General features: G+C 48.9%; 1 protein-coding gene across 1 annotated transcript; it reads left to right on the top strand.

Annotated features, from left to right (window-relative positions):
• The first annotated feature begins 18,101 nt into the window (after positions 1-18,101).
• SCARA3 (scavenger receptor class A member 3) lies at positions 18,102-59,991 on the top strand. The gene is made up of 6 exons (XM_002709303.6): positions 18,102-18,450; positions 36,871-36,969; positions 38,149-38,268; positions 44,010-44,108; positions 45,023-46,066; positions 58,272-59,991. The coding sequence occupies exons 1-6, from the start codon at positions 18,444-18,446 to the stop codon at positions 58,721-58,723; spliced, it is 1,821 nt and encodes a 606-aa protein (XP_002709349.4). The 5' UTR covers positions 18,102-18,443; the 3' UTR covers positions 58,724-59,991.
• Positions 59,992-106,534: the final 46,543 nt, after the last annotated feature.

The following is a 106,534-nucleotide window of genomic DNA, read 5'->3' as shown; positions in this document are numbered from 1 at the left end:
GGGCCTGGGAAAGCACAGGAAGATGGTTCAAGTCCTTGGGCCCCTGCACCCATGTGGGAGACCCAGAAGAAGATCCTGGTTCCTGGCTTCAGCCTGGCCCAGCCCTGGCTGTTGCAGCCGTTTGGGGAGTAACCCAGCAGAGGGAAGATCTCTCTGTATTTCTTTTTTCAAATAAATAAATAAATAAATAACTCTTTTAAAAAGAAGAAGAAGAAAAAAAGTGCTGCAGGAACTTGAGGCTTCACTTCATTTTTCTTGACAAAAGACAAAAAAGGGAGTTCTCAGTAGCATTATATGTTCTGTGGCCCCTGCCTCCTCCATAGCATATCAATGCCTGCGGTCAGAGAATTGTTTCTGAGCCTCGCTCCTTGTAACTTTTGTGTCCTGCAGCTCCCTGCGCATCCGGTTCAGGAGGCATACATCTTCAATAGATATATTTTTAAAAGTTGGACTTTGGAGGTCAGGCAGGGAGATCTGCCTGAGTCAGCTGAAGCAGGAAACTGGGAGGAGAGGAAGATGGGATTTGGAAGAAAATAGCATGATTCACAGCCATGAGTGTGCCCGGGGGGAATGAGCACTTGATTACTTCCTGCTACTAAGTCAACAAGGTTCAGAAGATTAACCACAGAGAGAGTGAAGTTTCTGAGAGTGACATAAATGCATCACTGAATTTTTAGTAGTATTCTTTTTAAGGATTTATTTTATTTATTTGAAAGACAGGCTTACAGAGAGAAGGTAAGAGCTTCCACTCATTGGTTCACGCCCCAAATGGCTGCAATGGCAGAGCCTGGGCCAGACAAAAGCCAGCAAGGTGGTACCTCCATCCAGGTCTCCCACAACGGTGGCAAGGGCCCAAGGACTCTAGCCATCCTCTAGTGCCTTACCAGGTACATTAGCAGAGAGCTGGATCGGAAGCGGAGCGGCTCGGACTCAAGCTGCACTCTGATGTAGGATGCCGGCATTATAAGTGGTGGCTTAACCCCCTGTGCCACCATGCTGGCTCCCCTGGGTTTTTAATTTTCCAAATAGACCATACAGGCCAACTGGTTCAGTCTCTGCAGACTGCTGGATCCCTGGGCCCACACCAACCCTCCTAGCAGGTCGTGGTCATTCTGCCTCTGTTGGAAGCACCTCTAGTGAAGCTACTGATAGAACTAGGGGCTTCTTTTGTTGAGTTGGTCTGGGTCCTGTACTGGCTAACCTCAAGCCCTCTGCTGGCCTCTTGAATCACACAGAGAAAATGCAACCCGTCTCTCCTCTGATGGCCCTTCTCCTGTGGGAGACCCTGGGCTCAGCACTGAGGCTGCCAATGCCAGGGGCAGCTTGACACACAGAGCTGAACAGGACTACCACTTCCCTGCCCTCAACCTCCAGATCAGCTTTTATCTAGATGCTGAGTCACTCGGCTGATTCATACAGAATTCATCAGCATTTTGGCAGGTGCTGCTGTTGTGTTATTTTTCTCCCGCTGTGGACTTACTCAGCTGGGCTTAGGGGTTAGCATGATCTCTTTTCCGGGAGAAGTGGGGGCAAATGGGAGGGCAGGGAGGGGACAAGCAAAGAACTTCCTGTTTGTCTGTTTCCCTCTTTGTACCTTGTCCACCGTCTCTGGCTGCGCAAATATCTCTGGGCCTGATTTGTTCTGTGTTGCCCACCCCCGGCCCTTGCCATTGTCCACCTCAGCCCCACCAACACAATGGCTCAACCCCCAGTTATAACAAGCACAGACTGGAAGCAGATCAGAGCAATATCCTGTGGTCTAAATTAAGAACCATTCTCCAAGCTGTAATCATTTAATGGGTACATTCAGTCAATCACAGGTTCATGATAAAATCATGGATAATAAAATCGTGTAAAATAAAATCAGCCCACAATTGATGCAGAGGTATCCTGAGTGCTTTTTCCTAGCCTCGTCCCTGCATCAGTTGGTTTCCCTCAACTTCCCACACAGTACTTTGGGGAAAAAGTTTTACGGTAGCCAATCCCAAGTGGCTTATCATGTGGCTGGATAAGTAGACAAATGTCACCTAAATTACCTTTACTGCTACTATATGCTCTTGATTGGCTTTGGTGTCCGTATTATGCTCCCAAGTTTCTCAACTTTGTTAGCTCCAATTTTAAAAATAATGAGCCTTCTTTAAAAACTTGATGGTTTGCCACAACTGCAATGCAGGTCAGAGTTTCAGTCCTGGCTGCTCCACTTCCTAGCCAGCTTCCTGCTAATGCAGTTGGGAGGGTAACACAGGGTGGCCCAAGTATTTGGGCCCCTGCAACTCATGTGGGAGACCAGGTGGAGTTCCTGGCTTTTTCCTATTGCAATCATTTGGAGAGTGAACTAACAGATAAAGATCTCTCTCTCTCTCTCTCTCTTTCTGTCTGTCTCTCCCTTTCTCTGACACTGCCTTTCAAATAAACAAATAAATAAATCTTTTAAAAAAAAAAATAGACGCCCCCCTCCCCAAATCTGCCTCAGGTCAAATCTTTTCCCACAGAATCTGAACTGTTAATGTGACTACTATTACTCCTACTGATAATATTAATATCCTAAAACTATTTCAGACAGTGGTGCTCAGTGAAACGACACAGTGACCACACAATGGCATCACCTGGACAGCTTTAAAAGTGACAAATGCCTGAGTCCCACCTCCAGAGGTAATTCCTGAATTAACCTGGCCTACAGCACCAGGACTTTTTAAACTCTGCAAGCAAAAGCAGCAGACATTAAGGACCATTGCATTGGGCTTTGCACATTGTTGACCCATTTGATTCTCACTGCATGTCGTGTAATTGTGGAGTATGTGCCTTATTCTCATTTTAGGAAAATGGGGAGGGGTCAGCGTTGGGGTACAATGGATTAAGCCACTTGCAAAACCAGTGTTCTACCATCACAGCACCAGTTCAAGTCCCAGCTGCTCTGCTTCTGATCCAGGTCAATGCTAATGTGCCTAGGAAAGCAGAAGTTACACAAGTACTTGTGCCCCTGACACCCATGTAGGAGACCCAGATGGAGCTTCTGGCTCCAGGCTTCAGCCTGGCCCAGCCCCAGCCATTGTGGCCATTTGGGGAATGAACCAGTTACCTTCAAGTAAATAAATGAATCTTCAAAAAAGAAAAGAAAAAGAAAATGAGGAACAAATGGGATGAAAGGAGTCCTCATTTTGCTCACGCTGAGCTGAAGCTACCTCGTTATCGTTTCTTTGTCCTATATCAGATTCCTAAGGCAATGTAGGATATGTGCTTCCCTCCTCTGCACACCGGAAAACCAAGCTGGGTCTCGACTTAGCTGGACTCCTGTCCGAGCCTTTCCACCCGCTCTCAGAGGGTGAGGGTGCCAAGTCGCTTGCCCTGCTCACTCTGCCCCACAGGTGCTTCATCTCCTTCTTGTCTTTCTTGTGTGGCCTGCAGACCAGGCAGAAGGCTCAGCTCTGGCTGGCAGGCGGGAGGGCAGTGGGCCACTTCCCACTTGTGCTCTGATGCGTCTCTCCCTGTGTCCCCAAGGTGCCGTCTGCTTCTTTGTTTAAGCTTATAACACGCTGTGCTTCTGGAAGTGACCTGGATGAGCTGTGGGTCAGGCTGTGGGGCTGGGAGCACACAAAGGCCCAGAAGTCCTGGCTGCAGTTCTACCCAAAGATTTAGAGGAAGGTTAATGTTTAATCAGTAATTAATCTTCTCTTTAAAAAAAAAAAAAAGATTTATTTATTTATTTGAAAGGCAGAGTTACAGAGAGGCAGAGGCAGAGGCAGATCGGCCCTGCTCCAGCTGTTGCAGCCATTTAGGGAGTGAACCAGTGGACAGAAGATCTCCCTCTGTCTCTCCTTCTCTCTGTAACTCTGCCTCTCAAATAAATAAATAAATCTTTAAAAAAAAAAAAGGGTATCATTTGCCTCTTACCTTTGTTTATGGGGGCTTTTTAGTATTATTGTGCAAGTGAAATTTCTTTTCCTTTTCCTTATAGCTTCTGATCTCGTGTCTTGCTTAAGAATGTCTTCCTTGGGCCGGCACTGTAGCACAGCAGATAAAGCTGCTGCCTGTGATGCTGGCGTCCCATATGGAAGCTGGTTTGACTTCAGGCTGCTCCACTTCTGATCCAACTCCCTGCCAATGTGCCTGGGAAAGCAGTGGAGGATGACCCACGTACTTGGACCTGTACACCCATAGGGGAGACCTGGAAGAAGCGCCTGGCTTCTTGTTTTGGTCTGGCTCCGTCCTGACCCTTGCAGCCATTTGGGGAGTCAACCAGCGGATGGAAGCTTACTCTCTCTCTCGCTCGCTCTCTCTGTCTCTCCTTCTCTCTCTAACTGCACCTTCCAAATAAATAAAATAAATCTTTAAAAATTTTTAACTAAAAAAATGTAAGAAAAGAACGTCTTCTTCTGGCTAGAATATACACAGAAACTCCCCTAATTTTCCTGTTTTCTGTTGTGTTGGTCAGTGTGTTTGGGTGTTTAACCCAAATGGGGTGTGTAAGGGTGGTGAAGGAGGTAGTTCTCTAACTCCACCTTCTTCTTGGTGCGTGGTCCATGTGCCAGCAGGACTCTTCACATAAATGACGCTACTCACACTAAGTTGAAATGCTATTTTCTCATACGTGAAGTTTCCCAAATAAATTTCCATCTGTTTCAGAACTTTCTAGTCTGTTCTTCTGATTTGTTTTTTTTAAATAATGTAAAATAAATAATGTAAAATAAATAATGTAAAATATATTGTTTTAATACATAGCTTTGAAACAGTATTTAATATTAATAAGAAAATCTCTCACTCTTCCTTTTTACATGTTCTTGGCCATTCTTGGACATTAACTCTCCTGTATGAATTTTAAATTTATCTTGCCCAGCTGAAAAAAGAGTGGCATTGTAATTATAGTTGCATTAAATTCACAGATTAGTTTTGGAAGGAATTCACATTTTTGTATTCTTTTTTCCTGTTTAGGATCATATGTCAGCAAGTAACTTAAACTACTATTTCTATTTTTATTTAAATACATTTTTATGTAATTAAAAAATACCGGATAGCATGAAAAGTACCACTATAGCCCTCTCCCTGCCACATTCCTCACCATCCCCCAGCCTGCCACCCCTCCCTCCCCCAATACAGGAAAACCATTGTTTTCATATTAAAACAAATATTGGCTTGTTGTAGGATAGCATACAACCTTCAAATCATTATTTAGTGTCAGATGAAAGACTTCAAGGTGATTTTTTGCTACTTCTGTCATTATAGCAGCAGAAGTTAAATCCTAGCTAAACAGTTTTCTGAAATTTACCAGATTATAGTAACTCTAATTATTTCTCCTCTTTCATTTAGCACTGTGCTCCCAATCTTTAAGACACACCACACACACAGTAGGTACTTAACAAATGTTTGTCAAATTACATGAATTAATTTTTCAATGAGTGCCATCAAAGATTTCACTTATTTTCTAAGAGTTTTGCCATATTTTTGCCTTATATCAAAATATGTCCCCGGTGTAAACATGATACCTGCCTAGTCCTTTAACAAATGAATGAAAACTGTGCATGGCCAAATATCAACTAGATCTTTTTCACTAAATTTTTTAAAGATTTATTTATTTATTTGAAGTTCAAAGTTACACAGAGAGAGGAGAGGCAGAGATAGAGAGATCTTCCATCTGCTGATTCACTCCCCAATTGGCTGCAACGGCCAGAGCTGTGCCGATCCAAAGCCAGGAGCCAAGAGCTTCTTGCAGGTCTCCCGTGTGGGTGCAGGGGTCCAAGGACTTGGGCCATCTTCCTACTGCAATCCAGGCCATAGCAGGGAGCTTGATCGGAAGAGGAGCAGTCGGGACTAGAACCAGTGCCCAACTGCGATGCCGGTGCTTCAGGCCAGGGCGTTAACCTGCTGCACAACAGCGCTGGCCCTTTCACTAAATTATTAAGGTTCATCCTTTACTGATGCAACTTGTGGTGAACCTACACATAGGTTTAAATTTCTCTCTCTCGAATTGTACCTTATCAGTGCACTGTAACCACCTGTCAAGGTTTTTCTGAATTTTCTTCTGATTTTGAGTTAGAAAAAAGAAGTAAGCGGCCAGCGCCGTGGCTCAATAGGCTAATCCTCTGCCTGCGGCGCCGGCACACGGGGTTCTAGTCCTGGTTGGGGTGCTGGATTCTGTGCCGGTTGCTCCTCTTCCAGTCCAGCTCTCTGCTGTGGCCCAGGAGTGCAGTGGAGGATAGCCCAGGTCCTTGGGCCCTGCACCTGCATGGGAGACCAGGAGAAGCACATGGCTCCTGGCTTCGGATCAGTGTGGTACGCTGGCCGCATCGGCCATTGGGGGCTGAACCAACGGCAAAAGGAAGACCTTTCTCTCTGTCTCTCTCTCTCACTGTCCACTCTGCCTGTCAAAAAAAAAAAAAAAAAAAAAAACGGATACAGAAAAAGAGGTCTATATACACAATGGAATGGTGTTCTGTGATGCAAAAAATTTTTAAAAAAGAATGAAATCCCATTGTTTGCAGCAAAAATGGATGGAACTGAAGAACATTATGTTAAGTGAAATAAGCCAGACACAGAAAGGCAAATATTGCTTTTCTCTCTCATATGCAGAAGCTAAAAAAAAAAGTCAATCTGAAAATAGAATTGTGATTACTAGAGACCAAGAAGAGTAAGAAAGGGATTAAAGGGAGTAGGATAACGGGCAGCAAATCAGTTACACAGGAGGAGCAAGTTCCCATTGTTCCACAGTAGAGTGGGGAGATTACGGTTCATGATAACCTATTCCATATTTTCCAAGTAAATGCAAGAGAGGAGCACCTTGGCTCCAATCACAAAGTAGTGACAAAGAGAGGGAAATGTTAACTACCCTGGCTTGATCAGCATACGTTGTATACATTTCCTGAAATGTCATACTGCACCCCATAAATATGTATCATTACTGTTAATCAAAACAATTTTTTTAAAAAATTTATAAATGGAAATGTTAACTAGCCTGATTTGATCTCCACACATGGAACACATATGTTGACTTATCACTCTGTATCCCATAAATATGTACTTAAAATAATAACAAAAATAAATTTGAAAAACATAGATTTAAAAAATAAAGAAAAGAAGGAAATGTCCATCAGGACCCTTCTTTTCACTTTAAAAGTCCAACCTGTTGAATGTCTCCGACAAGGAAATGTCTATGCACCAAAACCTTTGGACAATACCTTTCTCCAAAAGCAACCATGTCCCGCTAGCTCTGATCTTTGCATTTTAATATGTATAGTTCTGTGCCATCTGGATACAGGGATGTTTTTCTAGTCCTAGTTGCAGTAATGTAAATTGAGGGACTTCCTATAGGAATCTCCTCCCACTGTCCACTGGGTTGTCCCACTAAAGAAGCCTCCTCCTTCCTACAGCTCATTAAGACTCCTGCTTTTTTCACCTACATGAAGCCACAAATGAAGTTACCCTCTTTCTTCCTAAATTTATAATGGACTCAGATGAACAATTTAGGTGGTGTGTCTATGCTAAAACATTTTTGTATTCATCTGGAATATTTGCATAAACTCTGAAACATCCTTTGTAATTCAACTGCTTTTCGCAAAACTTCACTTAGAAAGCTCATATAATTAGGTACTGATTCATATTGTCAATTTGAAACCCCTTGAGGATTTCCCCACCTGCAAGCATCCATATTTTATAGCATCACCCACTGGTAAAAGATTGGTACTGCAACAGTGTGAAAAAAGTGGAAACAATGCAGTCTCAGGGAAGAATTAGGGAGAAAACAGCAGAGAAAACTGTACACAGATTGGAGGCACACAGTGGACCCATGTGGAGGGCGAGGATGCATACAACTTAGGACCCTAGCAGCCAAGAGCCTCCACATCAGCATTGTAGCGTGAGGTGAGATCAGACTGCAGCAGCCCAAGCCATGAGCAAAAAGGACAGGAAGAACATAGAAGGAATCTGGCTTGGAACCCCACAGGGGATAGTGTACCTGCCAAAGCAGAGGAGAAAAAGCAAAGTCGGGGGAATGTTTTCTCTCCCCCCAATCACCCTGCAAAGGCATCCTGTAACAAGCTGACAGAGAGCAGGGGCAATTTTGGTCATACATAACACCTGCACCAGCTCGTGTCTCAGCCCATCAACCAGCCAAGTGGAGACTCTTAAGTCTGGTGAGGAGAACAGACAGGGGACTGAGTGCTCATGACTGTGGGAGGCTTGTGTGCCAGGACAGTGAAAACACTGCAGCTGCATGGGAGGACTCAGGGTGTGGCTAGGACATTGGGCAGTCCCTGTGGGATATTCCACATGCTCAGGGCTTTCTGGTTACCTGGTGAGGGATATTGCTGGGGAGTCTGAGCTTACACTGAGGACTGCACAGATCCTTTGTGTGGTCCTTGTGGCAGAGCAGAGAATAATATATTCACTGGGGCTAGCACCCAGAAACTGGTTTACTTTGAGGAGAGGAGCTCAGCAGAGTCTACACCAACAGACAAGAAAAACCTCCCCTCTGACTGGAAAAAAAAAGGAGATTTACTACACCAAACCTGAATGTGTCACCTTAGACACACCCTCTACCCTGGAGCACTGCATGAGCTCCCTGGCCACACCCACCACACACCTCTAGGTATTCCCTGAAAGCAGACACTCCACTAATCCACTCAGACATAGTCCAAAGATACAAGATGCCACAATGAAAAAAAGAAGAAACCAATGAGTATCTCCACAAATGCTGAAAAAACAAAACCCACCAATTCAAGAAACAATAAGGAAGATAGAATGACGCCCCCAAAAGAACACAATATTTCAATACTATATTGTGAAGATGATGAAGTTAAAGAAATGCTAGAAATGGAATTCAAAAAATTGATCATAGGATTACTTAGAAGTAATCAGAAGCAAATACATGAACTAATGAAATCCACACATGACATGAAAGAAAATTTCTCTTACAAAATTAGGATCTTAAAGAGAAGTCAAAATGGTATACAGAAGAATCCAATAGAACAAATAAAAAATACAATGGAAAGCCTTAACAACAGAATTGGTGAAGCAGTAGAAAGAATATCCAACTTAGAAGACAAAGCACAGGAATTTATACAGTCAGACCAAACATAAGAAGAAGAAATTAGAAAACTAAAAAACACTATTGGGAATATACAGGATACTATCAAACATCCCAACATATGGGTTCTATGAGTTCCTGAAGGCGTGGAAAGAGAGAAAGGATTGGAAGGCCTTTTTAGTGAAATAATAACAGAAAATTTCCCCAATTTGGAGAATGAAAGGGACATCCAAATACAGGAAGCATATAGAACTCTTAATAGACATGACCAGAAAACATCTTCACCACAACACATTGTAGTCAAACTCACCACAGTAAAACATAAAGAAAAGATTCTAAAATGTGCATGAGAGAAATACCAAATTACTCTCAGAGGCTCTCCAATTTGACTCATCAGAAACCTTACAGGCTAGGAGAGAATGGCAAGATATATTCCAAAAATCCTAAGAGAAAAAAAAACTGTCAACCCAGAATACTATGTCCTGAAAAGCTCTCATTTATGAACAAAGGTAAAATAAAGACCTTCCATAACAAATAGAAATTGAAAGAAAATGCTTAAGGATATGCTGCACACAGAAACAAAGAAACATAGCACTATGAAAGAAGGTAAAGGAAAGAAATCTCCAAGTAATAGTACAAAGGAAGTCCAAAGTAAAAAATTGAAATATTTATGGAAAAATGGCAGGGCAAAGTCAATACTTATCAATAGTCACCTTGAAGGCAAATGCCTTAACTCTCCAGTTAAAAAATACAGACTGGCTGAATGGATTAAAAAAACAAAACTAATTTATTTCCTGACTACAAGCAACACATCTCACTAACAAAGATGCACACAGACTGAAAGTGAAAGGATAGAAAAAGATATTCCATGCTAATAGAAACCAAAAAAGAGCTGGTGTGGCCATCCTAATTTCAGACAAAATAGACTTTAACACAAAAACTGTTAAAAGAAACAAAGAAAAGGACTATGTAGTGATTAAGGGATCAATTCAACAGGAAGATATAACTATAATAAACATATATGCACCTAATTACAGGGCACCTGGTTATTTAAAAGAAATGTTAAGGGATCTAAAGGGAGACATAGACTCAAATACAATAGTAATGGGGGATTTCAATACCCCACTTTGAGCAATGGACAGATTAACCATCAGAAAATCAGCAAGGAAACAGCAGTTAACTGACACTATAGACCAAATGTACCTAACAGATATCTACGGAACTTTTCATCCTACAGTTCCAGAATACACATTCTTCTCACTAGTGCATAGAACTTTCTCTAGGATTGACCACATGTTAGGCCATAAAGCAGTCTCAGCAAATTCAAAAAAATCAGAATCGTACCATGCATCTTCTAAGACCACAGTGCAATGAAGCAGGAAATCAGAAATTCAGAAATCTCTAGAATATATACAAACACATGGAGACTGAACAATAGAAGAAACGAAAAGAGAAATGAAAAAAAATTCTGGAAGCAATGAAGACGACAACACAACATATCAAAACTTATGGGATACAGCAAAAGCAGTGTTAAGAGGAAAGTTTATAGCAATTGGTGCCTACATCAAGAAATTGGAAAGGTACCAAATAAATGAGCTATTAATGCATCTCAAGGATCTATAAAAACAACAGCAAACCAAACCCAAAACTAGTAAGAGAAAAGAAGTAATTAAAATTAGAGAAAAAACAACAAAATTGAAACAAAAAATACAAAAGATCAGCAGAACAAAGAGCTGTTTTTTTGAAAAAATAAACAAAATTGACACACCATTGGCCCAAATAACCAAATAAAGGAGAGAGAAGACCCAAATCTATAAAATTAGAGATGAAAAAGGATATGTAACAACAGACACCACAGAAATAAAAAGAATCATCAGAAATTACTACAAAGAGCTCTGTGCCAACACACTAGGAAACCTAGAAGAGATGAATAGATTCCTAGACACATACAACCTATCTAAATTGAGCCATGAAGACATAGAAAACCTAAACAGATCCATTACCAAGATAGAAATTGAATCAGCAACAAAGTAAAGCCCAGGACTGGATGTCTTCACCACTGAATTCTACCAGACATTTAAAAATGAACTAACTCTAATTCTTCTCAAGTTATTCAAGACAACTGAAAGGAAGGGAATCCTCCCAAATTCTTTCTGTGAAGCCTGCATCTCACCTTAATTCCTATACTTGGAAAAGATGGAACAGAGAAAGAGAACTACAGACCAATTTTCCTGATGAACATAGACTCAAAAATCCTCAACAAAATTCTGGCCAATCGAATCCAACAACACATCAGAAAGATCATTCCCCTGGACCAAGTGGCATTTATCCCTGGTATGCAAGGATGGTTCAACATTCACAAATCAATCAATGTGATACATCATATTAACAAATTGCAGCACAAAAATCATGTGATTATTTCAATAGATGCAGAGAAAGCATAAATGCAGCACCCTTTCATGATGAAAACTCTTAGCAAACTGGATATAGAAGGAACATTCCTCAACACAATCAAGTTAATTTATGACAAACCCACAGCCAGCGTCCTATTGAGTGAGGAAAAGTTGGAAAGCATTCCCACTGAGATCCAGAACCAGAAAGGATGCCCACTTTTGCCATTGTTATTCAATATAGTCCTAGAAGTTTTAACCAGAGCCATTAGACAAAAAAAGAAAGCAAAGGGATTCAATTTGAGAAGAAGGAAGTCAAACTATCTGTATTTGCAGATGACATGATACAGGGGATCCAAAAGACTCCACCAAGAGACTATTGGAATTCATTGAAGAGTTTAGTAAAGCAGCAGGCTATAAAGTCAATACACAAAAATCAACAGCCTTTGTATATACAGACAATGCCACAGCTGAGAAAGAACTTCTAAGATTAATCCGATTCACAATAGCTACAAAAAAATCAAATACATTGAAATAAATTTAACCAACTATGTCAAAGATCTCTACAACGAGAATTACAAAGCATTAAAGAAAGAAATAGAAGATACCAAAAAAACGGAAAAATCTTCCATGTTAATGGATTGGAAGAATCAGTATCATCAAAATGTCCATTTTTCCAAAAGCAATTTACAGATTCAATGTGATACCAATTAAAATACCAAACATTCTTCTCAGATCTAGAAAAAATTATGCTGAAATTCATATAGAAACACAGAAGACCTTGAATAGTTAAAGCAATCTTATACAACAAAAACAAAGCTGGAGGCATCACAATATTAGATTTCAAGACATACTACAAGGCAGTTATAATCAAAACAGTTTGGTATTGGTACAAAGACAGATGAATAGACTAATGGAACAGAATAGAATCACCAGAAATCAATCCAAGCATCTAAAACCAACTTATATTTGACCAAGAAGCGAAAACCAATCCCTGGAGCAAGGACAGTCTCTTCAACAAATGGCGCTGGGAAAACTGGATTTCCAAATGCAGGAGTATTAAGCAGGACCCCTAGCTTATACCTTACACAAAAATTCATTCGAAATGGATTAAAGACCTACATCTATGACCTGATACCATCAAATTACTAGAGAACATTTGGGAAACCCTGCAAGACATTGGCACAGGAAAAGAGTTCTTGGGAAAGACCCCAGAGGCACAGGCAATTAAAGCCAAATTATCAAATGGGATTACATCAAATTGAGAAACTTTTGTACTGCGAAAGAAACAGGAAAGTGAAGAGCCAACTGACAGAATGGAGAAATTATTTGCAAACAATGCAACTGATAAAGGATTAATAGCCAGAATATATAAAGAGATCAAAAAATTCCACAACAACAAAATAAACAACCCAGTGAAGAAATAGGTAAAGGACTTAAACAGACATTTTTCAAAAGAGGAAATCCAAATGGCCAATAGACACATGAAAAAATGCTTAGGGAAATGCAAATCAAAACCACAATGAGATTTCACCTTATCCCCTTTAGAATGGCTTTCATACAGAAATCAACAAACAACAAATGCTGGTGAAGATGTGGGGCAAAAGGTAAACTAATCCACTGTTGGTGGGAATGTAAACTGGTAAAACCACTGTGGAGATCAATTTGGAGATACCTCAGAAATCTGAATATAGACCTACCATATGACCCAGCCATCCCACTCCTGGGAATTTACCCAAGGGAAATGAAATCAGTAAATAAGAGAGTTATCTGTACCCCCACATTTATTGTAGCTCAATTTACAAAAGCCAAGATATGGAATCAACCTAAATGTCCATCAATTGAAGACTGGATAAAGAAATTATAGGATATGTGCTCTATGGAATAATACACAGCGGTAAAAAAAGAAAATGAAATCCAGTCATTTGCAGCAACAACATGAATCTAGAAAACATCATACTTAATGAAATAAGCTAGTCCCAAAGGGACAAATACCATATGTTTTGCCTGATCTGTGATAAATAATAGAACACCTAAAAGGACATCTGTAGAAGTGAAATTGACACTTTGAGAAGCAATGACTTGAGCAGCCCTTGTCTTGACTGTCAAGGAACTTTTTTTTTTTTCTTAATGGAGAATAGGACTGGGAATGTGAGAGGGAGGAAGAAGTGGGCTGGGAGTCAGGGTGGAAGGGCAGGTACAATGGGAAGAATCACTATATCCCTAAAGTTGTACATATGACATTTGTATTCATTAAATAAAAGGTTTATTTGGGGAAATAAAAAAAGAGTGGTATTGCAAGTAACCTCTCAACTGTTGCTAATACTCAAAAATGCCAGTATTGATAACTGCAAAAATGTGAGTCAAGAAATCATTAGACATGAGAGAAAGCTTTGGGTAATTTCTAGAAGTAAGCAACAAAAGGCAGGAGACTTTAGAATTATGACAATATCACACAGTTCCTAGAATGGGTTAAAAATGACCAACTTAACACTTCTTTGGACAAGAATGTTGAGAATTGAGAATATTTCTGGATTCCCCCCACCCAGGGTTTGTATTTCTTATTTTAAATTAAAATCATTAGTAGAATGTGATTTGGGTTTTCACATGGCCAACTTTGCTGGAACACCATTATGAAATATCATGGATTGGCCCTATGTGTCCTCTCAAAAGTATTTTGCTCTTTATCTCCCAAAGGAATGATTATTTGGGAGAAACCAACATAGCAACACTGCATGGAGCATGAATCCATGGCCTTAGGGAGCTCATTGAGGAGAAAAAGGTGAAAATTGCCAGAAAGGTTTCGATTAGGGAGTTGCTTAATGCCTGTTGGGGTTCACCAGCATCCTCACTCCTCTCTTTCTTCATGGTGGCCCAGCTAAGAGATATTTCCTAACCTCTCGCCCATTAGTTGGAGTCATGTGACTAACTTCTGGTCAATACAACATGCATGATAGCCATCATCCTTATCGTATGGTCCCCTGATCTGTTTCCCTTCTACAACGACGTTGTTGAAGATAGGAACATCACAGGACGGGAGGGACCTAGATTCCTGAGTCAACACTTGTAAGAGAGCCACCCAATCTGCGACGGATTGTGATGTGAATGAGAAACAGACAATTATTGTGCTGTCATTAAAATCTTGCTGTTATTTGTTAAAGCAAGTACTATATGCTCCAGGAATTGGTGCCTTGAAATGGGATGCTGCTATAAAAAAAAAAAAAAAGGCCAGTATGTAAATACTGCATATCTGGAGATGAGGACCTGGATATTAAGAGACTGAAAAGATGGAAATTGATGCTATGCAGTGGCAAAATACTTGGTTAACTGGGCACCATGGTAACTACTACTGAACTGGCACACTGGGGCATTTGTTAGAATCAAAGTGAGGGCCGGCGCTTTGGCGCAGCAGGTTAACGCCCTGGCTTGAAGTGCCGGCATCCCATATGGCCGCCAGTTCTAGTTCCGGCTGCTCCTCTTCCAATCCAGCTCTCTGCTATGGCCCAGGAAAGCAGTAGAAGATGGCCCAAATACTTGGGCAAATGCACCCGCAGAAGAAGCTCCTGGCTCCTGGCTTCAGATCAGCGCAGCTCTGGCCATTGCGGCCATCTGGGGAGTGAACCAGTGGATTGGAAAACCTCTTGCTCTCTCTCTCTACCTCTCTCTGTGACTCTGCCTTTCAAGTAAATAAAATAAATCTTAAAAAAAAAAAAAGAAGCAAAGTGGTAATGTGTGTGTTCTCTTTAATTGCCCATATCTGGCCAAGCAACACAAGGAAGACATGAGCTTGGGAGAAGTGGCTGGTTTGCAAAGAGAAATAGTAGGGAACAGGGAGAACCCAGAAATTTAATCCTGAAAGAGAGGAAAAGCACCAGCTGCCTCAAAGAGCAGGGAGTAGACTGGCGAGCTTTGCGGCAGTAAAGGCCCATTCAGACCAACCCTTGGTGAACTGACCACGGTGAGGGTATGGCCTGGTCTTGCAGCTTCAAGGCAGTCAGCCTCCCTCAGAGAGAGAGAGGCACAGGGGAAGGGGAACACGGAAGTCAGGCAGGTTTGGGGAAATCTCTGGACGTGGTCACAGGACCCGTGAACCTGACTGGGAGCAAATAGAAAAGACTGCTGAAAATCGGAAGGACTTTAACTGCCAAAGAAACCACGCAGGCCCAGATTTTTATCTTGTACCTGATGGCCAGAACTGAAAAGCAGCCTTGCTCTGGGATCAAATGAGCAGTGAGAGTTGAGCAGCCCTCAGGAATGGCCCACTCCACAGCATCTACTTCAGATGTCTCAAATAGGCTAGAAGGTAGGAAGAACCTTCCAGAGGGCATAGCTTATAGTACAATGGGCAAGAAAGCTCTTCCAGAGATATTAATCAGAGCCTGAGCAAAGAATCCCCCCTATCCCAGAGTCCGCGGTCTTTACAACATCTGAGGGCGCTCCGCTTTTCTGTAGGCTACACTACGTCTTTCCTTCTTCGCATTCATGGATGGACATTTTTATTATGATCCTCTCATCCACACGCCTCTGTTTTACCTGGGAACCACAGGGGGAGCTGATGGAAAAGCCTGAGACTCACTCAGAGAGCCTGGACTTGGAGCTCAAGGCACTGACTGCTAACTCCACCTTCCTATTAACGCACACCCTGGAGGCAGCCAGCTAACGGCTCCAGTACATAGGTCCCTGCCACCAAGGTGACAGATCTGGACAACGCTGCAACCAGATAGCGTTTTGCTGCTAGCTCTGCATGATCAGGGCAACACCCAGGACACAAACCTGGAGACCCACAGAGGCAGGCATTGGGAGTGGTACCCCTCACACCAGGGCTCTGCCCTCTCCCCACCAGCCAAAGAAAGCGTGAGCAAAACCAAGGGGCATTTTCTGTTCTTTCTATCAACAAATGTCTGTATGATCACCAGCGTCTGTGGAGTTCCGTGGCCGAGCACACAAGCCATGAGTTGAGCCTGCTCAGGTTCAGAGCCCCAGCTCTCCTCTTGCTGTGAGGTATCTTCCGTGCCTCAGTTTCCTTGTCTGAAAAACAGGACCATAATGGCGCTCACCGCGCAGGGCTGCTGTGAGGATTAAACAGGCAGAGTGGACAGTGAGAGAGAGACAGAGAGAAAGGTCTTCCTTTGCCATTGGTTCACCCTCCAATGGCCGCCGCGGCTAGCGCGCTGCGGCCGGCGCACCACGCTGATCCGATGGCAGGAGCCAGGTGCTTCTCCTGGTCTCCCATGGGGTGCAGGGCCCAAGCACTTGGGCCATCCTCCACTGCACTCCCTGGCCACAGCAGAGAGCTGCTCTGCTGGAAGAGGGGCAACCGGGACAGAATCCGGCGCCCCGACCGGGACTAGAACCCAGTGTGCCGGCGCCGCAAGGCGGAGGATTAGCCTTGTGAGCCGCGGCGCCGGCCACAGGTTGTCTTTTGATGTACATACTCGTTGCCGTTTACAAGCACCTTTCCTGAGCCACAGTGCTGGGAGACTCGGAATCCAGATACAAGGTCTCAGAGCACTGTGACCATGACCAGGCAGCAAAGGTCCTCCCTGAACCTCAGCCTCCTCAGCCGTAGAATGGGCAGAGCATCCGCGCTCGCTCCCTCAAGTTTGCTGCGGGTTTTGCCGAGATGCGGGGAGAATGTCAACTTGACCTGGCAAAGCAGGGCAGGCTACAGAGGCCTGAGCACCGGCCTTTGTGGTCTGCAGGGATTTGGGGATCATCCTGGGGCGGTCTTTTTCTGCTCCGGGTTTAGGAGAAAATTCCCCCCCCCCCCCCCAGCGGGTTGGATCGAATCTACCTTGCTTCAGCGTGACATGATATGGTTGTGGGCCGTGGGTGCCAGAGTCAGAGCTGATGCAGCCACGCAAAAAGGCCTGGCTGGGCGGGCCCACCCGTGGTCCCCTCGGCCCCTGCACCTTCTGGTCCCGAGACTCATCCCTCCCTGGTGCTGTTGCTGGTTAACGGTTGGCCTTGCTCACCAGAGGAGCCTGTGACGGGCCGTCCACACTTCCCAGAGCAGAGGGCAGCGCCTGGCACCTGTGGTGCTCAGGGCAAGTTCAGCGCCCGAGGAAGGGCGCTACAGACGGGCTCATGGTGAGAAGCTCGCTCCTTGCGTTTGGACGCAATACTCAGGCACTGTGCACACCAGAGCCCCGCCACCGAATCAGGAGCCCCCCTCCCCCAGGCCTGGAGACGAAAGGCGCACACTAAGTCGCTGGGGGCAGCCACAGGGTGACAATTACCCCGCTCCGCCCACCTGAAGACTTGCGAGGAATTTTCAGGGCTAAAATGAAAAGAAGTTCCCTGGCAAAGCTGGGCTGTAGGAGCTGGACCTAAAACCTAGGAATCCTGCCTTCTTCCCACCCCCTGGACTCCACGGGTGGGTGAGAAAAACGTGCATGGCTGAAATCAAGGTCCGCGCTGCCTGCCTAAACCAGCAGGGGTATCCGATAGTGAGAACCCTGCCCCCCAACCGTGAGCCCCCACCGCAAGGCGGCCCCAGGCGGTGTCGGCCTGGAGGATGCGGGCGGGACCAGGTTCGAGGCCAGACGCTGGGCGCTGGGGTCCCGGGGGGCGGGGGCGGCGAGGCGGACGGGCCGGCCTCGGCACAAAGCGGCCCAGCCGCGGCAGTTTTGAAAATACTAAGGAAGTTGATCTGGGCCGGGGCCCAAGAAGTGACGAGGAGGGCGGGAGGGAGAGGGAGAGGGAGGACGCGCGGGGCGTGGGGCGGCAGCACAGCTCGCGGGGCTCCAGCGAGAAGCGCGCGGCGGCGGGATGCGCGCCCTGGGCGGGGGCGGCGCGCGGCGCTAGGCGCCCGGCGGGGCGTCCCCAGCCTGCGACCCCGCGGGACCCTCCCCCGGGCCCGCCGCCTCGGCAGCACGCAGGCGGGAGCATGACTCCAGGCCCGAGCCCCTGTGCCGCGGGCGCCGCGTAGGAGCGGCCATCGCGTGCCCTGGGACGACCCGCGGCTTTGCCGGCTCCCCCGCAGCTCCAGCCGCCGCCTGCAGCGGGGCCCTGCCGAGGCCCGGCCAGAAGGGACCATGAAAGGTAAGTGGCGCGCAGCGGGTCCGGGAGCAGTCGGCGGGGAAACACCGGCACCAGGAGCCAGGGCGCCGGGGGGTGGAGGGGCGCCTTTCCTCCAGCAGGCGGGGCCGAGAGGAGGGAGGGCGCCTCCGGGAAGGCACCCCGAGGCCGTCTCGCACGCAGCACGTTGGATCTTCCTGAGGAAGGTACTGGGAGGAGCAGGCGGGGAGCCCGCAGTTCCGAGGAGGGGGACGGAGGGAGGACGGCGAACGCAGGCGCCGCTGCCAGAGCTCTTCCCACCCGGCATGGCTCCTGCCCTCAAAAACAGCCCTCAAGTCCCGGAAGGTTCCCGCTAGTGCAGAAAGTTGTCACAGGCCACAGAGAACTTACCCCGGAAGTTCCCGAAGCCCCTTCCCCAAGACAGCCCTGAGCCTCAGCCCTGACTGTACCCTTCCGACCTTTGACCCTTGCCTGCCCTGCCCTTTGACCTCCTTGGGGCAAAGCCGCTGGGGGACTAAGCCATTGCGAGAAGACAGGACTAGGCATGGTCCCGAGTAGCTGCTCCTGGCCTGGCTCTCTTGAGGACAGGGCGAGGGGGCGCCTGGTCCTCAAACTTCCTTTGAGGCTAGGGGAGCCGCCGGCTTTGGAGGCAAGCTATGGGACAGGGAGACTTTGGAGTTCTTAATGGTGTCTCCGTGCCTTTCACACTTTCACACGGAAGGCTGTGGCCCCAGCTGTGCCACCTCCACCACCTCATGCAGTTACTGAACGGGGAAATGGAACAGGACCCTTGGATCATCTGCATGGCTTTAACCGTGCCCTCAGAGCGATGCGGGTGGAGGGCAGGGGCCCAGAGCTCACAAGCCTGCTTCTGCCAGAGCTGATCTTTGCCTCTTGGACGGAAGAGTTCAAAGACGCATTTGGAGACAGGGCTCTGCTGACAAACCAGTGGCGCACTGAGCCCCCGCCTGTGTGTGTGGCTGAGCAAACAGGTAGGGTGGGCTTCACGAGTGTGCGGCCACACTTGGTTTCATGTCCTACCTTCAAATTCTTAATGACTGTCTCAAAAGGGACTCACACACCCCCATGTCCATTGTACACCGAGCCCCACAAATTGCGAGGGTGTCCTGTGTACAGGGGGAGCGACTTGCTGCAGATGTGCAGCCAGTCAGGGGACTCGAGTCCCAGGCTCCTGGCTCCCCGTCCAGGAAACACCCTGCCTCTCCACTGCATCCTTCCCTCTGGCCTCTGTGCCTTTGGCCTGAGCCTCCTGATGGCCTGACCATGTCTTGAACTGCTTGGGGATGAGCCAGGCAAGTTATGATCAACCCCAGTGAGTTCCCTTGGCAGGCAGAGAGGGGCCTCGCCCACTGAGCACTGTCTTCCAGCTGCCACATCTATGGGGCTCTGCCCTCCCTGGTCAGAGAGGGCTGGGGCACGCATTCCAAGGAGCCTCCAGAAAGCATTCAGCCCACGTCTTACCCCGGGCTTCAGCCCACACTGCCCCTGTGCCTGATGATGAGGGTATGATGCGGCACATTCTCACAGTGGTTTGGTTCCACCAACATTCCAGACCAACAGTGCAAGAGAAAGGCAGGCGGGACCGAAATCCTGCGAAATGGAGGAGTGAAGAGCGGGCATGCATGAATATTTGGGAGGTGGGCCTGCCGACACATGCCGCTGGGTTCCAGGGGCCTTGTGGACTGCTGGAGTGGGGCCTGGGGGCTCCCAGAAAGAAGCCCCAGCCCTGCCTCTCCCCCGCTTCCCCTGCTCTGAACAGCACCCTTGCCATGAGCAGGGCAGAATTCCTGCTACTTCTATGGCAGCGCCCACGAACTTGTCCCTCAGTGTCCAGAAACCCTCAGGTATCTCTCGGAACAACGCAGGGAGCCACGGGCGCAGGCCAGGACTGGTTCTCAGCCCACCTCCCTCCCCGGCCACCACCTCCACCTAGGAAGGGAACAGCAAGGCAGACAGCAAATATTTGGCCTTTGGGATCTGTGGAGTGTGAAGAACCAGGCATTTTCTCACCCGAGTGGAAAAAGTCAAGAGCCCCGCAGAGCAGGGCGGCTGCTGCTTCCAGAGGGAGGGGAAGCTGGCCTCTGTGCTCCTCTGGAGAGCCCCCACCCTGATCTTCAGATTACACCCCCTGGCACGGGATCCTCAGCCTCTGCTCAAAGCAAACACGGTGATGTGATGTTTGCTCCGGGAGAAACGTTGGTGGCGATGGCACTTAAACATGCTTGCTGAGCGGCTCAGCCTCCCCCCACCCCCGCCATGGCCAGGCGCCAGAGCCCACTCTGCCAGCTGAGCCGTTTCTACCCCGAGGCCTCTCCAGCCCAAGCCGCATCCAGCTGGGCCTCCCAGGCAGCTGTGTCGTTTGATGCAAGCTGACACCTGGCCCGTCTCACCTGTGATCCTAAGGGGCCCGCAGCTGCCACCAGGGCATTGCTGATGGGCCCTCCTCAGAGCTCCCCACTGGCTTGTTGGAGTGAGCCACAAACACCTGTGTCACTGTTGCCACCCCCCCCCCAGTGGGAGGAGCTCTCGCAGATGCTCGGGAAGCAGCCTGGTGCCTGTGATGTTGACTGCCTGAAGACGCACAGACGCGGGCTCTCCTCTGCCCCTGGGGAGGATGTACCCCTCCTGTACCACCTGGGCAAAGTATGGGCAGGGAGAGGAGGGGGTTGGGAAGATTCAGCCATGTGATGCCGGGAGACGTCCACCTCACAGCGTGGCTGGTTCTGTCCATGCATGAGAGGGCAGGCAAGGTCCCCCAGACCTTGGGGCACAGGAGGGAGCCTGGGCTAGAAGAAAAGGAACTGATGTGGCAAAGGTAAATAGAGTCACCAATCAGCCAGTCCCGGGGCACCAGGGGCTTAGATGTTGGAGGTTGGCTCCATGCCCTCAGGCACACACATCCCCATAAAACAGTCACCTGGAAGTCTCCATGGAGGACAGGCAGCTGTTCTGGGTGTTAGAATTGGCAGGCAGGACAGCACCACTCATCTGTACACCACTCATGTCTGGTCGTGTTGCAGTTAGTGTGTTTGTTGGAGCACAAGAGGCCCAAGGACAGGCCCAGCCCTGTCACAGAGCAGCTTTATCATGCTGTCCTTTCTCTCAGGGGCTTACCCCTTTCTAAAACACTTAAGATTCATGCCCAAATCATTTAGACGAAACTAAAAGTCGTCAAGTGTCATGGAAGAGGCCCCCAGGGAGCCGCCATGGTGGCACAGCGGATTAAGCTGTGGCGCCTGCGACGCCAGCATACCATATGAGCAGCAGTTCAGTTCTGGCTGCTCCCTTTCCAGTCCAGCTTCCTACTAATGCACCTGGGAAACCAATGGAAAACAGCCCAAATGTTTGGGCCCCTGGCCACCCACGTGGGAGACCTGGATGGAGTTCCTGGTTTCCACCTGGCCCAGTCCCAGCCGTTGCAGTCAATTGGAGAGTGAATCAGTCTCTCTCTCTCTCTAACTGTGCCTTTCAAATAAATAAAATAAACCTTTGAAAGAAGGAAGGAAGAAAGGGAGGGAAGGAGGGAAGGAGAAAGAGAGAGAGAGAAAGTCCCCAGGAGGGAGTTCAGGGGTTGCTTGGTTTTGTTCCTGGCACTCTTTCTTTGCTGCTCCTCTTAATGAATCTTTCAGCTGTTGGGTCCTGGGTTCTTTCTGGGCACCCGTCTCAAAGACTGGACACATGGGAAGAGTCGGATGGTACCAGGTTTATTTCTCTAAGCTCCCGACCCATACTTCCGCCAGTGTCTTCAGCATCTCTAGATGGAGACAGGCAGACATCTGCTTCCTGGTTCAGATGAGATAACTGTACCTCCACTTGGATCTAAGTGAACAACTGGTTATTCTGGGATGTTGTGCCACAGTGTGCTGTCAGCTGTTATGTGTCGAGCACCTGCTTTTGAGCAGGAATCATCTAGCTGAAAGGGAAGCAAAGATGCTTCCTGCCCTAACGGCAGAGACACGACATGCAGACCTAAGAAGCAAACTGAATCGTCAGGGTAGATGATGCAAAAGCACAAATGAATGGCAGGTGCACTGTAGTCCATAGGAGTCCCCAGGGAGAAATAGAGCAGCTCAGAAAGGCTTCAGGGAAGAATTGATAATGTCAAGGCAGGCCAGAAGAGGTGATGGCAAAAGCTGGGCATTAGGTCCTTGGGATGCTGTGTTTAGTGGTGGTGGATGGAGAGATTTGCTGAGATCCACCAGGAAGCAGGGGCCAGCCCAGCCGTGAGTGCCAAGTTAAGGACTTCCGATTGTGCTTGTTGACACTAAAGAGCCAATAGACAGCGTTTTCCAGAAGGGTGTGCCGGGAGAAGGCCTGTTTGCCACTTCTCCCTTGAGGCATTCTCTCGTGGCTTCAGCCCACATTGGGAAATCTCTACTTTTAGAGTGGCAGGAAGAAAATGAGCTTGTGAAGGAGCCAAGAGAAGCGAGCAGGGACACAGGCAGAAAACCAGGACAGCCGTGTCACGGAAATTGAGAGGAGCGAGTTCCGAGTTCCGAGTTCTGAGCCGGAGGAAGCCATGCGCAGTGTTGTTGATCACCAGAGGCAGCAGAGGTAGCTGATGAGGCGGCCAGGCTATACCCGGCAAGGGGCAGGTGTAAATGCCAAGGAGCAGGAGGCCTGGGGCAGAGGAGTTTCAGAAAACAAGGATTAGGTAGAGTGAGAAACTGGTGGGGCAGGAAGGGGTTTTCAAGGCGGGTGTGGCCTGGGAGAGGGACAGAGGAGAGGTGGTAGGAGTGTGGGGATGGAGGTGATGGCAGTGGGAGACTTGCATTGGCAAGAAGGAAGGTTCTCTGTTGGGACCTGAAGGGAGGGAGAAATAATGGATATAGACGTAGACTTGCATTGCATCCTGTATTTGATTTTTTAAAGTAGTCAAGCTATTTAGTTAGTTAGTTAGTTTGAAAGGTAGAGAGATAGAGATGGAGAGAGGCAGATCTTCTATCCACTGGTTCACTCCCCAACTGCCTGCAATTGCCAGAGCTGGACCAAGCTGAAACCAGGAGCCCAATCCGAGTTTCTTGTGTGGGCGCCAAGGATCCAAGTACTTGAGCCATCACCCACTGACACCCAGGATGCACCTTAGGAGGAAGCTGGAAATGAGAGCAGAGTCAGGACTTGGACTCAGTACTCTGATGTGGAACACCGCTGTCCCAACTTATAGCTTAACAGCTGCACCAAATGCCCACCTACGTTTGACTTTTGTATGACACAAGCTCATTATTTTATTGCTATTTTTAAAGATTTATTTACTTGTTTGAAAGGCAGAGTTAGAGAGACGCAGAGGCAGAGAGAGGTCTTCCATGTACTGGTTCACTCCCCAAATGGCCACAATGGCCAGAGCTGAGCAGATCTGAAGCCAGGAGCCTGGGGCTTCTTCCAGGTCTCCCACATGGGTGCAGGGTACCAAGGACTTGGGCCATCTTCCTCTGCTTTCCCAGGCCATAGCAGAGAGCTGGAAGTAGAGCAGCCAGGACTCGAACCGGCACCCATATTGGGTGCCAGCACTGCAGGCAGAGGCTTTACCCACTATGCCATGGTGCCAGCTCTGTCATAGGTATTTTTAAAACTCAGTAATAGGACATAGATATCCTTCCCCCAGGCAATTAATGTAGATCTACATTATTTTTTAAATGGTCGCAAAACTTCCTTTAGTATGATTCTATAATTTATTTGACCAATCCCTTGTTGATGGGCCTGTAGGCTCTTTTTCCTCCAGTTTATCATAACATGAAGTGATCTTTACACACACATCTTTGCTTAGTTGTATAATTGTCCCCTTTCAGAAGGTCCTAGCGCATTCATTTGAAGCATTGATACAGAGCACCAAGCTGTGGCAAATGCATGAGAGCGCCTCACCACCCGCTCCCCTACACACACCTACAGTGGGTGTGCAGTGTAGGCATCTTGAGGGAGCCAGCAGAGGATCTGTAACTGGAGCTAATAGTTTTTATCTTGTCAGAAAAGAAAGGGGAGAGGTGAACTCATCTTTGGAGGATGGGGTGGGTTGGAAGGAGGAGGAACACGAGGACCTGGATGGCTGGACTTCGTTGGAGCCAAATCCACACCATACCCCGATGTGCTCTCGTTGTGCCGGGTTTGCCTGGCCCAGTGCTTCGCAAGCACAATGAGGACTGAATGAGGTGCCCTGGCTGGGAGACAGTTCCAGGCTCCAGGGGCTGAAACTGACCCTAAGGGCAAGGCTGGTCTCGAAGGTCAGGGTGTGCGTGATGAGCCTCGTGATGGAGAACGTGTAGAGGTTTACTGCAGTGGGAGTAGGAAGTGCAGTGAGAGGGGATGCAAAGAAAGGAGCTTGAGATCGTGCAGACAGAACATTCATGAGCTTTAACCTCTGAAGGGTGGGCAGCCTGAGCTGTGGTCAACATGGAAATGAGAGCTGTAGATTCCAGGGAACCCCAAGTTGCAGCATAAATGTTGGCTCCATTCAAGTTGATGGCAGGAAGCAGACTGAAGAAATAATCCAAAGCAGGTGATGTTTCCAGAGCAGTGTTCCCCAAAGCAAGGATATTCTGAATACCAATTCCATGGTGGGGGGAGTACTATGGGGGAAGGAAGTTTTGTGGTCAAATTTGAGAAATGCAGAATTAAACACAGATTTAAATGAGCATTTTTTTGCAAGACTTTTCTAAATGTTCACTCTGCTAATCATTTTCCCAGCTTGCTTGACCAAAGAATCTTTTCCCACAAAAAATACTTTGGAACTAGTGTCCTGTAGGATAAGATGTATTTTGAAAAAATGGATTTCTTGAAAGTTGGAAATTGATCCTTAGAGTGACAGGCATAGGGATTTGTCCACACAGGACAGCAATAATTGAGGTAGGATAGAAAAATACTCCCAATGACATAATTCTTACTACCATAGATCAAGCCTGTACTACCATCATGTGCCTGTACTTTTTTTTTTAAGATTTATTTTATTTTATTTATTTATTTTTTATTATTTGACAGATAGAGTTAGAAAGTGAGAGAGACAGAGATAAAGATCTTCCTTCTGTTGGTTAAAGATTTATTTTATTTATCTGAAAGAGTTAGAGAGGTAGAGCCAGAGAGAGAGTGAGGTCTTTCTTTCCACTGGTTCATTCCACAAATGACTGCAACAGCCAGAGCTAAGCTGATCTGAAGCCAGGAGCCAGGAGCTTCTTCCGGTTCTCCCATGTGGGTGCAGGGGCCCAAGGACTTGGGCCATCTTCTACTGCTTTCCCAGACCATAGCAGAGAGCTGGATTGGAAGAGGAGCAGCCGGGTCTCGAACCAGCGCCCATATGGGATGCCAGCACTGCAGGCTGGGGCTTTAACCCGCTGTGCCACAGTGCCAGTCCTGTGCCTGTACTTTTCATACATCATCTCTGCATTGTCACAGCAGCTCTGTGGAGTGGGTCCATCCCCCTATTTAATACGTAAGGAGAAGCAGCTCAGAGACAGGAAGGGAAGCACCCATGCGATGCAAATGATGAAAAGCAGAGAATGTGGGGTTCGAAGGACCAGAGGTGACAACAGGGATAGACAAAACTGGTGACCCGCATGTCTCCCACTGCACTGGATTTGTTGGGGTCCCAAGGAGTGGCGAAGGTGCTGCATAGAGTGGGAAACCAGTGGGTATGTGATGGGGGCAATCTGCTGTATTAAGTGAACAGCCCGGGAGCTGCTCTCATCTAGACATCACCGTCCTTTAAAGGGGATATTTAGAAATGAGATGGGCGTCTGGGGTTGTCACCATGACTGCCAATTGCTCTTGGCAGTCGTGGGCAAGGCCAGAACCCTAAATGTCTGCACAGAGTGGGTAAATCCCATCTCGGGAAGAATTGTGCCCCTCCAAAATGCCAACAGGGAAGATCTGAGAGCCAGAAAAGAAGGGAAGCCATTTAGGAGAAGTTTAGGATGAAGGGGAGATTTACCCACAACTTCTGTAGTGACCAAGAAGGCAACAGAATGTAGCAGAGGGCGAATTCAGATGCAGGCAGCAGGATAGGGGGAGAGAAAGCACCTGTCCCAGGGTAGCAGATGTGGATTTCAGGGATGAAGGAGCTTAAGGATGGGGACCGGAAGCAGGGCAAGTGCTGGGGGGGCCAAGGAGACAGATAATGAGAACTTGGGGAGCAGGACAATCGGAGCAGAAAGGACCAGATTCTTTGGAGCTGAGCGGGGGCCCCGGAGACGAACAGTTTCCCACCAAATCCGAACAAACCCACAGAGGAAGGCTGTGGAGAGGGGGCAGCGGCAGGAGGGTTCTAATGAAAACAGCTTTTGCAACTTTAATTACAGCATTCTCCTACCTTCAACTATAGCTGTTCTGCGACTTTAAATATAGCATTGGCTTCTGTGAAAACTCTGAAATCACTCTTTTTCCTGACCCAATTGGCTGTTTTGAAAACCCACTCTGTGAACTCCACCAAAGATAAATCATCAAAATATGTTCCTTGAAGTGCCCAAAGAAAGACCTTTTATTCAGTTCCTCGAATCTCTCCCCCTTGCTGACTCGCGTGGAAGAATGCAGTCCCAGGAAGGCAAAAGAGTGAATCAGTTTCACATGTTTGGTCAACCAAAAGAAAGCCAGCATGGGTGACCACAGTCGAGTTAGCGATTGGTTGACAGGTCTCGGCTGTTTTCCACCCCCAGGGGGAGAAATGAACTGAGCTCAACCCCAGTGGAGTCAGCAACCACACACAGCCATGTGCCAAGACATGCACCTTCAATCAAACTTCTCCGTGCCCATGCGGGAGCAGGGGGTTAGGAAAAGAGGGGGGTTTTCCTGCTCTCGTGGCCGTCCTTGTGATGTTTGAGTTGGATATTAGGACCTGGGGTGACAGCAACACAGCCCCTTTCAGCTCTCCAGTGGCTGCCACTGTTTTATGGGTCTGGGCTCGCAGCGCTGGCCTTCAAAGGCTGTTTGGTTTTTCTTGTTCTAAGCACACCGCCCGTGATTGGGTAGTGAGCACTGGAGCCTGGCTGTGCCTTCATTATGTAATCCAAGGGCAGGGACCAGGATGTTCCCTGGTGACAACGTTGGTGCCTCGGGAACAGGGGAGGCAGCAGCTGGCTCGCAGAGCCTTAGATGCTGGCCCTTCTCATGGTTCCCAGAGCAGCTTTGCTGTCCCAAATGTGCTCCCAGGAAGGCTTTCCTGAAGCGTCTTTGGTGCAGGCATTGCTTTACCATCTCCAGTGTCCTCTCTCAAGCCTGCACCATCCTGTGCTGTCTCCTGGAATCAGCAAAAAGAAAAAAATGAAGGAGAAGAGGAGGAGGAGGAAGAAGAAGAGAGAAATAGGTTGTCTTCTGTTTTCTTACAAAACAGCCTCTCTTCCCACACGCATGGCCTGTGGTGACACGGCAATTTCTCCAGACTCCCAGCACCTCAGCATGTCACACTCAGGGCCTCCTCGATTTTCAGCATGTCAAAATCCTGAATTTCATGGATTTTTATGCATGACACACCCAAGAACCATAGCCTTATCTTAGAGGGCCAGAGAAAACAAATGGGATCCTAAGGCAATCAACAGGACACCAATGGGAAAAAGTAAAAATTCCCCCTACCCCACACCCAAACAAGAGCCCTTTTAGTTTAGGAGAGGAATAACATTCCCTCCCACCACCTTTTTTAAGATTTATTTTATTTATTTGAAATAAAATAGAGTTACAGAGAGAGAGCTGGTTCACTCCCCAAATGGTCACAATTGCCAGGGTTGGATCAGGCCAAGAGCCTGGGTCTCCCACATGGGTGGCAGGGGCACAAAGACCTAGGCCATCCTCCTCTGCCATCCTAGGCCATGGGTGGCAGGGGCACAAAGACCTAGGCCATCCTCCTCTGCTTTCCCAGGCTCATTAGCAGGAAGCGGGATTGGAAATGGCACAGCTGGGACTCCAACCAACGCTGATATGGGATGCAGGCATTGCAGGCAACAGCTTAACCATCTGTAGTACCATGATGCCAACCCTACCCCTTGTTCTAGTGCTGAGAAGGGGAGGGGAAGTAGAGCCTTAATCTTCCTTCCTCCCCTCCCCTCGCTACAGGCACACACTCCCTGTCTCCCTCCAGTTCATTCCTTTGCAGTTCAAACCTCAGGGCTCTGTATGTTACCATGGCCTCTGCTTTTTCAAGCCTTTGCAACCTCCATGCTTCAGTACCCCCAACACTCCCTGACCATGGAGTACTCTAAGAATAAACTAAACTTAAACCATATATTAGTCATTCATCTTCACTTTTTTAATAAAAGCAAGCTCATGATTAGAACAGCAGAGGGTAACAGTTAACTGAACACACAGGCCTTCTCAGGGGCCAGTATGCTGTCTCATGCGGGAGGGAGGCTGCAGGTTTCCCAAGCTGTAAACAGACGGCATTCTGGGTGGTAAGGCGGCCCCAGCTCAGTGGCCTTTCTGAACTGCGCATGTGCCACTGCGCAGACCTTGTGTGCATATTTGGGACTGGCTTCGGATTCCTGGACATTTTAGGGGCTGCTAAGCAGCTGGTTGGTCACTTATTGTCTCCCAGCCTCTAACGTGACCGAGGTGGACTCCGACTTAGACATTCCCATCCCACGCTGTCAGTCTGTGGTTTCCTGTCTCTGAACACACTTCTGAAAGCCGGTGCACCCAACACTGAGTAAGATGGCTCCAGAAGCCCGGGGAGATGGGAAGAGGAAGAAGATTCTCTTATCTCTGCCGACCCGCTCACCCAGTACAAAGGGAGGAGCAGAGATTCCTGTCTGATCAAGCATCCTGCAGTCAATGAGTGCTCAGCCAAGCCTTTCTCATTCTTGTGTCTGCTTCTGCTCTCACCGGAACTATCCAGTGTAATGCAATTATAATGAGCCTGTGCTTGCAAAGGATTTGGCTTAAAGAGCCTCGGAAGTGCCCTGGATTACGTCCGGTAAAGTCAACGAGGCTGCAGCGGTGAGTGGCTGCAGCGTTCCGGACATAGGTAAATCAGGGGCCCCCATGGCTGGGCGCCCCTCCAGAAAGCAGGAAAGCCAAGGGATTAGGCCGAGAAGCCCTCTTTGGGGTTCGTGGAGAGCTCGGAGTTATGGAGCTGAGATGTCAGTGAAGGGAAAGTGGCCAAATGCTCGTGATTTGCGTGAACTCCGAATCTGGAGAGCTGAGATCTGCTCTGGCAGCTGTCATGTCCCTCCCCACGGGGCCACCCCGAGCAGTACCGGAAAACGCCATGATTAATTCCCACTTGCTAACGATTGCCAGGTGAGGGGGCTCCCGAGGCGAGCAAGGTTATGATAAAGCTGACAGGGTGTTTGCTGAAGGCCGGTGTCAGCCTTGCTTGATTTAAGTCATCCCCGAGTGCCTGCAAAGGCTATAAACAGGGAAGTGATGAAATTGGCTCTGGAGCCAGAACAGGGAGGAGGCCGGTCATGAGGGAGGGCAGAGGAGCACCGTGCAGAGGTGGGAAGGAAGACGGAACGGGGCCAGGGAGGCGGCCGCTGCGCGGAGTGGAAGGAATACCTCCCCGAGGGGCTCCGAGGCCGCAGTGCGTCGGCATCCGCGGCCAACCGCTTGCAGAGCGCTTCTGGCCGCGCTCACTGGGGGGGCGAGAGGCTGTGGCTGGTTGGATGAGGTTTTGGTCGGAGGAGCTCAGAAAGCAGCAAGGAATTCTGGTCTGCTTTGCCTGAGGCATTTACTTATGGGAAAGAGATCGTAATCCTGGCAACTGCCAGGCAAAGCCATCCTTGTAAACTGTTGGCAGATGGATGGTGCAGAGCAGCTGAGTGGCAAAACAGAGCTGAAAGGCTGATTTCTTAGGACACAGTTAGAGATCAGCAGTGCCCTCCTCATGGTACTTCGTGTCCTTCCATCCTTTCCTTCTTCCACTTCCCCCAGCCCCCTCCAAAGCACTTGACCAAACGTGCACACACACACACACACACACACTCACACACACAGGCACCATCAGAAAGAGGCTACCTGAATCTGTTACAGTGGAACGAAAACTAATTTAGGAAGCTTTGCCTCTAGCCTTTGACTTTAGCCAGGCTGTAAACCTCAGCACACACACGTACACACAACCACATGCACACACAGCTTGGTTTCCTCACCTGTCACTCATCTCTCTGCTGGGCTAGTTGTAGGAATCCCACGGAAAAATGGGTGTCGACTGCTTTCAAAGCGCTAAAGCCCAGCTCGTCACCTCCCCACCAAGTAACTCCGAATCTCTGGCAGTAGGGCACTGACCCTGTTCTCTTGAAAAATCCCTACATGACTCCAGGCCTAGAACCACCACCAGAAAGCAGAATACAAAGCCATTCATAGATGCATTAGAAATTGCATTTGTTGGGCCCTTCTGTGTGCTTGGGGCTTTGGAGAAAGCAAAGAACAAGACAAGTGCAGTCCCCGCTGGCAGAACTTAAACACCAGGGGAGAGAGCTGTTGCACTGCCTCCTACAAAGGGAGACCACAGAGCAGGTGGAAGTACACACGACAGGGAACCCACTCGAGGCTGGAGCTCCAGGTAGACTCAGCTGAGGAAGTGACGTTGAAGCCCTGTAGGCTGAGCAGAGGGCAGCGATGGAGGCATCTATAGTTTGAGGTCACTGGTGCGACTCTGCTGAGTGTGTTCAAGGCGGCCTGGGCTTTCCAGGTGCTCCTTGCTGACTCTGCATCCTGGCTGTCAGGTTGATCCCAGTGGCCATGGCCTGAGCGTTTGGGAAATGAGGTCTCAGTGCTAACAGGCCTAGGATGCTCCTCAGGCTCCTTCTCAGTGCTATTCGACTCCGTTTCTACCATGACCTTGTAGCTGCAGGGGCAGGATTTCTCAGCACTTTGTAGAACCTTTGCTTCTTACTTTGAAGTGGTCATAGGTATGGTAGAAAAGATTTCTGGGGACTGGCACTGTGGTGTAGTGGGTAAAGCCACCACCTGCAGTGCTGGCACCCCATATGGGTGCCTGTTCAAGTCCCAGCTGCTCCATTTCCGATCCAGCTCTCTGCTGTGGCCTGGGAAAGCAGTGGAAGATGGCCCAAGTCCTTGGGCCCCTGCACCTGTGTGGGAGACCTGGAAGAAGCTCCTAGCTCCTGGCTCCTGGCCCAGATCGGCCAACTCCAGCCGTTGCAGCCATTTGGGGAGTGAACCAGCAGATGGAAGACTTTCTCTCTCTCTCTCTCTCTCTCTGCCTCTGTGTAACTGTGTCTTTCAAACAAATAAATAAATCTTTAAAAAAAAGAAAAGAGTTCCAAGTTCAGATCTTGACTTTACCACTTACATTTTCTGTGCTGGTAAGCAATGTTCTTAACTTCTCTGAACCTTGGTCTTTTTGTCCATGAAAGTGATGCTTTCGCCTGTAAAGTCTACACGGTTGTCCTGAAGACTGCCTTGAGGCAAGACCCAGGACTTCATCTCATTAAGACAAAATGGAGAAAAGCAAAACTTGGAACTTCTACTTCTGGCATTATGGACTTAAAACTTTCTCCAGCTTAAAAAAAATTCATGGGGCAGGGATGGTGGCACAGCTGGCTAAGTTGATGCTTGCAACTCCAGGCTAGTTCCAGTTCCAGTCCTGGCTGCTCCACTTCCCAATCCAGCCCCCTTCTAATGCACCTTGGAAATCAGCGGTCGATGGTCCAAGTGCTTTCATCTTGCTGCCTACATGGGAGATCCCAATGGAGTTCTGGGCTTCTGGATTCATTCTGGCCTAGACCCAGCCATTGTAGCCATTTGGGGAATACACCAACGAAAGGAAGATTCTCTCTCTGTCTCTCTCTCTCTCTCTTTCTCTCTCTCATTCTCACTCATGCCCCCCCCATCACTCCACCTTTAAAATTAAATAAATAAATAAATATTGTAGAAATATTCTGGGGGTGATAAAACTTAGGTAGTAGATGAACTGCAAACTTAGTGCTAAAAGCCTAGCTAAATTTGAAAGCAGACAGGGGCAATCCTCAAATGATACAAGCAAAACAAATTCAAGTTAGATGTTGAAACAAAACAGGTTAACAAGTACAGAAGTTGGGAATCAGGAGCGGAGGGTCATAGGTGCACTAGGACATGGGCAGGAGACACAGCCATGCGTGGCAGGAAAGAAGGGGGAAAGCTGAAACAAAGACCTGTAGCGAAAAGCCCAGACCCAAGAAGAGACCTCTCCCAGCTGCTGTTACACGGCACGCCTCTGGAAGGTCCCAGTCCTTTCAGGTTGGTCAGGGCCGTGCTATGTGTGTCGATAAAGCTTTTACCTCTCACCCGAGTAGGTCTGCTCTTTGAAAAAATGGAGATGAAGGGGTCACAGTAGACTAAGGGGGAAAAAATCTACCTGCCAGAAAGCTGACAAGGAAATCTGCTATGTCCAGAGACACCAGGCCAGAGAAAAGGCTGTGCTGGGTGAGGACAGGCCGGCCCCACATGGTCCGCAGTCCTGGCGTCCAGTTTGTATACTGCGTGCACACGTGGGCAGTCCATCTAAGAAACCAAGCTGCAGCTCTGGATTGGTAACTCCTGTAGCAATGGCAGAAGTCAAGGAAAGAGCCTCTGGTAGAAATCTGGAGCACAGATGCCCTCAGGATTTGTCTGCAAGACATGTGAAGAAAGGTTATGTTTTTAGAAAAAACTTGCGGAAAAAGAAAAATCAACAGCTCAACTGAAAAATGGGCAAAGGCTACAGAGATGATTCATGGAAAGGCAGGGCTTGCAGGCCCCTGAAATGCTCAGTCTTACTAATAATTTTTAAATGTGCAAAAAAAAAAAAAAAAAAGGCAGTCTGTTGACTTAAAGTCCAAAACATCTGTTTTTAAGACAAGAATCATTGATAAATCAGTGTATATGTTTTGTGGGTACAAGTGTCATTTGTATATCCTCTCTAAATGGTAACTTACTTGTTAAATCATTAAAGTGTTCTAATAATCTAATCCAGTAAATTCACTGTTGGGAAATTGCCTTGAGCAAATCTTGGGTGCGTAGCATTGTATATAAACAGATTTTCACGCAGTACTGTACACACACGCATACACATGCGTATGCACATACATACACATTCAGAATTTTTTTTTTTGACAGGCAGAGTGGACAGTGAGAGAGAAAGAGACAGAGAGAAAGGTCTTCCTTTGCCGTTGGTTCACCCTCCAATGGCCGCCATGGCCGGCGCCCTGCGGCCTGCACACCGCGCTGATCCGATGGCAGGAGCCAGGTACTTATCCTGGTCTCCCATGGGGTGCAGGGCCCAAGGACTTGGGCCATCCTCCACTGCACTCCCTGGCCACAGCAGAGATCTGGCCTGGAAGAGGGACAACCGGGACAGAATCCGGCGCCCCTACCGGGACTAGAACCCGGTGTGCCATCGCCGCAAGGTGGAGGATTAGCCTGTTGAGCCGCGGCACTGGCCCACATTCAGAATTTTTTCTGAAACATTTATGTATGAGTTATATACATCATAGTCTTTTATCTGTAAATGCTTATAGAAACATAATCAAAATATAGTTATGAACTCCATGAATTTACTTTAGTACTTAATCTACTCTTCATATTGCACATTTGTCAGCTGACCAGGTTATACCTTCTATAGAGTTCCTTTCCCTCCAGTGCATGGGTAAGCACTGCATCTGGTGGTTCTCTCTCCTGTTTTGTTGTCTTTGATGACCCTCTTTAACAAAATGCTCTTCACTTTGCGTTTTCTTCCTGTTTCCTCATGACTATATTGGGAGCATGCGTTCTTGGCCAGCACATTATATGGGCAATGGTAGGTGCTTCTCACAGTGCCCATTTGTCCCTCCAAGGTGATGGTCATTTTGACCACCGGTCAGGGTGTTTCTCGATTTCCCCAGTGTATATTAAAACTTCAAAAAGTTCATAGGAAAGTACAGTTAAAAGATATGTTTATTTCAGTGAATTTTTTTAAAATCCATGGATAGCTTTTTCATAACTTTCATAGCTTCTTCCATGAACTCTTTGTAGACCCCTTGTATGCATGGGTTTTAAAGTATTTTGTACCCCAGTCAGCCCTTCTCTTATTACATTTTGCATTGACCGTGTGAAGTCCCCTGATATCATTACTGGCTTTTACTACTTCCTTTTCCACCACAGAGGAGTCTGAGGAGATACTCTGAGAACCTGCATGCATTCTGCTGCACATCAAAACAACCCTAACGTCGGCACCCACTGACGGTTCTTGCCTGATCCAGTCTTTACTATCATGGTTGCAAAATGCAGATTTTTCAACTTCAGCACCACTCTAATGAGCTCCCTTTGCTTTCTTCCTATTTAATCTGTCTGCCTGTCAATCTCTCCTTGTCATGGGCTCATGAATTCCTGATTTTTTTTAAAGATTTATTTATTTATTTATTTGACAGATAGAGTTAGACAGTGAGAGAGAGAGACAGAGAGAAAGGTCTTCCCTCCGTTGGTTCACTCCCCTAATGCCCACTACGGCCGGAGCTACGGCGATCCGAAGCCAGGAGCCAGGTGCTTCTTCCTGGTCTCCCATGTGGGTGCAGGGTCCAAGCGCTTGGGCCATCCTCCACTGCACTCCTGGGCCACAGCAGAGAGCTGGACTGGAAGAGGAGCAACCGGGACTAGAACCCTGCGCCCATATGGGATTCCGGCTCCACAGGCAGAGGATTAGCCAAGTGAGCCACAGCACCGGCCTATGAATATCTGATTTTTCAGTGACTTGTCATAGCATCATTATACCTGATTGAGCATTCAGATTGGCCCAGATGTCACCAGCGGAGGTGTCTGCAAACTGATTTCTCTATCCTTGTGATATGCCTGTTTCATTTTTGTTTGTTTTGTGCTTCCTTGCTTGCTGTATTAACAAGATGTTCCACGTTCTTCTGTCTACCCTGTCCCTACCCTAGAGTCATCCATTTCTCCAAGGGGTCCTGGTTCTGTTTTTAGTGGAAAATGAAAGCAATGAAGCAGTAGAGATCATGATCTGAGTGGCTAGAGGTCCTCAGTGCTGTTGTATTATCTTTGTTTACTGGACCTGTCAGCAAACAAATACAAATACAAATATACACATGCTGATATACATGCAAATATACAAATATACACATGCTGATATACATGCAAATATACAAATATACAAATATACACATGCTGATATACATGCAAACATGATTATTTTAAGAATCTTGAGTTCATATCTTCTCTTTTCTGTTTTTATTTTATTGTTGAGTAGGCTAATAGGCAAATCTTTTCCTTTAATTGCCTCTGGATTTGGAGGCAAAGCTTAGAAAATCCCCTCAACAGACACTCCCCTAAGAGTTAGGTCCCATCATCAGTTTGCACCCCCACTTCCCAGAACAAAAGCCCTGGTTCCCTCATTCCAGACCATCTCATATTTCTCAAACACCCCTGGAGGGATTTGGCTCATTCTTCCTCATGGTTCATATAAGGCCAGATCTTACCAGAAGGAGGGGGGTGTGGTGTCTGGGGAGCAAGAGCAGTCTTTTGAACGAGAGAATAGATCATTTAGATTTTATTTAGAGGCCGCATGATCTCAGGGAACAACCACTGAATCAGCTTTAGACCTGTGCTTCTCCCTTGGCGTGTTTTTTTTTTTTTTTTTTTTTTTTTTTTTTTTTTTTTTTTTTTTTTTTTTTATCTTTTTGACAGGCAGAGTGGACAGTGAGAGAGAGAGACAGAGAGAAAGGTCTTCCTTTGCCGTTGGTTCACCCTCCAATGGCCACAGCGGCTGGCGTGCTGCGGCTGGCACACCGCGCTGCTCCAAAGGCAGGAGCCAGGTGCCTCTCCTGGTCTCCCATGGGGTGCAGGGCCCAAGCACTTGGGCCATCCTCCACTGCACTCCCGGGCCACAGCAGAGAGCTGGCCTGGAAGAGGGGCAACCGGGACAGAATCTGGCACCCCAACCGGGACTAGAACCCAGTGTGCCAGTGCCGCAAGGCGGAGGATTAGCCTATTGAGCCATGGCGCCGGCCTCCCTTGGCCTTTTGACACCCTGGCAGGTCCTGGGAGAGGCGATGGGAGACAGGGGTCTGTGCACATCCTGTGTGCTTCCCCTAGCTCCTACTTCCTTATCTCCATGGCCTCCCAGCTGTGCTGGACACAGAGTCTTGGTGCAGACTGTGCTGGGCCAGACCCAGCCTTGTGCCTGGAGAGGAGGGAGTCTCCTTCGGATCCCAAGGAAATGGAGGATTGGAGCCAAGTCAGGCAGCCCCAGAGGTCAGAGCAAGGCACAGATCACTTAGGTCACTGAGCTAAGTACCTTCCAGCTTGTGGGAGACAGAGATCCCCTTCCCTGATAAGTGGGACATCCCAGTTCCTCCAGCACCTGATTCCGACCTCCATCCCCCTTTACTCAGTGTACAGTCAGGTCACCTGGAGCTCAGGTGGTCTCGCTTGCACGCCGTGGTGGGTGAGGGTTTGGGATGGAGGAACTGATACCCAAGGGGCAGCTGGAGAGGGACATGGCTGGCTCAGGGTCCCAGCCTGGATCTGACAGCACTGATTCCCTCACAGTGAGATCGGCGGGTGGCGACGGAGATGCGTTGTGTGTCACCGAAGAGGAACTGGCAGGTGAAGACGAGGACATGCCATCCTTCCCCTGCACCCAGGAGGGTAAGGGCCCTGGGCACTGCCCCTGGTTTCCAATCTGGGCTGAGAGCTCCCTGCTCCTCTCCCAAACTCATGAGAGAATGAATGTCTCTATGGCTTCAAAATCTGGCTCTCCTTTCTCTACTGTTTCCTTGAAGGCAAAGGGCAGAGGTGCATGGCCCTTGGCTATGCCGTAGATACCACGTCCAAGTTTGACACAAGCCCATCTGTCTCCAGGGCTCCTCCTGAGACCTTCCAGTGTCCTCTGCCCTGTCCCCCAGCCAGGTCCCCTGTCTCCAGGGCCATTTCCTTCCAGCTGGCCCAGACTGTCCCTTGAAGTGTAGCCCATGCACCTGAACTGCTGCTTGGAGTAGGGCTTTCAGTATAGATTACAATGGTTGTTTTCAGTCTTGGCCATACGTAACCACCCAGTGGTGCCTGAGACCAGCCTCAGAAATTCCGGCTGCTTTTGGTCTGGAAGCCAGGCATCTGGATTTTTAAATTCTCCTGGTGCTCATAACATTCAGCTGAAATCGAGTTCCCATTAGAAAAATTCCATAGTCAGGCCATCATTGCATTGCCCTTGGGCGTTGGTCACCTGCCCGGGTTTCCAACAACAGCTGGCTCCCTTCTTCCTTCCTACCACTGGACCAGCTGGTGCACCAAAATCATTGACTTGCCTTCCAGAACTGCTTATCCTCCGCGTGGCTGGGAACTGCTGACCAATCTTCTGGTTCCCCGGGGATGTAGGCGGGACTTTTCAGTTTTCAAACTGAGACAGTCTTTGTGAACCTGATGGACTCACCATGACTGGAGAGTTTCAGTGCTAAAACCTGGACAGCTCCTGGGCAAGCTGGGACCAACTGGTCACCCAGTGGTGCAGAAAGGCTGGCCGCCCATGCTGCTGATCACGGAGGGAAGAGGTGTCCCCTGCCCCCCGCCCTGGGCTGAATGGTGGTAGTGATAGGGAGTGGATTGAAGATGCTGACTCTGCCTCTCCCCTCCCTGCTCTATGTCTCTATAGGACATAGAGAAAGTTGGTAAGCTAGAAAAAGAATGATGGTGGAGAACAATCCCTCCTGAGCCTGGTTTGAGATGTGATGAGGGAGGTCAGAGCAGGAGTGCGGCTTTGGCCCTTCAGCTCCAGCCTCCCCCTCCTGCAAGCCATGACCTAAGCTACTGCCCTCTCCTGTCCCGCCACAGGCCAGCCCCGGCTCCGCTGCAGCCGCTGCCAGAAGAACCTGTCCCTGCACACATCGGTGCGGATCCTTTACCTCTTCCTGGCCCTGCTCCTTGTGGCCGTGGCTGTGCTGGCCTCTCTGGGTGAGTCCAGGGCCTGCCCATCCTGGGTTTCAAGGAAGTGTCTGCTCAGAGCTTTGGCAGAAAAAAATAACTCCCCTGCAAAGATCAGCACTTGGTATCTGTAGCCCAAGGCCCAGAACCAGCATCCTCTGACTAAGGAATCTCACTACCTAATCAAAACTCCTAATTTCTGATGCAGAAAGAGCCGTGTGGCTTTGAGCAAGACACTCTCCCATCCAGGCTCCTTGTTTTCCTAGAGGTGAAAGATATGGAACTAGATTTGCTGTCCTTGGTTTTAGCTCCAAGTTGGAATCACCTGAGACCTTTCAAAAGTGTAAAAAATATTTGGCCGGCGCCGCAGCTCACTAGGCTAATCCTCCGCCTAGCGGCGCCGGCACACCGGGTTCTAGTCCCTGTTGGGGCGCCGGATTCTGTCCCGGTTGCCCCTCTTCCAGGCCAGCCCTCTGCTGTGGCCCGGGAGTGCAGTGGAGGATGGCCCAGGTGCTTGGGCCCTGCACCCCATGGGAGACCAGGAGAAGCACCTGGCTCCTGCCATCGGATCAGCGCGGTGCGCCGGCCGCAGCGCGCCGGCCGCAGCGCGCCAGCCGCGGCGGCCATTGGAGGGTGAACCAAGGCAAAGGAAGACCTTTCTCTCTGTCTCTCTCTCTCTCACTGTCCACTCTGCCTGTCAAAAAAAAAAAAAAAAGTGTAAAAAATATTGACACTGGGGCCTCACCCTGCATAATTAAATTAACATAAGTATCTTTCAGGTGGTTTTGTTGACCATCGCTGTTGAGATCACTCGATGAGGGGTCTTCTAAGCTCCTTCGATGGTCTATTTGAGAGGTGTTTTTTTTTTTTTTTTTGACAGGCAGAGTGGACAGTGAGAGAGAGAGACAGAGAGAAAGGTTTTCCTTTTGCCGTTGGTTCACCCTCCAATGGCTGCTGCGGCCGGCGCACCGCGCTGATCCGAAGCCAGGAGCCAGGTACTTCTCCTGGTCCCCCATGGGGTGCAGGGCCCAAGCACCTGGGCCATCCTCCACTGCACTCCCTGGCCACAGCAGAGAGCTGGCCTGGAAGAGGGGCAACCGGGACAGAATCTGGCGCCCCGACCGGGACTAGAACCTGGTGTGCTGGTGCTGCAAGGCAGAGGATTAGCCTAATGAGCTACAGCGCCGGCTGAGAGGGTTTCATAGTAAGATTAGATCCCCTCCTGCATTAAGATCCCTCCCAGGATTTCTTAAAATGCAAATTCCTGGGTCTCACCCAGCGCTACTAAAGCAGAGCCTGCGGAGCTGCTGAAGGCTGGTGCCTCTCATGCATGCTGCGCTTTGTACGCTGGAGTAGCTGACCCAGTCACAATTGGGTGGCTTCTACCCTCTGCTGCTCAGTTGGTGGTAAACTGACTGGAACAAATGTGCTGGTATCTCACTGCAATGCCATTCAACTCTTAGCTTCCAACCTTGAAAATCCGTGCTCAACTAGGTTTGTTTGTTCTAATCTACTAAAATTAGGGGCCAGGGTGGGAGAAGGGAGAGGCCTGCTCACCCTGAGGACAAGCACCTTGCTAGGAAGGGCACCTGTTCCTGGCCCTGATTGGGGATATCCATTAACTAGCCTTCTTGGCTTGAAGGCAACAGGCCAGCATATTAATGATTTGAATCACACTGTAGTCCTCTTCCAGTAATCCTGAAGGCATGAATTAGCTCAGCCCAAGCCAACCACTAGTAAGTGCCAGGTACTGGGAGCACTGAGTTCAATTACGTGTCATCATTGAAGGGACTGTCTCCCTTCCCTATCTGTATACTAGAACCCCTGGAGAGAATTTAACAATCCCAGTGCCAGAGTCTCCCACCCCCACTCCAAACACGCAGAGTCCAGATGAATTAAATCATCTCTGGGTAGCACTCAGGCCCTACTTGTTTATGGGAAGCTCCTCAGGGCATTCTGATGTGCACCCGGATCTGAGGACCACGCGTTTCAGAACTTCCCGAGCTCCTCACCCCTATTCTGCTCGGCTCCACCCATCTCTGCCAAATACTTCTCAGAGCTTGATCTTTCCAAAAAATGACCAAAATCCCCGACCGTGAGAGGAGGAGCCTTAATCCATGATCAACAGCAGCAACCTGGCCCCGGGAGAATTTATCAAATTCCTGGGTAACCCCCCAGGACCTCAGCCCACAGCACCGAGGGACCTGGAACCCTTCCTAAAAGCTCCAGCAGCCCAGACAAGGCGGACAGGGTGAAGGCCCTGAATCCTCTCAGCAGGCCTTCAGTGGGGAGACTCCCCATTCCACCTATAAGGAATCACATCTGGGAAGATGAAATGATTGGAAATGAGGTCCAGGGTGAATGGGCTGAGGAGTGGAAGCGTTAGGGGTGAGGAGTGAATAGGCAATCACGGGAGACCTTTAGGGTTTCAGTGTTTGCCTCTAGCTCGGGTATCTCAAGTCCTGAGAACCATGTGGCACCAACCTGACCCTGACTGGTAGGTACTCAATGATATTTGTTGAATGAATGACTACATGTTTGTGTGTGTGTGTGTGTGTGTGTATGTATGAATAGTTCTACTCAAAGCTTTGTGATCAGAAGTCCAGAGAGTTGGTCACAATTGGTCTTCCCACAAGTGAACATTGAAAAGCCACTACAGGCCGGCACCGTGGCTCAATAGGCTAATCCTCCACCTGCGGCGCCAGCACCCCGGGGTTCTAGTCCCAGTCGGGGCGCCGGATTCTGTCCCGGTTGCCCCTCTTCCAGTCCAGCTCTCTGCTGTGGCCCGGGAGTGCAGTGGAGGATGGCCCAAAGTCCTTGGGCCCTGCACCCACATGGGAAACCAGGAGAAACACCTGGCTCCTGGCTTCGGATCAGCGTGGTGCACCAGCCACAGAGCACCAGCTGCAGCGGCCATTGTGGGGTGAACCAACGGCAAAGGAAGACCTTTCTCTCTGTCTCTTTCTCTCTCACTGTCCACTCTGCCTGTCAAAAAAAAAAAAAAAAAAGGAAAAGAAAAGAAAAGCCACTACATTCATTTAATCAAGTATTCCTCACATGCACGCTGTGGGCCAACAGCTATAGTAGACCAAGGGCAGTACACTGCTGGATAAACATAGATTCTGCCTTTACGGAGCTTATCATCTAGAGCAGGATTTGGCAAATATTTTCTTTAAGACTAAATTGTTAGTATTTAGGCTTTTCAGGTCACATGTGATTTTTTTTTTTTACAAACAAATTCTGCCATTGTAGAGTGAAAATTGTAGGCAAAATATAAATGAAAGGAGGTGGTTGTGTTCCAATAAAGCAGACATTGGGCTGGACTATAGTCCACAATTTGCCAACTGCTAGTTTAGAGCAGTGATTTATGAATGTTTTTGGCTACCAGTAAAAAAAATGATTTAAAATATACCAGAAAAAATAGCTGAATTGGTGGATAGATAAAAGGATAAAAGAAATGGGGAATAAAGTCAATATAGAAAATGGTAATTATTAAACCTAGGTGACCATGGGGATTCACCATAGGAGTCTTTTGATTATTCTGTTTGTTTGAGAATGTTTATCATAAAATATTGGCAAGGCAAAAAAAATTCATTGGCTCACATCTCCAAAATATATCTACTTTTCTGTAAGTTACATATGTATACTCCTTGCCTATATTGTATGTATTATAAAACAACTTTAAAAGGATGAGAAAAAAATAGATATAAAGAGTAAGTAAAATGGTTAAACAAATTAATATATTATTACAAATGAATGGAATGAATGAGTCCTTGGAGCCTGACTTGAAGGTGGACGTTTGAAGCATTACAACAGGAAGCAAAGTCATTCAACCTCTGTACCTGTCTTCCTCCTTCTACACACAGGCTCTTAATAAGAGAGAGACACGTGTGGAATAATAACTACTGTAAGCCGTAAAGTGCTAGTCTAATGGAACAGCATACAACTATTCCTGGGCACTCTCAATGGGTCACTGTTACTGATTAAGTAAATCTCTTGGCAGTTCGGAGAACAGTGTTAACTGGGGGACAGAGGTTCCAAATACTTTGAAGTCACAGGATTTTGGAGCTGAGAAGTGCCTTAGAAGTCATCTAGCTCCTCATTTTCATTTTACAAATGATTAAGTTGTGCTGCAGAAAGGTTAATTGACTTGCCTTGGTCATCGAACATTTTGATGTAAATCTGGGACTATCCAGCCCTCTGCCCCCACCTCGAGCGCCTGCGGAAGATCTCTGGGAAACACTTTGTTGATCCCCAGACCAACCCAAGCCCTCCTCCCCCTGCCAGGCCCAGCCAGGCACCTGTTAGAGAGAGCCAGGAGTCCTGCTGCTGAGATGTGCTGTAACCGTGAGCCCCTTCATGGAGTGTGATACAATGGTATAACCTTCCCTGGGGGACAGTTTGACAACTTGCATCAAGGACTCAAAAATGTCAATTCCCACAGACCCAATAATTCTACTTTTAGCAATTTTTCCAAAGAGAATCATCATACACACAACCATCACATGCAGGTATTATTTCTAGCATCAAGTGTAACACACATTTATATGTCAAGCTTGATTTATAAGCTCAGAAGAGGAGGTACTTCAGATATCCCCAGTGATAGGAGACTTTTACATGATTATTGTATCATTTATATAGAGTATGATGGAGACACTAAAGATAGTTTTAAAGTGATGTAAGCCTCAATGGAAAATGTCCACGATGTGATTCCAATAAAGCAAGATAAAAGAAAACACATGAGATGCCTAGAACATACCAGTTTTGCTTTTGTTTCCTTCCTTCCTTCCTCCCCTCCCCTCCCCTCCCCTCCCCTCCCCTCCCCTCCCCTCCCCTCTCCTCTCCTCTCCTTTCCAGAATTACAGAGAGGGAGAGACAGAGAGAGAGGTCTTCCATCCACTGGTGGATTCCCCAAATGGCTGCAATGGCCAGGGCTGGGCCAGGCTGCAGCCAGGAGCTTCATCTGGTCCCACGTGGGTGACAGGGGCCCAAGATTTGGACCACCTTCCACTGCTTTCCCAGGTGCATTGGCAGGGAGCTGTATCAGAAGTGGAGCAGTGAGGCCAGTTCTGTGGTGTCACGGGTAAAAGCCGCCGCCTCTAGTGCCAGCATCCCATATGGGCGCCGGTTTGAGTCTTGGCTGCTCCACTTCCAATCCAGCTCTCTGCTATGGCCTGGGAAAGCAGTAGAAGATGGCCCAGATCGTTGGGCCCCTGCACCCATGTGGGAGACCTGGAGGAAGCTCCTGGCTCCTGGCTTCAGATCAGTGTACCCCTGGCCATTGTGGCCACTTGGGGAGTGAGCCAGCAGATGGAAGACCTCTCTCTCTCTCTGCTTCTGCCTCTCTGTAACTCTCCCTTTCAAATAAATAAATCTTTAAAAAAAATTAAGAAGTGGAGCAGCTGGCCCATATGAGATTCCAGAATTGCAGGCAGTGGCTTAACGTGCTACACCATAATGCTGACCCCATTTCCTTTTTTTTTTCTAAAAAAGTATGTAAAATGACTGTCAATGTGAAAGAGGCTCAAGGAAATACAGGAAGATGTTTGGCACGATGTCTGGATGATACGATTGAGAATTATTATTTTTTTAAAGGGATGTGCAGTGAACTCTGGCTGTCAGAAGCATATCCCTCCTCTGCCATTGGGACGCCTCCTGCAGGAGAGTGAATGGTGTAGGCTGCAGAGGGCCTGATCAAAATGCCTTCCCAACAGATGACCACTGTGTGAACTAAGGCCCTGCCCAGTTTCTTATCCGTATTTCCCCTACAGTTTTCAGGAAAGTGGACTCTCTCTCAGAAGACATCTCCTTGGCACAGTCCATGTATGACAAGAAGCTTGTGTCCATGCAGGAAGATCTCCAGGGGCTGGGTAAGTGTGTGAGTCTAGCTGTGCTGATGACTGTGACATACGCCAGCTTTCACTGGGGCCATGGTGCCCCAGAGCAGGGCGGGCTTCCCCGGCCTTCCAGGCAAAGGACACACTCACAGCTCCCTGCTTCCCTCGCCAGCCAGAGCACCATCCATCCAGGATTGGGGCAGGTGGCTCCGTGAGGGGTGCACATCTACCCAGTGTGCAGATAGAAAAGGAAGCCAAAGATGATCCATTCCCAAAATATCCTCAGCCGTTGCAAATGATTTTTTGAGACCCTCCAAAGCCTCTTAACAGGCCAGCCCTTTAGTCGTCACTGCATGAGACCACTCTGCAGCCCACGACGCTCGTCTCCTGCTGTACCCAGGAGTGTTCTGAGAGAGGAGACAGAAGGAGCCGTCATCCAAGAGTTTAGAAGTGGTCTGATGCAGATACAAAGTCCTGACCTGCCACTAACTAGCTGAGAAAAGCTTTGCAAGTCTCTTCTCTCTGCCTCATTGCCCATGAGTCACAGCATGAAAATCTTTGTGCCGCCCTCTCCACAAGTTTATTACAGAGAGGGTCAAGTGAAAAAACAGATGTAAAGTATCCAGAGAAATTTTAAAATAAAGAATAAATGGGAGGTGCTTGGCCATCTCAGAAAGGTTATGGAGATATGGCTTCTAGAATTTGGCTGTGGGAATAGCAAAAGTGTCCTAAATCCTACATCTCAGATCACAACAAAGGCATTTGGTAAAATGAGATTTTATAGAGATGGCAAGGCTTTCCCGAGAAGGATTCCATAGCAGGACTTAGGAAAGAACGCAGAGTTGGGAAGCTACTTGCCAATTCATCATGCTCTGACGTGTTTTATTTACACAACCACTATCCCCTGATCCTTCAGCAACTCAAAATGTTTTCCCTCTCTCCGCAAGATCCAAAAGCCCTGAACAACTGCTCCTTCTGCCATGAGGCTGGGCAGCTGGGGAAAGAGATCCGGAAACTGCAGGAGGAGCTAGAGGGCCTTCAGAAGATGCTCCTGGCCCAGGAGGTGCAGCTGGACCAGACCTCCCAGGCCCAGGAACTGCTGTCCACCACCAGCAGTCAGATCTCCCAGGAGATGGGCAGCTGTTCCTTCTCCATCCACCAGGTCAACCAGTCCCTGGGGCTCTTCCTGGCGCAGCTGAGAGGCTGGCAGGCCACCACAGCTGGCCTGGACCTCTCTCTGAAGGACCTCGCCCAGGACTGCTATGACGTCAAGGCTGTAGTGCACCAGATCAACTTCACCGTGGGGCAGACTTCCGAGTGGATCCACGGCATACAGCGGAAGACAGACGAGGAGACCCTGACCCTCCAGAAGATGGTCACAGACTGGCAGAACTACACCCGGCTTTTTAGCAGCCTACGCGCCACCTCCGCCAAGACCGGAGAAGTGGTCAAGAACATCCAAGCCACGCTGGGGGCCTCCTCTCAGCGCATCAGCCAGAATGCCGAGAGCATGCACGACCTGGTTCTTCAGGTCATGGGCTTGCAACTGCAGCTGGATAACATCTCGTCCTTCCTGGATGACCACGAGGAGAACATGCATGACCTCCAGTACCACACCCGCTATGCCCAGAACCGCACGGTAGAGAGGTTCGAGTCCCTGGAAGGACGCATGGCGTCTCATGAGATAGAAATCGGCACCATCTTCACCAACATCAATGCCACTGACAACCACGTGCACAGTATGCTCAAGTACCTGGATGACGTGCGGCTCTCCTGCACGCTGGGCTTCCACACCCACGCCGAGGAGCTCTACTACCTGAACAAGTCCGTCTCCCTCATGCTGGGCACCACTGACCTGCTCCGGGAGCGCTTCAGCCTGCTCAGCGCCCGGCTGGACTTCAACGTCCGCAACCTCTCCATGATCGTGGAGGAGATGAAGGCCGTGGACACGAGGCACGGGGAAATCCTGCACAACGTCACCATTGTACGAGGTAAGTGTTGGACCCAGGCAGGGCTGCTGGTGTAAGGTGGGATCCTAGCAGGCTAATACAATCCTGTAGCAAGCGCCTAGGGTAGTGAGCAGAGGGAACAGCCTTACAAGCCTTAGTGTATGGTTTCTAACTTGTCTGGTGTACAAATCTGGATTTTTACATGGAGACTTGCTTCATTGGGCCCACATAGACAGACAGACCTGTGTTTTTGAACTTCTGTCTCCTGCAGCTTTCTCCCTTACCACCCGCTGCTCTCAGCCGTCCAACCACCTGCCCGTCCCAGGCCCATTACTCTGATGCTCTGCTCTCCTCCCAGCCCCCGTGTGGCCCCCTGGGTTCATCATGGTCCTCGAGAGAAACAGAAGCTATGGTGTGTAGACAGATAGACTGACAGAAAGGTATTATAAAGAATCCTCTCGTGTAGTTATAACAGCTGGCAAGTCCACAGTCGGCAGAGCTGGTGTTCCAGTTCAAAGGGCATCAGGCAGGAAGAGTTCTCTCGTAATCAGGAGAAGGTCAGACATTTTGTTCTGTAGAGGATTTCACCTGATTGGATCAGTCCCCCCACTATAAGAAGGGCAATCTATTTTACTTAATCTATCAACTTATTTTTTTATTTTTATTTTTTTATTATTTTTTTGACAGTGGACAGTGTGAGAGAGAGAGAGAGAGAGACAGAGAGAAAGGTCTTCCTTTTGTCGTTGGTTCACCCTCCAATGGCCGCTGCGGCCGGCACGCTGTAGCTGGCACATCGCGCTGATCCGATGGCAGGAGCCAGGTGCTTCTCCTGGTCTCCCATGGGGTGCAGGGCCCAAGCACTTGGGCCATCTTCCACTGCACTCCCTGGCCACAGCAGAGAGCTGGCCTGGAAGAGGGGCAACCGGGACAGAATCCGGCGCCCCGACTGGGACTAGAACCCGGTGTGCTGGCACCACAGGTGGAGGATTAGCCTAGTGAGCCATGGCACCAACCTAATCTGTCAACTTAAATCTTAACTGTATCAAAACACCCTCACAAACATGTTCAGTATAGTGTTTTTCCAACTAGCTGGGTACCCTGTTGTCCAGTCAAGTTGTCACACAAAATTAACCATCACAGCTCCACCCCTTGTCAACTTGGCACCCATACACATCTTCCTAAACCATACTTAATGTCTAAATAGACAATGACCAGCTCACAAGTCCTCCTAACGTGATACAACTACCCTGTGTACAACCGAGAATGCAATAATTCTTTCCCCAGAAGAGGAGTTAAAGTCCTGGAGTGATTTGTATTCTTCCCCTTATATCTCATAACTTAAATATTTTGATGTAAAGTTAACAATATTTAAATACTGTGATATAAAGGCAACACATCTATGTTACACATAAGAGAACAAGAAATGAAAGCAAGCAAAGTTAGTTGCAATATACATAGATATATTCATATCAGAATAAGGAATATATTCACAGTCATGAAATATTTATCACAATTATGGTCCTCATTTCTGTAACCGGGCCCATGCTGGCATTTATAACCACCTCTTCCAGCATCTTTGCCTCCAATAAAAACAGCTCAGTTGGTTGTGTTTCTTTACCTGGTGGGTTGATCCACACCTTTATTCCTTAAGGGTCTGGACCATTATTATTCCTACCTGGATTGAGTTAATGAAGTTTTCCATTGATCTTCATCACCGAGCATGATGATACTAAGAGACAACCTGAGTGAGCTCCTGTATTCCAGACATATTCTCCTCACCTCTTTTGTAGAGTAGCAGCACAATTTGTCCTTGATAATCAGGATCGATCACTCACATCAACACAGTAACTCTTGTGGATTCAGAGGCATGAGGAGCCCAAAGTGGCCAGGCAGCAGTCTTAATTACCAGCCCTTGATTCTTGAACTTGTGAATCTTGGCAGCTGGCGAAAGAATGCCATATGTTGGACACTGATTGAGAGCATTTACAACCTGCTGGAGAAGCTTGCCCCAGCCGCACAAAGTATCGCCAACTAGCTGGTGTTGTAATTGGGTCTTCAAAAGGACATCCCACCATTCTGCTAAATCAGTGGCTTCAGTTTGGGAGAGAGCATAGTAAGACCAGTAAATCATCATGAGTATGGGGCCCTCGCCTCACACCCTTCACTGTGAAGGGAGATCCTTTATCAGACGTTATGCTGTATGAATGCCATGACTGTGGATCAGGGAATCTATCAACTCACAGAGGGTAGTTTTGACAGCAGCATTTCATGCAGGAAAGGCAAACCCATATCCAGAATAAAGTCTATTCCAGCAAGAACAAAATGCTGGCCCTTCCATGATGGAAGCGGTCTGGTGTAATCAACCTGCCACCAGGTAGCTGGCTGTGCTCCCCAGGGAATGGTCTGTATCAGGGACTCAGAATTCATCTTTGCTATTGGCAGATTAGACAATGGCAGTGGCCACAGCCAGGTCAGCCTCGGTGAGTGAAAGTCCCTTTTACCAAGACCATGCATAACCTCCATCCCTGCCACTGGGGTCACTTTATTCGTAAGACCATAGGCAATGACACAGGTGGTTGGGAGACTAGGCTGACTAGTACCCACAGAACTGGCCATCCTAGCCACTTGAATGTTAAAATCCTTCTCTGCTGAGGCCATCCTTGGGTGCGCATTCATATGATACACAAATATCTCCACAATTTTCACCCATTCGTAGAGATCTATCCCTATACTTCTTGCCCAGATTTCCTTGTCACCACTTTTCCAGTCGTGTTCCTTCCAAGTCCCTGACCATCCAAGCCATGGCCACAGTCCATGAGTCAGTATATAATAGCACTAATGATCATTTCTCCTTCCAAAGCAAGTGAAAAGCCAAGTGCATTGCCCAGACTTCTTCCCACTAGCATTTTCCTACACCACTGATGTCGCAGAAATGGGCTGTGGCACTGCAGGTGTCCACTTTGTGTGGTGCCTGCATGTGGTGCCAAACCATCTATAAACCAGATCCAACTTTTCTCTTCCCCTGTCAGCTTTTCATGAGGCTCTAGGTAGAAGCTGGGAAAGAAAAGATAGCATAATAAGAGTGAGGACTATGGACATTTGGGCCACTTCTTCATGTACTTGCGCCTTCAAGGCCTGCTCAGGCCCTATCACATATATACCCACTTTCATTTGATGATGGAGTACTACTGTATAGGCCCAAATTGATGCGCTGTGTGTCAGCTAACATCCAGTTCATAATGGCTGGCTGAGGTCTCTGCTAAGGCCAAGTAACAACCAGGTACTGCGCCTCCTTTCTGGCTGCAGCCACCTGTCCTTCACCTTAGGAAGGACATCTTGATGTGCCTGTGCTGCCTGGGCACATCACTGAGATTGAAGCTCCCTGAGCTTTCATCAGACTTATCTCCCACCTTCTGACAGATACCTTGCTTACCAGTAAGTTCATGGTTGCTACTTCTTGCTCAGCAGGTCCAATCAGCATAGTGTAATCCATGTAATAGCTCAGTGTGATCTCCCGGGGAAGAGGAAAGTGATCAAGAGCTCTGGGGGCGACATTACGACGTAAGGCTCGAGAACGGCCATTCCTCTGAGGAAGGGCAGTCGGTGCATTTCAGCCTTGCCAGCCTGCAGCAGATGGCTCCCAGCAGTCTTTAGTGACAGGTGTGGCAGTAAAAACATTTACTGATCAATAGCTGCAAACCAGGTCCCAGGGAATATCTTAATTTGCCCAAGCAATGAAACAGCAGCTACGGTTGGAGTCACTCCCTCGTTAAGCTTCTAATAATCCACCATCATTCTTCAGGATTCAATCATGTGTCCACCAGCCACATGGGTGACCTGAGTGGGGATGTGGTGGGCATCACCACCCTACATCTTTCAAGTCCCTGATGTGGCACTAATCTCTGCAAGGCCCCTGGCGGTGCAGGATTGCTTTGGTTTACTGTGTTCCTAAGTGTGGCTTCCAGTTGGGCTTTCCCATCATAATAGCCCTCACTCCACAGGTCTGGAAACCAACGTGGAGGTTGTACCAACTGCGAAGGGTATCTGTTCCAATTATGCACTCTGGTACTGGGGGAATAACCCTAACATGGGTTCAGGGACCCACTGGATCTGCTGCAAGTTGTAGCTGAGCTAAGCTCCATTGATCATCTGACCTCCATAAGCCCCTACTGATAACCGGAGGGCCATAGTGATGTTTTAGGTCTCCTAGAATGAGAATCAGTTCAGATCCAGGTGCACTGGTCCCCAAAAGTTCTGATTAATTTCCTTTCTCCAATGTACACTCTAATTAATAAAAGACCATATGTTATTTTGGGTAAGCTGTCAGATTAACGTTATAAATATTAACGCCATTCATTGGAGTCTTCTCTCAGGAGGATTCTGTCTCCCCTTCATTCCGGGGTTCTGGTTCTATAAACTGACTCAGGTTTGGGAATTGACTGAGGGGCATGGTTGTCTTTTTATGATTCAAGTTTAGATTTTTGTTACGTAGAATCTCTGTTTATACAGATCAAGTAAGAATTCTGTAGGTTCCCTATCTTATTTCACGTTGAGGAACACCATGGTAAATCAGCCAGGGCCACAGGCCTTGACAGGCAAACTGTTTTGATTGCTGCTCTCACTCTGCTGTCCCTTATGGTAAGCACACCCACCTGCCGTTGCCACCACTTAGGGCTGCCCCCCGGGGCCCAGCTGCTTTCACTGCGATTTAGTTTCCCCATCAGTGAAAGCAGTCCCCACTGTAAGGTCTGGCCTACAGAGAAGAGCAACCACGAGCCCCCCAACCCAGGATGCCAGGGCTCCCCTCACAAACTTATTCCTCAAAGTCACGGTGAAAGGTGTGTCTTCCGTACCCTGCCAGGGTAGCTGAGGAGGTCTCCAGGGACCAGTCTACTCTGGCATTCCAGTCGCCGTAAGTCTTTGAATCGCTTCCTCTTCATAAACCAAGGCAATTCCCACATTTCTAACTCTCTTACTATGGGTTGCTTTTTGGTCCATGCGTCAGTCACCCAACCGAATTGCTGAGAGCCCTTCCTGATTCCCTGAGCTATGCAGCTGGCAAGGAACAGACACAGCTCATTCAAGGCCATTCAGGTCTAAGGCTCCAAGCTGCCTTGAGAGCTGCCCCAAAGTCACGCACAGCCTCATTGCTCTGAAAGCACGTGGGTGAGTGCGGTGTGCTCCTCAGCGAGGGTGTGGGCTGCCAGGGCGGCTCCTCTAGCCAGACCCCGTGCTCGCCTACTAAATCCCAGCCAGGGACTGACCTCTTCCTCCCCGGGGCAACTCCACTCCCAACTGCGGCTTCAATTCTCTGTCAAAAGTGGGTTTGTTTGACCCACTCTTGTAATCAACATGAAACACTGTGTGGCTTCTGCTTCTTCTTATTTTCTTCTGAGCCACCAGATGGGTCTTCCAGGGCTGCCGCAGCGCAGCACCCAGACTGGGAGGCTTACACAATAGAACTGTATTTCCTGGGAGTCCAGGAGGCTGCAAGTCCAAGGTCAAGGCCTCAGCAGGGTTTGTTTCTCCTGCGGGCGCCGTCTTCTTCCTGTGTCTCTTCACATCGTCCTCCCTGTGTGTGTCTCAGTGTCCAAATTTCCCCTCTTTTTTTTTAACCTTTATTATTATTATTATTATTATTGACAGGCAGAGTGGACAGTGAGAGAGAGAGACAGAGAGAAAGGTCTTCCTTTGCCTTTCCTTTGCCTTCACCCTCCAATGGCCACCGCGGCTGGCGCGCTGTGGCCGGCGCACCGTGCTGATCCGATGGCAGGAGCCAGGTGCCTCTCCTGGTCTCCCATGTGGGTGCAGGGCCCAAGCACTTGGGCCATCCTCCACTGCCTTCCCGGGCCACAGCAGAGAGCTGGCCTGGAAGAGGAGCAACCGGGACAGAATCCGGTGCCCCGACCGGGACTAGAACCCGGTGTGCCGGCGCCGCAAGGCGGAGGATTAGCCTAGTGAGCCGCAGCACCGCAAATTTCCCCTCTTGATGAGGATTCCAGTCCAACTGGATGAGAGTCCGTCCTAATGACCCTATTTTAACTGACTGTCCTTCTCCTAACTAGATATATTCTGAGATACTTGGGGCTAGAACTTCAACAGTTTTGGGGGACAAAACTCAACCCACAACAAACACCATTGCCTTTCCGTCCTAGTCCTCCTTAGCAGTGTATTCCCTGTCTTTCCATAGGCGGCTCTGTGGTTTTACTAGAAAAGGATCCCAAAGTCTCCTAAGCTGGATTTCTTCACCCCAGGAAATTGATGGTTCCCTGTGCTCTTCCCCAACAAAAGTGTGTCTACGTGGGGAGAATGTTAAACCTGAAAACTTAGAGATCTTCATTCTGGAGAATAAGATAAGCAGCCACTGAGATGTGGCAGTTCTAGAACCAGTGTCTCTGTTGGGGGCCCAAACACCTTGGCCCAATCACCCAGGGAGCTCTAAGAGAAAGATCTGAGAGCCCCATGGTCCAGACAACTGTGTTCTCTCCTCAGAATTCAGACTTGGAATCAGCCTCTCTGATTCTCTGGTTCTCTTTGACCCTTCAGCCCCATACCCATGTCAACTGCATTTTAAATCTCACTTTATATCACTGAACTAGGGCTGGTTTTTCTCTTTAATTGGTCACATATATAGGAGGAGATCCTGTTTGCTTGTTGTTATATTTTATTTTTGCAACTAAGCCTTGTCACGAGTATTTCCATGGTAACCAAAATTTTCCTACAGTGTTTCATCTAAAATATGCATCTATGGGAGCTCTATGTTGCAATGTTCCCGTGGTAGATAGTTCTTGTGGTTCATCGTCTGCCCATGTCATGGGTTTCTTGAGTTCAACCTAAGAGCAAGGGAAATCTAAAACTTCCCTGATGGCAAATCCCATTCACACACTTTGTTTCATTTCAGTATTTCCCAACAACCCTTGTACAATAGAAAAGGTAGCATCGTACAGATGTTGATGTCGCTGTTTTATAGGAAGGTGACCTGAGGTGGTGGGGAGGGTGCTTAAGGCATGAGCACAAGGTCACACTATGATTTTTTTTTTTTTTTGATAGACAGAGTGGACAGTGAGAGAGACAAAGAGAAAGGTCTTCCTTTTGCTGTTGGTTCACCCTCCAATGGCCGCCACGGCTGGCGTGCTGCGGCCAGCGCACCGCGCTGATCCGAAGCCAGGAGCCAGGTGCTTCTCCTGGTCTCCCATGGGGTGCAGGGCCCAAGCACTTGGGCCATCCTCCACTGCACTCCCGGGCCACAGCAGAGAGCTGGCCTGGAAGGGGGGCAACCAGGACAGAATCCGGTGCCCCGACTGGGACTAGAACCCGGTGTGCTGGCGCCGCTAGGTGGAGGATTAGCCTATTGAGCCGTGGCGCCGGCTCACACTATGATTTAACATCTTAACCCCTCATCGTGACTCTGAAATGCACACATCCAGAGCCTACCAGGAAAGGAGATACTGAGAATAAGAACATGCAGATGACCAAAAGCACATTCTCTGCTGAGGTGTGGGGTGTGAGGCAGATAGAGATATGACCGGAAATGTTGGCTGGAGAACCATGCTAAGTGTTAACAGTCTAAAATTTAAGTTTGCTGTTATCCTAATTGCAATATAGTTCGCAAAGCAAGGTGGGACATCTGTTGGAGGGACATGTGACCCTTGGGTTGGCCTCCACACCTTTTCACATTGTGTCTGTTGTCAACATTCCTCCTGGTCATTAAAGCCACCTTATGTAAAATCTCTCACATTGAAAGAGAGAGCACAATGCATATCCCTTCCTCAGGGACCTTGTCACTCATTCATTCCTCCACAGGCAGGTGCTGGCAGGCTCTGGCGCTGGGGCTGCCAACGAGATCTCCCCCTGGTTGAAGCTGAGCTGAGCTGTCTGGAATAAAGGGAGAAGGACAGAGCAGCCACAGCCAAGTACTGATTGAAGACTTGGAACTCTGAAACTGCACAGGAGAGGAGCCTGGCTTCTAATTTTCTCTGGGTCTTTAGGCAGAATCTCTTCATCTTCCTGGGCCTCTGCTTCCTTTCATCTTTAAATGAGGGGTGAGACTAGCTGCTCTCTGAGCTCTCGTCCAGCTCTGATTAATCCTAAGTCTTCATTTACTCAACAGAAACCCTGTGGTGCTCCCATAGTGTTCTCTTCCCTCATAGCATACTTCTCTCTCGCTACTCTGCATGATAATTTCTGTGTCTATGCTAGACAGTGTTTATGCTAGGACTATCATTTGGGAATGAGATACAAAAACCATCACAACTTTTTAGCTTAGTTACCTGGGGCAGGGTCTTGGCAGCTTTGAACTTCAGTTCCTCACCTGCAAATAGGAATATTAATATCTGCTTTCTTATAGTCCAAGCATAGAGGTGAGGATGAATGGGAACAATGTGGGGAGCAACTCGGACTAGACTAAGTTACTGGAATTAAGACTTATTCTATGCATCTGCTCTCCCACAATATGGCGCTGGGAGAGGAGTAAACAGCTTCTACGCAGCTGCCTCTCGCCAACTTGAGTGATGACCTGCAGGAGCTGATCCTGCTCCTGATTGGAGGAGAGCAGCGTGCTCGGCATGTGGGTAGCAGAGTTGGGATTGGTAGAAGAGGACTATAAAGGAGGAGAGAGACAACATGCACCAGGAACATCTAAGGGGAACACCTGAGCAGCCCCCGAGAAGCCCCCGAGAGAGCCGGCTGGCGGTGTGCCACTCCCCCACGGAAGTGGGGAAAGTGGCAGGGGGCACCGCCCTTCCACGGAGGTGGAAGGGACAGTAGCCAACCCGGGAAGAACCAGCAGCAAACCCAGGAAGGGCCGAGCAGACAAAAGAACAGCGCAGGGCCCTGTGTCATTCCTCCGCGAAGAGGGGGAGTGACATAATGGTGCCGTGACTTGGATAGAAAGCCTAGGCAGGGTTTAGTGTCATTCCTCCATGAAGAGGGGGAGCGACAGAACAATGTGAACAAAAGGTTGTAAACGATAAAGGGGCATCCTGTCCAAGGGATTATCACAAAGCTCAAATGCTTGGTAGGAAAGACTCCTTGTCTTACGCAGCACATACCTAGTAGAGTGTTGCCCCTTAGAAGATACTCAAGAATGTTTGCTCAGTGAATGAATAAGTGAGACTGTGAACAAAGGGGTGGGAGCTGAAGATTGGCAAGAAAGCAAGATATGAAGGGACTCACTTCACATACATGGGGTTCCATAAGGACCCCCTCCATCCTGCTCCTGCATGCAGCATGTTGACAAGTGTATACACTAATACTAGGAAGTACAGGCTGCCCTGCCCTTCTCTCATTCAAGGCAAGAGAACCACCCAGGGAGGTGGCAGGGAAGGGTGTTTTCTCTACCAAGCCCTGCAAAGCTGCTGAGAACTCTGCTCGGTTTCCCAGCCTAAGAGCTGCAGCCTTTGTTTGGCCTCTCAGCTCTCTGCCCAGACCAATTACCAGTCCACAAATGCCTTGAGAGGAAAAGCAGCAGAGGGTGTTGGGCTGCCTTCCATGCGTCCCCTTCTCCCTGGGATCTCGGCCCTTGGTGCCTCTCCAAACCTTCAGAAAGATGTTTTGGTTTTTCTCTAAGGATCCTGGTTGTTCTCAGTGGGAGGTTTAGCCTGCTATAAGGCTGAAGAAGAAATGGAAGTCCTGTGGCATTTTTTCAATGCTCCTCTGGTGACCACAGGCAAGACGGAGAGTCCCTGATCTGGGCCAGATTCTCACGAAACAGAGGGGAGCCTGAGCACACAATACCAGAGCCAGGACTCGAACCCAGGGTCCCTGGTATACAGGTCACTGTGTCTCCCATGGCACCATGCCGGTCCCTCAAGAGGCACCCGTTCCATTTCAGTGTCCTTCTACCCTGGGAAGCTGGCAGGTTGCCTCTGACTGTGAGGTCAACAGAGGTGCCTCCTGCCCATGCACCCTCCCACCTGTACCCTGAGAAAGTGGGCCCATCTGCCCAGCCCACCCCACCCCCAACCTGAGTGCAGGCCCCAGAGCAGACCACCCTCCTCGTCCCAGACATGCAGTCATTTGTGGCCAGCCCTAATGGCCCTGAGAGCCCAATTACAGCCTGTGGCTTCCTCAGTAATTATGAGCCTCCCCGGGGCCAGAGGCTGCTCTGGTCCCCTCTCCCAGCTTGCACCGCGGCCACCACATCTGGCATTTCCTCCTTGGCTGGCAGTGTCCCACCTCTGCTCCGTGCAGCAGCTAGCCCTCCCTGCCTCTCTCTGCCTTCAGCTTGGCCCGATGCCACTGACTCATTGCTGTCTGGGTCCTTGGCACCCTGTCCTGGAGAGGGCCTCGGGCTGCCTCTGTCATGTCCTTTCCTCTTACGCTAACCACTCAACCATCATTGTCAACTTGGCCTTTGGGCAGCCCCAGCCCCGCTGGCTGGCTTCTCCCATGGCATGACTCATGGCTGGTGCAAGGGGCAGCTGGAGGCCCTGCTCCCCTAAGGAAGCCAGCTTTTCCGCTCTCCAGGGCCCCCTCAGCACTCTGCAGACAGCACCCTGACAGTAGGAGGCTGGGGGGCCCTTGGTGTCCGAGGGGCAGAGGCAGCAGGGGCCAGGGGAAGGAGCCTGGATCTCTGAGCGTCTCTGGCCTGGGTTGGAGTCCTGACCCCCACCTCCCTACCCCCCGACTGTTGGTGACCTTGGCAAGTCACCACCCTCTGCATCGTGGTTGGTGGGCTGCAGAGGGCAGGCAGTGACAGTGCTGGGGACGTAGTAGACCCTCAGTTGACAATGGTGACAGGCGTCTCCTGCCCGACCACAGCACCATCAGTGAGGGACTCGGGACTGAGTAGCCGCGGTCCCCAGGCCCTGAAGCGGACGCTGTGACCCAGGCCTCTGTGCGCTCATCCGCGAGCAGGTGGGCGTCTTCCCCACGCAAGGAAAGATGCCCCCAAGCTGTCTGGGAAAGAGGAGCTGGAGGAGCGGGCTGGAATGGGAACGAGCAGACCCTTCTGGCATTCCTCCCTGCCCTCGGGCATGGAGGCCCTTGGCAATGCTCACAGCCGCCTGCTAGGTTCCTTGGGGCCAAGGACGGGAGGTCACCCGCCAAAGATGGTGGCCTAGGAAGGTCTCAGGAAGAGAGAGCAGGGGACGTCAGCCGGCCTGGGGACAGGGAAGGGGCATCCTGGCTAGGATGAGAGTCCTCCATGTCGAGTGAGGCACAGAGGAGCCAGGGCGCCACGGCTCCCAAAGAAGCTGCCAGCAAGGGGCAGGGTGGGGCAGGGGCAGAGTGCCCAGCCAGCCGGGGCGGGAGAGTAGCAGCAGGCCCAGGAGTTTGGGGCCACAGGCCTTTGGAAGCGGTTGTGTGCAGCACCCTCAGTTGTATTAAATGCAACTCACTGATGTGTGTTAAGTGCTATTCGATCGTGTGTCTCCGTTGTGTTAAATGCAACTCTCAGCTGAAACCTGAGTTCTGGGGAGAATTGCCCAGTGTTGCTCCACCACCCACACAGCCTCGCGGGGCCCCTCTGCCTCTGAATGGCTCTCTGCTTTTCTAAACCTCAGCCGGACCCGGGTGCCAGGAGCGAGTCAGGGTGAAGACAGACGCTGGGACTCTGCCAGTTCCCAGCAAGGCGTGCCAGGCCGGGGGAGGCAGCGCCTGCGTGGGCAGCCGCCTGTGCCTGTCATTCTGGCTGCCACCCTGCCAGCGGCCCACTGGGGACCAACGGGTAGGTCCTGCCTCCTGGTTTCTCTGAGGCCAGGCTGCTGCCAACACCTGCTGGCCGCTGCCCCCAGCCCCCACCTCCTCACCACCCCAACCACGAAACCCTAGCCTCTGCTGCTGGTGGGCCACCGAGCCGCTGCAGAGCCACATCCCCGTGGCAGGAGGTGGGCACGGGCTGGCAACGGCAGGGAAGGGACCGGGAGGTTTTCATTGGCTCTGGAGGGCCTGACCGGCTGGGCTCTGGTTTCCAGTTTAGGTCATAATGGAGGATGGTGTCCACTGCCTCTGTTCCACTGTAAGAAACACTCCAGGAAGGGACACAGGAGGAACACAGCAGAAGATGGGGAGCTCGGGAGCAGAGGGTGTCAGTCACCAGCACAAAAGGACCCTGGTGTCGCAGAACTGGAAATGGCAACTTAGAGGGCTGTCAGCTCCTGGCATTCACAACCCCTTCCCCCGAGAAGCCCACCTGGGTTCTTTTGCCTGACGCCCAGGCTGGTGCTGTGCCCGCCGTGTCCATGGGCGAGCCTTGGGAGGGCTGCCCCGTGCTGACTGACTCCTCCCCTCTTCTCTTTCATCCTAGGTGCCCCCGGCCCTCCAGGACCAAGAGGACTCAAAGGAGACGTGGGTGTGAAAGGGCCTGCTGGCAGCAGAGGACCCAAAGGAGACACTGGTGGCTTGGGCCCCCCTGGGCCCCAGGGGCCTCAGGGGCAGCCTGGGGAGGCAGGACCCGTGGGAGAAAGGGGACCAGTTGGTCCTCGAGGTTTTCCAGGCCTCAAAGGCTCAAAAGGCAGCTTTGGGACTGGAGGGCCAAGGGGACAGCCAGGCCCCAAAGGGGATGTGGGGCCCCCAGGGCCAGAGGGACCCCCAGGGTCTCCGGGGCCCTCAGGGCCTCAAGGAAAGCCAGGGATCGCAGGGAAGACAGGGTCACCAGGCCAGCGGGGGGCCACGGGACCCAAGGGTGAGCCGGGGATCCAGGGTCCCCCTGGCCTTCCTGGGCCCCCAGGCCCACCAGGAAGCCAGAGCCCCTACTGAGGAGGTCTGCAGCCCAGACATTGCCACATCAAAGGGGAACAGCTCAGGGCAATGCGAGCTCCCCAGAAAGCCTCACCCCTCACCTACAGACAGCTGGAGGGGTCCCCCAGGGCTGATCCTGCAGCGTTGGGCTCATGCATAGTGATGCTACCATAGGAAAGTGCCCCCTACACATGCACACACACGCACACACACACACGCACATTTCCCTGCTGGCCAGGGGGCCAACTGGGTTTCCCTGGCTGGGCAGGAGGAGAGGGCCGACAACCCCCTGTCCTGTGACTGAGCCTGCCAGGGAGGTGGCTACCTCGGGAATCTGTCTCTGAATGGTGCCAGCATCGCCACACCCATCCCGACCTGGGGCTCCCCAAGGTTGAGAAAACCTTGCAGGGTGGAACCTGAGAGTTATAATTCCAAGGTCAAGGTGAGCTTGGCGTCTGCAAGACCCTCCCCACAGTCGTGGGAACAGAGCCCTCAGGGAGCTGCCCCACTCACACAGGCAGTGGGACTCTGCCGGATCTGGTGTTTTCATCCCGCCCACAGGGCCCTGGACACAGCCAACATTTTCTTTTTCACGTGTCCAGAAAATGTCTCGCTTCCTCCTTGCTTCTGCATCTCAGGAGTGGCCCAAGAAGAATCCATGCAGGAGTGTCATCAACCCAGGGAGACTCTCAGGTTCTGGAACATTCTGCCACAGTGATGCCCGGCACCAGGGAAGGCTGCAGAAGCAGGAAGCAGAGGGGAGCCTGGAGGTTCTCCCTGCAAAGGCCTCCCTTGCCGCCTCCCCAGCAGGAGACCACCAGGCTACAGAAGGGCAGGCCCAGGGACCAGGGCAGCTCTCCTGTTGCCCACAGCCGCCTACGGACCTCACCACACGGCGCCTTCTCTGTAGGAGCAGCGAGCTGGGCTAGGCGTATGAAGGGCCTGCGCAGCCACAGGAAGCTCACTTGGACATCACCCCCCGCCTCTCCCAAGACCTCTGCCGCACACTGGTACTGGGAATGTACTCTGGCAGGATGCAGGCCTCCCGTTGGCCAGCCTCCACGGGAAGCTCACCCCTGGGATGGAGGCACAGAGCCATCTCCTCCCCAACACGGACTCAGAGACCAGCCCTTTCCCTGTTCAAAGCCTCTCTGCCACCTTCCTGTCACGGATGTGCAACTGGTTTGCACTCCCTGCCCCTCCCACTGCGGTGTAATTCTCCAGTCTACACACGATAATATCATGCGACATAGTATTACCAACTCAGTAAAGAGCTGTTTCCAGGAGGGAGGTGTCTTCTAGTCCTTTGTGCCCGGGCTGGTGCCTTCAGGGCTCCACGGGTGTTGCCCTTTAAGGGGAAGCAGTGACCAGGGTCCCCCTGATGTTCAGTCCTGCGTGGAGGCTGGGTCTAAACCCAGAAACACAGAGCTCTGCCAGGAGTCGGCCTGCAGTCACTCATGGCAAGGCCAAGGACCCCAAGGTTCCGAGGGGCTCGCCGACCACGAGCCCCATGAGGCTTCCAGTGTGGCCCTGTAGCTCTTTGACTGAAACGAGATTGGAGAAGGTAATAGGCCTGGGTCCCCCTGAGGGACACCTCCTGCCTCCCTCTGTCTCTGACAGAACAGGAAAGAGGGAAGAGACCTGGCCAGACCCATCTCCCCAAGGGCCTGGCTCAGTGGGTCTACAGGGACAGAGAGCCGGGTCCCCTGGGAATCAGCCTAGGCTCAGACAGACTTTTTTTTGTGGAATGATTTTTTTAAGGATATATTTAGATATTTGAAACACAGAGTTACAGAGAGAGAGAAAGGTCTTCCATCCGCTGGTTCACTCCCTAAATGGCTGCAACAGCTGGAGCTGAGCCAATCCAAAGCCAGTAGCTTCCTCTGGGTCTCCCACATAGGTGGAGGGGCCCTAAGACTTGAGCCATCTTCCACTGCTTTCCCAGGTGCATTAGGGGGAGCTGGATTAGAAGTGGAGCAGCTGGGACTTGAACCGGCACCCATATGGGATGCCAGCACTGTAGGCCGGGGCTTCAACCCTCTAAGCCACAGCACCGGTTCCTCCAGAAAGACTTTTTTTTTTCTTTGACAGGCAGAGTGGACAGTGAGAGAGAGAGACAGAGAGAAAGGTCTTCCTTTTGCTGTTGGTTCACCCTCCAATGGCCGCCGCGGCCGGCGCACTGCGGCCACGCACCGCGCTGATCCGAAGCCAGGAGCCAGGTGCTTCTCCTGGTCTCCCATGGGGTGCAGGGCCCAAACACTTGGGCCATCCTCCACTGCACTCCCGGGCCACAGCAGAGAGCTGGCCTGGAAGAGGGGCAACTGGGACAGAATCCGGTGCCCTGACCGGGACTAGAACCCGGTGTGCCGGCGCCGCAAGGTGGAGGATTAGCCTATTGAGCCACAGCGCCGGCTGAGAAAGACTTTTAAGATATACTTATCTCACTCACTAGTAAAACATAGCCTTGTACAAGCCCTGGGCCCTGGTTTGCTTCATATGGGGAGAGGAGGGAGAGACAAAGTAGAGGAAGAGAGCAAAGCATAGAAGAATGAGGATGGGGCAAATGAGACATTGGTAGAGGGGCCTGACCACTTCCTCAACCATTTAGTGAGTGTCATGAAGTCCCTCCTCCCCCCAGCTGCTGAGATGTGTGGGGCGATGCGTTAGGTGCTGTGGGACTACAGGCCAAATGAGACCTGGAGCCCCCTTTTGGAGACCGACCTCTCCTAGGGGAGAGCAGCACGCAGTAAAAGCTGGGGTTCCGCCCACAGCCAGGCAGGAAGCAGACCCAGGAGGTTGGAGTCCTGGGCAAGTCTGACAGGGGAAGCTGGGCAGGTCAAGGAGGGTGGCCCTTGAGTGGTGGCACAGAGATGATGAACTCTGGAGGAGGCAGGCAGAACGTGCCAGCAGGCTCAGTTCAGAGTCTGGGGCCCCAAACAAATCTGCAGGAAACTGCTCACGGTCCAGGGTGACTGACAGCTAAGCCAGGCCAGCAGAAGGAAAAGCCAAATGTCTGGGAGTCAAAATCCAGAAAAGTGACATCCGGGATCAATTCCAAGGGCTCTCTGGGACTGGAATGTGAGTCAGGGCTACCTGGATCAAAACCAATAGATTTGAGATCATACAAGCAAAAACAAAAACTCGTGTATCGCCCCAAATTGCCACAACTAGCCCCTGGCTGTGTGGACTGGGGGACCCGCTGGATGTAAGGGCGCGGGTGGAAGCAGACACAATGAAGGCCACCCGTGCGATCACAGGAGTCCCATCGAGCTCCAGCAAGGAGACCGGGTGGCGGCATTCATGTAGGGAAGCAGCAGGGGAAAGCAGGGCGACAGGCAGTGACGTCGGCCTCAGGGCTGCGGGGTGTGGAGAGCTGCAGCATCCCGAGGCTGCTCCCCTTCCTCCAGTCCACGGGCAGCTCTCTCTTCCGTGCCTCGGGGGCCACGGAGCTCCCCCCTCCCCCCGCCATGCCTCTTTGTCACTGATCAGCACCCTCTGCTTGTGCAAGGCCTCGGGGCCACCACTCACCGCCTGTGACCTCAGCCAATTCCCAATTGTTAACACAGCAATCTGAGGACGAGACCCTCGGGTCAAGGGTCTACCCCAATCCAATGAGCGGTGACTGTAGAGGGAAGGGAGGATGCGTGGTAACATTGGAGACATGAGAGCGAGAATAACTACAGGTGAAACTGGCAGTGAAATCTGTGGTGGGCAATTTAGGAATGAGAGAATAACAGCAGTACTAGCTGAACCCCCTGGAGGGGCGATGACTGTGTGGCCTGATACCGGCTGTGAGTACTGTTCTTAGAGTAGCTCATTTAATCCGCACCTCAACTTACGCAGCTGCTATTATCATCACCGCTTTACAGATGGGGAAGCTGAGGTTTGGAGAGATTAATCAATTGCCCAAAGTCACAGAGATACTGAGTTTTTAGACAGCCTTGGGCAAACCACCGAACCATTCTGTGGTTTTATTGCCTGCCCACCTGCCCGCCTGCCCTTGAAGTTGCTGAGGGCATGCACTTGGCCGACTCCTGGGCGACCAGTCTGCTCTGTCACCACCGATTGCATGGCTGGTGCAACGCAAGTTTCTTTGCTGACAGCTGTTAGGCCGGAAAGTTCAAGACCAAGGTGCTGGCTCTTCCTGGTTTACCCTTAGCTACCTTCTTGCTGGGTCCTCACATGGCCCAGTCTTATAAGGCCAGGTCTTCTTGCACTAGGGCCACCCGTAGGACATTTAGCCTTAATTACCTCCTAAAGATCTTATCTCCAGATGCAGTTACACTGGAGTTAGGGTGTCAACATAGGAAGTCTTCGGGGATGCTGCTGAGCCCACAGCATGTAGCAATGGCCAACACTCCATAAGCATGAGCCTTGGAACCGCTGCAGGCCCACACCCTATCCTCTACAGTTGAGTGACAGGTCATCAGCCCCTCCCCCGCCCCGCCCCGCACCCCTGTGTCCACACTGTGTGCTTGGAAGAGCCAGGAGAGACCTGCTGAATCATCAGGCTCAACCTTTTCCTTTAAGATTTATTTACTTATTTGAAAGGCAGAGTTACAAGCAAAGAGAGAGAGAGAGAGAGCTTCCATCCACTGGTTCACTCCCCAGATGGCTGCAATGGCCAGGGCTGGCAAGGCCAAAGCCAGGAGCCAGGCACTTCATCTGGGTCTCCCACGTGGGTGGCAGGGACCCACACCTGGGCCATCTTCTACTACTTTGGGGGTTGGTCTGGAAGTGGAGCAGCCAGGACTTGAACTGGTGCCCATATGGGATGCTGGCATTGCAAACAGAAGTTTAACCCACTGTGCCATAGTGCTGGCCCAAACCCTTTTTTTTTTTTTCAGACTTATGTATTATTTTTATTTGAAAGGCAGAGTTAGAGGCAGAGGCAGAAAGAGAGATTTCCCATCACTGTTCACTCCCCAAATGGCCACAATGGCCAGAGCTGGGCTGATCCAAAGCCAGGAGCCACAAGCTTCTTCCCTGTCTCCCACTTGGGTGCAGGGGCCCAAGGATTTGGGCCAACTTCCACTGCTTTCCCAGGCCATAGCAGGGTGCTGGATTGGAAATGGAGCAGCCGGGACTTGAACCGGCACCCAAATGGGATACCGGCACTGCAGGCAGTGGCTTTACCTGCTACACCACAGCACCGGCCCCAGCCCAACCCTTTCTTTTTCAAGAGAGAAACCAAAGGTTAAGAGAGGCTAACAGGTTTGTTGCACAGTGAGGACTAGAGCCCAGGTCTAGGTCCCAGGCAAGGACCCCTCTCCTGCCTGTGCTTGTGCAGCCACTTGCAAACTCTCCTGTTGGGTTGGGTCTTTGGGTGGCTCCAGTTCCATGTTCTCCCGGAAGTGCCGCCCCTGCTCAGCCCCGTGTCATCAAATAGAGGACACGTTTAGGCTCTGCTGCAAGAGCTGACCCTGGCACGCACGGTCTGTTCATACATTCTGTGAACTGGATCTGAGGGGGCAGGCTCCATCGTGGAGGTCCCTCAGTGGGTCCGTGGAGCTGAGGCAGGCCACGCTTCCACTGTGCTGGGCCCTTCGTCGTGCAACCTTGCAGCCAGCACTGGTCCTCTCTGACCTTTAGTTTCTTCTTCAGAAAACATCAGGAGTGACTGGTCGTCACTCAGGTCTGCTGTGCTGTGTTCTGGCGTCCTGCGATTCTAACCAAGGGAGTTCTCGCTGCCCTGCTTTCTTGGAACCTGCCAGGTCACAGCGATAAATCAGAACCCAGACTGAGAGGAGACAGCTGGTGGAATTCCAGCCACAGAGCAGAAGCACAGCTTTCACCATCAGGGTGGTTTTAAGCCTCAAGAGATTCACAAAGCCCCGAAGTTGCTCCTGGGCCTCCTTCTGAGGCTTTCTGGAAACTGCAGGCCCAGGCCTTGGCCCCTGAGTGCCTCTAAAAACCCCAGGCGTGCCCACTCGTTTCACCCTGACCACCCCAGTGCCTGTCCAGCAGGGCAGGAGGGGGCTGGGCAAACCTCCCATCCTCTCTCCAGATCCTCTTCTCCGGGGCCAGAGCTGAGCTGGCAACATCTGCCCACGCCAGCCTTGGATACACCTGTCAAAACAGAGACACGGGAGAGGGGATCGAGGAGCCGAAAAACATGGTCTGGCCACACTGAACTTTCCAGCTGGGCAGGGCTGAGCTGGGCTGGGCTGGGCTGGGCTGGGCTGGGCTGGCAAGGGCCTGTTGTTCCTAAAAGCTTCACTGCATTGCTAGGGGTGGGGAAGTGCAGGTCATCTGTGTTCCTTGCCTTCACCTATCCTTTGTTTTCTTTTGAATGCTTCCAAGGCTTCCATGGTCTGTGCTCCGTGTGACAAGAGGTGCGCCAAGGCTGTAGCGGTGTCTCAGCAGCGATCACCTGCGGGGGTACAGCCAGCCAGGGGCCCAGAAAAATGCACACTGAAGGCCTCTGCCTGACCCCCTGACCCACTGATTCAGAGCTGCAGAGCTGCAGAGCTGCAGTGGACAGAGGGGTGTGCGGGAGGAAGGTGTGCTTTAGCCAAGCCCCCAGAGATTTGAGAACCACAGATAGAGGCAATAAATAAATCAGCATACTGATTTTCGAGTTATAGAACCCTCAACAAGCCAGGTGCATTTGCATTTTATAGGTCTGAAAACAAACCCAGAAAAGTTAAGTAATTCACTCAAGCCCACGTGGATGTTAAGTGGGTTTGAGCCCAGGACTTAGAGGAGCCGGCTACACTGAGCTGCTTCTTACAGGATGGTGGGATTGGATATTCAAGGAAGCCCGTGTTTGCAACTGAGCAAACTGAAATCCACTGAAAAGAACTTGCTCAAGGTCCCGGAGCAACTAATGACAAAGCTGTGGCAAGGCCCTGAGCCAAGGGCTGCTGTATTCCTGGATGCAGCTGTCTCATGGCGTAGCACCACAAGGGACAGCAGGGAGGGGCTAGGAACAGGTGTGCTTCTCACCTGGGAGCCAGCGGTTTCTCCAAGGAAGCCAGCTGCCGACCCTCAGCGAGGCCTCTGCCCTCCCTGCAGTCTTTTTCCTAAGTTAAAGGCACCCATACTGAATGCCCAGCTCAATCCTCTGGGGAAGGCACAAACTGTTGAATATTAGAATGTCTTCCTACTATGTTTCATTGACTTCAGGTCACACCGTTCTCTCATAATCAGCTTTGAGGGGAATTCCACCAAAAAGCTTAGGATCACCAAGAATGTGACTTGAAAATGAATTTCTGTTTTCCATCCTTAATGCATATTATGCCTCACAACATTAGCCAATACTAGTATGTGAAAGTAATTTATAAGTAAATAAATGTTCATATACTGATCTAAATTCATTTTCCTAATGATAAAAACATTTGAAAACCACTGGCTAGGCCAACTCTATTGTTTCTGACATTCCCCCCAGGGGTCAACAGAGTTCCCTTACAGGGAGAGGGAGAACAACTCTCCAATGCTGATTTCACCCAGATATGTAATCTGAACTCACAGATCCTCTGAAAACCCCAGACAAGCCTGGCCCCCAAGTCTACACCTTGGAACTCACTCGCTCCCCAACAGCCACTGCCATCCTTCATTCAGCTTCACAGAGCTCACTTCTTCCAGACACAGAAGCATTTAAAAATCTTCATAGGTACTGTGGATAAGTTTTTCCCCCTCATTCAACAAGTAATCATCAAGCTGCAACTGCCACACATCACACCGGGTATAGGAAATGCTAGCTCCTACTCCCTACAGCTGGCGGCCCAGGGACACTCCCAAACTGTCATGCCAGGGAAGCAGAGCCCTAGAGCAAGGAGTGACCTCATAGGGGCAAGAAATAGACACTGAGGCTTGGGGCTACCAAGGTAGCTGGAATTGGGTGCTGGACAGAGTGCTGAGGAGAGGAGCTCAGAATTGCACAAACTTCGCCCTGAGTGCTGGGCTCAGATGTGTAGGGCGGGACTTTGAGAAACCACAGGTAGTAAGGACTGCATAGCGCTCGGAGGTTTTGGAGATCCGACCAACTGTGCCTTGCTAAACACATCAAGTGTTCAGCTGAGGCACGAGAAAAGCTAAGATGGAAAAGTCAAACCAGCACGGAGAGGAAGAGCTGCCTTAGACCCACCAAGCCTAACACCACGCCCCTCTCTCACTGACAGACAAGGTCAAGGGGAAAGCAGCAGGGGTCAGACCACTACACCTATCAACCAACGTGACCCAGTGATGAGGGAAAACACTGCCCCAGCCACAGAGAATATTCGATCTTTTCAACAGTGGGAGAATGCTTACCAAGATACAACCTTGTGGGCATAAGATAAGTCTCAGTAATTGTAAAAGAATTCAAATCACATAGAGTTTGTTCTCAGGCTACATAGAATTCGATTAGAAATGAAAACAGAGAGCTCTCTGCTGAGTGTTCAAATAAATGGAAATGAAACAACATACTTCTAATTATCCAGGAGTTAAACTAAAAAAAATCACAAAGGAAATTACACAGTATTTTGAACTTTATGCAAATGAAATATAACATATAACATTTATGTAGTACAACTAAAACAGTATGTGGAGGGAAAATTATAACTAGAAATAATATAAATATAGGTAAACATTTATTTAATTATTTTAATATAATTAAACACTTGGGCCATCTGCTGCTGCTTTCCCTGCACATTAGCAGGGAGCTGGGTCAGAAGTGGAGCAGCCAGGACACAAACCAGCACCCATATGGGATGCTGGTACTGAAGGCAGAGGCTTTACCCTCTAAGTCACCATGCTGGCCTGTCAAAATCAATCTTAAAAAAAGAAAAAGAGCAAAGTAAGCCAAAATAAACAGAAAAGGGAAAAGGTGGAAAATAAAAGAAAAAGATAATAGAAAAAATTAATGAAACCAAAAACTAGTTCATTGAGAAGAACAGTAAATGGGTAAATTTCTAGCCAGATTAATTAGAAACAAATGAGAAAGGACACAAGTTACCAATATCAAAAATGACACTATAGGGCTGGCGCTGTGGCTCACTTGGTTGATCCTCCACCTGTGGTGCTGGCATCCCATATGGGCTCTGGGTTCTAGTCCCGGTTGCTCCTCTTCCAGTCCAGCTCTCTGCTGTGGCCCAGGGTGGGGGCGGGGGGGGGGCAGTGGAGGATGACCCAAGTGCTTGGGCCCCTGCACTGCGTGGGAGAGACCAGAAAGAAACACCTGGCTCCTGGCTTCAGATCGGTGTAGTTCCGGCCATGGCAGCCATTTGGGGAGTGAACCACGGAAGGAAGACCTTTCTTTCTGTCGCTACCTCTCACTGTCTAATTCTGCCTGTCAAATAAAAAAAAAATTACAATATAAATTTACAAAGGATAATAAGAGAATATTATGAACTAATAATATCAACAACTTAGAGGAAATGAACACATTTTTAAAGAACACAGACTACTACAGCTTACTCAAGAAGAAGTAGGTAAGGTGAACAGTCCTATGGCTATTTAAAAATGTAATTCAAAGTTAAAAAACCTTCCCCGCCAGCGCCGCAGCTCACTAGGCTCATTTTCCGCCTTGCAGCGCCGGCACACCGGGTTCTAGTCCCGGTCGGGGATCCAGATTCTGTCCCAGTTGCCCCTCTTCCAGGCCAGCTCTCTGCTGTGGCCAGGGAGTGCAGTGGAGGATGGCCCAAGTGTTTGGGCCCTGCACCCCATGGGAGACCAGGAGAAGCACCTGGCTCCTGCCATCGGATCAGTGCGGTACGCCGGCCGCAGCGCACCAGCCACGACGGCCACTGGAGGGTGAACCAACGGCAAAAAGGAAGACCTTTCTCTCTGTCTCTCTCTCTCTCTCTCACTGTCCACTCTGCCTGTCAAAAAAAAAAAAAAAAAAAAAAAAAAAAAAAAAAGTTTCCCTAGGGTTGGTGCTGTGGCATAGCAGGTAAAGCCGCTGCCTGCAGTGCGGGCATCCCATATGGACGCTGGTTTGAGTCCTGTCTGCTCCACTTCCAATCCAGCTCTCTGCTGTGGCCTGGGAAAGCAGTAGAAGATGGCCCAAGTCCTTGGGCCCCTGCACCCACATGGGAGACCTGGAGGAGGCTCCTGGCTCCTGGCTTTGGATTTGCACAGCTCCAGCCATTGAAGTGAACCAGAAGACTGAGTACTTCTCTCTCTCTCCTCTCTCTCAGCCTCTGCTCTCTGTATCTCTTCCTTTTAAATAAATAAATAAATTGTAAAAACAAAACCTTGCCAGAGCCGCGGCTAATCCTCCACCTGCGGCGACAGCACACCGGGTTCTAGTCCCAGTCGGGGCGCCGGATTCTGTCCCGGTTGCCCCTCTTTCAGGCCAGCTCTCTGCTGTGGCCAGGGAGTGCAGTGGAGGATGGCCCAAGTGCTTGGGCCCTGCACCCCATGGGAGACCAGGAGAAGCACCTGGCTCCTGCCTTCGGATCAGCGCGGTGCGCCGGCCACAGCGTGCCGGCCGCGGCGGCCACTGGAGGGTGAACCAACGGCAAAAGGAAGACCTTTCTCTCTGTCTCTCTCTCTCTCACTGTCCACTCTGCCTGTCAAAAAATAAATAAATAAATAAACAAACAAACAAAACCTTCCCATACATACAAAGAACTCCACACCTAAATGGATTCACTGATGAATTCTGCCAAATACATAAGGAAGAAATAATACAAATTCTACACACACTCTCCCAGAAAGTAGAAGAGGAGGGAACACGTCTCAACATTCTGAGTCCAGCATGACCCTGACGACAAAATCTGATACATACTACAAGAAAAGCCACTGCAAGAAAACTGCAGATTAATATCCTTCATAAACATAAAGCAAAATGTTGGCAAATCAAATCCAACAGTATGTAAGAAGAAAATGTAGGGTTCAGGATACAGCTTTTGGTTAACACTTAAAAATCAATGTAATTCATCATATTGATGAGAATAAACCAATATCATTATATCTAAATATGTAGAAAAAACATTCGAAACATTCAAAATTTACATATTTTGAAAGCTCAGAAAAATATGAATAGAAAAAACATGGATCTTTCTCACTCCTATAAATGACATCCCACTCAAAAAACCCAGCAGTTAACATCATACTTGATAGTGAAAGATTTATTGCTTTCTCCAAGAAAAAAGGCAAGAATGTATGTTTATATTCTCTTTTAACAATGCACTGGAGATACCAGCCGTTGTAATACAGCAAGTAAAACAAAACAAGTATCCACGCTGGAAGGAAGAAAGAAGTACAATTGTCTTTCTGTGGCCATTTAGGAAGTAAACTAGCTGATGGAAAACCTTTCTCTCAGCCGGCACTGTGGCTCAGCTGGTTAATGCCCTAACCTGAAGCGTCGGCATCCCATATAGGCGCTCCTCCACTTCCAATCCAGCTCTCTGCTATGGCCAAGTCCTTGGTCCCCGCACTCACATGGGAGACCTGGAGGAAGCTCCTGGCTTCAGGTTGGCACAGCTCTGGCTATTGCGGCCAATTGGGGAGTGAAGAGTTACCACATCAAATGTTGGCACGGATGTGGAGCAACTAAAACTCTTATGCATTACTGGCTGAAATAAGCCATACCAAAACTGGGATCTGAGTCCATTCATGTAAAGTTCTAGAACAGGTGAAACCCTTCTAGAGTAATACAAATAGTACTGGTGGTTACCTGGGGTGGAAGTGAGGTGTAATTGCCTCTCAGGGGCATGAGGGGATTTTTCTGAGGTGACAAGAACGTTCTATACCTTGACAAGTGTGTGTGTCTAGCAAGATCCACCAATGTATGCACTTCAAAAGTGTGCATTTTATTGTGTTAATCGTCTATCACAAGATCGACTTCTGAAAAGACAGGTAGGATACCGTACTCCACTCAGCTGAAAAATAAACAAGTACAGAGACTTTAAAAATGTCCAATGTTAGCGGCGCACTTTCCTGGTAGGAGTGTAAAATGGGAGAACCTCTGGCAAACTGTTTGGCTTCTTACAAAGGCAAGCATACACCGACCGTATGACTCAGCATTTCCACTCCTAGGTATTTGCCCAAGAGAGGGGAGATCGTATTCCACAAGACTTGTATAAAAACATTCATAGCCACTTCTATCGGAGCTGCCCAACCCTCGCAACAGCTCAGACACCCATCGACGGGAGAATGGGTAAATAAACGGTGGTATTTTCAGGCAGTGGAACACCGGGAAGAAGGGAAGGAAGGAGAGGGTGGAGTGTTTTGGAAAAGCGGAGGGAGACGAAAGGGAGAAGGAAGGGAGTGGAGGAGGGAGGGATGGGGATGACAGTAAAAGAGGGAGGAGAGCAACAAAGCACAAGCAGCAACATGGTGGGGGAGAGACATTGAAAGGAAGAGCAGACGCTAGAGAGGAAAGGGTAAAGCCCCCAGGCTAAGCCTCTGCCTGCAGCGCCAGCGTCCCGTATGGGCACCGGTTGCAGTTCCAGCTGCTCCACTTCCAATCCTTCTCCATGCTAACGTGCCAGGGGAAGCAGTGGCAGATGACCCAAGTCCTTGGGCCCCTGCACCCACGTGGGAGACCCAGAAGAAGCTCCTGGCTCCTGGCTTTGGCTCAGCCCAGCTCTGGCTGTTGCAGCCATTTGTGAATGAACTGATTGGAGTGAACCAGTGGGTGAAAGACCTCTCTCTGTCTCTCCTCCTCTCTCTAACTCTGCCTCTCAAATAAATAATGAAATATATATTAAAAAAAAAAAAAAAAAAAAAACAGTAAGCCCGGTGTGATTCTGTTAGCACAAACAAAGAGACTGCCAGATATTTAGCCCTGAGCAGAAGCTGCACATAGGAAAGCCTTGTTTACCTGCGAGAAGAAAAGGAGACAAGAAGAAGGCATTGTTCCCTAACGAGGCTGCCTCCCTGAACAGCACTGTGCCTGGGCTCTTGTACCTGTCCAGCAGGTAACAGAAGGAGGGGAGGGCCCCTCCTGCCCATACAAAGTAAACAATATGCACTATGCTGTTCACCTTGTGCGGTTAGTACAGGGCAGCCTTCTCCTCCCCTACGAGGAGAATTTAGTATTAGAAGGGGGAAAATGATGCAGCTGAGCTCTCAAAGACCTTACCGGAACCCGTTTCTTGCAGTTTTAACCCTTCCTTGTTTGTGGGGGTCTGGCACTCTCTGAGTATTTGCAAGAGAAACTGTTTTGGCATTGTCTGAAAAATAAGCTCAAGAGAATTTGTCCTTACAAACTGCTGCAGGAGAGGCTGGCGCTGTGGCGTAGCAGGGAAAGCCGCCACCTGCAGTGTCGGCAGCCTATACAGACACTGGTTCAAATCCCAGCTGTTCCACTTCCCATCCAGCTCTCTGCCATGTCCTGGGAAAGCAGTGGAAGATGGCCCAAGTCCTTAGGCCCCTGCATCTGAGTGGGGTGGAAGAAGCTCCTGGCTCCTGGCTTCGGATCGGCATAGCTCTGGCCACTGCAGCCATCAGGGGAGTGAACCAGAGGATGGAGGACCTCTCTCTCGCTGTCTCTCCTTCTCTCTCTGTGTAACTGACTTTCAAGTAAAATTTTTTTTTTTTTTTTTTGACAGGCAGAGTGGACAGTGAGAGAGAGAGAGACAGAGAGAAAGGTCTTCCTTTGCCGTTGGTTCACCCTCCAATGGCCGCCGCAGCCAGCGCGATGCGGCCGGCGCACCGCACTGATCCGATGGCAGGAGCCAGGAGCCAGGTGCTTTTCCTGGTCTCCCATGGGGTGCAGGGCCCAAGCACCTGGGCCATCCTCCACTGCACTCCCGGGCCACAGCAGAGGGCTGGCCTGGAAGAGGGGCAACCGGGACAGAATCCGGCACCCCAACCGGGACTAGAACCCGGTGTGCCGGCGCCGCTAGGCGGAGGATTAGCCTAGTGAGCCGCGGCGCCGGCCTCAAGTAAAATTTAAAAAAATCTTTAAAATAAAAAAAAGAGGAAATATGATCTATGATCAATTAAAAAAAAACTTGCTGGAACCCCTCTTTTGCCTAAATCCCGTACTCATGGTTATGATTCCACATGCATTACATTTTAGAAGTAATCGTCGCCTTGGGTTGTGCAGGGGAAGAACAAGGATTGATGGAGAAAGCATGGGCCAAGCTTTCGCTGTCGTGGAAATGGTCTCTGTACTGTGAGATGTGCTTTATACAGGGTCTGCCTTTGGTGAAACCCACAAACAGACCTTGGGGAATATTTATTAAGAAAAATAACAGGTGGATGTTTGGAGCGATGGTTAAGAAGTCACTTGGGACACCTGCATCCCAGTTCGGCGTGCCTGAGTTTAAGTCCTGAGCTCCGCTCCCCAGCCCACCTCCCCGCCAATGCGCATCCTGGGAGGCAGCAGGTGACGGCTCAAGACCTGGGTCCCGGCCGCCCACATGGGAGATCCAGGTTGAGTTCCTGGTTCCTGACTTTGGCCTGGTCCAGCCCCAGTGACAGCATTTGCAGAGTGAGCAAACACATGGGAGATATTTCTCTCTCTCTCTCTGTCTCTTTCTCTCTCCCTCAAATAAAATGAAAATACATTTTTTAAAAAAAAAGGAAAAATGAAAGAAGGCATAAGCAGAATATTAGCAATGGAAAAGGTAATATTAAGAGGAAATGTGAAAATTCAATGCCAAAAAAGTTGAAAACTTAGCTGGAACAAACAAATTCATAGGAAAATACAGCTCAACGAATTAACTCAAGAAGTAAAAAGCCTGACTCGTCTGAAACCATTGCCGAAATTGAGTAAGTAGTATAAAATATTTCCACAACAGAAACACCAGGCCACGCAGAAGGACTTACAGGCAAATTCTACCAAAAGACTAAAAGAAAAAATTCCAATCCAACACAAACTCTTCCAGAGAATAAAAAAAAATAGGGAATATTCTCCAAAATGTTCTGTGAGGATGGAAAATCCTGTGACCAATATCAGAAAAGAGAAAAGATAAATAGATGCAAAAGGGGCATTTTTAAAAAGATGTATTTATTTTAAATGCAGAGTTACAGAGAGAGATCTTCCATCCACTGGTTCACCCCGTAAATGGCAGCAATGCTGGGGATGGGCCAGGCCGAAGCCAGGAGTTTCTTCCGCGTCTCCCATGTGGGTTGCAGAGGCTTAAACACTTGGGCCATCCTCTGTTACTTCCCCAGGTACGTTAGTGGGGAGCTGGATCAGAGGTGGAGCAGCCAGGACTCGAGTCAGAGCTCATACGGGATGCTGGCATCACAGGCAGCAGCTTAACCAGCTAGGCCACAACACTGCCCCAAGTAGAAAGAATGTTACAGAGTAAAAGAAACTTGAAAGTTATAAATGTTTATTGACAAGAAAAGAGAGGGACTTCAGAGACACATCAGCCAGATGCAATGTGTGGACAATGGTTGGTTCCAAATTCACCAAAACTACCTTATAAAAATATTTCTGAGGGCGGCGCTGTGGCGTAGCAGGTAAAGCCACAAGCTGCAATGTTGGCATTCCATATGGACACTGGTTTGGGTTTCGGCTGCTCCACTTCTGATCCAGCCCTCTGCTATGGCCTGGGAAAGCAGTGGAAAATGGCCCAAGTGCTTGGGACCCTGCACCCACGTGGGAGACCCGGACAAAGCTCCTGGCTCCTGGCTGCAGATTGGCTCAGTTCCAGCCATTTCGGCCATTTGGGGGACTGAACCAGCGGATAGAAGACCTTTCTCTCTCTCTCTCTCTCTCTCTCTCTCTGTCTCTCTCTCTCTCTCTCTTTCTCTGTCTCTCTGCTTCTGCCTCTGCCTCTCTGTAACTCTCTGCCTTTCAAATAATAAATAAATAAATCTTTTTTTTAAAAAAAGCACCAGGGCCAGCACCATGGCTCACTTGGTTAATCCTCCACCTGTGGCGCCAGCATCCCATATGGGTGCCAGGTTCTAGTTCCAGTTGCTCTTCTTCCAGTCCAGCTCTCTGTTGTGGCCCGGGAGGGCAGTGGAGGATGGCCCAGGTGCTTGGGCCCCTGCACCTGCATGGGAGACCAGGAAGAAGCACCTGGCTCCTGGCTTTGGATCAGCGCCAGCCATAGCGGCCATTTGGGGAGTGAACCAATGGAAGGAAGACCTTTCTCTCTGTCTCTCTCTCTCTCTCACTGTCTATAACTCTACCTATAAAATAAAGAAATAAAGCACCAAATCTTGCCATTTGTGACAACATGGATGAACCTGGGGAACATTAAGTGGAATAAGCAAGGCACAGATAGGCAAATATCTCATGAGTTCATGTGAATGTGGAATTTAAGAAAGTCGATTTCATTCAAGGGAAGAGTAAAATGAAAGTTACGGTAGTTTGTGTACCTGGAGGGGCAAGGAGGTGAGGAGATGTTGGCCAAAGGGTACACAATTGCAGTTGGATAGGAGGGACATTGTTACTTTAAAGTGTGTCCAGAATAGGCAAATATGGTGATAGAAAGTAGACAGGCAATTGCCTGGGGTCAGGGGTATGGTAGATGGCTGTCAGTGGTTATTGGTTTCTTTATTATGTGAGAAAGATGTTCTATAATTGATTGTGATGGGGCTTGGAACTGTGATGTAGCAGGTAAAGCTGCCACCTGCAGTGCCGGCATCCCATATGGGTGCCGGTTCAAGTCCCGGCTGCTCTACTTCCAATCCAGCTCTCTGCTATGGACTGGGAAAGCAGTAGAAGATGGCCCAAGTCCTTGGGCCCCTGCATTCGCGTGGGAGACCCAGAAGAAGCTCCTGGCTCCTGGCTTCGGATTGGCACAGCTCCGGCTGTTGCTGCCATCTGGGGAGTGAACCAGCTGTTGGAAGATCTCTCTCTCTCTCTCTCTCTCTCTCTCTGCCTCTCCTTCTCTCTCTGTGAAACTCTTTCAAGGAAAATAAATAAATCTTTAAAAATAATAATAATTGATTGTGATGGTTACACAACTCTTGGACTCTTGGAACATACTGAGAACACTGAATGGTGTACTTTAAGTGGGTGAACTGTGACATGTGAATTATATCTCAATAAAAGCTGTCAAAAATAAGTAAGATAAGCAAAATATTAATAATTATAAAACCGGCTTATGGTTACGTGGAGAGGGTCACTATCTAGCCTAGCCCCCTTTGTGTATGTTTTAAATGTTGAACACCAAAAACTTCAAAGAAAAAGAAAAAAGACAGTAACAACAAATGAGATTTTAAAAAGAAACAAGGAGGTCACGAGGCTTCTTTCCAAATTCACCATCACAGGGTCTCCAGGGAGACTCGGAGGCTAGACTGTCTCCAGCGCCCCCCCACCCCACCCCGGCTTACGCTTGTGCCATTTCTTGCTCCCAGAATTGCCTTCCTCCAGGCTCAGTCCTGTCCATCTCGCAAACCCAGCTCAAAGACTTCTTGCAGCACAAGCTGCCGTATCGGCTTACCAAGCCCGCACTCCCTCTTCGCCAGGTAACAATATCCCTGAAGGACAAAACCCGTAATCCTTCACGGTTCACATGGGGCTGACCTCACCACCCACATCCCCCGGAGGTGCGCAAATGACTCAGGTCTGCCCAGTGATAATGCCACGTGGATTACGGGAATGGGCATGTTGCCCGGCCTGGAGCAACCAGTCCGAGTGGCAGCTCCCAGCCATTCGCTGGGAGAACCAGGGAGGAGCCCCTTTCTCTTGGCTGGGTTGCTAACTCAGAAGACTGAAAGCCAGGAATCAGAGAAGACTGTGTGTGAGAAAGAAGCCCCCACGAGGAAGCAGAGGCACAGCCCCAAATCAGAGTCCCTGAGGACAGCCGCGCTCCCCTCAACCTCCCAGAGTACTGGTCCATACAAGGCCCATCTGTTAGAGAGGAGGAAGGCATGAGAAAGAAAAGACGAGAGCAAGAAAGTGTTGATGATGCTGATGCTGATAGAATGAGACAAAGATACAGACAAGCAGACAGAGAAGGGAGTGAGGGAGAGGGAGAACGTGTTCCCTTGTAGCCTACAGAGTAAGATAACAAGTCTCTCCTATCAGCTTTGTGCTTAACATGGAATGGAAGAGTCTACAAGTTTCTGCGAAGACAAAGACATGGGAACGCTCCAAAGGGGCTGACTTCCTGGCGTGTGAGATCTTCTTGGCCTCTGATTTTCTACACTGACGTGCTAGTTCAGTCAACATCCTTTACTTTGGCCATTTGCCCTTTGCCATGACCTTGATCTAACCGGTTTCCCTGCATTGAGGAGCCTGACAGCCAGGAATCCTGGCCCTTCCTCTCCTCACCCATCCCCTCCACGATGACTCACAGCAGATTCTCTTGAGCCCCTCTTCCCTCCTGGACCTAGAAGCAGAACAAAGAGGCAGCCTGGTAGAAGGCACAGGAAACGCCTTGCCCCATTGTGTCACTTTCTTCCCCACTCACTGTCCCAGATACAGTGACCTTGATCTTCCGCAAACAGATCAGACGGCTTCCAATCTTAGGGCATAAACGAACATGAAGTTCACAGCCTGGAAGTCTCTTCACCTTAACTTTCATGTGGCTAACTCCTTCTCACCCTGTTCAAATGTCACCTCCTCCAAGGGGGCTTCCCTGACCACTTCTTTTAAAAGAGGGGGAGAAGTGAATAGTGTGGGGATGAATGAAGGGTAGACAGGGAGCATTTCACACTTACTGCTGGCACTGCCATGATCTGCATGGGCTCCTCCACCAGGCAGGGCAGGCACCACACTCCCAGTGTACAGAGAAAGTATTCATTCCCTCTGAGTTGACACAGACGCGACTGAGCCCCAGGCTGGTGATCTCAGGGGTGCTCATCCTGGCCTACCCTTCTGACCCTCGGTGCTGGTCATCAAACTATTGGCTCTCAGCCCAATTCTTTCTTTTAATAATTTATTTTTTTGCTAATATAAAGAGAAAAGATTTCATGTAGTTCATAGATTCTAAGAATATAATGATACTTTTTTCTCTTCCTCCCTCCCTCCCTCCTCCTTCCTTTCTCTCTTTTTAAATTTTTGAGATAACATTTTTAATTTACTTTATACTCACAGGCTTAATACCGCGCTAAATGAAGAGTTCAACAAGTAGAAAGTAGAAAGACTGTTGTCCAGTAGGAATAAAGACAAAGGCTACAAACCATAATCCAATCCCAAGATGGCAATTTCACTTCTATACAATAATTTTTCTATACTCTATATATTAACTACCACAGATCAGGGGAAACATGGTATTTGTCTTTTTTGTGTCTGACTTATTTCACTAAGCTTAACAGTCTCCAGTTGCATCCAATTTGTTACAAAAGACAGGATTTCATTCTTTTTACGGCTGAGTAGTATTCCACTGTTTGTATATCCCACCTTTGCCTTATCCAGTCATCAGCTGATGGACATCTGGATCAGTTCCACATCTTCGTTTTTGTGAACTGAGCTGCTAGAGGCATGGGGGTGCGGGGACCTCCGTCATGCGTTGATGTCATTTCCTTTGTCAGCAGGAGTTTATACTCCACTCTGCATGCTCTATGAAGCTCGGCTTGGACTCTCTTCTCTTGCCCTGTCTCATTTCCCTGACCCACCTGGCTCTGCCCAGAGAAGGAACTCACTTCATCCTGTCTGCTGTGGGTTGCGCTTCCTGTGAGCATCACCCAACCTCCTGCTTCCTCCTGGAACTGCAGTGCCCATTGCTTCTAGTAACAACAATTTCTGCTCTGGGGCCTGTGTGGTGGTGCAGTGGGTTAAGCCTCTGTATAAGCACTGGGTTCATGTCCCAGTTGCTCTACTTCTGATCCAGCTCCCTGCTAATTCACCTGGGAAGGCAACAGAAGATGACCCAAGTCCTTGGGCTCCTGCCTCCCACTTGGGAGACCCGAATGGTGTTCCAGACTCCTGGCTTCAGCCTGGGCCAGCCCCACTCCACAGCCATTGTAGCCATTTGGGGAGTAAACCAGCAGATGGAAGATTTCTTTCTCTCTGTCTCTTCCTTTCTCTCTGTAATTCTGCTTTCAGATAAATAAATCTAAAACAGAAAGTTTTAGCCTCACTGCTTCCCTGTCTTCCCATGTTGGGAACCCCAACGCTACCCCTTTCCCAGAGGTCTGTGTCCCCTGCTCTGAGCTCAGGGATCCCAGCAATGGGCTGAGCTGAGCACCCTCCTCAGACATCTGACTTTCCACTTGAATGACTCAATTTCTTCCCTTTGCTCCACCAGTCCTAGAGATGGCAGCTGCCTCTTGCAGCTGGCCTTTCACCTTGGAGTTCTCTGCTTGCCTTGTCTCTGGTGGGCACCACTAGTGCACAGTTCCTTGTTTTTGAGTCTCTCTATTTGAACACATGGTGTGGTTGCTGCTCCTGACTGCGCCCTGAGTGGTACAACACTCCAGGAGGTCAAGCATAAGGAATCCAACCATATGGCACATCTGGGACCAAGAGCACCCAAGGCCGGTCAACTTGGACCACAAGGAGAAGCAAGGAGAAACAAGGAATCTGGTAGCTTTTTAGGGTCCAGCAGAAGAAAATTCTGAGCTAGGGTAGGGCTGGGTAAAAAAGGATGGGCCTAAGAAGCTTTTGTTCATTCAAAAATATTTATTAAATGCCTTCTGGATTTCAGGTGTTCTGACGAAAATGATAGCGCTGCACTCTGAAACCAGTCTTTGGCACCTGTAATTAGTGGTCTGTTTATGGCTTAGACTCTATATTTAATTTTCATCTGCAGGAGGCAATGTTTAATTGTACCTGTGATGACTTAGGATGAGGAAGGAGGGGAATAGGAAGGACACAGATAAAGGCAAAGAACTGCCAGCCGCAAAAGGCTGTCAAAGGTCTCAATATTGCCCCAACCCTCCAAAAATATTTCCTTCTTCTTTTTTTTTAAGATTTATTTATTTGAAAGGCAGAGTTACAGAGAGAGGGTGAGGGGGCAGATTTTTTCATCCACTGGTTCCCTCCCCAAATGGCAGCAATAGTCAGGGCTGGGCCAGGCCAAAGCTAGGAGCCAGAAGCTTCTTCCAGGTCTCCCACATGGGTGCAGGGGCCCAAGCACTTGGGTCATCTTCCACTGCGTTCCCAGGAGCATTATCAGAAAGTTAGATAGAAAGTGGAGCAGCCAGGCCTCAAACCAGTGCCCATATGGAATACCAGAGTTGCAGTTGGCGGCTTAACCCATTATGCCACAGCGCCACCCCCTAGAAGATTTTTCAAAGAAAAAAAAAAAAAAAAGGAAAGAGAAGATTTACTATAGAGGACCACCTCTCCGTCCCCTACACATTTTGTTCATCAAGTTTTTTCAACTCATACTTCTATCTAAAACAGCAAAGAGTTTTTACAACCTGGAGGGAAGACAGGAATACACATATTAGGTGCAGCAAAGATCATAGGGACAGATGCTGTGGTGCAGCAGGCTAAGCTGCATCCCATAGAGGTGCCAGTTTGAGTCCCAGCTGCTCCACTTCTGATCCAGCTCCCTGCTAATGCAACTGGGAAAGCAGCAAAGGATAGCCCAAGTCCCTGGGCCCCTGCACCCATGTGGGAGACCCAGAAGAAGCTTCTGGCTCCTGATTTTGGATCGGCACAGCTCTAACTGTTGCAGCCATTTGGGGAGTGAACCAAATGGCTCTGCCTCTGCCTCTCCCTCTCTAACTCTGCCTTTCAAATAAATAAATAAATAAATCTTTTTTTTTTTTTTTTGACAGGCAGAGTTAGACAGTGACAGAGAGAGAGAGAGAGAGAGAAAGGTCTTCCTTTTTCCGTTGGTTCACCCCCCAATGGCCACTGTGGCCTGCGCACTGTGCTGATCCGAAGCCAGGAGCCAGGTGCTTTTCCTGGTCTCCCATGGGGTGCAGGGCCCAAGCACTTGGGCCATCCTCCACTGCACTCCCAGGCCACAGCAGAGAGCTGGCCTGGAAGAGGGGCAACCAGGACAGAATCTGGCACCCCGACCGGGACTAGAACCAAGGCTGCCGGTGCCACAGGCGGAGGATTAGCCTACTGAGCCGTGGCACCAGCCTAAATAAATCTTTTTAAAAAGTTCATGGATATAAGTATTATGAAAAAGAACTATGCATGGATTTCAATTTTTTGCAAGAAAAATAAACTTAGCTTTTAATTTCACTTTCCATGAAATATCCTCGTGTTAACTCAGTGTTTCTCAGACGCGTTTAGGAGGGGACTCTTACCTGCAGCTTCCACATAGGGAGCAGATGAGGGAAGGCCCCAGGAGGCCTCTGGGGCACCGACAATATTCTACTTCTTGACCTGATGAAGGTGACACAGGTGTCCAGGCTTTAAAATTATCTGTAAGCATTACCTATATGTTTTGTGCTTTTCTGGATATGTATTTCACATTTTTTTTTTTTTTTTTTTTTTTAGCAAGACGGCTGGAGAGTTTCCAGAGGCTCTGTGTAGCAACCTTCAAGGCACCCTCTTACCACCTGGAATCCCTGACATACACTAAAAACCTCCCCGCCCTGAGCAAGTGGATCTAAAAAGGCCCTGCCAGGTCGGTGCCGCGGCTCACTAGGCTAATCCTCCGGCTGTGGCGCCAGCACCCCAGGTTTTAGTCCCGGTTGGGGCACCAGATTCTGTCCCGGTTGCTCCTCTTCCAGTCCAGCTCTCTGCTGTGGCCCTGGAAGGCAGTGGAGGATGGCCCAAGTGCTTGGGCCCTGCACCCGCATGGGAGACCAGGAGAAGCACCTGGTTCCTGGCTTTGGCTCAGCGCAGTGCTAGCCATAGCGGCCACTGGGGGGTGAACCAGTAGAAGGAAGACCTTTGTCTCTCTCTCTCTCTCTCTAACTCTGCCTGTAAAAAAAGAAAAAAAAAATACCCTGCCGTCAGCATCCGGCTGTGAGGTGCCGGACGCAGGCAGGCAGATGGGCTCCCAGAGAGAGAGCTGACACATCTGTGCTGGAAGTGTCCGGGGGGAGTGGGGGCACCCACCGGGCCCCTGTCTAAGCAAAGGCTGGGCTTGGGGCCCTGGGGGAATGCCTCTTGCTTTCTCAGAAGCTGGAATGCTAAGCGGGAAAGAACCTGGCCTTACACCAGGCTCCGGGTGGAAGCCCTGGAGGAACAAGGAAGTGAAACGGAGCTGCTGATCAAAAGCTCAATTATCCTGTGACCCTTCCAAGCTGAGCTGGTGACCGTGCTAATACACCGTGGCCTTCCCACGCCACAGAGGAGGCATTCGGGCAGGAGGACAGGATTCCCAAGGCTCGTCTTCAGAAACAAGGGCTCTGCTGTACTGAGATATTGGCGTGCAAGCACCAAGCAGGCACCATGCTGGGGGAGGATCTCGTGTCGGGGGGCCGGCCGGCCAGCTTGTCTCGGGATCCCAGGGGCTCTAGAACCTGGTGGAAGGGAGCAGAGCCAGTGGGTTTTCTCAGCTGTAATCAGGGAAGCCGAGTCAGCTGCAGCAGAGGATCCTGGGCCTGGCCCCGATTCCACTTTGGATCAGAAAGCTGGGTTAGGCATTTATCGTGAGCAGCACACACTTCTAGAGCCTGAACAGCTGTATCCTTTATCCAGAGAGAGGCTACCTTTCCAAGCATTAGAACACCCGAGGGACCAATCAGAAGTGCCCAGTTATGTTGGAATTTCTGGTAGCTTCTGAGCTTGAGTCCTGGGACAAAACCTAGCAGCTCAGTCCCTCACATACCTTGTCAGCCTCGTCTCACAGCTGAGATGAACAGTGTATTCGAGGGAACTTAGAAATGTTTGTAGAAAAAAAAACAGAATGAAAAGGCATTGTGAATGCTCCGTGAACTTTTTGAATGCCTCTTGTATGATGGAATCTTTGCTGGATTTCCTCCTGTCAGTCAGAGCCTTGGCAGGCCAGCTTCTCCTTCCTTTTTTTTTTTTTTTTTTTTTTTTTTTTAGAGAGAGAGAGAGAGAAAGGTCTTCCTTCCATTGGTTCACTCCCCAAATGGCCACCATGGCCAGTGTGCTGCTCCGATCCGAAGCCAGGAGCCAGGTGCTTCCTCCTGGTCTCCCATGCAGGTGCAGGGCCCAAGTACTTGGGCCATCCTCCACTGCCCCCCCGGGCCACAGCAGAGAGCTGGACAGGAAGAGGAGCGACCGGGACAGAATCCGGCGCCCCAACTGGGACTAGAACCCGGGCTGCCGGCGCCGCAGGCAGAGGATTAGCTTAGTGAGCCGCAGTGCCAGCCGAACAGGAGCATTTAGAGAAGGGACACAAACACTCTCCACATTCTAAATGCTCCTGCTCTTTCCCTCTGCAGCTCCATGCCTACTCTTTCTCTCTCAATCGCTCTCCCTCTCTTTTTTCTAAACACACAGGAAAGGAAGTATGTTCAAGGATGTTTATTGTAGCAGTATGTAATAGGAAAAGATTGGAAATTAACTTAAATTCCCATTAATTAAGGTCTGGGTAAGTTAGAGTCCATCTCCAACATGGAAGAATATGTGGCTGTTTAAAAATGGGGCTGGCGTTGTGCAGCAGGTTAAGCCACGACTTACAACATTGGCATCCTGTATCAGAGGGCTGGTTTGAGTCCCGGGTGCTCTGCTAGCCCATCCAATTCCCTGCTAGTGCACCTGGGAAAGCAACGGAAAATGGCCCAAGTGCTTAGGACCCTGCCACCCACGTGGGAGACCTACATGGAGTTCCTGGCTCCTGGCTTGAGTCTGGCCCAGCCTGGGCTGTTGCAGTCATTTGGAGATTGAACCACTAGATGGAAGATCTCTTCCTCTGTCTCTCCCTCTCTCTGTAACTCAGCCTTTCTGATCAAGAAAACTTTCCAATATATAATTAAAAGTTCAACTTAAAGAAAATGCAAGGTGCAAAAGAGCTTGTCCAGTAGACTGTCATGAGAAAAGTGGAAACATATCTGTAGATATTTTCCAACGCACTGATGACCTTTTGAAGGACCCATACAAAGTTGGTGATAGAAATTGCCTCTGGGGGGGGGTCACTGGCATCCCACGTGGGTGTTGGTTCAAGTCCTATTTGCTCCACTTCCAATCCAGCACCCTGCTAATGTGGCTGGGAAAGCAGCAAAGGGTAGCCCAAGTCCTTGGGCCCCTGCACCCACTTGGGAGAGACCCAGATAAAGTTCCAGGCTCCCAGCTTCAGCCTGGCTTAGCCCTGGCCATTGCAGCCATGTGGGGAGTGAACCAGCAGATGGAAGACCTCTCTTTTTCTCTCTCTCTCTGTAACTCAGACATTCAAAGAAAGAAAGGAAGGAAGAGAGAAAGAAAGAGAGAAAGAAGAAAGAAAGAAAGAAAGAAAGAAAGAAAGAAAGAAAGAAAGAAAGAAAGAAAGAAGAAAGAAAGAGAGAGAGAAAGGAGAGAGAAAAAGGAAGAAAAGAAAAGAAAAAAAGAAAGAGAAAGAAAGAAAGAAAGAAAGAAAGAAAGAAAGAAAGAAAGAAAGAAAGAAAGAAAGAAAGAAAGAAAGGAAGGAAGGAAGGAAGGAAGGAAGGGAGGAGAGAGTGGGCCTGTGGAGAACAGAGGTAGGGGAGAGATCAGTTTGTCCCTGTATAATCTTTGGGCCCTTTTGTATTCTTCTATGAGATAAGCAATTGTTTTCACTTTAAAATATTTTAAAAAGCAAAGAAGGTGCACTGTCTTGGAACGCTTGGAGTCTGTACATTGAATTCAGAGTGAGGAGAGCTGAGGTACTCATCAGTATTCACTGGGGAATACTGCTTTCTGGGGACCACTCATCTGAATCCCCACGCCCCTCCCTGCCAAGTCTCTCCTGGTCAGACTGGCAAAATCTCTTGAGTCTTGCTTCCTTCTTCTCGTACCTGTCATGACATCATGCTGCATTTCAACAGACTTTCCTAACCTGCTGACATCTCCAGCCTGGCCACTTCTTTCACCCTGTGAATAATCCACGTTGGCAGCCCCCTGCTGAGAGCGCGGCGGGCAGGTTGCGTCACCCTGTGGCTGCCCATGAACATGGGCGTGCTTCTGGGAAGGCGCTGTCCGCTCCATTTACCCTGCCCTCGGGGGATTCCTGTAAGCCTCAGGCCGCCAGTGACCCGTTCTCACTCGGGGTTCTATTCTTTTTCTTGACCTCATCCTACTCCCCTGGACTGTGGGTCTACTTCCTTCCTTTCAATTATTCAAATCCTCGGTCTCCTCGGCTAATTTCTCCCACCCTTGTCATTCTCTTGTGCCTGATGACAAACCCTCCAAATCACGCAGGCTTCGGATAGGGGGTGATAATAAAGGCCCCCAAGATCCCACGACTCCCAGAAGGCAAAGCTGAACCAAAAGTTCACTGGTCCACACATCTTTTGTCTTTCATTCTAACAACAGCATACCCTTTGACGACATTTCTTAAGAGATTCTGAGGAAGGAGAATTGTGTGAGGTTATTTCACGAATCTCAAGGAAAATGGCATTAAGAGGTATTTATTCAGTGCAAAAAAAGTGTGAAATCCATGCATACACTTTTTCATAACATGTTTTTTCTATGAATGTTTTGAAGACCTCTTGCACAGCAGAAAGAGGCCAGGTTTGAGTCAGGTGGATGTTGGCTTGAATCCTCGCTCTGTCGCTTAGCATCTGTGTGGGCCTGGGCAACTGCTTTTACCTCATCAAGTCCAGTTTCCTTTTTGGAAAATGAACATAAGGGGGTGGACATTATGGTGTGGCAAGTTAAGCGGCTGCTCGGAATGCCTGCATCCTAAGTCAGAGTGCCTGAAATGGAGTCCCAGCTCCACTTGTGATCCAGCTTTCTGTCAATGTGCCTGAGAGGCAGCAGATGATGGCCCAAGTCCTTGGGTTCCTCCCACCCACGTGAGAGACCCGGATGGAGTTCCTGGCTGCTGGCTTTGGCTGACGCAGCCCTGGCTGCTGCAGGCATTTGGGAAGTGAATCCGCAAATGGAAGATCTTTCTCTCTTGCTGTCCCTCAATTTCTCTTGTCTGTCTCTCCCTCTCTCTGTTACCGTGAATTTCAAATAAAGAAGTAAAGCTTTTTTTTTTTTTTCAAATGAGTATAGGAATCCTTACTGTGGGGAGCAATCCGGACTGGACTAAGTTACTGAAATTAAGACTTATTCTATGCATCTGCTCTCCCACAATATGGCGCTGGGAGAGAAGTAAACAGCTTCCGCACAGCTGCCTCCAGTTCAATCAATAAACTGTAGGACTTGCTCCTGATTGGAGAGCAGCGTACTCGGCGTGTGGGCAGCCGAGTTGGGATTGGCAGAAGAGGACTATAAAGGAGGAGAGAGATGGCATGCACCGGGAACATCTATGGGGAACATCTAAGGGGAACACCTGTGCAGCCCCCGAGAGAGCCGGCCGGCGGTGTGCCGCTCCCCTGCGGAAGTGGGGAATGTGGCCAGGGGGAACTGCCCTTCCACGGAGGTGGAAGGGATAGTAGCCAACCCGGGAAGAACCAGCAGCAAACCCGGGGAGGGCCGAGCAGACGAAAGAACAGCGCAGGGTCCTGTGTCGTTCCTCCACGAAGAGGGGGAGCGACACTTACTTCTTAGGGTAGTAATGAGGATCAAATGGAATCTGTATTCAAGGAGTATATTTTAGTTCATTGACTCAAGAGCTGATGTCATTGCCATGCGCTTCCTCCTGGACATTCTCCAACTTCATTCCACAGAAACGATGCCACACACACCCTAACTAGCACATGCAGCAGCATCCGCTGTGTGCATGGCCGTATACAAATTGATTGACAGGTTCACACGACCCTAGAAATAAGAAGTGTTTTGAAAATATGAAATAAAGAAAAGAAAAGCTTGGGGCCAGCGCTGTGGCGCAGTGGGTTAACACCCTGGCCTGAAGCATCGGCATCCCATATGGGCGCCAGTTCTAGTCCCAGCTGCTCTTCCAATCCAGCTCTCTGCTATGGCCTGGGAAAGCAGTAGAAGATGGCCCAAGTCCTTGGGCCCCTGCACCTGTGTGGGAGACCCGGGAGAAGCTCCTGGCTCCTGGCTTCGGATTGGCGCAGCTCCAGCCGTTGCAGCTATCTGGGAAGTGAACCAGCGGATGGAAGACCTCTCTGTGTGCCTCCACCTCTCTCAGTAACTTTGTCTTGCAAATAAATAAAATAAATCTTTTTAAAAAAAGAAAAGAAAAGCTTGTATAGAAGAAGAAAGGAATGAGCAGGTAGTTAAGGAAATGGACAGCTGAGAACCAGGAAGGTAATGAATGGTAATAAACACATGGGACTGTAACCAACAAGAAACTTACTTTGTGGTAGTTTGGCACAACTGGGTTATTTCTGATCATTTGTGGACTTGATTCATCCAAGATAACAAGGGACATAGGAGGGGAAATGGAGGTTAGCCACAGAAAAGGAGAGATTTTTTTTTTTTTTTTTGACAGGCAGAGTGGACAGTGAGAGAGAGAGACAGAGAGAAAGGTCTTCTTTTGCCATTGGTTCACCCTCCAATGGCCGCCGCGGCCGGCGCACCACGCTGATCCAATGGCAGGAGCCAGGTGCTTATCCTGGTCTCCCATGGGGTACAGGGCCCAAGCACTTGGGCCATCCTCCACTGCACTCCCTGGCCACAGCAGAGAGCTGGCCTGGAAGAGGGGCAACCGGGACAGAATCCGGCGCCCCAACCGGGACTAGAACCCGGTGTGCCGGCACCGCAAGGCGGAGGATTAGCCTAGTGAGCCATGGCGCCGGCCTAGAAAAGGAGAGATTTGTGTCTATATAGGACTCCTGGGAGATGACTCTGAGCCAAAACACATCTTGTGTGACCAAGAAGGACCAAATCACCAGAGGGCAAAAACCGATTCCCAGGAGAAGGAAAACAAAAGAAAGGGAGGGAAGTAGAGGAGGAGGAGAAGGGGGTACGTCAGTAAGGAAATCCATTCCCACCTCAGGGGCTCCTAAATGGTTTCTCTCCACACTTTACCATATAACACACATGAAAGAAATTGAGACTTCCACATCGGAAACCAGCAGGGGACTTCCCCTTCTGAATACAGCGTAATCCCTGACACCAGCCTAGTCATCAGACATCTCCACGAATCTGGACCAAATGTGGGACACAACTCTTTTCAGACTGTGGACATAGGCGGTGCAAGACCAGAGTTTCTAAGAGAAAGAAAACCCATTGATGAACCCTCACGATTACCCTAGAGATCATTTTATAACTATAGGGCAGAAAGTCAAAGTCCAATCATAGCCCAGAAGCTTTGCCGAGCTGAGGAGTTGGACTTCGGAGTTCGGGGCAGCTGCAGAAACTGGAATCTGAAGAGCAAAGCCCTGGAGAGGAGAGAGCTGTGCAGAGCAGGGGTCCCGACGTCGTGTATGAGCCTCCATGAGGCCTCAGATGAGGGCTGGGATGTACACACACAGAGCAAGGTCACACACGGTCGTCAGAGAGGCTGCTGAGGGAGTGAGAGACACAATGCAAAAGTCAAGAAGTCCTGGGTATGTGGAATTCCAGACCAGCCCAAATGGAGATGCCACTGATAACACTGTCACTATCTCAGGCATCAGGCTGAGCTACCAGAAACTGCTTAGGAGTAAACTGCTTAGGAGTGAGACCTATACCCTAGAGGAAGAGATCTGTGCTTCCATGAAGCAAAAAACTACAGGCAAGCCCTGAAAAACACTCTAAGAGGTAGAATTTAGAGGCTGAGTGCCATGAAGTTAGAGGTTTTTAAAAAATACCTTGGACTTGGGGCCAGAGCTGTGGTGTAGTGGCCTAAGCCTACACCTGCAGTGTAGGCATCCCATATGGGCACTGGTTCAAGTCCCAGCTGCTTACTTCCAATCCAGTTCTCTGCTATGGCCTGGGACGGCAGCAGAAGATGGCCCAAGTGCTTGGATCCTGGTACCCACCCAGAAGAAGCTGCTGGCTCTGGGCTTCTGGTTGCCCTCAGCTCTGGCCATTGTGGCCATTTGGGGAGTGAAACAGCAGATGGAAGACCTTTCTCTCTGTCTCTCCCTCTCTCTGTCTATAACGCTACCTCTCAAATAAATAAAATCTTCTTTTTTTCAGGATTTATTTATTTATTTGAAAGTCAGACTTACACAGAGAGAGGAGAGGCAGAGAGAGAGAGAGAGAGTCTTCCATCCGATAGTTCACTCTCCAATTGGCCACAAAGGTTGGAGCTGTACTGATCCAAAGTCAGGAGCTAGGAGCTTCTTCCAGGTCTCCCACACAAGTGCAGGGGCCCAAGGACTTAGATCATCTTCCACTGCTTTCCCAGGCCATAGCAGAGAGCTGGATCGGAAGTGGAGCAGCCAGGTCTTGAACTGGCGCCCATATGGGATGCCTGCACTGCAGGTGGCAGCTTTACCCGCTATGCCACAGGGCTGGCCCCCAATAAATAAAATATTAAAAAATATATACCTTGGACTTTTCACAGACTTACTAGAAAAAAAAATAAAGTCAAGACAAGCTCAAGTGATTGAATTTCTACAGCAAAAATTAATGTTCTGCAGGGGAAAATAAGACTCCATATTTCTAAAAATGTTTCAATGGCAATGTCCACTATAGAATCAAAGTTACTAAACATGAAAAAAACACCCACAATGAGCAATAGAAATTGATCCAGAGATAGCCAAAATGTTTGCAAAGATTAAATATTTGATCATAAATATATTTAAAGAACTAAAGAAAAATATCTTCATAATGAGTGACAAAATAGAGAATCTCAGTAGATAAATGGGCTGATAAATCGGTGTTATAAAACAAAGGAAAATTTGACCGGCGCCGTGGCTCAATAGGCCGCCTTATGGCGCCGGCACACCGGGTTCTAGTCCCGTTCGGGGCGCCGGATTCTGTCCCGGTCGCCCCTCTTCCAGGCCAGCTCTCTGCTGTGGCCAGGGAGCGCAGTGGAGGATGGCCCGAGTACTTGGGCCCTGCACCCCATGGGAGACCAGGAGAAGCACCTGGCTCCTGCCATTGGATCAGCGCGGTGCGCCCGCCACAGCACGCCGGCCGTGGCGGCCATTGGAGGGTGAACCAACGGCAAAGGAAGACCTTTCTCTCTGTCTCTCTCTCTCACTGTCCACTCTGCCTGTCAAATAAAAAAAAAAAAAAAAAAAAGGAAAATTCTGAAATTACAAATTACAGCGATTAAAATATTAATATTCACTGAAAGAATTTAATCGCATATTAGAAGTGGGAAAAGAAAGTAACATTGAGAACAAATCGATAGAAATTACTCAGACTGAAGAATAAAGAGGAAAAAAAAAACAGCAGAAAAGTGAATAGGGTTTCATAGACATATGGGAAAATATCAAATGGCCCAATATACATGACAGTGGAGATTCAAAATATCTTGCAGATAACTACAAAAAAACTCACATCTATCTACTTACTACATAAATGGCTCATAACCATGGACAAAGAGAAAGTATTTCAAGTATTGAAAGAATAAAAAACATACTTTATTATTTTTTTGACAGGCAGAGTTAGTGAGAGAGAGACAGAGAGAAAGGTCTTCCTTTTCCATTGCTTCAACCTCCTAAATGGCCACTACAGCCGGCGCGCTGCACCGATCCGAAGCCAGGAGCCAGGTGCTTCCTCCTGGTCTCCCATGGGGTGTAGGGCCCAAGGACTTGGGCCATCCTCCACTGCACTCCCGGGCCACAGCAGAGAGCTGGACTGGAAGAGGAGCAACCGGGACAGAAACTGGCGCCCCGACTGGGACTAGAACCCGGGCTGCCGATGCTGCAGGCAGAGGATTAGCCTAGTGAGCTGCAGCCTGGCCAAAAAACATACTTTATAAAGAGAAAAAAAAAATCATGTTTAAAATCTCTGACTCTCATCAGAAACAATCGCAGCTAGAAAAAAATGAAACCTTTGAAGCTTTAAAATAAAAACACCTTTGAAATAAAATTTCATATACAGTGAAAATATTATTCAAAAATGAGGAAAATAATGACATATTTTCCAAAAATGAAAACTCACAAGTTCATAGCCAGTATATCTGCCATCCAAAAATTACCAAAGTGTAGTCTTCATGTTAACAGGAACTATCAGAAACTTAGTGGAAACAGTAAGTAAGCAGATAAATATTAATATGTATGTTTTCCTTGAATTTTCTTCTCTGAATTTACTATTTGAGATAAGGTAACATGATTATAGGGTGGAATTTTTAATGTGTGAAGATGATATGCCAACAAGAGCACAATGGACCTAGGGAAGTGTGTAAGTAAAATCTGCCACACTAGGCAAGTGGCATGTATGAACTGGGAAGTGTGGAGTCAGCCGTAGGAGGTGGGAGGTGGGAGCTATGAATTGTGAAGTGTGAATGGGTACAATATCTAGTCTAAGTAGACTTTCAAACAGTAAAGATGCCCTTAGAGCAGGCACTAAAATATAAGTGGTATAGCTAAGAAATCAATGGAAAACATAAAGACTAAAAACTGCTCAATTGACCCATGAGAAGTCAGAAAAGGTCAAGACAAAAACAGAAAATAGAAGGAACAAATGGAAAACAAATAATATAATAGTAGGCTTGAACCTTATCATATTGATAATTACATTAACCGTTGGACTAAACACTCTAAAATTCAGAGATGGTCAAATATATGCATAAGGAAGTGTTCACATCTATGTTAACAATGGAAAATATACATTTCAAGACAAAAAGTATTGTAAGAGATGAAGGATGTGTCAGAATGACAAGCAAACAAAAAACAAAAGACAAATCATCAGAAAAACATAAGTGTTACCTAAGAACAAACGTACTTAATAGTAGACCTTCAAAATTTATTAAGCAGGGGCTGGAATTTTGGGGTAGCAGGCTAAGTCGCCATCTGCAGTGCTGGCATCCCACATGGGCACCTGTTTGAGTCCTGGCTTTTCTGCTTCTGATCCAGCTCCCTGCGGAAGATGGCCCAAGTGCTTGGGCCCCTGCCACCCATGTAGGGCACCTGGAAGAAGCTCCAGGCTCCTAGATTTGGGCCATCTTCCACTGCTTTCCCAGGTGCATTGGCAGGGAGCTGGATCAGCAGTGGAGCAGCGGGGCTGGCGCTGTGACGTAGCAGGTAAAGCCACCGCCTGCAGTGCTGGCATCCCATTATGGGCGACAGTTTGAGTTCTGGCTGCTCCTCTTCTGATCCAGCTCTCCTCTATGACCTGGGAAGGCAGTGGAAAATGGTCCAAGAGCTTGGGGCCCTGCACCCACATGGGAGACCTGGAGGAGGCTCCTAGCTCCAGGCTTTGGGTCGGCAGAGCTCCAGCCATTTCATCTGGGGAGTGACCATCGGATGGAAGACCTCTCTCTCTCTCTCTCTTTCTCTCTCTACCTCTGCCTTTCAAATAAATAAATATCTTAAAGAGTCTTTAAAAAATAAGCTAAAAATAGAAGAGCAAATTAATGAATCAATAAGCAGAAAATGTTCACAGGATAAAGCTAACAAAGCCAAAAGTTGGTTACTTGAAGAAACACCTTGATAGTTGTAGTAGTTATGTGTAGTATGATACATATATATACACATATGTATGTATGTATTTGGCAAACTGTACATTGAATTATATGCATCATATTGTATATAAATTTTGCCTCAATGTAGTTGCTTTGTAAAAATGATTTATTTCTTTGAGAGACAGAGAAAGCAAGCTCCCAGATGCTGCTTCACTGTCCAGATACCTGCTACTGGTCATGGCCTGGGAACTCTGTGCAGGCCTCCCACTCGGGTGGCAGGACCCCACCAACTCCCATCATCACTGCTGCTTCCCAGGGTGTGCAGTCAGGGGCCGGAGCTGAGTCTTGAACCTAGATCTTAGATACGGGACGCAAGCCTCCTAAGTGGTATCTTAACCACTAGAACCAAACGCCTATCTCTGACTTCATTTTTAAATTCACCATGACTCCCTGTTATCCACAGATGCCATCATGGTACAACATGTCTTAGTGCCTCTCTCAAAAGCTGCTCTCTGGCTTGCCTGAGCCGCCATATCTGCAACTCCTCCTACAGCATTGTACATGTGTCACGGGTTCCAGATCACAAGCCACCTGAAGTCACTGACCAGATTGACCAATCCTCTGAGTCTGCCCAGGGATGAGGAGTTTCCTGGACTTCTGGGACCCAGAACGGTTAGTCCTAGGCAAACTGGGAATGATTGGTCCCCTTTTCCGGGGCCTTGAGCCAGTTGTCTCTGAAACTTTGCTCAGGCAACCTACCAGACGGGTGGTGAATGTTCAGTAAGTATTCACTGAAAGTTTGATTAGACCTATTTGATGCCCCTGGGGCAGCCTGAGGCCCAAGAGGGGCAGCCAGGGCACCTGGGTGCTGCCCAGGGCTCCAGCCTCTTCGCACATGGCGGGGTGTTCTGGAAGGCAGATGAACAGCTTACTTCCAGCCCTATTTAAGTCTTGTAGGGTTGCTAAGACCTGCCAGAGCCCCATCTCCAGGAAGCCCCCGCCCTCACCCCCCCACACACACCTGGCCACACCTCCCAGCCCGCTGTCTGGGATTTATGCTGACCTTTGGGGGCAGTGTGTTGGGAAACTGCCTCTGTGTAAACAAAAAACAGCCTCGGGTCTTGCCAGGGCCTGGCTTGCTTCTCCTGCAGGTTTCTTGGAGAAAAATAACCGGCGGGAGGGGTGACCCTGCATCCCTCCACCTTGGGCCTCTGTCCTTGCAGGCCTGTCCCTCCGGGCCTCTTTTGTCAGAACTCCATTCCCAGTGGGGTGGGGGGTGGGGGGCTGAGGAGGAAGGCGGTGGCTTTAAACAATGCCACTGTGTCTGGCAGAGGGGAGTTGCAGGCTTGACCTGATTAGGCTCAGAGCGCCTGGGGAGAGGGAGGGAGCCTTGGGAAATTGTTTTCCATCCCCACCCAAAGCTCTTTCTCTGCCAAAGCCTCTTGTTGGGTAGGAAGGCCATCTCAAGTCATTTGCACAAGGCCTTGACGGCCTCTGTCCTGGACGCCTGGACAAGCACTTTGACCTGCCTGCCCCCTCCCGCCTGTCTCGGCTTCCCACCAACCACGCCCCCGGAGTGTTTTTCAGACTTGCAGCTCCCCCTTCTCAGGCCCTGCCAGGCCTGCAGCAGGCCCAGGAGTCCAGCTGGCACCCACATGAAAGCCCTTCCTGTCGGGAACCTACAACGAACTGAGAGCCTCAAGGCTGCCCACACCCACAGCCCTGGCCCAGGGTCCTTGAACACAGGGCCACGGAAACTTGGCCGTGAGGCTCCAAGGGAACAAACAGCCCAGAGGCACGCTGGGAGGGGAGCCTCCCAGTCCTGCCGCCCCAACCGGGCACAGCAGGGGAGAAGGGAGCCTTTGACCAAGAGCCTCGGAGGTGACTCCCCAGCACCTGTGCCTGGCGGGGGGGGGGGGGGGGGGTGTGCTGGGAGTGTGGGGAGAGTGCTGGGGCAGCACTGGGTTTGTTGGTGCAGGTGGAGGGAGAGCAGGGCCGGTGCAATTTCCAGGCACTGGCAGAAACAGTGAAAGCCGAGAAGGCAGGGGTGAGGCCCGAGGAGATGGGAGGGGGTGGCTGGGTGGGCCCAGAATCCATTAAGGTCTGATTCTCCGAGTGGTGGTGAAAGGCAGCAGGCTGGGGCTTCCTCGAGAGAAAAATCTGATCTCTCACAGGCGGTGGGTGTAGTTACCAGTGAGGCCCAGCTGGGCCTTTCCCCAGCATGCAGGTGTAGCCTGGAAACTGAGACCCAGGCGGGGAGGGGTGGGTTAGGGGGCGATTTGTTCAAGGATATACAGCTCATTCAAGGTGGGGTTTCAACCACGGGTCCAGGACTCTTGACGTCCAAGCAGATTTTGAATGATTTATTCTTCAACAGAAATTAGGGAGATTATACATCAAAATGTCAAGTAGTAATATGATTCATGGCTAACTTTCATGTTGTAGTTTTGTTTGTTTAGCTTACCTGTGCTGTGTCTTTTTTTTTTTTTTAATCCTAACAAAAAGTAAGGATTACCTATGCAAGAAGTATAATATAAAGAAAAACACTTTTCAGTAATTGATCTACTACACATAAGGTGTTTGGCAGAATGAGGGGCTGGGCTTTAGGAATGACTAAATAAAGCTTGGATATGATTGGTGTCAGGCGAGAGACTGAGCAGTGGGCAGCAGGCAGCAGCAGGAGAGGAATAAGGGAAAGGGAAGGATCTGGAGCCAGGGAGACTCGAAGCTAAGGGGCCAGGGAGTCAGAGGCAGGGAGAGGGGCAGAACAGGAAGCCCGCAGGTGCTCCTACAGGTGCTGGGCTCAGGCCCACCCCTCAGAGACACAGTCAGCACCAGTCAGCACCCCTTGCTTGCCTTCCCTCGGGTCACTGTTACAGACTGGGCTGGGCTGGCTGGAGCCAGGAAACTTCTTGAACTAGTTGTGGTTCCACCTAAGAGATAAAAGCACTGAGAAAGCCTGAGAATGGGGTTTGTTTCATAGTGTCTTGTTTCTGGGACACACACGCACATGCACACACATACACACACGCGCGCGTGTGCACACACACACACACACTAGGCAGCTCCTCTGGGCAGCGTCCTGGGTCCTGTTTGGAAACTGTAGCTCTTGCCGTCATACTCCTGAGGGAGGGTGAACTGGAGCTGGGCCGGGTGTCCACAGGCTGACCACACCATCCTGGGTGACATCATGTTTTCAGAGTGGATGTTTGCTTTCAACACTGCAAAATACGCTCAGCTGCCAGCCCTGCCTTCTCCCTGGAGGGCCACATCCTAAGAATGAGGCCAAAACGGAACTCACACCCGCTGCTCATGAAGGGAGCGGCCAGTGAAGACGCCAATTAGCGAGGCCGCCCCCACTCTCCCCTGCACCCCATAAACTCCTCAGAGCTTAGGTTTCTCCAGGTGCCAGGGACTGAGCAAATGATTCCCCAAGCCTGGGGAGGAGGGAAGGGATGGGGAGGGGACTTCCCATAGGTCCCTGACTCCCACTCACGCACAACCTCCTCCACTAGCAACAGCCACCATCAGAATCGCACATCCTTTATTATTAATGACCCTACCTTAACACCCCGTTGTCAGTTTACTCGGGTGATTCATATGCTATGGGTTTGTGTATTAGCATATCACACAGAGTAGTTTCACTGCCCTAAAAATCCCCTGTGCTCCACCTATGCTTCAACCCCCTAAGTCCCTGGCAACAGCTGATTTTTTTCCCTATCTCTACAATTTTACCTTTTCCAGAATATCATGTAGTTGAAACTACACAGCAGCCTTTTTTTCTGTCCTGAATCAGTCACTTTTTTAATTTAGTTTATATGCTGTCATACCTTGATCTTGCATATATATATAATATATCTAACATATATATTATATATCAACCCATATCTACAGGTAAATATGCAACTTAACCTACAAAATAACATCATATTTCATTTGGATTGAAGTTTTGTATAGCGCAATATAAAATAGTGCATGAAAAATTTGAAATAATTGAATACAACCCTTTTATAATGTCAGGAATCATATGCCTTTAAATAGCATACTTTTAAAATATTTTATTTACTTGAGAGGGAGAGACAGAAAGGTCTTCCATCCTCTGGTTCACTCCCCAGATTGCCACAATAGCAAGGGTTGGGCCAATCCAAAGCTAGGAGCTTCTTCCAGGTCCCCCACATGGGTACAGGGTCCCAAGCTCTTAGGCCATCTTCCATTGCTTTCCCAGGCCATAAACAGAGAGCTGGATCAGAAGAGGAGCAACTAGGACACAAACTGGTTCCCATATGCGTAGCTGGTGCCACAGGCAGAGGCTCAGCTTACTACACCACAGTGCCAGCCCTTAAATAGCATAATTAAAATGTAAATGGAAGTCACTATATGCAGTTTATCCATTAGTATTTTCTATGCACTTTACTGTGCTTCAGTCACTTGCAACCATTACCATCATCAGTTTTACGATTTTTTTTATGACCTATAATTTGTGGTTAAGGTGCTGCTTGGGACAAACACATCCTAGAGTACCTGAGTTTAAGTCCCAGCACCACTCTTGTTTTTTTTTTTTTTTTATTTATTTTTCCACCCAAAGAAACTTTGTATTTAAGGAATACAGACTTCATGCATTTCATAAATACCACTTTAGGAATATAGTGATTGGGGCGCCGGATTCTGTCCCGGTTGCCCCTCTTCCAGGCCAGCTCTCTGCTATGGCCCGGGAGTGCAGTGGAGGATGGCCCAAGTGCTTGGGCCCTGCACCCCATGGGAGACCAGGAGAAGCACCTGGCTCCTGGCTCCTGCCATCGGATCAGTGCGGTGCGCCGGCCATGCGCGCCGGCCGCGGCGGCCATTGGAGGGTGAACCAACGGCAAAGGAAGACCTTTCTCTCTGTCTCTCTCTCTCTCACTGTCCACTCCTGCCTGTCAAAAAAAAAAAAAAAAAAGGAATATAGTGATTTTTTTCCACCATACCCCCCCACTCACTCTCCCACCCCTCCTCTTCTTTCTCCCATTCTCAGTTCCATTCTCCACTAAGATCCATTTTGGATTAATTTTATACACAGAAGACCAACTCTATACTAAGTAAAGAGTTAAAAAATTTGCACGGTCAAAAAAAAAAAAAAACCAAACCAAAACAAAAACTGTTCCTCAACAGTCAAGAGCTATTCAATTTCTTTTTAAGAAACTTAATTAACATTTTTTAAAAAGATTTATCTATTTATTTGAAAGGCAGAGTTACAGAGAAGCAGAGGTAGAGAGGTAGAGAGAGAGAGAGAGAGGTCTTCCATCTGATAGTTCACTCCCCAGATGGCTGCAATGGCCAGAGTTAAGCTGATCTGAAGCCAGGAGCCAGAAGCTTCCTTTGGGTCTCCCACACGGGTGCAGGAGCCCAAGCACTTGAGCCATCTTTTACTGCTTTCCCAAGCCACAGTAGAGAGCTGGATCAGAAGTGGAGCAGCCAGGAGCCGGCGCCGTGGCTCAATAGGCTAATCCTCCACCTTGCGGCGCCGGCACACCGGGTTCTAGTCCCGGTTGGGGTGCCGGATTCTGTCCCGGTTGCCCCTCTTCCAGGCCAGCTCTCTGCTATGGCCAGGGAGTGCAGTGGAGGATGGCCCAGGTGCTTGGGCCCTGCACCCCATGGGAGACCAGGAAAAGCACCTGGCTCCTGGCTCCTGCCAGGATCAGCGCGGTGCGCCGGCTGCAGCGGCGGCCATTGGAGGGTGAACCAGCGGCAAAGGAAGACCTTTCTCTCTCTGTCTCTCTCTCTCACTGTCCACTCTGCCTGTCAAAAAAAAAAAAAAAAAAAAAAAAAAAAAAAAAGTGGAGCAGCCAGGACTCGAATCTGTGCCCATATGGGATGCCAGCACTACAGGTGGTGGCTTTTCCTGCTATGCCACAGTGCCAGCTTCAAAACTTAATCAATGAAGCACCGAAGAATTACACATCTTTTGGGAGCACTTAGACATAATTATAATACAACTCTTTGAGGACAGGTCCTGCATGGGAAGTTAGTGCACAGTGACTCTAGTTGTTAATTTAACAATTAACACTCTCATGTATGTCGTCAGTGATCACCTGAGGCTCTTGACATGAGCTGCCAAAGCTGTGGAAGCCTTTTGAATCCACAACTCCTTTAGTATTTAGGCAAGGCCATAGCAAAGTAGACCTTCTCTCCTCCCTTCAGAGAAAATTACCTTCTTCTTTGATGGCCCATTCTTTCCACTGGGGTCTCTCTAACAGAGATCCTTCATGTAGGACATTATTTGCCTCAGTGTCTTGGCTTTCCATGCCGGAAATGCTCTCACTCTGATGTGGGATGTGGGCATCTCAACTGTCAGGCTAAATGACCACTCTGTCTCCATGTTTTTTCACGGCTTCATAGATATTTTCTTTTTAGTACTGAATACCATTCCACTGTGTGGATATACCACAGTTTATTTGTATACCAACTGAAGAACAGATTAAAACCAAGGAGTATGATTACTGGGTTGTATGGTAAGAAGATAGAAAATATATTTTTAATGACATTTTTAGCTTAAAAAATTGCAAACTCATGAGGAACTTGCAAATAAAGTACAAAGAACTCTTCCCAAACCATTTTAAGATAAATTGTTGATATAATGTCCCATGACACTCAAAGACTTCACTACCATCTAATACTTGCCCCTCTTTGAGTTTTGTCATGGCTTCAAGAATGCCCTTTGTACTAAAAGACCCACTTCAGAAGCACAAGTTGCTCTCAGCTGTCAAGTTTTCTTAGTGTTTCCCTATCTCTTCTTGAAGTTGATGCACTTGACAATTCTTAAGATTTTAGGGCAGCCACTTTATGGAATATCCCATAGTTAGTATTTGTGTGATGTTTTCTCAAGATTACAGGGAACGGGCCATGCATCTACGGCAGGAATCTCACTGAAGTGGTGCTGTGTCCTCATTGCATCTAATTAAGTAGCACATGATTGCAATTTGTTGGATTGCAAATGACATATTTATGTTGATCACTTCATTAAGGTGATGACTGCTAGGCCTCTCTATTGAAAGCAACTCTTTCCCTTTGTAACCAGTACACATTTTGTGATGAGACACTTGGTGTAAATACTTTAGGTGAAAGTTCCTATTCTCTGTTGAAATTCTGATCTATTCATTTATATATTCATACTAATAGGGACTCACAGTTTCCTGTTTTATCCAACAAGTTAGAATCCCCTGGGGTCACTGTTAATGGCCATGTGATTCCCCTTCAAACTAGGTTCTGCATCTCAATGACTTATCCACGTTATTCTTTGAGCACTTTATTACTTTCTGGTACCAAAAGATATTCCAGATTCCTCTTGAACTTTGTCTGCCCCAGCTATGGAATTGGCCATTTCTCCCAAGAACCCATTTCCTTTTGGTGGAGAATGGCATTCAGAGACTAGGACTGGCTCAGGAGATGGGCTTATGGCTTTATAAAGTGGCTGTGCCTCCAGCTCTCCCAGTGGATGGAGCTAGGGGTGATAACTGTACACACACACCTATCAGTCTACTTATAATTGTAGGAAGCTGGGAATTCAGTTCCAAGCCAACACCGGAGAGCCTATTCTGCCTTTGCCCTTTCTGTACTTGCACTATACTTCTGCAAGGTCAGAAAACTGGCTCTTAGCTTTAGCATGTTTTTTCATGCCAACCCCCGACCTCCTCCCACTATACATGCACTCCCGTAGTCATTGCCTCTTCCCATCTTACTTCCCACCCTACTGGTGCCCTGACAGGTCCTGCTGGATTGCCACCACTGCCACATCACGTGGACGCCTTCCTCAGCCCACTGTCAGCCTGCTGCTCCACGCATGCATTGCCTTAGCCTATTCAGGCTCTGACCCCTGTGCTGGGCAACCCACCCTGCCCCAGGGACACTCTATACCCTGCTAGTCTCTTGTCCCTTCTCAACAACCCCAGTAACCATGCCTATTTTGTGCAGCTTCACCCAATGTCTCTGCTAGAAGAAAAAGGAAAGAGGTGAGAGGGAGGCAGAGGAAGAACAGCTACATTATCTTTTTAACAAAGAGAAAACACTTCTTGAAAAAATTATTTTTCCAACTTGAACTTAGGAGGAGTACACAGTTTTGTTTGTCTTTGATTTTTCATTTTTATTTCTTTTTCTTAGGCCAAAAATCTGAGTTCCTAGCAAACAACATCAAGATATTAGTTTTCTTTTTTAGATTTATTTGTTTGGTTTTTTAAGATTTATTTATTTATTTGTGTTTTTTTAGATTTATTTATTTGAAAGTTAGAGTTACACAGAGAAGGAAAGGCAGAGAGAGAGAGAGAGAGAGAGAGAGAGAGAGAGAGGTCTTACATCACTGATTTACTCCCCAATTGGCCGCAACAGCTGGAGCTACACTGATCCAAAGCCAGGAGTTTCTTCCAGGTCTCCCACACAGGTGCAGGGGCCCAAGGACTTGGGCCATCTTTTACTGCTTTCCAGGCCATAGCAGAGAGCTGGATCGGTAGTGGAGTAGCTGGGACTTGAACCAGTGCCCATAGGGGATGCCAGCACTGCAGGCAGTGGCTTTACCCATTATGCCACAGCACCAGCCCCATTTTTTTTTTTTAAGATTTAGGTATTTATTTTGGAAGTCAGAGTTACAGAGAGAGAGAGGGAGAGACAGAGATATCTTCCATCTGCTGGCTCACTCCTCAGATGGCTACAACGGCCAGTGCTGGGCTAGGCTGAAACCAGGAGCCAGTAACTTCATCAACTTCATCTGGGTTTTCCCACATGGGTAACAGGGGCCCAGGTACTTTCACCATCTTCTGCTGCCCCTCCCAGGCCATCAACAGGGAGCTGGATTGGCAGTGGAGCAGCTGGGACATGAACTGGTGCCCACATGGGATGCCAGCATCGCAGGTGGTTTACCTGTTATGCTTCAATGCCAGCCCCCATATTTGCTGGTTTTTACTGCAAATTTAATAGTTTTAGGATAATAAAACCAATACTATTACAACCAAATGATCATTAAAAACAATTTAATATATTTGGAGTCCTTTTATCCTTAAGAAATACCCCATTAAAGAAGCACAGTCAAGTTAGCATGCTTTGAATTCATTTAAAATAATTACTCTTGGTGTGACTAAGCCACCAACTGCAAAGTGCAGTTACTTTTGTTATTTTATTTTGCTTTTGAAGGTCAGGGATGATTAGAGAGAGAAAAGAGAGAAGAGTGTGGTTAAAAAAAAAAACAACAGAAAAACCTGCAGGATCAGGCTTTTAATGTGGCCGCTAAGATGCCCATGTCTTATGGCAGTACCTGGGTTCAATTCCTGGCTCCAGCTTCCTGCCAGTGAAGACCCTGGGAGGCAGAGGTGATGGCTCAAGTAGTTGGATTCCTGCCACCCATGTGGGAGACCTGGATTGCATTCCAGGCTCCCAGCTTTGTCCCAGCCATTTCAGACATCTGGGGAGTGAACCAGTAGGGGAGAGCTCTTTCTGTGTGTCTCTCCCAAAAGAATTTAAGAAGATGAAACAAAAAGAGCACTCTGAAGGAGGCTAGCTCAGGGTGGGTGGTTAGCAAGTTCCTGAGGGATAGATGAGAGGTGTCCAGGGAGTTAGGAGAAGACCACAGGAAAGGAGTGAAAAGCTGCAATAATGAAATGGCTCCACTGGAGAGGGATCCAGCAGCTTCTCTCAATGTATATACTCACCCTTGGCCTCAGCAGCCCTGCTTCCAGGAATCCATTCCAAACACACACTAGCACAACTATGAGAAGATATGTGTGCAAGGCTGTCCACTGCAGCACTGTTTGTCACAGTAAAAGATCAGAGGAGATACAAATGTCCATCAAGATGCAGAGAGAGTCATGCGGACACAGGGCCGTGCAGGAGCAGGATAAACCAAAGTCTGAGAAAGCAGAAATGATGAGTAAATAAAATGTATGAGGGAGAAATAGTTTGAGGAGAGAGGACAAGAAAAAAATTAGACTGTAACCTCTGTGAGTTGCCAGGAGTCTCTGTCATTTTTAGTCACTAAGGTATCAAATACCTCAAGTGGAGCTTGGCACATAGTGGGTGCTCATTTATTAATAAATAAATAATTTATCTAGGGAGGGGAGAAAGAACAGAGCTGAGTGAAAAACACAGTGACAGAAAAACAGAGACAAGGCACAAAAAGGGGACAAAGAGAAAGATCCGGTTTTCCCTTCCCAGTCCTCCATTCTCTTAGGGGCTTAATTAAAAGTCTCCTGGGATCTAAATTTAACTCCAATTGAGACAAAATCTTTTTGTAAATTCTAGTCCTTATACCCTCTCTTTGAATGATCATAATCAGAATACACAATCAAATTGTGAGAGGTTTTTTTTTTTTTTTGCCAATGGGTGAGAAATGATACCTCTGTGTAGATTAAAATTACATGTCTTTATTATGAGTAAGGCTGATCATTTTTTAAAGATTTATTTACTTATTTGAAAAGCAGAGTTACACAGAGAGAGGAGAGGCAGAGAGAGACAGAGAGGAGGTCTTCCATCCACTGGGTCACTCCCCAGTTGGCTGTAACAGCCAGAGCTGCGCCGATCCGAAGCCAAGAGCTAGGAGTTTCTTCCAAGTCTCTCATGTGGGTGCAGGAGCCCAAGGACTTGGGCCATCTTCTACTGCTTCTCCAGGCCTAGCAGAGAGCTGAATTAGAAGTAGAACAGCCAGGACTTGAAGTGGTGCCCATATGGGATACTGGCACTGCAGGTGGCTGCCCTACCCACTATGCCACAGCGCCAGCCCCTGATTGTTTTAATATGTTAAATGATGCAAAAGTTCGGCCGGCGCCGTGGCTCAATAGGCTAATCCTCCACCTTGCGGCGCCGGCACACCGGGTTCTAGTCCCGGTTGGGGCGCCGGATTCTGTCCCGGTTGCCCCTCTTCCAGGCCAGCTCTCTGCTATGGCCAGGGAGTGCAGTGGAGGATGGCCCAGGTGCTTGGGCCCTGCACCCCATGGGAGACCAGGAAAAGCACCTGGATCCTGGCTCCTGCCATCGGATCAGCACGGTGCGCCGGCTGCAGCGGCGGCCATTGGAGGGTGAACCAACGGCAAAGGAAGACCTTTCTCTCTCTGTCTCTCTCTCTCACTGTCCACTCTGCCTGTCAAAAATAAAAAAAATAAAAAAAAAAAATGATGCAAAAGTTCATAGTAGCCAGACACAGTAAAGTGAACAAATAAGACAGCTTCCCCAAAAATTCCATCCCAGGGTTCTGTTCCACCTTCGTGTACCTCCAAGATTAGCACAAACCTCTGGAAACAAGAGGGTACCTTATGACATGCTTAACACCACCATCTGGCCAGGAGCCTCAACTTTGTTGCCTCCTGCCTCGCCCAGTCCCTGTACTGACTTGTCATTCAAGTTGGTGACAAATATTCCCTTCTTTTCAGCTTCGCTAGATCAATTGTTAACAAAATCCTACCTGGCCTCTCTGCCTCCAGAGTGGCCCTGCTCTGGTCCACTCTCCACAGTGAGGAGGGCTTTCTAACAATGATGCAACACTTAGAAGCCATCCAAGGAAAGACTGACAAGCTCAGCCAAATAAAAATTTAAAATTTCAGCATTGATAATACACCACATGCAAAGTCTAACAACACATAGCAACTGGGGAAAATTTGCAATTTTATATTGCAGACAAGAAACTAACCTTCCCAGTGTGGAGTTTCTACAAATCAGAAAGTCAAGAAGGACTTGACTTGAATGGAACTAGCATTTTAAGCAGAGGCAGCAGGAGAAGCCCAGTGGTTGGCAACATCCATGAGACTGAACAGATAAATGAGGAAATGGAGAGCAATTGAGACAGTTTCCCTGCTGACAGAGAAGATGGTTGTGACTACGGGAAGAGAGGAAACCAGAAGGAATCCTGTAGTACTGAGTGGAATTACAAATATTAGTGCTCACTCATGGTTTAACAGATGGATGGATGGGTGGATACAGATACAGATCTAGGTAAGACACACAGATATATAACCAGAAAAAATAAATACATGGAGATGGAAGGGGTACAAGTGTGTATCTCCACTGAGAGTAGCAACACTCCAATAGCAATTAGCATACCTGGCCCTGAAATTTTGGTAATTAAATTTTTATGTATTTAGGCCAGCGCCGCGGCTCACTAGGCTGATCCTCCGCCTAGCGGCGCCGGCACACCGGGTTCTAGTCCTGGTCGGGGCGCCGGATTCTGTCCCGGTTGCCCCTCTTCCAGGCCAGCCCTCTGCTGTGGCCAGGGAGTGCAGTGGAGGATGGCCCAGGTGCTTGGGCCCTGCACCCCATGGGAGACCAGGAAAAGCACCTGGCTCCTGGCTCCTGCCATCGGATCAGCGCGGTGCGCCGGCCGCAGCGCGCCGGCCGCAGCGCGCCGGCCGCGGCGGCCATTGGAGGGTGAACCAACGGCAAAGGAAGACCTTTCTCTCTGTCTCTCTCTCTCACTGTCCACTCTGCCTGTCCAAAAAAAAAAAAAAATAATAATAATAATAATAATTTTTATGTATTTTATCTGTGTGGTGGGGGGAGGGGGAAAAGAGAGAGGGAGACAGAGAGAGAGAGAGAGAGAGAGAGACATCTCCCATCTTCTGAGTCACCACTCAAATGCCTAGGAGCTGGGAACTGATTCCAGGCTTCAGAGACCCAAGTACTTAGCCACCACTGCTGCCTCCCAGGGTCTGCATTAGCAGGAAGGAAGAGTAGAGAGTGGAGCCAGGACTCAAACCTAAGTATTTCAACAGGGGATGCAGGCATCCTAAGTGGGATCTTAACCTCTGTGCCAAATGCCCTCCTCCAGCTTGGTAATTAAATACAACTCTGTACTCAAAAGAACCAGGAGTCCATGGAGAAATGACTGATTCCAGAGCTAGGGAAAGGAAGTACAAAATGAGCCTGGAACTTTTTTTCTTTCTGTACCATAAATTAAGAAAACACTAAAGAATAATGGAAATATGTCAAAAGGATATAGAAGCTAATTTGAAGGGGCTCTTGCTAGCCAAATCTGGAACAATTTGAGCACCAGAAAAATTATACTGATATATACTGATAAGAGTTTAATCCTTTGGATAAAGTAGGAAATCCACTCTAATATAAGTAAACAAATACATGGGAAGAAAAGAAATTTCTTCCTTATTATAAAATGTCAACTAATAAGTATAGAGGAAAGATGAAATTGGGGGAAAAACATGCTTTATAGTCTCGATAGTAACAATTAATTCAGGCAAAAAAATCAATGGATGCTAACTAGTAGGTGAAAGTGGGAGAAGAGATAGAACAATGTATTACCAAGTCAAATGCCTTTGCAGTAGAAAGTGGGAAATATGTACATTTACAGCGGAGGAACCTGGCAGACAAGAGATTAATTAAAACTAACAGCACCAAGAATGGAACAAATTCACATCATGTGCAGCTTCCTAGGGTGCAATAAGACAGCATCATTTTTGTAATATTCCTGCCAAAGAAATGCATAATCTGGGTCTATTTGCAAGGAAATAGCACACAAATCCAAATGGCAAGAATATCCAAAGATAGCCTATAATTCTAAACAAAAGGCAAGGGCCTGAAATTCAAAGAACTGCCAAGGACCTCTTCCAGGTGGCAGCAGATGGAAGAGACGTGACAGCTGGGGAGACTTGGAACCCTGGGCTGGATTGGGTCCTTTGTTAGAATGTCATAAATGAAAAGAAGGTCTCCGGTGGAAGCTGTTTGTAAAGTTGAAATTGCTCCAACCCAACATTACATAGCTGGATGGAGAAGGGGCTTTAGATGCAGCTATAGATATAAATGTAGGTGCAGGTATCAATAACACTAGAGTGATATCCAAAAACCCTCAGCCTCATAACAATGGTTGTCCACAGCAGCAGGGTGTGGGAGAAGCAGTGGATGGAGTCAGGCCTGGGAACCAAATTTTGCGATGTCCTTTAAATACATTTTTTACTTTGAACTATGTGATTGTAATAACCACTCAAATGAAAAAATAAGTTTAAGAAGTAGAAATCACAGCCCTGAGCATTCATTGCTGTCTAAGCCTCATCCCAGAATTCAGTTATTTATTTATTTGACAGATGAGTCAGACAGTGAGAGAGAGAGAGACAGAGAGAAAGGTCTTCCTTCCGTTGGTTCACCTTCCAAATGGCCACCACGGCCGGTGCACTGCACCTATCCAAAGCCAGGAGCCAGGTGCCTCCTCCTGGTCTCCCACGTGAGTGCAGGGGCCCAAGCACTTGGGCCATCCTCCACTGCCCTCCTGGGCCACAGCAGAGAGCTGGACTGGAAGAGGAACAACCGGGACTAGAACCCAGCACCCATATAGGATGCCGGCGCCACAAGCAGAGGATTAACCAAGTGAGCCATGGTGCTGTCCCCCCCCCCTTTTAAATTTATCTGACAGATGGGTTAGACAGTGAGAGAGTGAGACAGAAAGTTCAGAATTCAGTTCTATTCTGACGTCACCTCCAGTCGCATCCCCTCCGTCCTACCTCCTCAGACACTGAGGAGCTGTCCGAATCACATATAGAGGTGCTTCCTAGGCATGTGAGGTTGTTCTAAGCAGTGACAAATGCTTAGCTAATTTCACGTACCACCAATCCATGGCCTCTGTTCCCTGCCAGACTCCGCCCAGAATGCTCCTCCATAATCTGGTAAGTTCTGAGCAAATTTCAATATCTAGACCAAATGCTGCCTTCTCTGCCATCAGTGA

Source organism: Oryctolagus cuniculus, chromosome 2 (genome assembly GCF_051225735.1).
Source record: "Oryctolagus cuniculus isolate XC-2025 breed Fujian yellow rabbit chromosome 2, ASM5122573v1, whole genome shotgun sequence".
Taxonomy (NCBI): Eukaryota; Metazoa; Chordata; class Mammalia; order Lagomorpha; family Leporidae; genus Oryctolagus; species Oryctolagus cuniculus.
This window is presented reverse-complemented; position numbering and strand designations above follow the sequence as displayed.

What these genes read in the sequence shown, in the direction of transcription:
- SCARA3 (XM_002709303.6), top strand. An exon ending in GGAAGATCTCCAGGGGCTGG is followed by an intron (nt 44,109 to 45,022) that starts GTAAGTGTGTGA and finishes TCTCTCCGCAAG; the next exon opens with ATCCAAAAGCCCTGAACAAC. An exon ending in CAACGTCACCATTGTACGAG is followed by an intron (nt 46,067 to 58,271) that starts GTAAGTGTTGGA and finishes CTTTCATCCTAG; the next exon opens with GTGCCCCCGGCCCTCCAGGA.